This window comes from Arvicanthis niloticus, chromosome 3 (genome assembly GCF_011762505.2).
Source record: "Arvicanthis niloticus isolate mArvNil1 chromosome 3, mArvNil1.pat.X, whole genome shotgun sequence".
NCBI lineage: Eukaryota > Metazoa > Chordata > Mammalia > Rodentia > Muridae > Arvicanthis > Arvicanthis niloticus.
In genome coordinates this window covers 67,147,696-67,288,198 of record NC_047660.1, presented here as the reverse complement: position 1 = coordinate 67,288,198, position 140,503 = coordinate 67,147,696, and the positions used below count along the sequence as shown (strand labels likewise).

The 140,503-nt window shown below is 44.4% G+C and overlaps 7 protein-coding genes and 1 pseudogene across 16 annotated transcripts; 4 read left to right on the top strand and 4 right to left on the bottom strand.

The window, feature by feature from the left end:
- The first annotated feature begins 315 nt into the window (after positions 1–315).
- Parp2 (poly(ADP-ribose) polymerase 2) lies at positions 316–12,698 on the top strand. The gene is made up of 16 exons (XM_034499305.2): positions 316–428; positions 2,411–2,548; positions 2,900–2,970; positions 3,956–4,006; positions 6,595–6,691; positions 7,075–7,150; positions 7,746–7,848; positions 8,542–8,692; positions 8,902–9,040; positions 10,452–10,515; positions 10,596–10,730; positions 10,955–11,082; positions 11,237–11,336; positions 11,872–11,970; positions 12,201–12,325; positions 12,441–12,698. Exons 1-16 carry the CDS (start codon positions 389–391, stop codon positions 12,598–12,600), a joined length of 1,677 nt encoding a protein of 558 aa, XP_034355196.1. The 5' UTR covers positions 316–388; the 3' UTR covers positions 12,601–12,698.
- A 69-nt stretch (positions 12,699–12,767) lies between these two features.
- LOC117705637 (large ribosomal subunit protein uL18 pseudogene) lies at positions 12,768–14,820 on the top strand (annotated as a pseudogene).
- A 3,336-nt stretch (positions 14,821–18,156) lies between these two features.
- Positions 18,157–63,851, bottom strand: Tep1 (telomerase associated protein 1). 2 transcript variants are annotated; one of them, XM_034498122.2, is made up of 55 exons: positions 63,700–63,851; positions 61,235–61,825; positions 59,923–60,108; positions 59,166–59,300; positions 57,074–57,235; positions 56,433–56,585; positions 56,063–56,140; positions 54,817–54,941; positions 54,467–54,624; positions 50,146–50,255; positions 49,327–49,417; positions 48,944–49,130; positions 46,845–47,013; positions 46,035–46,193; positions 45,030–45,107; positions 43,775–43,905; positions 43,213–43,272; positions 41,911–42,069; positions 40,947–41,123; positions 40,581–40,701; positions 39,721–39,845; positions 39,367–39,480; positions 39,156–39,273; positions 38,833–39,027; positions 38,553–38,728; positions 38,321–38,477; positions 38,009–38,188; positions 37,480–37,572; positions 36,201–36,333; positions 35,897–36,047; positions 35,519–35,652; positions 35,278–35,366; positions 34,890–35,004; positions 33,550–33,790; positions 33,247–33,364; positions 32,313–32,437; positions 32,115–32,214; positions 31,773–31,928; positions 31,424–31,636; positions 31,074–31,227; positions 30,759–30,971; positions 29,104–29,264; positions 28,626–28,739; positions 26,611–26,718; positions 25,099–25,231; positions 24,876–24,952; positions 24,669–24,798; positions 23,998–24,134; positions 23,741–23,865; positions 21,307–21,453; positions 21,063–21,159; positions 19,170–19,275; positions 18,829–19,043; positions 18,605–18,709; positions 18,157–18,388 (listed from the first exon to the last, which is right to left on the bottom strand). In XM_034498122.2, the coding sequence occupies exons 2-55, from the start codon at positions 61,799–61,801 to the stop codon at positions 18,266–18,268; spliced, it is 7,884 nt and encodes a 2,627-aa protein (XP_034354013.1). In that variant the 5' UTR covers positions 61,802–61,825; positions 63,700–63,851; the 3' UTR covers positions 18,157–18,265. The 2 variants fall into 2 exon arrangements, with proteins under 2 accessions (XP_034354013.1, XP_076787197.1); XM_076931082.1 differs by lacking the exons at positions 18,157–18,388; positions 18,605–18,709; positions 18,829–19,043; positions 19,170–19,275 and adding an exon at positions 19,480–19,700.
- A 13,417-nt stretch (positions 63,852–77,268) lies between these two features.
- Positions 77,269–100,494, bottom strand: Klhl33 (kelch like family member 33). Of its 3 annotated transcripts, XM_076931080.1 has the most exons (6): positions 100,410–100,494; positions 96,043–96,094; positions 83,132–83,674; positions 78,957–79,881; positions 78,701–78,868; positions 77,269–78,514 (listed from the first exon to the last, which is right to left on the bottom strand). In XM_076931080.1, the coding sequence occupies exons 1-6, from the start codon at positions 100,470–100,472 to the stop codon at positions 77,962–77,964; spliced, it is 2,304 nt and encodes a 767-aa protein (XP_076787195.1). In that variant the 5' UTR covers positions 100,473–100,494; the 3' UTR covers positions 77,269–77,961. The 3 variants fall into 3 exon arrangements, with proteins under 3 accessions (XP_076787195.1, XP_034354351.1, XP_076787196.1); XM_034498460.2 differs by lacking the exons at positions 96,043–96,094; positions 100,410–100,494 and having other exon boundaries at positions 83,132–88,802; XM_076931081.1 differs by lacking the exons at positions 83,132–83,674; positions 96,043–96,094; positions 100,410–100,494 and adding an exon at positions 82,395–82,544.
- Positions 90,032–107,887, bottom strand: Osgep (O-sialoglycoprotein endopeptidase). Of its 3 annotated transcripts, XR_013109384.1 has the most exons (13): positions 107,751–107,887; positions 104,328–104,447; positions 104,017–104,192; positions 102,461–102,556; positions 102,071–102,120; positions 101,849–101,927; positions 101,425–101,490; positions 101,236–101,326; positions 100,962–101,037; positions 100,769–100,867; positions 100,410–100,499; positions 96,043–96,094; positions 90,032–93,512 (listed from the first exon to the last, which is right to left on the bottom strand). XR_013109384.1 is itself a non-coding variant. In XM_034497543.2 (11 exons), the coding sequence occupies exons 1-11, from the start codon at positions 107,863–107,865 to the stop codon at positions 100,460–100,462; spliced, it is 1,008 nt and encodes a 335-aa protein (XP_034353434.1). In that variant the 5' UTR covers positions 107,866–107,887; the 3' UTR covers positions 100,280–100,459. The 3 variants fall into 3 exon arrangements, 1 of the variants encoding a protein (XP_034353434.1); XR_013109383.1 differs by having other exon boundaries at positions 90,032–96,094; XM_034497543.2 differs by lacking the exons at positions 90,032–93,512; positions 96,043–96,094 and having other exon boundaries at positions 100,280–100,499.
- A 98-nt stretch (positions 107,888–107,985) lies between these two features.
- On the top strand, positions 107,986–110,229 carry Apex1 (apurinic/apyrimidinic endodeoxyribonuclease 1). 2 transcript variants are annotated; one of them, XM_034497544.2, is made up of 5 exons: positions 107,986–108,118; positions 108,302–108,413; positions 108,622–108,809; positions 109,236–109,428; positions 109,525–110,229. In XM_034497544.2, the coding sequence occupies exons 2-5, from the start codon at positions 108,359–108,361 to the stop codon at positions 110,040–110,042; spliced, it is 954 nt and encodes a 317-aa protein (XP_034353435.1). In that variant the 5' UTR covers positions 107,986–108,118; positions 108,302–108,358; the 3' UTR covers positions 110,043–110,229. The 2 variants fall into 2 exon arrangements, with proteins under 2 accessions (XP_034353435.1, XP_034353436.1); XM_034497545.2 differs by having other exon boundaries at positions 108,001–108,123.
- A 60-nt stretch (positions 110,230–110,289) lies between these two features.
- On the bottom strand, positions 110,290–114,058 carry Pip4p1 (phosphatidylinositol-4,5-bisphosphate 4-phosphatase 1). 4 transcript variants are annotated; one of them, XM_034497546.1, is made up of 7 exons: positions 113,659–114,058; positions 113,186–113,376; positions 112,628–112,734; positions 112,254–112,359; positions 112,041–112,093; positions 111,855–111,945; positions 110,290–111,084 (listed from the first exon to the last, which is right to left on the bottom strand). In XM_034497546.1, exons 1-7 carry the CDS (start codon positions 113,819–113,821, stop codon positions 110,941–110,943), a joined length of 855 nt encoding a protein of 284 aa, XP_034353437.1. In that variant the 5' UTR covers positions 113,822–114,058; the 3' UTR covers positions 110,290–110,940. The 4 variants fall into 4 exon arrangements, with proteins under 4 accessions (XP_034353437.1, XP_034353438.1, XP_034353440.1 ...); XM_034497547.2 differs by having other exon boundaries at positions 113,680–113,921; XM_034497549.2 differs by lacking the exon at positions 112,254–112,359 and having other exon boundaries at positions 113,680–113,923.
- Positions 114,059–127,636: 13,578 nt separating this feature from the next.
- Pnp (purine nucleoside phosphorylase) lies at positions 127,637–135,441 on the top strand. The gene is made up of 6 exons (XM_034498874.2): positions 127,637–127,795; positions 131,313–131,482; positions 133,661–133,764; positions 133,935–134,110; positions 134,214–134,404; positions 134,815–135,441. Exons 1-6 carry the CDS (start codon positions 127,785–127,787, stop codon positions 135,030–135,032), a joined length of 870 nt encoding a protein of 289 aa, XP_034354765.1. The 5' UTR covers positions 127,637–127,784; the 3' UTR covers positions 135,033–135,441.
- Positions 135,442–140,503: the final 5,062 nt, after the last annotated feature.

The following is a 140,503-nucleotide window of genomic DNA, read 5'->3' as shown; positions in this document are numbered from 1 at the left end:
CCAAGCTCCGGCGAGGGAGGCATCCGCCCACCAGGGGGGCTTCTCCTGCCCAGTCTGCCCACGCGTGGAGCCCCTGCTCTCTGGGAACTCACCTCCCCGCTCGGGGAGAGCCCGGTTAGGGCCGCGGGAGGCCCCAGTCTCAGACCTTCCCAGGGGCCGAAGAGTGACGAGCACTCAGCGCGTGGCCCCGCTGATGAGCTTCCTCCGCCCATTTTTCGTTTCGAGGTTGGCGAAAATTATAAGACTCGAAAGCGGCACAAAGTTTAAGCTTATGGTGATTTCCCACAAAGCACAGCGCGTAATTTGCATGTGTTTTATCCCAGGCTCTTCTCCAGACCAATAACCTGCACATCCGGGCAAGGGGTGATGACGTCGTCCATCAAGCGCTATGGCGCCGCGGAGGCGGAGGTCTGGTTGTGGAAAACGAGGTATGAACTCAGTCCCTCAGTGCGAGTGCGCAGGCAGAATGCTCGGCCCAGGGTCACAGGGAGCCCCTCGCTTTTTCATATGACACTTCAGTCCAAAGAGGCGTGTGGACCCATAACTGCAAACTTAAGTGCCAAGTATTGTTAATAGAGTATGTCATTCAATTTTTCAAGTCTTTGTTATTGACCGTAGCAGTAGGAACTGATAAACGCGTACAGTAAAGTGATTAGCTACTTACGTCAATCTTTTAACATACATCCGGTTTCAGGAAGTAAAATTCGAATCTTAGAATTGTTGTCTATGGACGGTATACTGTGTCTGTGGTCTCGATTTTATATTTCGGGCAACTGAAGTATAATGAACTTACAGGTTCTGAAGCTCCAAGAAGCAACGCTGGCTGTAAGCTGGTCAGTCCAGACCATAGAACACTTTACTGATCATGATGCAGTGGTCTAGTTTGAAGGAAGGTATTAACGACCAAAGGCTATGAGACTTCATTTAATGAACTGTAAACATCTATGTAAACTTATTTTAGCCTATTATTAATATTCGGTCAAGATAGCAATTTAGGCGGTATTGCTCAGTGAGTGGTGTGCAAGTTATTTGTATATGTTCAAAAGAACATCTTAAATTATTTTTTAAAAAATTATTTAATCTTTATGTGTGTGTTTCATCTACTTTATATATGTGCACCAAGTATGTGTGAGCCTGGAAGTGTTGGGCTCCCCCTGGAACTAGGGTTACTGACAGTCTACCATTTGAGAGATGGAACTTAAACCCAGATCCTTTGGAAGAGTGGGGGAGCTTCCTCTCCAGCTACTTTAAATTCTTTCTTTAACGGAATTTATGAGAGCCTCGTGGGCATGTTGGCTCATGCCAGCACTTGGGAGGCAGAGGCAGGAGGATCTTTGTGAGAAGACAGCCAGGGCTATATAGAGAAACCCTGTCATTTAAAACAGGGTAGAGGAGAGTTGTCAGGGGGCTGGAGAGTTAGTTCAATGTAAAACAAAACAAAACAAAACCTCTTGATGCTCTTGCAGAGGGCCTGGGTTTGATTCCAAAAACCCACATGGCAGGACATAACCATCCTACCAGACCAACAGGTATACCAAACAAGTACGTGGTGCACATACATATATACAGACAAAACACCCATACACATAAAATGAAATAATAACCTCTTGGGGTTTTTTTGGATGTTTTGTTTTTTTACATTTGTTAGCAGTCAAGAGCAGAGACAACTCTGCTGTCTCGGACAGCAACCTAAGTTTTTCAGAGATCTCCATCCAGGCAAACCTAGTATTCTTGGCTTTAAAGTAGAAAGGACTTTCAGGAGTATGCAAGATGAACCAGTGTTGGAAGTTTATTAAAGGAGATATCAATATATGTTTTAGGCACAGGCTTAAAAGAAAAGAAACGCCTGGGAAGAGGGATGCCGCCACAGAACATGGGTGTGGCCTTCTCAAAGAAGAATCACCCTTCACTGTCTTTATAATAGACATGTATGTAAGATGTGTGAGTTTTGGCTCTTCAAAGACTTGTTAAAGCTTTTAAATGAGATCACAGTTTCTGAGCTGGATCTGACAGAATTCCAGTGTCCGAGGCTAGGTGATAAGGGGTGCGTGTTAGGTTATCAGCACTGTAAACAATGTTGGTGGTCTGTTTAAGATTCCCATACAGTGGGAGAGAAATGAACCAGGCCCATTGTCATATTCATTTAGACCACCAGCACAATTCATTGTCATCTTAACATGAAAATATCTGAAGATCTGTATCAGCAGCCTTCATAGCACATTAATCAGGCTGCAGTTCTTGCTTCTCAGTTGCAGAGAGGCTTCAGCCAGACTCTGGGATAGGAGAGGCTGCCTTTCCTTTTCACAGCCCTCTAATTTTCCTATGTTTTTATTTTGCTTCAGTGTTGTTTCAGTAAAGTTAGATCATCTTCATAGTGTAGTAATTCTTTGTATGTTGTTTGTGCCATCAGTGCTAAATGAAGCCAAGAAAGTTGATAATGGCAACAAAGCAACAGAAGACTCTCCACCTGGCAAGAAAGTCCGCACTTGCCAGAGAAAGGGGCCTGTGGCTGGAGGGAAGGATGCAGACAAGACAAAAGACAAGCAAGGTAATGGGCCAGGGAGGACAAGGGACAACTCTTGGGTCGCCAGAAGAATTGGGATGATATTTGTTCCTTCCGTCTTTAAGGATGCAATTAATTAAAAAAAAAAAAAAAATTTAAAATTAAAGATTAAAAAAAAAATTAAAAATTAAAAAAAAATTTCTCTATCACTTGAGCATTCTGCAGTACCAGTCTATTTTGTTGAATCTTTATTTTCATAGATTTGAGATGCATTAGGACCTAGGCAGAAGACCTGGGTTGCTCGGAAGGGCAAAGTTAATTATGACAGCTTTCTAGCTAAGACTGCTCTTTTGATTCCCACATCAGTAATGGTAGTGCATATTTATGTTCCCCCAGACTCTGTGAAGACCTTGCTGCTAAAGGGCAAAGCTCCCGTGGACCCAGAGTGTACAGCCAAGGTGGGAAAGGTAAGCGCATCTGGAAAGGACAGCAGAGTTCTTTTGTTTCACTATCATTCCTGTCTAGAATATCGTTGGTGCTCATTTTAAAAATACTTCCTAAAATATTGCTAGTGGTTACTTTCCCTCCGGAGTTGAGAAGTAGGGGTGACGAGGTTTCAATTTAGCAGAATATTGAGCCTGGAGAAATGGCCCAGTGGTTAAGAACATTTGTTGTTCTTCAAGAGGACCTGGGTTTGATTCCCAGCACCCACATGGCAACTTACAATCATCTGTAACTCCGATTCTAGGAGATATGATACACTCTTCTGACTCCACAGGTGCTAGGCATGCAAATGGCACACGTACATATATACATACATTCAGACAAAACACTCACATATAAAATAAAAAATAAATAGATTTAATTTTTAAAAATTTAAAGATACTCACAGAATAGTAACATAATTACCACAGAGGCTGCCACAATATATTTCATTTTTCACCCAGGAAATGTTGATTGTTAAGGGAAGACAGTGTGGGGTTTTGTTTATGTTTGGGTTTAGTTTGTTTGGTTTTGAGACAGGGTTTCTCTGTGTAGCCCTGCCTGTCCTGGAAGTTACTCTGTAGACCAGGCTGGTCTCAAACTCAGAGATCCACCTGCCTCTGCAGATCCCCGAGTGCTAGGACTAAAGGCGCGAGCCACCATTACCCAGTTGACTGTGATTTTGATAATAAGCTACCATAGAATAGCGTGAGTTACTGATGAAGAAGAAAAGGGTCTGGAAGGATCTAGAAACAAGCCTACTTAAAAGCAGGTTTCTTTTGAGTTAGATTCTTTTAGGCTTCTGTAATTTGAAGTAGTTATTATGTTTTACTTTTAATAATGATAGTCTGTGTGTAGAACATACATTTTCTTTTTTTCTTCCTGGAAAACAAATGTTGGAAGTGCTGGAGAATAAGGGGAAAAGTCAAGACTGAGTGCATTGATGCTGTTTGCCTTCTGTCTTCCCAGGCTCATGTGTATTGTGAAGGAGATGATGTCTATGACGTCATGCTAAATCAAGTAAGAAGATAAATCATTCTTTTTGTAGGAATTTCTTTTTTTTTTTTTCATTTTAAAAATTACATTTATGTAGTTAATTTGTGTGTATATGTGTATGGAGGACAAAGGACAACTTGAGTCAGTTCTCAGTCTTGTGTAGTGACACATGCCTTTAATCCCAGCACTTGGGAGGCAGAGGCAGGCAGATTTCTGTGAGTTCAAGGCCAGCCTGGTCTACCTAGTGAGTTCCAGGACAGCCAGGGCTACGTAGTGAGAACCTGTCTCAAAAAACAGACAAGGGAAAAAAAATAAGAAAAGAGTCAGTTCTCTCCGTCTGCCTAGAGGGTCCCTGTGATGAACTCAGGATTAGCTGGGCTTGGCAGGTAGTGCCTTTACCCACTGAGCCCTTGGCTAGTCCATGTTATTTCCTTATAATATAAATGGTTCACATCTTTCCACAATTTGACATTGGCTTTTGATTATATTATGATCTCCTTTTTGCCCATGGTGAAGACTTTTTAGTTTATTGGCTTGTTTTGTGGGGTTCTCTGTTTATTTCCGTGTGGCAGGTTCTCTCTTTGTAGCCCAGGCAGGCCTTGAACTTTCAGTCTTCCTGTTTCCATATCTATAGGGCTGGGATTGTAGGGGCACAGCTGTCTAACCCAGTTCATGCTGACATTTTAAACATGTGTAGTTAATTTTTTTTTAATTTAAAAAAGTATTACTGTTGTGTGTGTCTGGTGGGAGGAGGCACACACACTGAAGCACATGTGTGGAGTCCCCCCAACCCCCACCCTTATCTTCGAATGTGCATATTGCTATGTTGCCCTTTACTAGCCTGGCAGTCAATCTGTAGACCAGGCTGGCCTCAGACTGACAGTAAGTGTGCTGCCTCAGCCTCCTGACAGAATTATAAGTGTGTGTACCACAATTTTCTGTTTCCTTTTTTATTCCCAGTTTGAGAGACCAAGCCCAGTGCTTTGTGCTTGCCAAGCAAGGCTCTACACAGAGCTAGATCCCTAACCAATCTTTTTTTTAATGACTCATTTTTATTTTATGTGTATTGGTGCCTACAAGTGTGTCTGTGTGAGGGTGTCAGATCCCCTAGAACTGGAGATACAGATATTTGTGAACTGCCATGTGGGTGCTGGGAATTGAATCCCAGTCCTCTGGAAGAACAACCAGTATTCTAAACTGCTGAAATCTCTCTCCAGGCCCTAGTCTTGTCTGTTTGTCTCTCTCTGTCTGTCTCTGTCTCTATCTTTCTCTGTCTGTCTCTCTGAGTGAGTGAGTGAGTGTGTATCTTTGTCTTTCACACACACATTGTTTTGAATAGATACCTTCTTTGTTAATTTATTTCCTGGATATGACTCATATTTGAATTTATCTACTTTTATGCTTAGGAGTGCAGATGTATGCTTACATGTAGAGGTCAAAGGTCAATGTCAGGTGTTGTTCGTCACGTTCCATTGACTAGTTTTGCTTTTTTTTTTTCCCTAAGAGAAGTTTTTTTTCTTATGGAAAGTTCTTTTGCTAACCTGCTCTCAGGTTCAGGTCACTGGCCAGTGAGCAGGCTCCAGGAATCCCCTCAGTGCTGGGATTCCAAATGTGCATGGCCATGCTTAATTTTTTTTTTTTCTTTTTTTCTTGGCTGTCCTGGAACTCACTCTGTAGACCAGGCTGGCCTCGAACTCAGAAATCCGCCTGCCTCTGCCTCCCAAGTGCTGGGATTAAAGGCTTGTGCCACCACTGCCCGGCTCATGCTCAATTTTTAATGTGGGTTTGGGGGTTGAACTCAGGGTCTTATGGTTGTTTAGCAAGTACTTCACTGACTGAGCTTTCTCACCAGCCATGCGCTTCGATTTATTGATCTAACATATGTCATTTTATAGCTCACTAGTATTCCCTTGTGTTATTTATACCTGAACTATCATGAGCCATGCCAGGGAGCTGGCTGAGTCACTGACCCTTGCAATATAAGCTGAGGACCTGAGCTTGGATCCCCAGCACCTTAATAAAAAGCTGAGTACAGTGGCCCATACCTGTAGTCCTAGCAGCAAGGAGACAGAGATAGGCGAACACACGGGCTTGCCAGTGAGCTCCAGGTTCAGTGAGAAACCTTGTCTTAATAATGTAGAGTGAAAAATGTCTATGGAGGGGCCCATTGAGAGGATGCCATTAGTTAATATAGGATGTCAAGTTGGGTAGTGGGTTTCAGGACACTTCCAAGATCCCACTTTAATTCCTAAGACTGAAATGTTAAGTTCCTGTTTATATCCTTATTCTCTCAATATCTATTTGTTTCATCATGCAATGCTTTCACTGTGACAGTCTTTTTTTTTTTTTTTGGTTTTTTTTTTTTTTTTTGGTTTTTTTTTTTTTTGGTTTTTTTTCTCTGTATAGCCTTGGCTGACCTGGAACTCACTCTGTAGACCAGGCTGGCCTCGAACTCAGAAATCCGCCTGCCTCTGCCTCCCAAGTGCTGGGATTAAAGGCGTGCGCCACCACTGCCCGGCTCACTGTGACAGTCTTAAAAGAAACTTGGTGGTTTTTATGACCTCTAACTGTAAAACTAACTCCTCATATGTTATTATTTCCCACTGTCACAGACCAATCTCCAGTTCAACAACAACAAGTACTACCTTATTCAGCTGTTAGAAGATGATGCCCAGAAGAACTTCAGCGTTTGGATGAGGTGGGGCCGAGGTAAAGGCTTTATGATGGATTGATGAGTTGTCATTCAGAATCACAGAAGCAATGCAGTGAGTAGGCTTACGTCTCCGAGTGGCTCAGGAATCCAGATGGGCTTTTGAGGTAGGGGAGTGGCAGGCATCCACACTGGGAAGCGTGGCAAGGTTGAGAAGACCCCTGTACTGGACTGGCGGTACTGCTTATAGGCTGTGACACCTAGCGGTAATTTGTGTCGGTATGATCACTTGCCTAAGCCGTTTCACCTTTCTCTCCTCTTTTCCTGCCTATTAGTCAGACAATAAGCAGAGAGACAGAGAGTTGGCTCGTTACTACTAGAGAGCTACACTCAGGGTCTAGGGCAAGGAACCACCATCCTATGTATGGCATTTACTTTGCAGTTGGGAAAACGGGACAGCACAGCTTGGTGACTTGTTCTGGTGACCTCAACAAAGCAAAAGAAATATTTCAGAAAAAGTAAGTGCTAAAAATGAGTTTAAAAACACACCCTTATTGGATCTCTCTTGTTGAAATGTTTCATGTAAGAATGATTTGGCATAAGTATTCATTCAGTTCTACTCTGACTCCCCGTGATTAGAGCAGTAAGTTGTATCCTCAGCCAGTGATTAAATCAACCTAGAAGTTCACCAGAGGAATCTTTTTTAAACACGGCAAGCAAATCTAAAAAAATTTGACACACCAGACTGCACCTGCAGCTTTAAACTTCTGGAGGTGATTTTTGAGGGTAGACTTTCTAGAGTCTAAAACCATGTCTCTTTCTGGGACAAGCATTGTTTATCTACCTGTTCTTTTATACATCCATGGCTTCTGTCTCTGGGGGTCCTTTGGGAAGCTGGGAAGCCTTTATTCCCAATTTTATGTAATTCCCTTGTTCTGATGTTTCTGTTCATTCATTGTTCTGATGTACAGTTCACACTACAGAACACTAAGGTGGGCCTGAGCAGTCAGGGGACACAAATTGTTGAGAAACTATGTTAGGGGATTGCTGTAAGTATCCCTCTGACAATGAACCTTGATTCATATGATTTTCTCACTACCTTGGGCTCCACAGATTCCTTGACAAAACTAAAAACAATTGGGAGGATCGTGAGAACTTTGAGAAAGTACCTGGAAAATATGACATGTTACAGATGGACTACGCTGCCAATACTCAGGTACATTGACTCTGCAGGAGTCTCTGAGTAGGGGAGGGAGAGCCAGGTGCAGGAGATCAGGCCAAGACCAGAGGAGCTGGGATATTAGGAGTCACTGCTGCTTCCCACCGCTGAGAGAACTCTCCCTCATCTTTGAATGCAAAGGGTCTGGTCTTTTCTGTTATGTACTAGAGTTCTTATGAAATCCAAGGCCTGCTTCTAGAAGTTCAGTGTTAATGACAAAGAGAAGATCAATAAATGGCTAAACTGAGAAGCTATTTAAAGCTAGCTTCACCACTGTGAAGGACTGGAGGAAGTCAGGGTCAAAAGTAGAATGTTTGCCCAGCATGTACGAGGCCCTGGGTTCAAAACCAAGAATCACAAACAAAGAAAGAAAAATAATTTTGATAAACAAGTTGCCAGAAAGCTAAGAAGTTTCCTAAAAACTCATAGATCTGAAAATTAAGAAACTTGTATTAATATGACCAGGTCTGGGGTGTAAGAGATGTGTTTACATAACTTAGACATAGTTGAAAGGACCTTTTGTTCTTCCTCTGAGTGCTTCACTGTGAGGGAGCACTAACAGGTCAGGGTGGAAATCACATTGGCTTCTCTAACTAGATTCCTAATAGGAACGTAGCAGCATTCAAACACAGAGGCTCGCAGTAGACCTGTTCTCTACAGATGGTAGAAGTGGTGTTTATTTTGTTACAGGATGAAAATAAAACAAAACAAGAGGAAACTTTGAAGCCCGAGTCTCACCTGGATCTTCGAGTCCAGGAGCTGCTAAAGTTGATCTGTAACGTGCAGACCATGGAAGAGATGATGGTTGAGATGAAGTATGACACCAAGAGAGCCCCGCTGGGTAGGACGCAGACGCTGCTACAGCCCCTCTGTCCTGCCTCTGCAGTGAGCAGTCTCAGCGCTAGAGCTGAGGTTTGCTCTGAGTCCTGAGTGAGGGAAACGGGATCCAGAGAGGGGGACTGAGAGGAACTGAGTTGTTACTGGGCAGTGATATGCAGTTTACAGGGATAGGACCCTAGTCTGGAGTCTGACCTCTTACTTGGCCTCCAGGAAAGCTGACAGTGGCACAAATCAAGGCAGGTTACCAGTCTCTCAAGAAGATTGAGGATTGTATTCGTGCTGGCCAGCACGGGCGAGCGCTTGTTGAAGCATGCAATGAATTCTACACCAGGATCCCTCATGACTTTGGGTAAGGTCGTGCTGACTCTTTACCTTGCTCTTCCACTCACCTTTAAAAAAAAAAAAAAAAGATTTATTTATTATTTTATGTATGAGTACACCATAGCCTCTTCAGACACACCAGAAGAGGGTGCCAGATCCCATTACAGATGGTTGTAAGCCACCATGTGGTTGCTGGGAATTGAGCTCAGAACCTCTGGAAGAGCTGTCAGTGCTCTTAACCACTGACATCTCTCCAGCCCCTCCACTTACCTTTTATGCCCTAAGCAGCCACAGAGGTTATGGTCCTCTTAATCTTTGTCACCTTAAATAGAACTGGATCCAGGATGATTTGTAGCTTAGAATAAGAGACATCAGTACTTAGGAGGCTGCATAGTGAGTTTGGGGCCAGCACTGACTCTGTCTCAAGGAAATTTTTAAAAAAAGAAATATGAGACATAATTTCCCAACTTATTAGAACCGTATTCTTGACCAAGTGAATGCTACCAACTCAAGAGAGAATATACCCCCAACCCCACAAAATAAAAAATAACCCTTAAAATGCAAAAACATGAAAAGTCTATATCTAGCCACTGCGTAAAACACCTTGCAAATCCCGCCCCTTCTGTTCTTTAAGAGGACTATAATCATACAAATACCAGTTTTCTGAATCCAAATGATTGGCATTAAATGAAGAAAACACACTTCTGCCCTTTGTGTGTGTATGTGTGTGGTCCTGGGGATGGAACCTAGGCCTTGTGCATGTTACTCAAGCACTTCCCTCAGCTGTAGCCCAGCTCTGTTCATTCTGCAACCTCGTTTTCATTGTCTCCATTTCCTCTGTTACTTTCTGCAAACTCCATGACCTCAAAATAACCCTGAATGCTCAAAAGACTTACTCCTTCTAGATTGTATTTAAACCTCCTTATTGATGTCAGTGTAGCTTATTTTTAATAAGGATCCCATAAAAAAATCTGTTATTTTCATGTTAGTCCCTAACATAACATAAAAATCTAAGTAGTATGTTTTATCCAACACAGAATGTGCACTTAATATCCCTTTATATACTTGGGCTTTGAAGTCCTCACAGGTCTCTCTCTTTCAAATAAGAAATCCTAATTTTGTTTCTTTCTTTTCTTTTTAAGTTTTTTATTTGTTTACTTGTTTGTTCATTTGTTTGTTTGTTTGTTTTGAGACAAAGTTTCTCTATGTGTTCCTGGCTGTCCTGAAACTCTTTGTAGACCAGGATGGCCTTGAACTCAACTCACATAGATGCTCCTACCCCTCTTCCTGAGTCTGGGATTAAAGGTGTGTACCACCAGGACCAGCTCTTTTCTTTTCTTTTTAGAAAACAAATCTGTTTTCCAAATGACCTACTTTTTAGTCCTGCATCTTGTATCCACCAATCAGACTGCTCATTGTGGTTGTATCTCTGTCCTCAGACTCTCCATCCCTCCTGTAATCCGGACAGAGAAGGAACTGTCAGACAAAGTGAAACTGCTTGAGGTGAGCTCTGAATGTATTTGGAAGGTTCCAGTCTCTTCTCCTGAGTTCCTTCACATTGATTCTTTATTTCATTTTCTTAGGCATTAGGAGACATTGAAATTGCTCTTAAACTGGTGAAGTCCGAGCGCCAAGGCCTAGAACACCCACTGGACCAGCACTATAGAAACCTACATTGTGCTTTACGTCCTCTGGATCATGAAAGTAACGAATTTAAAGTAATAAAAATAGACATTTATCTTCACATTCTTACTCCAGTGAAACCCATCCTTCCCACCCCTATATTTACCAGGAACTTAGGAATATAGAACTCTTTCTAACTCATTGTGAGGCTATTTGGGGACAGAAAGTTCTGCCAGCTTCAGTATCCTTGCATCCTTCAGTTCAGTCAGTCTAGTCTCTTACAGGGTCCACAATTACTATTCTTAATTCTTTTCCACAGGTGATTTCTCAGTACCTACAGTCTACCCATGCTCCTACACACAAAGACTATACTATGACCTTGCTGGATGTTTTCGAAGTAGAGAAAGAAGGGGAGAAAGAGGCCTTCAGAAAGGACCTTCCTAACAGGTCTGAGTCCAGCTCTGGGCTGAGTAGACATTTCCTTGGCTAAAATGCAGTGAAGGAGCTTGGAGGGCGGCAGAGGCAGCTGCTGTGTTGGTTTGATTTTTGTATTTGAGATTGATGTTTGCAGGAGAAGAGTAAACTAATGGCTCTTTCTTAGGATGCTGCTCTGGCACGGTTCCAGGCTGAGTAACTGGGTGGGGATCCTGAGCCACGGGCTTAGAGTTGCCCCACCTGAGGCTCCCATCACAGGTTATATGGTAAGTAGAAACTGAAGGAGCCCAAAGGGAAAAAACGTACAATGATGGCTTTGGTCCTCCAACCCAGGATTAGGTGGTACTTCTTGAAAAGAGTTAAAACCTGCTCACTAAAAACCACATCTTTTTTTTTTTTTTTTTTTTTTTTTTTTTTTTTTTTTTTTTTTTACTGTGTTTCTCTTTCTTTAAATTCTAAAGGATATGTCTCTTTTCCCCAAAGGCAAAAATCTGTGACTGTTCTTGTCTCTTGAACTGACTTGGGAAGGACAGTGGGGGAGGAACTATGCTGTGTTTATGAGAACAGAGCCTCATGGTCAACACTGAGTCTTCGTCCTCACAGAATTTTTTGTTGGTTTTGTTTTGAGATAGGGTCTCACTATATAGTCTGCAACTTGTTATGTAGACCAGGCTAGACTCAGACTCAGAGATCTGCCTGCGTCTGCCTTCTGAGTGCAGGGGTTAAAGGCATGCACCATCCCAGGACCTTCTCATATAGTGGATTAGACAGCTGATATCCATTTTTGTTGATCTATTTCAGTTTGGAAAAGGTATCTACTTTGCTGACATGTCCTCCAAGAGTGCCAATTACTGCTTTGCCTCTCGCCTAAAGAATACAGGATTGCTTCTTCTGTCAGAGGTAAGGCAGGGGACACAGCAATGATCTCTAATTTACTGTTAACTCAGATTTTTCACTGAGAAAATTGACTTTAGATTCAAGAAATTCACCTGGATTGGGATTCCCATTGCATTAGACTCTTCTGCTAAAGTAATGAAATAAAATACGGATCAGGATGTTCTGGGTGGCTTTAGAACCACCTGTTTCCTGACTGGGTATAGGCAGGCCTTCAGGGATCTTTTGCTTTGCAGGTAGCTCTAGGTCAGTGTAATGAACTACTGGAAGCTAATCCTAAAGCAGAAGAATTGCTTCAGGGCAAGCATAGCACCAAGGGGATGGGAAAGATGGCTCCCAGCCCTGCCCACTTCATCACCCTGTAAGTATTCTGAGCTAAGGCTGCTGGAAGACTTCTTTCTAATTGTTAAGAATCTACTGTCTAGTTCAACTCTGAACAAAATGCTGATTTTGACATATTTTCTTCCATTTGGCAGGAATGGGAGTACAGTGCCCTTAGGACCAGCAAGTGACACAGGAATTCTTAATCCAGAGGGGTACACCCTCAATTACAATGAGTTTATTGTTTATAGCCCCAACCAGGTCCATATGCGATACCTTCTAAAGATTCAATTCAACTTTCTGCAGCTGTGGTGAATGTTGATCAGACAAGCCAGAGAGAATAAGACAAAAACCAAGCACTATTATGTTCTTGAACTTTTTGATATTTTGTTTAATAAAACAGTATAAATCTATCTATAGCTTCTTTGGGTTTTACTTCTCCAAGCACTTATTCTTTGTGGTGTGCATGCCTGTGTGCACACATGGAGGTCAGGGAAGGTGATGGGTTCATGCACTAGCACTCTTTACACTGTCCCCTTGAGACGGCTGTGCTCTGGAGAGAGGCTGATGCTCTGCAAGTCTCAGCAGTTCAGTCCTTTGTACCCCAGAATGCAATGCTGGGATTACAGATAGTGTGACCACACTCAGATTTTTTTTTAAGATTTATTTATTTATTTGTTGTTGTTTTTTATTTTTGTTTTTCAAGACAGGGTTTCTCTATATAGCCTTGGCTGTCCTGGAACTCACTTTGTAGACCAGGCTGGCCTCTAACTCAGAAATCCGCCTGCCTCTGCCTCCCAAGTGCTGGGATTAAAGGCATGCGCCACCACTGCCCGGCTTTAAGATTTATTTTTAAGAATGTATGTGTCTGAAGCATCTGTGTGTAAGTATATACACATGAGTGCAATGCCAGCTGAGAACTGGATCTCCTGGAGCTGTAATTACAGGGTCCTGTGATGGCTAACCCTAGTAAACTATCTTAACTACATCTGGAATCTTAAAACCCAAACAGCAGGGCATACTTAGGAGGGATTTTTGATTGGATCATATGTGGTGGGAAGAACCACCCTAAACCTGTGGCAGCTCACATGAAGGGCATGGAAGAAGGAAGCTTTTACTTTTTGCCTCCTTGCCCTTAGATACTGTGACAAGTTCATCTATGTTATTGAGGCATTCGTTGGCCTGCTTCTTCAGCATTCCAATGTAGACTGAAGACCAGCAGCAATCTAGGCATTCCCTGGGACTCCAGAACCAGATTGAAACTATCTGAGACACCCAGCCTCATGGACTGGACAACCACTGGATTCTTAGCCTTTCCATTGGAAGATAGCCATTGTTGAACTGTAAGCCCCTCTAAATTTCCTTAAAGTGTGTGTGTGTGTGTGTGTGTGTTATTCCTTCCAAGAACTCTAATATAGGTCCTCTGTAAGAGTAGTATGTGCTCTTTGGCATGGACAAGATCTATGAAGGCCAAGTGGAGGTGAATGGAAATGAATACAATGTGGAAAGCATTGATGGTCAGCCTGGTGCCTTTACTTGCCATTTGGATGCAGGTCTTGTCCAAAAAACAACTGGCAATAAAGTTTTCGGGGCCCTCAAGGGAGCTGTGGATGGAGGCTTGTCTATCCTTCATAGTACCAAACAATTCCCTGGTTATGACTCTGAAAGCAAGGAGTTCCATGCAGAGGTACATCGGGAGTACATCATGGGTTAGAATGTGGCCGACTATATGCGCTACCTAATGGAGGAAGATGAAGATGCATATAAGAAACAGCTCTTGAAGTACATCAAGAACAACATAACTCCAGACATGATGGATGAGATGTATAAGAAAGCTCATGCTGCTGTCACAAAGAATCCAGTCTATGAGAAGAAGCCAAAGAGAGAAATGAAAAAGATGTGGGATTGTCCCAAAACGTCTCTTGCCCAGAAGAAAGACAGAGTTGCTCAAAAGAAGGCAAGCTTCCTCAGAGGCTCAGGAACAGGCTGCTGAAAGCTAAAGCAATTTTCTCTGAATATTTTTGTCATAAAGACAATAAACAGATTGATCAAGCAGCAAAAAAAAGAAAAAAAGAGTAGTAAGTGCTCGTAACTGCTAAACCATCTCCTTAGCCCCCAAACACTTAGTTCTGCTGATATCAATATTATCTTCATTTCCAAGAAGTACCTTTGTATCCCACAGCTAGTGACAGGTTACTCTGGATTCTATTCTCTCACAGTATATAGCCTCTCCACTGACAGACACTAATGAAGGCTAATGCTTTCCCCTGTTAAATTCATTTTTTTCCCCCTGCAAATTGGTGTCCATTAAATGTTACTGTAGACAGAATACAGGCTCGAAAGACTCACTTTCCCCCATCAAAATCCTCTTAATTATACCAGTTCTATGTGATATCCTAATCATCATCAAATGCCAAAAAACTGCATATTCTTTGACTTAAAACAGATGTTCATGTTTGCATAAATGGCTTCATTGATAAGTATCCAGTCAAATCTACCTACTCACTTAAGTATTATACCACTAATAAAACTGAAGACGGGCTAGAAAAATGGTCCAGTGGTTACAATAGTGTGCGGCTCTTCCAGAGGACTAGAGTTTGGTTCCCAGCACCCATCTCAGGTAGCTCTCAACTTGGTGTAACTCCAGATCCATATCCAACACCGTCTTCTGGCCTTCAAGGCACCCTCACACACATCCATATATGCACACAGAGACATAGACACAGAAGTAAAAGTAACTTTAAAAAACGTAAGAACTAATGTAGGTATTATATACTTTTATAAAAAAATATAAGAGAAGGGAATACTTCACACTCATTCTATAGAATAATGTAGCCGGGCGGTGGTGGCGCACGCCTTTAATCCCAGCACTTGGGAGGCAGAGGCAGGCGGATTTCTGAGTTCGAGGCCAGCCTGGTCTACAGAGTGAGTTCCAGGACAGCCAGGGCTACACAGAGAAACCCTGTCTCGAAAAGAAAAAAAAATGTAAACCTAAACCAGATAAAGATAAGTCACCACAATTAAAACTTAGACCATATCCCTTAAGACTAATTTTAACAATCAACAAAATAGTGACTAAACATCCATCTATCAACATATAAAAAGGATTGTATGCCGTGACTGAAATCACAGGAATGCAAGGTTGGTCCACCATGAAATCAACCAGTGGAGGACAAAACTCAAATGTTCATCTCATGAAGAAAAGGCATTGGGACCAAATGCAACATACATCTCATAACAGACTTCTAAGAGGAATGGAAGAACACTTTCTTACCCTGGAAAGGAATGTGAGAAGCACTGCTAACTTCGTACTTCACAGAAATTACAAAGCTTGCCTCCTCAGCTGGGGATGTAGCTCAGTTGGTAGGGTGCTTGTCTAGCTGTGAGGATTATTCTTGGTTGTCATCAACTTGACTACATCTGGAATTAACAATTCAGCTGGGTTTTCAAACTGGCAAAATCCAATGTCTAGATTTTAGTTACTATTACTGTGGAACTGTTAGCTGAGATGTTAGCATCAGAGGAAGCAGACGAAGGGTATCTAAGAACAATGTCTACCTTTCTTGAAGGATTTGTAAATCAATTTGAAGAAAGGGGCTGGAGGGATGGATCAGCAGTTCAGAGCACTTGTTGCTCTTACAGAGGACCTAGATTTGGTTCTCATGTATAAGCTATACATGGTAGCTTATAACCATCTATCTATAACTCCAGTTATAGATGGGACCCAACTCTACCTTCTAATCCCTGTGGGCACCAGGCCCACATATATATGTACATGTACCCAAATTGTTCATACACATAAATAAACCTAAAATTTAAAAGGAGATTGGAAGGAAAACAAAAAGTTAGGTAGAGGTGTAGCTCAATGTGAAATTATTTACCCAGCTTGCATGTGGTCCCAAGTTTAAACTTCAGCATCATGAAAAAATAGATATACACCTATAATCCCAGCATCTGGTAAGATAGAGGCAAGAGAGTCACTATCAGCTACATAGGAAGTTCAAGACCCTGTCTAAATACACCACAGAAAAATTACCAACAATTAAGTTATTTAGGGATATATCTATTATTTGTGGTTTTGTTTCTGATTCTCCTTTCATATACAAGGTAGACGTAAATTTCCTAGTCAGGCATGGTTGTTCATGTCTATAATCACAGCACTCAGGAGGCAGGGGCAAGCATATTTCCAAGTTGGAGATCAGCCTGGTCTTATAGTGTCTCAAAAATATAAACAAAATAATTTCCCTCCCTCCTCAGCATTAGCACAACCATGTAACTTCTTGGCTAATATTTATGAAGGAACGAGTGGGAATGGTGTGTGTCATTACCAGGCGAGAATGTCAGTGCCAAGCAGTTACTCCATATGTGAAGCACAGATCTCTGTGAGCTAGGTAGAGTTCTCTCTTTTCTCTCACCATGGACCCATAAGATAGCATTTTATATAATGAGGCTCAGAAAAGGTTTTCTTCATTATTTCCTGCTGTATTTACGGGGACAGGGAGACGCACATGTTTACACCCAGTGGTGTGCATGCCGAGGTCTCCGGCGATTTGCAGGCACTGGTTTGCCTCCCACTGTGGGTTTTGAAGAGCAGACTCAGGTTGTGGCTGTTGCTTTTACTCACTCAGTCATCAAACTAGCCCCTTCATTTCATCTTCTGAGACAGGATCTCACTCTAGATACCCAGCTGTCTTAGAACTGGCTATGTATGTCAAGATGGCCTAAAATTCAAGATAAATCCTCCTTTCTCGGCCTCCAAATACAGACAACAGTCATATATGGTGCTTTACAGTAACGATTACAGAGTTAGGCATGGTATCACACACCTTTAATCCCAGCACTCAGGAAGTGAGGAAGGGGTCAAGCAGATCTCTGTGAGTTTCAAGTCCAGAACTTCCTAAGTCAATGTAAATCCGTGGCATGATTAGTCCACTTGTCAACATGTTGTAAGAGTTATCAAATTCATTTTAGTTTCAGTTTTCTTTTGTTCTTCAAGATAGGGTTTCTCTATATAGTCTTGGCTGTCCTAGAACTCCCCATATAAACCAGGTTGGCCTCGAATTCAAAATCTACTTCCCAAATGCCTCTGCCTTTGAACTGGGATTATGAACCATCATAGGCTGACTTTTTTTTAAAACACTTTATGAGAAGATTTATTTTTATTTTATGTGTATGAGTGTTTTGGCTACATGTAGTTCTGTGTACCATATGCATGCATTGCCTATGGAGGCCAGAAGAGGATTTCCTGAAACTGGAGTTACATCAAGTTGTAAGCCACCACACATAAGCACTAAGAATCCAAACCCAGTGCTCTGGAAGAGTAGCCAGTGCTCTTAACCACAGAGCATCTCTACAGCGCCATGAACTTCAATCTTAGGGAGAAAATGGTTTGTGATTTCTTCCAAGAATGCCAATTAGTCTATTAATGAATGTTTACAAGTCAAAGTTAAAAGGCTCGTTATGCCCTCAGTGCCTCGGCTTCTCTCTCTGGCCAGTTAGTTCTGTGGAGAGGGTTGTGTCTGTGATAGGAACCCAGCACTGTCCTAGTCTATCCATTTCTTCCTAAATGCTCACAGCTCTCATGACTTTAACTCACTCTTTCTTGTCTCCATTCATGATCAAATGAGAGTCCCTCAGGTCTCTTCAAACTAAGTACTGGTCACCAATAGTATTCCTTCCTTCTGACAAGAATGGGACCTTAGAACTTAGGCCAGAAAGGAACACAGAAATAGAACCTACCTACTAAAGATGTGACTCATTTTTTTTTTTTTTTTTTGCAGTTCTTCTAAGAATAAATGTTAAATTAGAAAAGAACACCCATATCCTTTCCCATTGATCTAAGTCCACTAGAGAACACAATCAGGCTTGTACTTTAGATCTTCCAACATTTTATTTTTATAATCCTATTAAGAATGTAGACACCGGTGTCTTCAGGCTAGCATCACCTGGTGACATCACTTCTGTCCTGAGTACTGCATCTTCATTCCCAAGATAGAAAATACAAGTTTCCTTGTGTGTCTCCCACAGCAAGCTGCAGCAGAGAGCTGGGCTCCATCCAAGGTTCCAGGCAGCTCACTGACCCTTCACATCGGAACAAGCCCAGCTGAAACAAGAACAGAAATGGGGGAGGTGAAGCTATAGGTCAAGGTCTCCTTATTGTCTTTCTCTCAAATCAGTATCTTAGAAACAGGCCACTCCAAGAGAGATAAAAAAAAAAACAACTTTCATCTCTTTGCCATTCCTTAGCCTAACGTTAGTTTTCTTGCACTAGCCCTTGCTCAGCTTGCATGAATGTGTACACACACATATCCACACTGACCAGCTGCATACTGGGTCTCTCCCACAGCTTAACATCTCGATCCTTCGAAGCAGTCACCAGCAATCCAGGAAGCACGTGGAGGGCTGTGACGGAGCCCAAGTGAATCTCGGAGAAGAGGGGACAACATGAGTTCTCAGGGAGACCTTTGAATTACGGGAACAAAGGCTGCTGTGTCAGCTTTAGAACCTTCTCCCCCCTCTCTATGACTCTGCCTCCAGGCTCACCTTTTTACACTCTCGTGCCTTTAAATGTGTGGGTTCTGTCCATGTATTCATGGAGAAATTCAACTCTGAGCCCAGAGAATCTGTCCCTAGAGTCTGAGTTTTAGGGTTTTTTGCTTTTTTCTGCCAGATGTTATCTTCGATCCATTCTCCTCCTGGGGTGCACTCAGATAAATTCCACAGCATTCCATCAGAGGTGGCACACAAAAGTGATGACTCTGCCATTTTAAGAGCAGTGTTAGCCAGGGCTCAGGCCTTTAGAACCCACCAGACTCCCCTAAGCCACCCCAGAAAGACCACTCTTCTGGGCCCTTCTTCTGTTGGCCCTTGCACTCAACACTAACCAGACTCAGGTTTGGCCTGAGTGATTGATACAGGGGATCCATTAGGATTGTTTAAATTCAGATTGAAGTCCAGGATTTCTTCAAACTCTCCTGACTCCTTTTGCTCCTGTGAAGGGATAGGTGGATAGGTAACTTTGTTTAGTCTGTCCATGACACAACTCCAAGATCAAAGCTCTAAGATAGTCAGGATAGATAGATAGATAGATAGATAGATAGATAGATAGATAGATAGGGATAGATATAGAGATATAGAGATACGGATAGAGATAGATAAACAAAAAACAAAAGCCCACCACACTTACAAGTAAAATGCATGCATCGAATGGATGCATGCAAGAATCCACCCATGAAGTCCCCTAGGTGGAGATGTGGAACATTTCTGACGGCTTGATGTTGTTCCCAAGCCCATTCCCAGTTGGTAGGAGAGACCCCAAAGCTGGCAGCAGATTTTAGTGTCATGATGTACTCCACGTCTCACAAACTCCACTTCAGTGAGATCTCTGTAGTGAGGCCATGTTTGTGTCTGGCTTCCTTTGGCAGAATGACATGTCTGTATTTTCCCATTTGTCAATACTCAGTGTCATGTTCTGCTTTTTCTGTCATGCAGTTATATACTTAGAATTACATATCCAGTTTTGGCTATGTTGAATTAGGCCAACACAGACGTGCCTGTGCCTGGCATTTGGGGACTATGTACACTTCTTTCACTTAAGTACATATTTAGGAACAGAATCACTGCTTCCTAGACAGAGTTTGTAGGTAACTTTAGTAGGTATCAGATTAGGATTTTATAAACTTTCCAGAAACAAGAGACCTCAGGAATCTTGGGAATGAAATCTAGCTCTGACAGAACCCCAATCATTAAGTGTAAAGCATCTATGAGGTAACTGCATCATGCGCCATGACAGAGACACAATGTAGCCTTTGACTTCAAAATGCTAATACTGACAATGGCAAAAAACAAAAAACAAACAAACAAAAAACAAACCAAAACCACACACACACGCACACACACACACACACACACACACACACACACACACACACACTTAAGAAAACTAGGAGTCAGGCCTGGCATGGTGGCACAAGCCTTTAATCCCAGAACTAGGGAGGCATATCTCTGAGCTCTAGGCCAGCCTCCCTGCACTATGAAGTGAGTCCCAAGACAGAAGGCTGGAGAGAGAGGGGGTTGAGGAGGAAATGAATGAAGTAGAGGGTTAGAGAGATGGCCCAGTAGGGTAGGAACAATTGCCATCAAGCTTCACAACTGAGTTTTATCTCTAGAACCCACATAGTAGGAGAGAACCAACTTCACCAAGTTGTCTTCTGACTTCCATACTAATTTGTGCCCCAAACAAATATAGATACACACACACACACACACACACACACACACACACACACACAAATTTAAAGATGACAAAGAACCAAGCACAGTGGCACACACCTCCTAGCACTCGGAAGGCAGAGGCAAGCAGATATCAGTGAGTTCCAGGTCAGTCATGGCTATATAATGAGCTCTCGTCTCAAAACAACTGCAAGGAAAGGAAGGAAGAAATGGAGGGAGGGAGGGAGGGAGGGAGAAAGGAAGGAGAAAGAGATAGAAAAAAGAGAAAGTGAAAGAAAAGGATGAGAGAGAAAGGAAGAAAGAACAAAGGAAAGAAAGACCTCCTAGTTTCTGATTTTCAAAAATTATACAACTCTGTTTTGCACAATGAAATCTTACATGGAAACTTGCATCCAAAGATTTAAAAGAGTGTTCCTCTAGAGGAAGGGAGAGGAGAGCAACGGAGCTACCTGCCTTCCCTCCCCTTGCCCTCCATGATGGATTCCAATGTTTACATGCATTGGTTCTACACAAATGTTTGCTTAACACATCCAAACAGGACTCACCAAGATAGAAAGTAATTGGGAGTCCCTCTGATGCAGGTAAAACACACCATACTTCTTGCTGGTGTACAGTATTGAAGAATGTACTGCATACTTCCTGCTGTTTATAAGAAAGGAAGAGACTGAGTGCAGGACTGCCTCCCTTCAAGACCCCAGTGCTTTACCCTGAGTCTGACTCCGTCTCGGGGTAACCACTAAACCACTTTTCTTCTTTCAACACAAGAAGAAAAAGCATTTTAGATCTTACCAGATCGAAGACGGAGTTTCATCTGTAGGCTTCATCTGTAGTAATTCCATATCCTCTTTCATCAAGATGAGAGACTGGCCATCAGGGGCCAGACCCAGACCTGTCAAGACTCCCAAGTCCTCCTGCAGAATTCTCTTCAGATGAAGACTGTAGCACAGAAGACACACATAAACAGAGAAGGATACTTCTTAAGCTAACCTTTCAGACTCTCAAGTACTTCTCATGAATGTACTTTTCCATACTCTTCTCATGAATGAAGTATAAAACACATTAACTGATCTGCCCCGATATCCTTCCTAACCATTGGTATGCATGCTTGTTTTTACTCCTGTACTGTGATCAGACCCAGAGCCTCTGGCAGGACTAAGACAAGCACTCTAGCACCAAGCTACATTCCCAACACCTGTCTTTCTTATATCAACATCCACCATCATTCTCCCTTACTTGCTCAAAAGGAGATTCTCTAACATTGCTGTCTTTTGTCTCCATCAATAAGTTCTGTGGACGCTTCCTTCTGCAACAGGACCCCAGGTCTTAGTAGGCCTCTAAACTTCAGCACAACTGACTCCATAATGACAGTACCACCTTGGCCAGGAAACTCAGCATGTAAACTGCACCACCAGCCAAAACGAAAACAAAGACCTAATCCATCAAAATCCATAGTTTTGGGAAAGTATCTAAGTGTACTAACTTTGCTTTTTGGCTTCTGTAGTTTCGCTTCTGATTAACTGTTCTTGTTAACTGAAAATATGTCAACCCAGGGTATGTTTTTTTGTGCTTAAAAGCTCACCCTGAGGGAGACTCAGGGCTACACTGGGTTACACTTGAAAAACAAAACTAAAAACAATGCATTGGTACCACACTGTCTGGCCCCACACTTGTCACAAAATAGGCATTTAAGAATTATTTATGGGGCTGGAGATCCTGCACACCAGTGTAGTCTCTGACCAGCTAATAAAGACTTTCTAATGGCTTAGACCCATGTCCAAATAGTCTTCTCTGGTGGATGCCCCACAATACCTTCGCACATGCTCACTTTTGCATCTTTCCTTCTGTCTACTGCCCAGGCCAGGGCCCATGTTATGTCTCTCTAAAAGGCCGAATAGAGCTGTCCGAGGTCTCCTTACCTTCACCATCTCGTTACTGCTCTACCCTCTTTCCTACCATCATGCTCCTGCTCTAAAACTCAGACCATGGAGCAGGGCACTGACCAATGCTGGAGTATGTGTTTGACACGCACGCGTCCTGCTTGATTCCAGCATCAAACCCCCAAACCACAAAGTGAAATACAGCCAAGGAATGTATGGAATTCCCTTTATCTTGGTCATCGGTGATTGAGAGAGACTTTGTTTATTGCCTTAATGACTTTGTCTTTGATCTAAGAACTGATTCTATTCTTTGCCTGTACCTAGAATGATATAAAAGTAGACTGGAAAAAAAAATAAATCTGCTTCAGCTTCAGCACTGACTGGAATCATGTTTCAGTGTTGTCTAATTGTCTCTTTTTTCTTTAATTCTCACTCCATCCCTCAAGACCCTGTTGACTGACTGAACTGGCTTGGTCAATACAACCAGGTGGTGGCTGGTAAATGTCTTTAATCCCAGCACTCAGAAGGCAGAAGCAGGTGATCTCTGAGTTTGATACCAGCCTGACCTGCAGAGCAATTTCCAGGATTTATAGGAGTTACATAGAAACTATGTTTTGAAAAACAAAAACAAAACAAACAAATAAAAACAATGCATTGGTACCACACTGTCTGGCCCAGAACTTGTCACCAAGTAAGCATTTAAGAATTATTTATGGGGCTGGAGAGATGGGTCAGCGGTTAAGAGTGCTGGCTGCTCTTCCAGAGGTCCTGACTTCAATTCCCAGCAACTACATGGTGGCTTACAAACAACTGTCATGGGATCTGATGCCCTCTTCTAGTGTGTCTGAAGATACTCACAGTGTACTCATAGATAAATAAATGTTAAAAAAAAAAAAAAAAGAATTATTCATTTAAACTGGCAAGACCAAGGCAGGTAAGAGGACTTAGTGGGTAAAGGCACTCACTTGCCAACAAACCTAACCACCTGACTTTGATCCCCAGAACCTACATGTTGGTAGAAAAGCCAACTCCCTCAGATTGTTCTCTGACCTCTGAACACACAGATAAAGACTATAAAGGCACTACTTTGGCTAACCTCCCTCAGACTACTCAATTCCACAGGTGCTACTCACAAGTAAAGTAGTATAAAGCAAAATGACTTTGCTGTCCCAATTCCTTGTCACATATACACACGGAGATCAGTAAATGTAATTTGAAAGCAACTGATAAAGCCCGGGGCAGCTGACATCCTATCACAGCCTCACCTGAAATCAGGCACAGACAGATCATAACAAAATCCTAGGTATATGTGGCTTGCCACTCCCACAGCAGCTGCCCTGCTTCACCTGGGATTGCTGGACGTTGAACCTTTCCTCGGTTCCACTTGCCACTCGCTGACGTTTGCATTAGCACTGAGAACAAAGAATGAATTTGCCGAGTACCAGATCAGGTCACTGATGCGGCCTGGAGCCTGTGAATGGAGCAAGTTTAGTTCAGGACTTCTGAAGGACAAGCATATACCTTTCCCCTCCTAGACATGCAAGCAAAACTCCAACCCACGGAGGTTGCACTAAACACACAGAATTCATAGAGACCAAGACACCTGTGCCGTAGCCACAGCCTTGGCTTGCTGCCATAGCGTTAGTTCCCCGGCTTCATTTCCAGACACCACCATAGAACCATCTGGTGCCCACACCACAGCAGTGATGGCCACAGAACTCTCAGGTTTGTATGCATCCTCTGGAGAAGGAAGGAAAGGATACATTAAGAGCTCTACACTGTGCAGGGCAGTGGTGGTGCACGCCTTTAATCCCAGCACTTGGGAGGCAGAGGCAGGCAGATTTCTGAGTTCGAGGCCAGCCTGGTCTACAGAGTAAGTTCCAGGACAACCAGGACCACACAGAGAAACCCTGTCTCGGAAAAAAAAAAAAAAAATAGCTCTACACTGAGCTCTTAATAGTGTGGTACACTCCTTTAACCTTTAATCCTAGCACTAGGGATACAGAGGCAGGTGCTTCTCTGAGTATGAGGCCAGCCTGGCCAGCATGGTCTACATAGCAAGTTCTAGACCAGCTAAGGCTACATAGTTAGATACTATCTCAGAGAGAGAGAGAGAGAGAGAGAGAGAGAGAGAGAGAGAGAGAGAGAGAGAGAGAGAGAGAATGAACATCTGGGCTACTGGATGGGTAGATGAGATAAAGGGTTGTATGGTTACCCTGGCATCCCTTGTTCATTCACCTTCTTTTATGCTACCTCACCCTCTCCCTCTCTCACCTGCTTCCTTAGGTATCTTCCAGAGCTGTACAGAGCTATCATCGGAGGTCAGCAGGAGGCCTGAGGCCTCTGAAGCAGCAGCTGCTGTGACTGGGCCACTGTGTCCCTGGAGGGTATGTATTTGGCACACCTGGGAAGAGGGTTGCAGAGGTCGTCCTGAGTACCTTCTCTATCACCTCCCCACTCCAGTTTTTGCAGAGAACTCACCAACAGCGGATGCCACAATTTTGTGGCCCCATCCAGTCCAACAGTCACCACCAGAAGCTCTGATCCAGGCTGTCCACCTGAAAAGATGGGGAAACCAACTCAAAAGGAATGGCTAGGCCCATAGAGGCCTGTAATAGAGTGCTGGCCTCGCAGGCACCAGTTCTAGGTTTAATCTCTAGTGATGATAAAGGGGACAAAGGGGGAAAGGCTGGCAGTTTGATACCTGGACGAGGCTCCAGAGCAGCTGCACACTGGCTGATGGGTCCGGAATGGGCAGGGATGCTGGTTAACTCCACACCCTGATGGTCCCACACTTTCAAAGTCCCATCTCGGCTCACAGATACAATGTGTTCCTCCTGTATGCAGATCACAGTGTCAGAGGACAGTCATAGTGGACAGGACATGGGAAATGAAGCAAAGGAAGAAGTTTAACAGCCTGGGACTGCACTAGTTTGAAGTGTACACACAATTGTCTTGTAATAATTCTCCTGGCAGCCTGAGACCCTGATCTGTATGCACTACGCATACACTCCTCTCCAAACAACACACCAAACAATCTGGCTGCAGCCCAAGTCCCCCACCTGCACAGAGCTGCACATGTTCCTCTCTTTGAACAATAGAATATATTTCTCTTCCTGCTAACCTCCATCAAACATAGACAAGTTCCATCCAATCCTACTCTTTTCTGTCTGGGTATGAGGGTAGTGGGATTGATCTGGCCTAAACTGGTTTTGGATGCATGTGTAATAAAGCAATCTGTGTCACTATTTGGTGTGCACAAGATTAAAAGTAGATACATTGTGGTAAATGACATATACAGCAAGAAAGAGCGTATTTAAGCCAAGTCTGTCGATAACAATAGAGAACCAACCACTCAGATCCTATACCCCTAGTAATCAAGCTCCTCCCTCTTTCAGACCTTATACAAGAAGCCCTAACCAATAATCTGGGGCCCTTCACTCAGGACAACACATCTTTTTGCTTGCTTGTATTTTTTTGTTGTTGTTTTAAGACAGAGTTTCACTGGGTAGCCTTGGCTGTCCTGGAACTCATTCTATAGACGAAGCCAACCTCGAATTCACAGAGATCCACCTGCCTCTGCCTCCAGAGTGCTGGAATTAAAGGCTTGCACCATCACTGCCCAGAGACAGCATATCTTGCCTATGTATTATTTTGCTCTGAATAAAATTACCCCTCTGTTTTCACAATCTGTGTGTGCTTTTTTAAAGTTTTAATTGAGGTGAGGAATGTGCACACGAGTGGAGGTGCCCAAGGAGGGCAGGGGCTTCAAGGTCTCCCTGGAGATACGTGGGTGTTGAGAATTGAACTCTGCTCTTCTGGAAATGTTCTTAGCTGCTGAGCCATCTCTCCAGCCTATTCTATATGTGCTTTTATTTAATTCCTGATTAAGACACCAAGAAGTTAGAAACTACCTGGCTAAGACCTCCAGCTCCTTCCAGTGAGGGGAAGGTAAACATCAGAGACTTGGAAGATGTAAAAGGGTGAGGGATGCAGAACTGTGGACTTGAGTGGCTCAGAAGATCTTGCCAGAAATTCATAACACTAAGAGGATATGCTTTTCATGCCCAGCACACCGGTCATCAGGCCCAACACTGGAACCCAGTCCCAAGTACTGCAATCTTACTGTTTGTCACTGAGATTAGCTACCTAACGCGTGCAGTCTCCCAGATCCTCCCGGCCCTCCCAGAGATTGCTGGTGACATCATCGCCTTACCACAGCAACCACAGTGCTCACGGCACTCTGGTGACCTGGGAAATGGCCAAGTTGCTGTCCTGCCTCTGGGTTCCAGAGTCCCACAGAGCCATCACTGGAGCAGGAGATCTGCAGTCACAAGTGAGAAGAGCAAGGTCATCAACATTCCTCTGGCGTCTTGTTTGTGTGGCTTGGAGACAGGGTCTCACTACGTAGCTCTGGTTGGCTTGGAACTCACCAGGCTAAGATTAAAGGCATACAGCACCATGCCTGGGTCCTTTTGTATATCTTTTTAAAAACAACATAAGACTTCTACATAGGGAAAATAAACATCGAAAACCCTAAGAAAATAATCTGAGATTAGTTTTATGCCTTAGGAGCAAATAAAACACAGTGACATCTTTCACTCTCAGGCTGTACAGACAGTACTGTATCATGTTAGGAACATGGGCTTTGGGGCTAGAAATGGCTGCAGTTGCAAAATTGCCCTGTTCTAGCAGATATGAATTTGCTGCTCAGCCCCCAGATCAGGTAGTTCACAACGGCCTGTAGCTCGGGTTGCAGGGGATCCACCATTCTCTTCTGGCCTCCATAGGCACAGCACTCACTTGCACAAACCCACACACGGACACACAGATAATCTTTTTAAAGAATTATTTTTAAAGATTTATTTATTTTATGTATACAAGTACACTGTAGCTGTCTTCAGATACACCAGAAGAGGGCATCAGATCCCATTATGATGGTTGTGAGTTACCATGTGGTTGCTGGGAGATGAACTCAGGACCTCTGGAAGAGCAGCCAGTGCTCTTAACCACTGAGCCATCTCTCCAGCCCACAAATATTTTTTTTTTTAATGTAAGTCTTATTTTTTGTTTTGTTTTGTTTTTTTGAGACAGGGTTTCTCTGTGTTGCTTTGGCTGTCCTGGAACTCACTCTGTAGACCAGGCTGGCCTCAAACTCAGAAATCCGCCTGCCTCTGCCTCCCAAGTGCTGGGATTAAAGGCATGCGCCACCACTACCTGGCCGTAAGTCTTATAATAATAATAAACTAGCATTCTCTGGAGTAGTGGTTCTTAGTCTGTGGGTCACGATCCCTCTTGGTGGTGGTGGTGGGGGGGATCAATGCTTACATTATGATTCATAATAGTAGAAAAATTACAGTTATGATGTAGCAACAAAAATAATTTTATGGTTGGGGGTCACTACAACATGAGGAACTGTATTAAAGGGTTAAAGCATTAGGAAGGTTGAGAACCACTGGGCTAGAGGAATGGCTAGATAACAGAGCACCTGCCTAGTATGTGCAAGGCCTTGAGTTCAATATCTAACACCAAAAAGGCAGAGGGGCTTTCTTATCAGAACGTTGCCGCCTAGCCTAACAACCTAAGTTCAGTCCCTAGAAATCCATATGTAAAAGGAGAGCACTGACTACTTAGTGCAAGTTGTCTGGTTTTTTTGTTTTGTTTGTTTGTTTGTTTTGTTTGGTTTGGTTTGGTTTGGTTTGGTTTTTTGAGACAGGGTTTCTCTGTGTAAGCCTAGCTGTCCTGGAACTCACTCTGTAGACCAGGCTGGCCTCAAACTCAGAAATCCGCCTGCCTCTGCCTCCCAAGTGCTGGGATTAAAGGCATGTGCCACCACAGCCCGTCGCAAGTTGTCTTTTGACCTCCATACCATGGCACAATGGCACATCCGTCTGGACACATGTACAGATGCACACAGAAGTGTAAGAAATTTAAATAAAAAGAACGCTTATTAGCTCAGCTTTATCCCTAGCATGACCTGGAAAATGCTTTTCTAGGGTTAATTTTCTTCTCTGGGAAGGAGACATAAAGGTAGGGTCTACTTTATAGGGTATCATAAAGATTAATTGTGTTAATAAATATAATTGAGCTTTTGTCAAACCTTACCTTAGACTATGTACATACCCAGCAAATGTTAGCATGACTATCATTAATAGATGCTATAAAAAGCTTGAAATGAAGATTATTGTTTTCCCTTGGGCCTTGCTTACTCTTTCCCATCCCTTCACTCACCAGGATGTTGTTTTTGGTCCATGTACAGCCAGTGATCCAGTCACGATGACAGGATGAGAAAGTGTGAATCAGGAGAGGGGCTTGGGTTATCTTCACATCCCAGCAGAGGAGATTCTGGGAGGGTAAGAACAGAAATCCTTCAGGACACAGACCACAAGAATGCCAAAGCCATTTCAGATACGAGTTGTTTATCTCTGACAATGTTTCATGAGGCCTAAGCTGGCCCTGGACTACCTCCCTAGCTAATGATCTGATCCTCCCACTTTCATCTCCTAAGTATTGAGATTAAGATAGGTGCCACCAGACCTGGTTTCAAGCAGGAAGTTTTAAAGAAGAAAGGAAGTGTAAGGCATGCAGTAGACCCACCTGCAGATCTGGCAGATCAAAAAGTTCAAGAAAGCAATGGGAAATAGACCATTCAGGAATCTAGGATCAGAGAGGCTGTGGGGCCCTGGGGTGACATCCTTCTGTAGCTCACCCGATCCCTGCCCGCTGTGGCCAAGATGCCTCCATCGGGGCTAAAGCTACAGCAGCACACTGGCCCCTCATGTCCCCGGAGTTCAGCACCACAAGGCAACTCTTCTACTGCATGAGGCTGTGTCAGCAGCTGTCTGGGCCACAGTCGCACGGTGAAGTCCTCTGTATGAGTGAAAACAGAAAGGGAAGTGCTTTCTGGAAGCAGAAGCAAGACTGGCCTAGGAGCCAGAGGAAATCACGGAGCAGAGCCCAGCGCCCACCCAAGTACAGCTCCAAGGAAGTGGGATGATGAATCAGCAGAATGTGCAGGGATCCTGGGCAAGGGTCAGTCACTATATAAGCACATAGCAGCATGGGAATGCCCTGGACCCAGCTTCTGCATGGCAGGACTCAAGCCCTGAGTGTGGATCCGTGTGTGTGTGTGTGTGTGTGTGTGTGTGTGTGTGTGTGTGTGTGTGTAATTGCCTACCACACTTCTCACAGCAGCTGTGGCAGAGGTGTTTCAATTCACCTTTACCTCCCCATCTGTGAGGACCAAACCTCTGCTTCCAGAGGACTAAAACCATTCTGCTCTCCCTGTCCTCCTCCTCCCTCTAGAAACAGTCTAGAACAATTATGTAAGAGGAACACTGTAGCCATAATGCTTTTGTGCACTGTGTAACAATTATCCTTGTGTTATTCAAATGCTGATTTTCCTGACTCAATATCTAGTTGCAATCCAGACATGGCATTATAATGTTTATTTCACCTGTTTCAAGTTTGTGCAAACATTGCTCCTCATTTATTCTCTGACTTGTCGATAAAGCTGATTAGCCAATAGCTGAGCAGAAGAGAGAATAGGGCTGGACTTCTGCCAGAGAAGAAGAACAAGAAGAGAGAAAGAGAGAGAGGGAGAGAGACAGAGAGACAGAGAGAGAGGAAGATGAAGAAGAAGAGGAGGAGGAGGAGGAGGAAGAGGAGTGAGGTATGAGGAGAGAGTGTGAGAAGCAACATGGGAAAAATATCTGAAGCAGAGAGAGCTAGAACAATATTAAACTCCAAGTGTCATGGGCACTATGGCTGGGAGGTAGTCAGATAAGGTTAGAGGTTTACAGTACACTAATAATTCAGCTATGCATTATAAGCATATAATATAAAAATACAGTCCTTGTCTCACTTACTTGGGAGTTGGTCAGGGTTAGACAAAATACTGTCACCCTTTTAAAATTACATTAATAATTGACACCCAACATGAGGCAAGAACTTGCATAGATTCCAAACATGGGACAGAAATCTAAACTTTAAAAAAAAAGGGGGAGGGGGCTTTAAACCTTAACACTTGCTGGAGAACATGGGATCAAGCACTCCCTAGTACCAAAGACAATTTCCTAGCAAAAGAGCAAGAAAGCAAAGAAGCCAAATGCTCAAGGCTTCTTGAATAGACCCCCTACAGTGCATTAAAACCCCAGAAAAACAAAGCACAGACAATTCTTTTAAGAAGCCCCATCTTCATAAAAACCTAACTCTTCAACAGAATACATTCAAGCACATTTTAAAGTTGTAAATAAACACTGTATGTGCAAGGATTTTGATAAGCATGCACAATTACAGTTATAAAATTAAGGGTGATACCAGCAAATTCCAAAGAAATGATTCAATAACTCTGCTCAGTAGTACCTGAGGCAGCAGCCAGGAGTTCCTGGGAGGCAGCCAGTCCCAGCACAGGCTTCTGGTATCTCGGTAACAGCCACAGGGAATGGAGGGAGTTTCCCCTGAGCACCCAGCCATGCAGGGATCCATCTTCTGCACCACTCACCAACACGCTAGGGCTCAGCCAGACCAGTGCAGACACTGCCACATTCAGCACTTGATGCTGAGACCCCTGGGAACCTAAAAAAATGGGAGAATACATGAAAGACATTTGGGGAAAGAAATGAAGCAGTAGGAAACTTTTTCCCAAGGGTGTACACCCATCTACTCCCCTTCTGATACCTGAAGAAATTTTGTAGATTTTAATGCCATCTTCTCGGTACCCAACAGCCACCAGGTTACCGTCTGGGTTGAGAGCCACAGAGAGCGCGGGAGAAAGAGGAAGAGAGCCCAGACAACCCCTGGGCTGGCCAAGAAATCCTGACCATAATTGAGCCTAGGATGCAAGAAAAGCTTAAAGGTACTTATGTCCACTGTGTGGTTCCCCACCCCTTGACATCTTCCTTCAAAAGACTTCTCTCTCTCAACATCCATACTCCTCCAGGATCCTCAACAAAGACCCCCAGTGTTACTTAAATACATCCCTAGTTTTGCTCTCTGTCCCTGAACCCACAGACCCTCTGGAAACTCACCTTGCCATCTTCTCCAGCCGTCAGGAACCGGCCTCCAGCATGGAAGAAAAGAACAGCAGAGACACAGCCACACTGTGCAGGGAAGGCTGCCAGCCGTGCACCCTCTCGCCAGGCCCACAGCTCCACTGTCCCATCTATCCGGCCTACAGCCACAACTTTCCCAGGTACACTGAATGCCAGAGTGCGGACAGAGGGTCCTGGGGCCCCTAGTTCCTAGACATGGGTATAAAGATAGAAACAACAGAGCCTGTTCTCAGTATGGGCTCAGAATGACATGGAATGTGGCTGTCATTCTCCACTTTCACCATGGTCCTGCGTGTTCTCCTGAAGAGTGACAGGACCATCTTACCTTGGTGACTTTGAGTCCATCTGCCTGGAAGAAGGTAATGCTGCCAGCCCAGCTGCCTGTGGCTACCACCTGCCCCTCTGGGTGAAAGGCAATGCAGTTCAGAGACTTGGGATGGATGTATTGGAAAGCCAGCTGTCCCCGAACTGTGTCCCACAGCTGGAGAAGAAAGAGAGGAGAAATCAGGGTGCTGGACACAAATGACAGAGCATCTCAGTCGGGGAGCTCCTGGGAGTTATCTTATCTAGTCCCCTGCCTCAGCAAGGCTTCCCTAGGACAGGCAGTCATGCCATGTTGAGCAACAAACTCAGTTTTGGCTCATGGTTGAGGGTCAATTTTTGTTACCTTTAGGTATCCTCCCAAACACACAGTGGCCAGCAGGCGGCGGTCTGGGCTCAGGCAGCAGCCAGTGATTTGGTACTGGTGGGCCTTGGTCTGGAACACCCTAACCCAGGAAAAGAAAGTCAGGGTCATCTGGCAATTGGGCTCCCTTCTCACTCATTTTTCTCAGGGCTTCTCACTCAGAGTCATGGGAAGTCTTACCAACAACCATGTTTCAGGTCCCAAAGCTCCAGGAGCCCATCAAAGGTAGTAAGGAAAAGGGCAGTGTCCGAGAGGAATGCAAAAGAGGAAATCCCATCGTAGCCGCTCACCAGAGCCTTCTCCTCCTGAAACAGCCAGTAGGGAAGTGTGGCTCAGGTCCTCCAAACCCAAGCCATCCCAGGCCCCAGCCAAGGCAAAAGTGGTTTAGTTCCTTGGCTGTCTACATTCCCAGCCCAAATACAGGTGTACCTCATAATCAAAGCGGAGTGACCTTTTCTCACTCCAAGAGCCCATACCATAGATGTTCAGGGTTCTAGGGAAAGGACGTTACATACATGCATGTGCACAGGGGTGAGGGGGTGGTTTGGGTAAGAAGAGAAAGCTGTGGATGCCTCCTCTCTCCAGTCTGGTATTACCCACTGCTGCAATCGTGCACAGCCATTTACAGAACCACTCTCTCCTGTGTCCTTGCTGAGGCTCCCTGTGTAACCAGAAGGCTTGCCTTCGTCCATCCAAGGTCCCCTCTATCTACACAGCTCTCATAGATTTTATGATGTCAACAACTAGGTCCCGGTTCTGAGTCCTCAGACACTAAGTCGCAGGCCTTGAGTGGACGCTGCTCAGTAATGCTGCACAGCCATAGCTCTTATGTGGGTTTCATCTTGCTCTATGTAGTCCGTGCCAGAGAGCCCGGGCTGGCTTCGAGCTCACAATCCTCCTGTCCCAGTCTTCCTGACACTGGGATTACAAGTGTGAACTATCACACTGAGCTGTTGTTGAATGAGCCTTTGATGAAGATGTCTAATTTGATATGAGTTGAATGAAGTTGCTGAATCAACCAGAATATTAAAGATGTGCTTGCCTTGCCTAGACCTTCAGGGCAGTACATGAGGGTTTTTCTGACAGTCACTCTGTCTTGCCTTCAGCGTCATACCTGCCAGGTGCTCAAGTTCAACAGGTAAATTGTCCCACTGGCGGTCCCCACAGCTGCTCTCTGCCCATTAGGGGAGAAGGCCACAGCCGTTGGGAATGAGGAAATTGTCAGAGACAAGCTAGAAAGGGAGGAAAAAATCGGAAGAAAGAGGAAGTGAGGGGAAGAAAGCCAGTGGAAATCAAGTTCTGCATCTCTGTGTCTACACTTTTCCTTTCTCCTTGGAAGTTCTAGTCTGTCCTGTCTTTCTCTCTGAAAGGGCGGCTGCTCTGAAAGGCTTACCAGAGCTAGGCTCAAGGGTCTTACCTTTGCTGACCCTTCAAGGTCTGAGGTTTATTAAGCCATTTCAGTGTAAACTGCTTGTGCCATCGCTGGGTGAGCAAGGGGGCCTGGCAGCAAACAGGTGACTCTTCAGGCTGGCTAGCTGCCTGCTGGAGCAGGAGCAAAGGATACTGGGTAAGGAGTGAAGCCTGTTGTTTCAGGAAGGTATGGAATACAGCAACACCTGCCTCTGGGAGCTTCTGGTTCACTTCAGGCTTTGAAGAAGCTATTTTAAAAAAGAGAGAGAAAGTGAGAGTAGCTGAGGAGATGACTCAGTGGTCGGAGAGCTCACTGCACAAGCGTGAAGACCTGAGTTCAGGTCCCAGCATCTACATAAAAAGCCAGGTGTGGCCACATGCACCTGTAACCCCAGTGCTGGTGCTGAGTGGGGAAGGGCAGGTAGGAGAACCACTGGAGCTTGCTGGCCATGAGCCTAACCAAAAACCAGTGAGCTCCAGATTCAGTGAGACCTGCCTCAGCAGGGTAAGGTGGAGAGCAACAGCCAACTAACAGCTCCTCTGGCCTTTGTAGGTGACTGTATGCCGTATTCTCTCTCTCTCTCTCTCTCTCTCTCTCTCTCTCTCTCTCTCTCTCTGTCCCTCTCTCTCCTTCTCTCCCTCTCTCCCCCCTCACACACACTCATATACATACACACATACACAAATACACTCAAACACACATACATACACACACTCATACACAAATACATACACTTACATATGAAAACACATAGACATACTCATACAAACACATATACATACACACAAACACACACCACACACAGATACACATATATACATACTCACATGCAAAAACATACATATAAACCCTCACACCAGTATACATGCACACAAACATCTGAATACGCATGCTCACACATACACACAAACACCTGCACATACCAAGGGAATGGGAGTCAGAAAACACAGTATCACTAGGAAACCCACCTAGATCCCATCAACCTCAGCACCAAGTATAATTATACAATGTATTTAAAAATTTAAGTCTCTAAGGGAATATCACCCTCTAAACCACATCAAGAACACCTATTCAAAACATAAAGCTTTGGGTTCCACTGAAGTCCTAGGGAAGTGAAATCTTGTGACCTTAGAATCCGAAATTTTAACAAACTTCCTAGATAATTTACTGTATAGCCTAAACTGAGAAACTCTAGTGAAGAGGTCTAAGCAAAGGGGTTTCCTAAGAATCATTTGCTTATATGTGGGGCATTTTTAGGTTGGAATGGAAATCTGGCTGTTGTTTACACCTCCTCTTGAGCAGGGTATCCCACATCTTAAAAGAAAGAATCCAATGACTTCTCTCACCATAGAGTACATAAGCCTCCAAGAGGTCGGGGACTAGACCCACTTCCAGATATGCAGCTACCACATGGAGATTGGTAAGAAACTTTGCAAGGAGACCATGGTTCCCGCTCTGGAGCTGGGGAGAGGAGATTGCATTCATTAGGAATGTAAAGGGGCTGGTGAGGAGGGACAGGCTAGTGTTAGACCATGCCTGTGCATCTGGGACTTACACCCAGGACCTGGGGAAAAGAACGGGAAGGAGGGCATCAGGAAAACTCCAAGAAGGTAGAGGGAGTGTGTAAGGGGCTAAATGACATGGGTGGGGTGGGTGGGAAAGGGTCAGAGAGCAGCCTAAGAATGGCCCAAGCAGATGTGTGGACTAAGGAATCTAAGAGGTAAGGGGACTCACCAGGTGGTAAGGTAAATCTTTCAGAGCCTCAGGAGGGCAACTTCGGAAGGTGCATGAGGCATCAGGATCACACATCTTCCAGAGGTGAGCTGCAAGGACAGACATTGAGAAGGGCTTACCGCTGCAGCATATCAAGGCTCTTAGGCTGGAGCAGAGTTATCTACCCAGTGGCCAGTGTATGGTCTTGACCTCCAGGTCCACGCCCCATACTCCTGCCCAGGCTGACTCTGGCTGTAATCACCTGCAATGAGGACATGTGCAGTCTTCTCTAGCCCCAGCCTTTTCCCATAGCGACGTTTAACTGCTGTCCTCAGAGGCCCATCAGAGAGGCAGAGACGGGCACCAGGGCGCTCCACTGGGCCCTCCCCTAGTAAACTACCCTCAAGAGAAAAGAGGAGAAAAGTAAGGGAGGAGAAACAGAGCCAGTCAGTGAACACACTAGTACAGCAATGCGCTAGCATTCCCACTGCAGAATGGAAACTGGACAAGCAGCATTCAGGTCCTGAGAGGCAAGTGTGGGGCCATATACCAAAGAACATGGGGGATGAAGAAAGAATCCTATGATGTCCTAACGGGAGAGGTGGTGAGGCTGCTGAGAGATCAGCTGGGGCAGCATTACCTGCGTAGACTCTGGACAAGGTAGGCAAATGGACCCAAGGGGTAAGGGTTTCCACTGTGACTGGCAGCCACTGCTTCTTCCCAGCTCTTAGTCTCCTTGGGCAAAACCAACCATGTGCTCAGGACTGCATGCAGCTGGTCCACAGTCAAACCTAAAAATGCAAATTCTCTGACAGCTCAAACCACACAGGAAGCCCATCTCCATTATATATGTCCCCTCCTGGCATTCCTGACTAATAACCTAGCCGAACTAAGGTTAGCCAATAGTTGAGCCCTCAGCCTCCCATCCTTCGTCAATCACTAACCACTACGTGTGACCTCAAGGGCAGTCAAAGCTCGAGGTAGAACATCATGGCCATGCTCTTGCTCCAAGGTATTCAAGATGTGCTGCAGCAGCAGTGGGAGAGTGGCAGGCAGGGTTCGAAGTCTCTCAGACACCTGGGAATGAAAGAAGAGGAGGCTTTGTCGGGGGCAGGGGGAAGGCAGACAGGTGACTCTGGCAATGCAAGAGAGGATGGAGTCGTAAGAACTACAGTAGGAAGGAAAGAAAAGGTAAAGAAAAACAGTTGAGAGAAGTCGGAGTCAGATGAAGATAGGGAACGGGTGACCAAAGTCAACAAAAGATAAAAGATGGTGTGATGGGTAACGTTAATTTACAACCTGACAGAGTCTCGAACCACCTGAAAGACGGGCCGCTAGCCATGCCTGTGGGGAATTATCACTATGGGTAGCATCACTCCCTGGATGGATCTTGGACTAGAGGAAAGCTGAGGAACTGGAGAGCTGAGCAGTAAAGAGCACTGACTGCTCTTGCAGAGCATCTGTAACTCCAGTTCCTGAGGATCCGATGCCCTCTTCTGACCTCTCCGGGCACCAAGCATATACACAGTATACATATAGGTTGGACACTCACAAATAAAGTAAAATGAATAGATTTAATAATATTTTCAAAGTAAGAAAGCTGAGCAGCAGCGTGCATTCATCCTCTGCTTCCTGATTCAAGCTCCTCTTGCCTTCCTCACCAGGATGAACTACACCCGTGAACTGTGAGCAAGAAATGCTTACACCCTTAAGTAGGCTTTGTCGGTGTTTTATCACAGCAATAGAAAATAAAACTAAGGGAAAAAAATTATACCAGAAGTTTCAGAGAGCAACAGCACTTTATCAAAAAGTAGGATACGGAATACTTGTGAAATATTTTAGTCAAGAATCAAGTTTCATTTTGCTCATGTCCTGGGAATTTGAGATTGAAAGACCTATCCACTATGGGTGGCATCATTCCTTTGGCTGATATCCTGCACATTAAAACTGTGTTGAGCACAGCATGTATAGCTTTCTTTCTTGACAGCAGGTGCAATGTGACCAGTTGCTCCAAGCTCCTGCCACTATAACAGCCCTGCAACAACAGATTACAAACTCCAACTGTGAGCCAAATAAAGCCTTCCTTCCTGAGCTGCCTGTGTCAGGGTATTTTATCATAACAACAGAAAGGCAACTAAGACAGGCATGAATGAGCAATGGAGCCCCAAAAGGCCAACAGCAATGGGAAATACATTAAGACTTTGTGGATAAGGAACGACTAACCTGTTCATACAGTGTGAAGAGCCTCAGGTAGTCAGTGACGAGGTGCAGGTACAATGGCAGGCTTGAACCCTGCTTTGCCAGCAGCAGCCGCATCTGCTCAGACGTGGAGGATTCAGCATTATTCAGGAGATTAGAGAAGCCTACCACAGCTGTCTCTGCTATAGCACCAAGCTGTCAAGTGTCTCCTCCTCTGAGAGTCTAATTAAAGGGTTGGCATATAATATCACCTCAAAATACATACCCCACTCCTGTATCCCAGCTACATCCTATCAGGAAAACTTCCACACCTCATCCTAAGACCCCCTTAGCCATAATTCTACTCATTCTCCCTAGGGAGGCTGTTCACCATTGAAGAGTCTGAGTGGTCCTTTGAAACATTGGCACTATCTTATGAACGATTTCCCCTGGCAGAGAGGTCTGGAGAAATCCAAAAGGTGATGCTAGGATGGCAGCTAGTGCCCTTAGCAGCTGCACCCTCATGACTCCCTGATGCACCCCACATCCCCACAAGCCCTGGTCTGGGTCCAACCTGGTTGTTAAAAGGTGACTCCTCCAGCCGTTTCCCATACAGTGCTAGCTCTTCTCTCACAAGCTGAGCCCTTGAAGATGGGACCAAAGAGCCCAAGGCCACCACATAAGCACCCTGACTTTGCTGAAGGGTCTCGATCAGGCCTGAGTCACTAGACACACTCAGCACCAGGTGTACTCGCTGTGACATTTGCACAAAGGAACAGAAAGGTAGAGGGGAAGAAAGAACAGCATTAGAGAGGTCTCTGCCCGGATCACCCACGACACCTTTCTCTCCAACCTTCCTCCTGTCTCAGCTTGGTCTCACACTCACCCGAGGAAGAGATTTGGGGATCCAGTCTGAAATCAGCTGTCCATTAGGATCCACCAACTTATCTGCCCCGTCAATGATAAGGACCAAAGTCTGACCAGGTTGCAGCGACTGAGCAGATTTGAGGAGCAGCTTCTGCTGCAGTTCCCATACCAGGCCTCTGTGTGTGAAGAGGCCAGGGTCAGAGGCAGGGAAGCGGGGAGGTAACACAGCTGGCTACTCTTGAGGTACACACCTGTAAGTGCTGGGGAGCGCACTCAGCTCTCCCAATTTTTGACGCAGATGGGTACAGAGGCGTCTGAGGAGATTGAGAGCAAGACACTGGTCAGGACGGGCTGCTGAAAAGTGGAAGAAAACGAACGGGGGCATGTTGGGCTGGTCAGGGACATTCAGGGCAGACACAAGGGATGCCTGTGTGGGGCGAAACAGAACCATATTTACATTTCAGTATGTGCACAATCTCCTTGCCCTACCTCCTTAGCTCCAAAGCTTTTCCTCCTGCCGGAGGCTCATACCAGGAAGGCAGTCTTTCCCTGTCCCGCCTGCCCAGTCACTAGGCTCAGTCTCCCATGGGGCAGCATCAGCTGCTGCACTGTATCCTGAAGAAGGCGTGGCCGTGCAGGACTCGGTGGGTTCTTCAGCTGCTGGAAGCTGGTCTGGATCAAATCATCTTCTGAGACGGATGCTGGCTTTTCCAACTGGGCCCCAGGCTGAGGGTCACAGAGCGCTGATTATGTCGCCCGCCATGTTTCTTGGGACCTCTTGGCCTAGAACCCACCAACTTGCTTCCCACTCAGGACTACCAAGCTCGCTCCCCTCTGTCAGCACTCCTACTGACTTGCAAGTAATGTTTCTGGATCATGCTCCACACATCCTGGAGAACCAACTGCCCAAACTCCTCCAGGCCCCCCGTATAGGGTCGGCCAGTTGCTACACCTCCCCATTCACAGGAATACCTGTAGGGAAAGCATAATCCAAGCAGTCAGAGTAAGCCTGGCTCCCTGCACCACACTTCTAATGGATAGGTGCCTCCACCTCTGGCAGCTCACCTGCGACAGGTAACCTCTTTCTGTTTGTGTAGGTATCTCTTCAGTTCTGAGACCCGCTGTGCAGCCTCTTCTGACTCAGAAATAAAGTCAGGTTTCCAGGCATCTGGGACAGAGCTGACCACAAAAGACACCCCAGGGGTGGAGCCAGACTCAGACCCTCATCTCCTGTCATCAGCTAGGAGATAAGGCTCTGGCCCCCTGAAACTTTGCATTCAAGTTGAGATCTGACTTGGGGTGGCAAAAGCATGCTCTCTACAGCCTGATTCTCTTTCAACAATGAATGCTGGGGATTGAGAACAGGATCTGCCTGACTTTCTGTGGAGGAGATTTTAACCTGGTAGCAACAGAAGGTACCTAAGGAAATCAGGATCCCGGAAGTAAATGAGAGCTTGGGCAGAGGGCTGTGAGCGTTGGCCACGGTTCAGGAATTGCATCACCTCCATCTCTGTCACAGAACGCCCCGAAGGGTACTGCTGGGTCTACATGGAGAGGGAAGACACAGGCAGGGTCAGTCTCATGCATCAACCCATCTCTGGAAGCCTTCAAATGCCTGAGATCACCTTTATCTCAGTGAGCTTGTGTGCTCTCCCCAGAGACAGGCAGTAAAATATGGTTACCAGCTAATGAATATCAAATGATTGACAGGTGCTGGGTATTTTAAAATACATTTTTCCCTCAGTGTTGAAGATTGGATTCGGAACCATATATGTGGTAGGCAAGTATTCTACCAGTAAGCTATATTCCCAGATCCTTGTGTGTGTATGAGAGAGAGGGTCTCACTGTGTGACCCCTGGCTAACCTGGAACTTACTATGTAAACCAGGATAGTCTCAAACTCACAGAGAGCCTTCTGCCTCTCACTTCCCAGTACTGGCACTAAAAGCATGAGCCATCATGCCCAGCTTCCCTGACCTTTTTCATTATATTCTGAGACAATGTCACATAGTTGCCCAGACTGGCCTGGGACTCCTGATTCTTTTACCTAAACCATCTATCTGATGGCAAAAGCTAAGCAGATCAACCTTCAACCCTCTGAGAATCCAGGGAAGAAATCTGTCTCAAAGGAACTGCTTCACCTAGGTACATCAGGTACAGTTGTCTGCCAGTGTTCCACATCAAGACTCAAGGACCTACTGGTGCATCATCCCAGGACTCCTGTCAGGGGCTTTATCCCACCCATTTCTTCCCCAGCCCCTCCAACCTTGTCTGCCTTACCCAGAGAAAGTGGGGATGGTCAGGCAGATCATAGTTGGGGGGAACGTAGCCATAGCGGGAGCCCAGAATCCCCACGAACAGCTGTGAGTTCTCCACCTCCCCAAGGCACACTTCCAGTTGTCTGTAGGCATAATTATGGGAACAGGAAGGGGTCACTGGGGGGGGGGCAGTTTCAAGCAATGCTACTACAGAGGAGGCAGGACCCTGAATCACACTGGGAAGGTGAAGATAAAGTTGCTGTTGGTATCTAAAAGACGAAGGCCCGCCCTCACCCTCATTTATCCTTGTAGTCCTGATCCTGGTCCCTTGAGTTCCACCACCCAATCCTCTCACCCGACCTATCCCCTCCTTCCTGTGGTCCTGCACCTGTTCCTACGGGTCTCTTCCTCCGTGATGCCCCAGCGCAGGTCAATGGCATGAAGACTGATGCGGTGGGGGAACACTCGGGCCTGCAGTGCTGGCAGAACAGATCTCATCAGCAAATCTCGCTCCCCATGCATGTCACGGAAAGTGGATGAAATGAAAAGTCGGATGTTGCGCCATCTGGGGACAAGTGGAGGGTCGGGCTCAGCCTAGGGATCAGTCCCCATCTCACGTCCATAGTTATAGGTGCAAAGACCCTTGTGCAGTTGACATAAACCCTATGACAGACAGGGTTCTTACAGGCCTCCAGATAATATTCTAGCTGTGGGACCAATTGTAGAAACCTGAGATTTGAGCCCCACTTGCCATTTCTTATGTGCCTCTTTCTTCAGAAAAAAACATTATTAAAAAGTTACAATTCACCGGGCGGTGGTAGCGCACGCCTTTAATCCCAGCACTTGGGAGGCAGAGACAGGCTGATTTTTGAGTTTGAAGCCAGCCTGGTCTACAGATTGAGTTCCAGGACAGCCAGGGCTACACAGAGAAACACTGTCTCAAAAAAACAAAATAAATAAATAAATAAGTTACAATTCAATCAATGTAATACTTTGAGGCAAACCTTAACCTTATTCTTAACTATATGTTTAAGAAATTAAAACAACCAAGGTATCATTTGGCAAACCCTGTGTGAAAAGCCAGAGCCTGTGCCTAAACCTTTTGCCTAAGCCCTGGCTGTGTCAACATGGAGCCTACTGCCCTCCCTATAGTCAGACTTTCTCTAGGAAAGCAAGAAATAGGTTCACAGTCTGACAGTTTCCAGGAAGCCCCTGCCTGGGGAAGGAAAACAAATACTTTAGTAAACAGAAAAAAAGCAAATGCCCCTGTAGCAGACAGAATGGCAGTCACAGGATTTCTACAGGTTCTGTTGTTAACCCTCCCAGTTCACAAAGTCACAACCCAGACTGACCCATGCTGCAAAATAGGACCCAAGGGACCAGGGATGTTCTCCGCCAGTGGCCGGAGAGATGGGGCCTGTGTCTTTCCTGGGGGTGGAGGGATCTTGTATATTTTATCTAGTTGGTCCACGTGTTCCAGAAGACGAGAAGCTCCATGCTCGGCAATGAACCTAACAAAAAGCAAGATGAAAACAGAATCAGAGATCAGAACCAGGAAGGTGTCCCAAGAGAAACAGTCAACGAAGACATGACTGCCCAGTTCAGTGGCTCCCCTTAGGAAGACAGCCATAGAGCCGACCTGGTATGTCATGTTCACAATTCTCCACCTGAGCTAGGGGGAATCACAAGTTGAGGTGAGCTTGGGCCATATAATGAGACCCCATCTCAAAAAAACTAGCCAGACAAAAAAGATAACCATAAGCCAGGAAAGTGTACAGAAAATAAGACTACAGAACACCGGGGATAACAGATGTCACCAGCCCCAGCCCCTCCCACTCACTGTGCATGGTGACCTTAAGATCCCTGTTAGAAAACTGGGTGGAGCCACAGTTCCAGGTTAAGACCTTCCCTGGCCTGAGTGGTCAGCTACACTAGCTCCCTATTGCTTCAGGCTGCCCTATATGAGTTGAAGAGCATGGGAAACATCCAAAGAAAACTTGAGGAAAGGAAACAAATATGAAGGTTAAAAAGCACCAGCAGCTCTTCTAAAGGGAGGTTTCCACCACCCGCATGCTCGCATGGATGCTCACATCTGTTTGTAACTCTAGCTCTAGGGAATCTGACGCCCCCTTCTGGCCTTATCCATCAGACATATCCACGTACACAGGCAAAACACTCATACACATAAAATTAAAGTAAATAATATTTCTTCATATCTCCTCTCTCTCTCTCTCTCTCTCTCTCTCTCTCTCTCTTTCTCTCTCTCTGTGTGTGTGTGTACATCTGTGGGTCTGTGTGCACAAGTGCAGTGTCTGCAGAGACATCAAATCTCTGTTGTTGCAGAAGACTGTTGGATCCCTTTGGAGCTGGATGGAATTACAGCTAGTTGGGAGCCACCTGGCATGGGTACTGGGTACCAGACCCACGACCTCTGCAAGAGCAGTATGTATTCTTAACTGATGATCCAATCCTCCAGCCTGCTTTTCCTCTTTCTTATTGGGTATAGCCTTAACTTGGCTGTATAGAACACAGAGCTGAGGCACCATCTTTAGCCAGTAGGTAGAGGCTGTTGAGGGTGATGAAGCATTAAGACAGTACAGTCCCTATCACACTGTGTTGCCGATAAGCCCCTCCGATGCTCACACTGTACTCACTTCAGGATCCCGTCAGTGCAGCCTGAGAGCGTCACATCGTTGGGATTCAAATTTGGCGATCTGCCAAAGAAAGAAGCAGTCACTCAGCACCAACAACCTGCTCCTGTTTGTTGTCTCCTGTAGCCAGGTGTGGTGGCTTATACTGCAATCCCAGCACCAGACCTGGAAGACAGGAAGACAATTTCAAAGCCAGCCAAGGCTACATACCTAGACTCTATTCCCCGATACCTTAAGATATACACCTCACCTCTGTGTAACAGTTTTGTGATCAATAGCTGTATTACCCTGAGTGCACCCAATCTTGTCTTAATAGAATTATGTGGCCAGAGAACAGCTCAGTGATAGGATGGTTGCCTAGAAGGAATGAAGCTCTGGGTCCAGTGTCTAATAGCACACAGGGGCAAAAAGACTTCAAAGAAGGTCCTAGAAACTTAAATTCCGTAGAACTAATAAAGCAAGAAGGCTAGAGACAAACATCAGACAAGGGGGACTTTGGCAGAAGCAGACAGGAAGTATGGACCACTGTCTTCAGACACTGGACAAGAATGACCGGCATCCTTACATGCACTGTGTTTTCCGTAGGAGGACACCAACAAAGAGGCACTTGGAATTCACATGCTGCCAGATAATCTGTTTGGCTACATTCAGCAGCTCGGTATCCATCATTTGGCCAAACAGGATGACCCTGTCAATCTGTAAGATGAAAAGAGGATGCTGAGACCAGGGATCAAGGCTAAAATAGACGTGGATGAGCTCAGAACATCGAGATGCTTACGGATGGAAGGGTAGAACTCTGAGGGGAAAGGAAGCTGCAGCCCCTAAGAATGCTTAGAAGGGATGCCACTACACCCCAACCTAGGGTGGCATCAAAGCATCAGGGACAGGAGGGATGGGAAGAAAAGAAAAGAAGGGAGAGGTAGTGGAGGTCATTCATGCTTATGAGAGATGAAGGTTCACTTTGTGAAACTTTTTTTTCTTTTTGAGACAGAGCCTCTGTGTAGTCCTGGCTGTCTTGGAGCTTACTATGTAGACTAGGCTGGCCTTGAACTCACAGAGATCCTCCTACCTCCTATTTCTGCTGGGATTAAAGGAGTGTGTCACCATGCGTGGCTGTGGGTCAGTTCTTAAGTATGGCTATTTTATATTTATTGGTGTGGGCTTTGAGCATGTTAAGCTAAGCATTTTCTCTACCTGGCCATTTTAAACATTCAGTTTGATAAGGAAAGGGATTATGGGTATAGTTCAAAGTGAAGCACTTGCCCTGACTTCAGTTCTAAACACTACAGTATTTCTATTATATTTAAGACAATGGTAATACCTTCTCGAAATGCATCAGCTTCTAATTATCTTCTCTATCATCAACCCTAAGCATATTTACATCCCAGTACTGTGGAATACAATCAATGGGCAAGCTTCTGCGACAGCTCTATTTCTGCATAGCGCTATATTCAACGGCATAATGCTGGTAGCTTGAAGGCTGCCATGTGGAACAATTGATACCATGGGAACTAGCAAACATTATTAAACAACACTCCTATTTTCCATTTATCATTAAAGGTTTAGGAGCACAGCCCTATCTGGGACTACACTGAGCAGTGGGTTGATGGGAGCTCTGCAAGGTTTGATGAATCGTTTAGAAAGGTCAAGAAAAAGGAGGCAACCAGGCACATATCCCACATCTGTGAGCCCAGCACTTGGGAGGTGGAGGCAGGAGAAGCAGGTATGGAAGGCCAGCCTCAGCTACAGGAGACAACAAACAGGAGCAGGTTGTCAGGGAAATGCTAGAGGGAGTTTCATAGGAACCGAGTGGGACTCACAGGGGTCCTTTGGACAGCCAGAGACAGCAGGTACTTCCCAAAAGTGTCCAGCGGCCACTCATCATTTTCTTCTAACTCCTGAAGGAAAGAAATATGGGTTACAAGGTTGGGCTGAGGTGTCAATTCCAGGCTTTGGATGTAGTTTGAACGTATCCCCCATTGGTTTCTGTGTTGAAATTTGATCCCACTGTACGGTAAAAATAGGGGGCTCGTCTGGACCCTGGTAATGATAGGCGAGGCCCAGCAAGACGTCCTTAGAGTATTATGGAAGCACTCTTGGAAGGCTCTAAGGTATCTCTACATTCCTACAAACATAAGTTGTAAAAAACTGAACCTGAACCAGAACCTGAACCATCAATCACATTCTCCCTTGGTTCAGGATGTAATCATTGTCTTCCAGGTGTGTTTCCACACGCCTCCTGCCAAGAGATCCTTATCAGAGCCAGTCAATGCCAGTGCCATACCCTCTAGCCTCAGGAACTCTGAGCAACATAAACATCTTTCCCTTATGAAGTCATTTCATTACGGCAATGAAAGACTAATATAATCAATAAAAAAGCAAGTGTCAATTTGTTTGAGAAATCTTCAAAGTCAAATACAGCTGTGCTTCATTTTCTTGTCTCCCTATGTAGTCTTGACTAGTCTGGAACTCACTATGTAAGTACGGCTGATTCTGAATTCAAAGAGATCTGCCTGCCTCTGCTACTCAAGTGTTGAGATTAAAGTTGTGTGCCACCATGCCCAGCTTCTTATATGAGAGAGAGAGAGAGAGAGAGAGAGAGAGAGAGGGAGAGAGAGAGAGAGAGAGAGAGAGAGAGAGAGAGAGAGAGAACACTATAACACTATGTATCCCAGGTTAACCTCAAACTTGCACTTCTCCTGCTTCTGGGATGGAAGGTGTGCACTATTATTACACCTGGCTAGTTACATCTTCATCAGTTATCTGGGATGAGCCCAGCCTTCTGTCACTTATATATTTCTGGATAGCAGGGCTGTGTTTCTGACCTGGACTTGAGCCTGAAGTTTGATGGCAGTCTTCAGGATACCTTCATCAGCTGTAAGTACAGGTGTCTTCACAGATCCTCTCCCACACAACAACACAGTCACCTGCTCTGCCCGAGCCATCATCATTCCGATCAACAGCAGCACATAGTTCAGAGGAGGCTGATGGAGCAGAGCATCATGGGGAAAAAAAACCTTTAGAACCCACCTTTGCCTCCCCAGTTCTAGAGGCCAAACGCCTGGTTTGGGGAAAGGAAAGACTGTGGGTCTCTCAGGAGGGGTCATCTTCAGCAGCCCTCTGGAAGAAGTGACTTGGGAGGAGCAGGGAGAAGTCAGAATCCTTGCCCAAGTCAATACTGGCTCACAGCAAAGTGGGCATGAGATATACTTGTGACAGAAATTCAGAGATCGGAATTAGCTAGCCAAACTTGAAATGTTAGTATTATATTATATTATATATGTTATATTATATATATAAATGTTAGTATTATATTATAATATATTATACTATAATATATTTAATATATATAATATAATTAATAATATATTATATTATATTTATATTATATTATAATATATAGTATTATATTATAATATATTTATATTATATTATATTATAATATAAATATATAGTATTATATTATATTATAAGTGAGACTGACTAAAACTGTTCCAGGGCACCAACAACTGGCACTTGGAAGCAAACCCACACCACTTTTTTCAGTTTGTGCTCAGAGAACCAGAGGGAAACAAACCCCTCTCAAGACCCAACACCCTGCCAGCCCCTCAGAAGACGTATTGTTTTTTCTTTACCCCTTGTGAGTGACTTTTGGGACACAGGTTGTCAGCATTTGCATCTGTGAGATAGACCAAGAGGGTTCGGCCAGGCATTGGGGCTAGGTTGTGCTTTACAGAGAGGTTCACAGCTGTTTCCAGGGCCTGGCGATACCGCTCCAGCAACTCAACATCACAGTTCCATTGTCTGCAGCAAGAGAAGACATAGACACGGGGCTCAGAAGCCTGTCTGCCTGTGACTCTGAAGCAGACGGAAAGACAAAATACGCCACTTCAATACTAAATCCTCTCTCTTCTTCTTTAGGCACTATCCTATCCTCCCACAGCCTACTCCACTGCTGAGATAGAAACTTTCCTTTTCTCCATACCACAGGACTCTTACACAGACCACGGCAGGCAAGGCAGCACCCCTAGCTGAGCCAGTGCTGAAAGCGTCTGCCATGCTGATCTGGACTCGCTCTTAGAGGTGTGGCTTAACTGCTACAAGTCCATTGAGGGGTATTAATTTTCCAAAATCATTTCATTATTTTGTATGGATGGGTGTCTTGCCTACATGAACAATTGTGCACCATCCATGTGCAGTGCCTGCAGAGGCCAGAAGATGGTGCTGGATCCCCTGAGACTGGGGCTAGAGACAGCTGTGAGCTACCACATGGTAAGTGGGATTCAAATCCAGATTTTCTGAAAAGCATCCAGTGTGTTTTTTTTGTTTTGTTTATTAATTTTTATGGATACATTTGTTGTTATATACTATTGTTTTGTTGCTTTCCTGTTATTAAATACAGGTTATTTCCTCACATAATACATCCTGATTACAGAGTTCTTCCCTCCACTCTTCCCAGTTCCTCTCCACCTTCTCTCCTATCCAGATTCACTACTCCATTTCTGTCTATTAAAAAACAACAAGCTTCTAAGAGATAATAATAAAATATAACAAATAGTAGATAAATAGTAGATAAAACAAGAACTATCACACCGAAGTTGAACAAGACAAACTAAGAGAAGGAAAAGAGCCCGAGAGAAGGTGCAAGAATCCATGACCCGCTTACTCAAAAAATCAGGAGTCCCAAAAAAAAAAAAAACTAAACTGGAAGCCATAATATATACAAAAAGAACCTGGTACAGACCCACGTGGGTGCCGGGCATGCTGCCTCCATCTCTGTGAGTTCATATGAATTTTGATTACGCTGACTTGGAGGCCTTGTTTTGTTTTCTTAGTATCCTCCATCCCCTATGTTTTTTATAGTCTTCTTGCTTCCTCTTTTGTAGGGTTCCCTGAGCTCTGAGCGGTGGGGCTTGCATCCAGTGTTGTGTCTACTGAACCAATGCTCCAGCCACAGGGCGTTTGGGTGGAAAGGGGTACTTATTTTTGAGATAAGGTCTCACATAGACCTGGTTGCTATCATATTCCTGATCCTGGGGCCTCCACCTCCCAATGCATGTAGCTGATGAAGGAAATGCTTTTTAGATTTCTAGCTAATAAATACAACAGAATGACAGGAAATTCATTCTCCATCCGCCAGCAATGCAATATGGCTAAGCCAAAAACCATCAACACATAAACCATCAACTACACTAACGAGATTAGGTTGAACACGGTGACACATAACTGTAATCTCGGTACTGAGACAAGTGAGGCTAGAGGCTTACCTCGGAGACCAGTCTGGGCTACACAACAAGTTCAAGGCCAACTTAGCTGACAGCAAGAGACTCAGACTACAGAGATGGCTCAGTGACTAAGAATGTGTACTGCTCTTGCATAGGACCCAAGTTCAAGCCTCCCATTCCCCACAACACATCAGGTGGTTCAGGCCCACCTATGACTCAGTATGCAACAAGAGAGGCTGCACACATTCACTGAATCCATCAGGACCAATGGAACAGTCTCAAGCAACAATCTGGAAGCCAGAGAAGTTTAGGTTTCATAGAACAGTGGTAAACACAAGTGCTAAGGACTGGATTTTGGTTTAAAAGTGATGGGAAACCAAAAGTCTGCAGCACTGAATGGCTCACAAGCAGATCTCTAGAGGATAATGAATGACTGGTTCCTAGATGGCTCCTTAGCATCGTCCTTCAGTTCCTTTGTCCTACTTTTTCCCTAGCTAACAAGCACATACCTGGCCTTGTGCAGCCTCAGTTTCTCCCGCTTGAGCTGCTCATACATCACAGGGATGGTCATTGCCACCCGAAGCTGCCGACGAGTCAGGGTCCACAAGTGCCTCGGATTGGCGGGCCTCCTGATTTGTTTTGAGTTTCTAATCATTATCTGCTTCATCAGCGTTGTGTTAGAAGGGAAGGGCAATGCTGTGTGGTAACAGGAAAACAGCAAGTCAGGCAACTTCTATTCCCTTAGCGTGTTAAACCCCTATCCTTAGGGCTAGTAAGGGTCTGGCTACTGATTACACCACACCCTAAGTCTGCAAAGCAAGAGGCTGAAAATATCTGAGTGTTGTCTCATTTACACACAAGAGGCAAACAGGAACCAAAGGAGAAAAAATACCTTTACTTCTGAGTTGAACCTCAAGTTTATCGATAGAGTCGTGAGCATTAAGGAATCTGAATGGGAACTGCCGACTGTGAACCACAGATTCCTGAAAAACAAGAAGGGTGGTGAGCGGAGGAGGACGGATGAGAGATGAGAAGCCATGGGGCTACAGAACCAGGACAGTGACTCAGAGACTCTGCCACGCTTGCAGGAAGGTGAGGAGAGGAAAACAGATCTCAAGAAGAAAAAGAGGAAGAGGAAGGGGAAGAAAGAAAGGTATGAATGAGGTGAAAGGGATTAACAGGAGCTCCATTTCTCTTTTTATTTATTTTTTAATTGAAAAATATTTTATGTGTATCAGTGTTTTGCCTGCAGGTATGCATGTGGACCACATGTGTGCCTGGTACTACAGAGGACAGAAGAGGGCACCAGATACTCTGGAAATTGAGTTACAGATGGTTGTGAGCAGCCATGTTGGTGCTGGGAATCAAATCCAAGCCTTCTGGAAGAGTAGCCGGTGCCCTTACGGACTTCAGGCCGTCCCTCCAGCCATGGGGCCCCATTCCTTTTTATGTTATACTGCTTCTGAAGTGAGTTAATTCATAGATGGTGATCTTTGTGTATGTTTTTGAGCTCACAAAGTAAACATGAAAATTATTACTCTACTGTAATCTCTGGAAGACTGACTATGCCTGGAGACCTGTTCTTTCCAACATATGTAGATTTCTGCACCTCTTACATCCCTCAAGGAAATAAGCTGGTAGCCATGACCACCTCAGCCACATGGAAGAGCCTGGCCTCCAGGTATGACATCTCCCCAGTGATCACACTTACCTCATGCTGGAGTCTCTGGAGAACGAGTTCATGGTGGCGGGCACTGATCCCAGTCTGCAGTAGGTTACACAGGTTCCGGAGCATGGCCATGAAGGGGAGTTTCCCATTGTCTTCAGTCATGGGGGACAGGGTAAATCAAGTGAGTGACATACACAAAGTTGCAGCCCACAGCAGGAAGCACAGAGACACACAAAAGCTCAAATGGAAGAATGCAATCTGCTCTATTCAAAATGTTTTAAAGATCCAGGAAAATGAAGCAAGGATTGGCCTGAACTAGAGGGTAAAAACATACAATGTATATCGGATAGCTGTTTCACTAACAACTGATGTCACTATCTGTTGTCTCTAGCTGCTGGATCAACTGGTACAATGTGCTCCTCTTCTTCCCACCCACTTGATGGAAGGAGGGAACTGATTACTGCAAGTTGCCCTTTGACCTTTCACACAGTGCCCACCCTCCCACCCCCCACACACAAATAAGTAAAACTTTCAGTTTTTCGAGAAAGGGTTTCTTCTCTGTGTAGCCCTGGCTGTCCTGGAACTCGCTCTGCAGATCTGGCTGGTCATGAACTCAGAGATCCACCTGCCCCTGCTTTCTGAGTGATGGGATTAAAGGTGTGTGTCACCACTGCCAGATTTTCTTCTTTGAAATATTACTTTTACTCATCTGCGTGTGTGTGTGTGTGTGTGTGTGTGTGTGTGTGTGTGTGTGTGTGTCTGTGTATGAGGGAATGTATATCACTTGTTTGGAAGTGCCCACAGAGGCTAGAAGAGGATACAGTAAGCCCTGGAGCTAGACTTACAGGTGGCTGTGAGCTGCCTGATGTGTGCTTGGAATTGAACTCAGGTCCTCTACAAGAGCAATATACAAGCTCTTAACTGCTGAGTTATCTCTCTAGCCTCAAGTATAATTTTTTTTTAAAGAAAGAGTAGTGAGCTCTATACTTTTCAGTGGATATATAGTGAAAAATACTTACTATCCTGGTTTAGTAATGTTGAGGTTGAAGGTTCTCTTCTGAATCCCCAAATTGGTTACTTAATACCAAGTGCTCAGCCTTGAAATCATGTACACACAAGTCACTTCATACAGACTGAGCAGGTTGTATTTATATATTTAGAAATACAACAAAGAAGTAAGAGTCATGAACCTGAGAGACAGCAAGCAACATGGGAAGGAAGGGTTGGAGAGAAGGAAAAAGGGAAGACCGTGTAATTATATTTTAACTTCTTTTTTTTTTTTTTTTTTTTTTTTTTTTTTTTCTGTTTTTGGTTTTTCGAGACAGGGTTTCTCTGTGTAACCCTGGCTGTCCTGGAACTCACTCTGTAGATCAGGCTGGCCTCGAACTCAGAAATCCGCCTGCCTCTGCCTCCCAAGTGCTGGGATTAAAGGCGTGCGCCACCACCCGGCATATTTTAATTTCAAAAAAATAAAAAATATTTTTTTAAGAAATGAAAAGGGAAACAGGTATTTGGCTGTGGAACTAAATCAGTGGGATTATAGGTGTGAGCCACCACACCCAGTTCCATCAATGTTCTGGCCTTTCTGTGCACTCTAGATGATCACATACACATGGAAGCATAATTTCAGCACTGGGGAGCCCAAAGCAGGACTGAGAGCTGAAACAAGCCTTGACTACACAGGTAGGCATTCTCAAAAAGGGAGGTAAAGAGAGAGGAAGAAAAAGAAAGTAAGTACCTTTTGGGCTAGGTGCATGCCTACAGTCTCAGCAGAAGGAGAAATGGTTGAATTTAAGAACAGCCTGGGCAATATAAAGAAATTCTATCTCAAAAAATGAAGGGCTAGGGAGATGCCTCAGTAATTAACGGCACTGGCTGCTCTTCCAGAGAACTTGGGTTCAATTCCCCAAACCCACATGGTGGCTCACAACCCTCTGTAACTCCAGTCCCAGGAGATCCAATACCCTCTCCTGGCATTTTCAGGCACCAAGCACAAATGTGGTACACAGACATACATAGAAGCAAAACTCTCTTTGAGTTGGTTTGAGTAAGAATGGCCCCGTAGGCTCATATATTTGAATGGTGTTTGAAAAGATTATAAAGATTAGGGGGTGTGGCCTTGCTGGAGTAGCTGGGGCCCTGTTGGAGTAGGTATGGCCTTGTTGGAGGAAGTGCGTCACCATGGGGGTGGGCTTTGAGGTTTTCATAAAAACCCATGCTAAGCCCAGTCTCTCCTCTCCCCCAGACCTTGCCTCTTTCTCTCTCTCAGAATACAGCTGTCAGCTACTGTTTCAGCAGTATGCATGCCACCACGCTCCCTCCGTGGTAATAATGGAATAAACCTCTGAAACTATAAGCAAATCTACGTCCACAATTAAATGCTTTCTTCTATAAGAATTGCCTTGGTCATGGTGTCTCTTCTCAGAGAATAGAATAGTGACTAAGACATATACACATTTACACATAGACACATAGAAAATAAATAGACAAAAGAAAAATGTGAAAAAAGAAATTAACCATAGGGACTCAAATTTAGTCCCAAACAAGATAAGCAGTTTAAACTTTCAGGGTTAGTGATTCTCAGCAAAAGTTACAAAGTAAAAATATGCAGGCAGACAACACTACATCCTTCCTTGTTATTTGTGTTGTTTGCTTGAGACAAGAACTCACCAGGCTGGTCTCAAACTAGTCATCCTCCTGCCTCAGCTTCGCCATCACTATGATTACAAGTGTGCATCACCACACTACCCACACCCAAAGCCTCTTCCTCACTATATCTTAACTTGTAAATTGGTGAAAAGGCTGACAGATGATGGGATTTAATTCCCAGGTAATTCTTATCCAGACATCAGCAGAGGCACCTGTACAGAGAGAATGATAAATAGCAAAGCAACTCAGGCTGCCTTAAGTCCGATGTATAACAACCAGCAAAGGGCATTTGGGCTCGAAAGTTTTAAAACTGGAGAGTTTCCACTGTCTTAGTTAGGGTTTCATTGCTGTGAACAGACACCATGACCAAGGCAGCTCTTATAAAGGACAACATTTAATTGGAGCTGACTTACAGGTTCTGTGGTTCAGTTCATTATCATCAATGCGGGAGCATGGCCATGGCAGCATCCAGGCAGGCATGGCTCTGGAGGAGCTGAGAGTTCTACATCTTCATCCAAAGGAAGCCAGGAGCATACTGTGTTTCAGGCAGCTAGGAGGAGGGTCTCAAAGTCCACCCCCACAGTGACACACTTCCTCTAACAAGGCCACACCTCCTAGTAGAGCCACTCCCTGGACCAAGCATATTCAAACCACCACATCCACCAAGGTCTAATGTTACATAAATTTCAATAAAGAGAGAAATAAGTTTGAATTTCCAAAGACAAAAGATAAGCAAAAGAAACGAGGTATAAAAGAGAGAACAGAGCTTTCCCGTTTCTTTTAAAAATCATTCATTAGTTTGTTCGTTTTATGTATATGAGTCTTTTGCCTGCATGTGTGTCTGTGAACCATACGCATGCCTGGTTCTGTGGAGACCAGGAGAGAGTACGAGATATTCTAAGACTGGAATTGCAAATAATTGTGATTGACCACATGGGTGCTGGAAATCAAACCCAGGTCCTCTTGAAGAGTAACAAATGTTCTTAACTGCTAAGCCATCTCTCCATCCCCTCAAAATGGGGTGAAGAGAGTGATCAGCAGTCAAGGAGAAGTACAGCTCTTCAGGGTTACTAACCTTGATTCCTAACACCTACAGTTAGCCTATAACTCCAGCTCCAGGGTAGTCAATGCCCGTTCCTGGTCTCTGGGAGCACCTAAACTCACACACACAATTAAAATAAAATTCAAATGTTTAAAGAAAAAAGCATGAAAGAGCCCTTCATAGTTAAAAATAGACAATGAAGAGAGGAAGAAAACACTGAAGGTAATTTGGTCTCCCCTAAAGTGAATTTCTTCCTTTATCAGTAGAGGGAAATGATCAAAGCTTTCAGAACCTATATGAATTTCTGCAGAGGTTCTACCATCTCGAGATCTAATCCCACTCGACTGTAATATATTAAAGGCGTATCAATACAGATGCAAACAGGAAAGAGGTACCACTTTTCTGCCCTGTGTTTCTGAAGACTGTGTATCACCTACACACATCCTGGAATCATGATCAACCTATGGTATCAACACTATTTAAAGCAAATTCCACTGTCCACAGTGGTATGGTAAATGGCAAACCTCAAAAATCCCATCTTTTAGTTATGTAAATTAAACTGCAAAATAACTGCACCATTTTGTGGAAATCTTCAAGGTAGGACCTAAAATACAGAAGCACAAAGGGGTTAGGCAGAAAAGGAACGTGACAGTGACAGGCAAAGCCACCCACCTATGAGCTCCTCCCATACAGAAGCTTTGTTTCCCCGCAAGCTCAGCTCCCGGTCCCAGGTCTCTGGCCTTCGGAGCTTCATCCGTTGCCCAGCTCTGCTGGAATCCCATGGCCCAGGGAGGTGACTCCGAGAAAATTGCTCTAGGGTGGATGGGTACCTAAGAGAGGAAAGAAAGCCCCTATCAGTCCAAAGCTTACACAAATTTGGAAAGAGCCAAAGTCAGCCAGTCATATTCACATCACTGTCTGACTAACCTCATACAGATGGGATTGAGAACTACCAGCACTGGAGCCATGAATGAACCAGAATAATCAGGTCAATGAAATACATTTGAAATACAGTGTCTCACCTGTAGCCCAGCAGCGCCTGGACATGCTGGGCAGGCTCGTGGATATGCAGTTGCTCTACCAACTTCTTCAGAGTGAACCTTGGTAGTCTTCTTTTCTCTGGCACCGCATTATAAGCTGCCTCAAACTGTGGAGACAGCCCCAAGTACCACAGGGTTCATTTTAGCCATGATCACGGGGTATGAGAAATAAAAACACAAGCCTACCATACCCTAGCAGGAAGTAAAGCATAAAATGATCATACACCCATGAGGTAATTTCAATCTTTAAAATAGATGTGGACAAAGAATAGAAACATCAAGGAAAACTCTGTGGGAGCTCCCAAGGATACAGCTGTAGCTAACAGCCACAGTAACAACACTCCTACAGTGCCAGCAACTTGGGAGGCTAAGGTGAAAGAACTCCACAACAGATCCAGAGAGTGCAAGGCAGCATGGGTAACATGGTAGACCATCTCAAAACAGAAAACAAAAATCAAAGATAGTAGCTCTTTGGGTGCCAAAAGAAAAAGAGAAGGGTGGGGGACAACAACAGCTTTCTGAGAGCTCTTGTATTTCACTCATACAAGACTGACCTATTGGAGTTACTATAGAGTGACTGGCTTATAAAGAACAAGGTGGGAATGAGAACAGAGAACATCCTTATTGTCTCAGAGAGGGAAAAGGAGGCAACTATTATCTATTTCATGAGCCTTCATTGTGGTGGCATCTGTTTGTTTTAAAACTTTCTACAGGAGGCTGGAAAGATGGCTCAGTGGCTGAGAACACTGGCTGCTTTTCCAGAGGACCCATTTCAACTCCAAGCATCCACATGGTGACTCACAAAAGTCTGTAACTCTAATCCCAGGGGATCTGATGCCATCTTCTGGGCTCCAAGAGCACAGGCATTCATGTGGTACACAGACACAGAGAGCGAAACTCTCATACACATAAAACAGATAAATAAATTAAAAACTTTGTATGGAGTGGAAATGTTTTTTGAAATTTTAAATTCACGGATCCAACTGGATATGTTACTTGTAAGACCAAGAACAACAGAGGAAAAAAAAAGTTCCTTCCTTTTATTCTCTGAACCAAACCAGACAACCCCAACTGAGAACACCCAGGTAGGAGGAGACAAGTAAGTGTCTACCACACTGGCTGTTGGAATTTTTTTTTTTAATTGATGGAGTTCTATTTCTAAATTCAAGTTCAGAAGGGATAACACATACATATATACAGACAGACAACTCCCAAGCAAGGAACTCACCATAATCTGTTTATTTTTAAGGGGCCAAAGGCTCTTTGGAAAACATTTCCCTCTCTCTGAAAATGGAAGTTCTGTCTTCTACAGGGATAGGAGAAAACATTTCAAACAGAGAAATGAAAGTTGCCCATTCCAGTAGCCCTGAAAGAATATCTCTGTCAAACAGGAAGCAAGTTCACAAAGGTGGCCCTGTTCTTTCTGGCCCTGAACTCTACCCAGGTTATCTGGGCCTCTCTGGCTTCTTTGTTTTCTGTTATATGAACACTTCAGATACTTTCGTATAGGAGCTCCCAAGCTCAACATTTTCCTTTCTTCCTCCCTTCCTCCCTAGAGAAAAGGGGCCATGAACTCCCAGGGCTGAGGAAAGACTGACTTGAGGGCGGGGTGGCTGGCGGGGACGCCTCTTGGATCGATGTTTCCGTGGATTATACTTAGCTAGTTGGTACTCATCAAACTGAGCAAATTTGTCAGTCATGGCAGCACGGAGGCAGGCAGGCAACTTCTTCTCATCCCCTTCTGGCAGGCTCTGTTGAAGAAAAAAAGAAAAGATCCACAGAAATTAGACCCAACCCACCACCTCCAACACACACACACACACAGACGCGCGCACACACACATCCTAAAGTTATATGGGAACAATAACGGGGAACAATTGCCTAATCCCATGTCCATAGTTACACTTCTGTGTACAGGGCGAGTTAGCAGTCTTCTCTAAGCACATCGTCATTTTAAAGAAAGTCTAGGGGTGTGGTGGGGGTGGATAGCTGGGACGTAAATAAATAAAACAATTAATTAAAAAGTAAAGCCCAGAATAAGACCAACTTTTTCTCAGACTTTGATCCAACCCTCATCTCACTATTCCATTAGTCTACTTGGCTCTTACAGGGAAAACTTATCCTCTCTGGGCACTTGGATGCAGGAAAATGGAGGGAAGGTTAACTTGTCTGAAAATGTCCTCTATGAACAAAGGGGGGAAAGAGGAAAGGTCAAAGTGCAGGGTGCTAAGGACCATACCTGGTAGAACTCGGCTACCTGGATCCAGTCTGAAGGCAGGTGAACAATGGTGGAGTAATACCGTCGTATGTGGGGGCGGCAGGCTGGAAAGAGGGCGGCCACAGCCAGAACTATATTGGCGATGTCCCGGAGATTAAGCTGCTGCCTAGCGTACAAAGATGCCTGGGGAGAGGGCAGAAGAGATCGGCATGTTGCTCACTTATCCCATAGCTCCATGCCCTAAACTATCTTGCTTATTGAATCTGCCAGTATAAAACCATTTCTGAGCACACCACAATACCTACAAGAGATAAAGTGCAAACATCACTTAGTCTACTGACCATCCTCTGCATCAACCAGGCCTGCCCTTGTTTTTAAGAGCCTTCATACCAACGTCTATCAAAAACTTACTGATGGCCACGTGGATGTGTTGTAGAAGAGAGAGAAATAACGAGCTGACAACTAGTTATGATCTCCCTGAAGGCAGTTCTGAAATCTTTTTGGTAACTGTGAGCCTTAAAATTATACTAAATTATATTAAGAAAAAGGTGCTCAGTATCTAGATTATTACTTAGTGGAATAAAATACTACTAGTTAGAGAAAAGTTTCCAAGGGTTCAATTGCTGGTTAAGCCTGTCATCTTCCAAAGCTTCACTGAAAACATTTTCCCCTTGTCCTGGTTAGTTTTGTCAACTTGACAGCCTAGAGTCATCTGAGAGGAAAATCTTAGGGGAGGGACTTCTTGATCAAACTGGCTAGTGGGCATGTCTGGAAGGAGGTCATCTTAATTACTATTTGACGAATTGTGGGTGGCATTTCTCTAGGCAGGTCATCCTATACTGTATAAGAAAGCTAGCTAAAGAGTTGGAATTGGTACAAATACTTTTGAGTAATGGTTGATCGGTATCTGAGATTTTTAATCCTGGTACAAAAAAAATATAATAAAAATGCCTGAAGGAGTACACTAAAATAGCATGTGTGTTCATGACAACATCATTGGTGATGGTCTAGAGGTACAAACAATTCAGTGCTAAATTTTAGCATAGACAAGCTGTGGCATATGGACTACCTGACCACAACAGTAAACTTCACCTGCATGCAGCATTATGAATGAATTTTATGAGATGCATATAGAATACGTATATATGTAATTGAGAATTGGTGTTTGAAGTTAGTATCCTAATCGTACCCACCCCTTTCTCCCACAAACAAGGAGGACCTAACTGAGGGCTGCTTTTTTCCTTCCTGGGTAACTTCTCTGAGGGTGGTGGCAGGTTTTTACTGAAGGAGGAAGTGACAGGGTGACAGGGACTGGGCCTGAAATAGGTTCTGGGAGAGTCTGTAGTAATGTTCCGATTCTGGAACTAGCTAGCCAAATTAAACAACTGTGTTCATTTTGTGACAATCCTTTGAGCTATATATATAGCATACATAATCTCATTAGATTAAATAAAAGTAAAAATTAAAAAGAAAAATAAAAAAGGAAAGAAGAAAGCTAAGCATGAGCCTGTGTAAGCTGGCAAGCAGTGTCCCACCATGGCTACTACCTCAAGTTCCTGCACTAACCTCTCTCACTGATGGACTGTGACCTGGAAGTATAAGCAACAACAAAACAGTCCTCTTTCCTGTCCTAAGTTACTTTTGGTTAGAGTGACTTATCGCAGGCACAGAAAGAAGCTAGAATATCCCTCTTCTCTGCTTATGAAACAGCCATCATTTATCTACTCCCCACATGATATCTGGGACAGAGTTTTACATACCCATGGGACCAACTCCAAGTTTCATCATGTTAACAAGACTCCCATAGTCTAGTGTTATGCATTTAGCTTGTGCAAACCAATTCTAGTATACCTCCCCCTGTCTCCCCTTTCTCCACTCCACAGAACCCCAGGGACTAGGCCCCAGACTCACCCAGACATCTTGCTCCCTTCTTGAGCAAGTGTTCCTTCCACCCCACAGGGGTGGAAGCAGCTCTTCATACAATAACTACATTAATATCTCCAATAATTAACATCTCCATTAACTACATTAATATCTTCTCCAATAAGCAGCTCTTCATACCATAACTACATTAATATCTCCCTCTTCTCCCCACTCCTTCATACCACAATACCTTAAGGATGAACTCAGGTTCCAAGGGGGCCAGTGCATTACAGACTTCAAGGATGTATGCCCGGGTGGGGTCAGAGGCATCTTTCACATTCACATTTGAGGCCAGAGCAGAGCACAGTAAGGTCAAGAGAGCCATCTATGAATTGGGAAACACAGAAGAAAGGAGTAACTATAGATCTACACAGACCAACTTGTACAGTCAAGGACAGAGGAGCTAGGGAGAAGTTCCTCAGTAGTTAAGAGCACTTGCTGCTCTTGCAGAGGACCCAGGTTTAGTTCTTAGTACCTTCATTGGTTCATGACCTCCTTTAAGTCCAGCTCCAGAGGGCAGAACATTTGCAGGGGGACAGTCTCAATTTGTAACCCTAGCTAGAACTCACTATTATAGAGCAGGTTGGCTTCAAACTCCCAGAGATCCACCTACCTCTGCCTCCTAAGTACTCAGGCTACAAGTCATGTGCCACCATGCCCAGAGGGATCTGACATCCTTCCTGACCTCCGCAAGCACAAGATACACACAGTGCCTATCTACAAATGTAGGCAAATACTCATTGGCATAAATAAATTTAAAAAGCACAGAAAATGTGGACCAAGGTTCAGAAAGATGTCTATTCAACTGAGAGGTTGAACAAGTAGATTAGGAAGTAGGAAACGGGATCGTTTCCCTCTACAACCTTCCACCTAGGGAGAAGCCCGGATACTGGTCTTCATCCTCACCCTTCCCTCCACCATCAACCTCCCAACTCTGGAAGTTCTACCTTCTTTTCCTGGAGGACCTGGTCAGTGCTTTCAGGATGAGAGTCAGAATCTCCAGATGTAAGTTTTAGGATCGGTGCCTCTACCTCTTCTTCTCCTCCCAAGCTTAGACTGTACAAAGGCATCGGGACTTCTGCACTTTCTTTTTCTTCTTGCGATTCTTTTTCTTCTGAGATGCACCACTGACCCTGCAAACCGTGGCAGTTATAAAACCACACCATGTACGCACACACAGCCCTCCAACAGAGGGGTTAGAAAGCATCTCCTAGAGATACGAAAGGTCCACATCTCTAAACAAATAAATCCTCTCCCTTCACCCCCACACTAATCACCTTTAGTCCAGCCTATCTCTAGCTTGGCACTCTTTCTCATACTACCTTTCTCTATCCAGGCTTCTGCGGTTTTGCCCGGATGCTCTATGATCTTCCCCACTGCCATTTCATGATTGCAAGTCTGGGAGCCCAAGGCTTCTAAACTCATTGTGCTGCTTTCTGAGTCAGAAGATTGCCAAGCCTCCAATCAATTCCCCACAAGCCCCTAGCTTCTTCATTCACTATCACCTCCCTGATAGGGCTGTTGAAAGATTTGATGGAATAATGTATGTTTGACTCTACAAACTGCAAATTACAGCAGGGTAACAGCAGTTGTACTTTGGACCAGAACCTTGTGAAGCACATTTTCACTGACCTGATTTGAAAGACGAGGAAATTAAAGCTTCCAAAGGGATATTAGCTTTACCTAAGGCTATATACTTTATTGTTAGCAGAGATACGATAAGGTTCAGGTTAACTTTTCCCCAAGTATCCACAGAGGAAATGTGGTCCTGTCTGCTAATTCTGATCTATGTACCAAATGTGCTTACATGCTCTATTAAGTAGGCATGTATAAGTACATGACATACAAGGAAGTGAGCTCAGATATAGACAGATCGCATGTCTAACCTCAAAGGCATCCAGCTAACTGTTGTAATAATCATGCTGGATTTCTTCTTGATCAGAGGCTTTCTAGAGGCAAGGACTACTTTTGAGATCTATTACCCAGAATCTCTAGATATTTGATAAAAATAAAGATGGCAGTGAAAACAGCCCTAAGGTAGAGAGTACCTCAGAAAGGTCATGAGAGCCTCAGTAATAAAATGCACTTATGTGCATGCCTCTGGGTTCAGTTCCTAGAACTATCCAAAAAGAACCAAAGGCTGATACCAAAAATGCTGAGAAAGGAAGGTCCCTAAACACAGATCATCTGTGGTGGAAACTAAGGTACTGAACATAAAGCAAAAGGCTAGAGTCAAGACAAGCATCCAAAAACAAATACCAAAGCTACTTCCTGAACTTGAGCTGTAGCAGAAATGGATTCTGGGGCCCTGGGTCCAACTGGACGGTCTAGTTCCTCAGAGAAATGTGGAGCCTTCTTGTTAGGAGGCTCAGTGAACAGGCAGTTGCTAGTTTTCAGGCTACACAGATCAGCTTGTGCCATGTGAGGTATGTGAAGACACTGGAGCAAGGGGCTGGTCAATACAGTGCTCTTGACAGTGGGGAGGGTAGCTAGACATCTGTTCTCCAAAGAGAGGACGTCTGGATGACTAGACATATGTCCACATCGCTTCTCCAGGGGCTGGAGGTCAGGGAGCGTGCTCAGGCACCGATTCTCCAAGGAGAGGATGCCTGGGTGGAGAGATATATGTCCATCTATTCTCTCCGTGGACTGGAGGTCAGGAAGCATGGTAAGACACTGGTTCTCCAAGGAGAGGATGGCTGAGTGGACAGATCTATGTCCGTGTATTTTCTCCAGGGGTTGGAGATCAGGGAGCATGGTCAGGCACTGGTTCTTTAAGGAGAGGATGTCTGAGTGGACAGGTACATGCCCACAGAGTTCCTCCATAGCTGCAACACAATAAACATATGCCTAGGAGAAAAAAACAGGTGATGAGATGCACTAGAAACATATCAACTCCATATTCATCTGTTTGTGCCAGTGAGAGGCAAAGAACAAATATTTTTATTTCTTAAAATTATGTTATTGTTATTGTTATTATTAGTGTGTGTGTGTGTGTGTGTGTTGAGAGAAAGAGAGGGGGAAGAAGGGGGAGAGAGGTGTGTCTGTAAGTTTGGGCATGTGTGTCATAGCATGTGTGAGACTAGAGGACAATCCTTGAGAGTTGGTTCTCTCCCTTCACAGTGAGATCTGGGTATAGAACTCAGGTGGTCAGGATTGCACAGCAATCACTTCTAACCATCTTGTTGGCCTTTTTTTTTTTTTTTTTCTTTTGATTCATCCAGGCATAATTCTAAGGAAACAGGTGGAAAGGGGAAAACAAAGGCTTAGAGGGGAAGAAAGCCTGGCATGCCGTAGCAGTGACTTGTCTAGAATCACAGCTCAAGAGGAGACCATCAGAACATGGAGGCCAGCCTGGGCTACATAGCAAATTCCAGGTCCGTATGAGCTATACACTCTTTCTCAAAAGAAAATGTGTCTTGATATTCCTCTCATGTCCCTGTGCTACAAGGAGAAAAAAGCAATGAGGGCCAGCCTGACACACACCTGCACTCCCAGCACTTGAGGCCGAGGCAGGAGGGTTAGGAGTTCAAGGTTCTTGGTTACACTACAAATTAAAAGATCAAAGTCACCCTAGAATACAGGAGACTTTGTCCAAAAGGGATGGGGAGCTAGGAAGATAGGTCAGTTGACAGAGCATCTAGATGACAAGTAAGGCTCAGTAGTCTGTGACTATAATCCCAACACTGGGAGGCAGGTGGATCTTACAGCAAGCTGGGCAGGCAGCCTACCAAAGTAACGTGGGAAGCACTAGAATAAGACACCTGATGAGGCCCTCTAACCTCCACAAACCTGTATATATATCCGCATATGTACATACTCTTGCACACATACAATGAGTAATAAAAATATCAAAATTAATTCAATATTTGATTGATTGATTGATTGACTCATTGATTGATTGATTGAGACAAAGTCTCACTAAATAGGTCTGGCTGACCTGGAACTACTATACAGATTCCAACTCACAGAGCGCCATCTGCCACCTGCCTCTGCCTCCCCAGTGCTCAGATTAAGGCATATATATATATATATATATATATATATATATATATATATATTATATATAATATATGGCATATATTATATATATAATATATGGCTTATAAATATGGCATATATATGGCATATGTGGAGATATATATATCCCCACATCTGGCATAATCCAAGAGTGAAAAACAAGTTGTCAAATAAAAATTTAAGTTAACAGAAAAATAAAAACAAGATAATTTTTTCCTCTTTGGAGTTTATGGAGATTCTGATGAACTTCTGAAAGCTTAGAAGTCCTTCTCCAAGTTCCAGAGATAACTGGTATTGACAGTGTTATACTGACATTCTGTAAATACACTAGTATGTATATCTGCCTTCACTTCTACCTCCCTAGTCCTTTTTCTTTGGCCTCGGATCTGGGGCCATACTTCAGACTTTTACTCTTTTCTTAGGAAAAATCGTTAAGGCCTCCCATGTTGGCACCTTAGTGTCCATCACTGTTAAACTTGATGGTTGCTAAAAAGTGCTCAAAACACCCCTCATTTGCTATAGTTATTCCCTCCTTCTAGGAGCCCTTAAGGAAAAAGGAACCCATTCTCTCTGAGCCTCATCCCTCCGCCCTACCAAGGACACCCCACCTCCCTGCAAGCTGCCCGGAAGGACTAGGCGGTGCACCACGCTCGCCCTAGGCCCTTCCCGGAGTCCAGCCACACTGGTCTCGGCCAGGGATCTACCTGCGCTCGGGACTGGAAAAGCTGTGCGCAATGAGGGGTGCGTTGGTTCTCCGCAACAGACAGCAGAAACCGGCCTGGGTCAGCCAGTGGACACGTTGGAGACAGAACTGAAAGGAAACCAACACCCTAGGGAGGCGAAGGGGCGAGGCTGGGCAAGGGGCGGGGTGGGGCTGTGGGCGGGGCAGTGACCTGGGCGGGGCTGAGGGCAGGACTGCCACGGGTAGGATAATCGCAAATGTCTGGATTGCAGGGTTGTGCTAACCACACCCGGATTGATTTGTACGGTTTAGGAATTCATATTCTGGGCCAAACCAACTTTACCAACTGAGCTGTATTTCCACCCAATACAGTCATGTTCTGATGGTATTATGTATAATACCCCAGAGGCTTATGTGCTAAAAATCATGCCAGCCTGGGGCAGCTGTTGGGAGGTGATGAAACCTTTAGAAAGATCGCTGAGAGTGTGCCCTTGACCAGACTTTGAAAGGTGCCTTCTCTCCCTTTTGCTTCCTTTCTTCCACCGTGGAAGTGAACAGTTTCCTCTGTCAACGTTCGCCATCCCACCTCATCCATGAACTGTTCTGCCACAGGCCAAAGCAAGAGGGTCAAGAAATCCTTGACTGAAACCTCTGAAAATATGATTCAGAATGGTGGCACACACATTTAATCCCAACACTTAGATGGCTCAGGCAGGAAGATCATAGAGTTAACTCTGCCCATGGTATTTGAGTCATCATTACATCATCTTTTTGTTCCTAGAAAAAGTACCAGAAATAATAAACCAAACTGTTTGTTTGTTTGTTTGTTTTTCAGACAGGTTCTCTCTCTATAACTCTGGATGTCCTGGAACTCATCACATAGATCAGGTTGGCTTCTGACTCACAGAGATCCGCCTGCCCCCGCCTCCCAACTCCTAGGATTAAAGGCATGTACCACCACCACCACCACGACCAGCAATAAAATTTTTAAATTTTTTATTTTGGGGGTTTGGGATTTTATTTTTAGACAAGGTCTATTTATATAACACCAGCTGGCCTGAAGCTCACTATGTAAACCAGGTTGCCCTCTAATGGCTCAGAAATGAAAAGAACTCGTTTTTGCAGAAGACCCAGGTTCAGTACCCAGCACCCACATCATGCCTCACGACCATTGGTAACTCTAATTACCCATGATCCCCTCTTCTAACCTCCAAGAGCAATTGGCATAAAGGTGCACAGACATACATAGAGGCAAAATACTCATAAATACAAAGTGGAGAAGGGGAGAAGGTCTGTTTTATATGTAAAGTACTACTAGCCAGGTAGTATACCCTTACAATTCCAGAGATTTTAGAGGCTGAAGCAGAAGGGTCTCAAGTTCCAGCCGGATTCCTTAGGGAGAATTTGCCTCCAATAAATAAATAATTTAAAATGCCTAAGATAAATAGTAATTTTAGTAGATTTTTGTTGTTGTTGTTCTGAGACAGGATTTCTTTGTGTAGCCCTGGCTATCCTGGAATTCATTCTGTAGATGAGGCTGGCCTTGAACTCAGAGAGATCTGCCTGCCTCTGCCTCCCAAATGTTGGAATTAAAATGTGTGCCACCATCACACAGCCCAGTGGATTTTTAATATGTATGAATCAATCAAAGTTGTAAGTACAAGAATATCCCTCACTGTGGAAGTGCTCTGCACAGTTACTAAGTGTCTAGCACTCTTAAGTCCCACCTATTAAATATTAAATGCTAGAAATCCTGATTGTGAGAAATAAATGTGTGTATGCATGTGTGGAGAGAGAGAGAGAGAGAGAGAGAGAGAGAGAGAGAGAGAGAGAGAGAGATATATTGAAACATCCCTAGAATGCAGTACCATCCATATTAATAGTCAGCAATCTCAATTGAAATCTCTCTATAGGGGAAGAAATGAGTCTATGACTCTTACCCCAAGACTAAAAATCTAAAAAGCAAGGCTATGCAAAGTTACTAGAATGAGATGTTCTATTTTGCTTCCTATTGCTGTGATTAAAAAAAAATATATGAACAAACTAACAAAACAACTTGGGAAATAATAACTTTATTATTTCTTCTACAGATCTACCATCACGGTGGAAAGCCAAGGAGGACACAATAGAGGAATGCTGCTTACTGGCTGGCATCCTGACTCTGCTCAACTTTCCCAGACAGCCCAGGCCCATATGCCATGGTGGTACTGCCATGGTGGCCTTGGCTGTCCTCGCCAATTAATAATAATAATAATAATGTTCATAAGCTAATTTGATAGAGACAACTCCTGATTTGAGGTTTCCTTTTTTTCACATGTGTCAAGTTGACAAGCAAGAATACTCATCACAAGGCTCAGCAGTTAGAAGCACAGGGGCTACCCTTGCAGAGGACTAGGGTTTGAGTCTCAGTGCCTACATGGAGGCTAACCAATGTAACTCCAGTTCTGGAGGATTTGAATGCCTCTTCTGGCTTCCTTAAGCATTACACACATGCAAGCAAACACTCATACACATAAAATTAAAATAAACAAAATTTTTATATTAAAAAGGATAGCCATCATAAGTGCCATAACGAGAAAGGGAAAGTAGGAGAAAAGACCCAGTCTGTGCCCTTCTTTCTTTTTCAGGAATGGTAGTGTGATGGCTGCAACTCAGAGCCTGAAGCACAGAAAGCTGTACTCTACTGTAAAATGACAACCGTAATCTTAAAGATCTTAGTTATATGTCATTCTAGAATTGAGCAATATTTCAGAAAATATACATTCCTATAGGCTAAGCAGGAAACAATAGTTTTATAGACAGAAAGGCTACATGCCAGAAGAGGGCATCAGATCCCATTACAGATGGTTATGAGCCACCATGTGGTTGCTGGGATTGAACTCAGGACCTCTGGAGGATCTTAACCACTGAGCCATCTCTCCAGCCCTCTCAGCTTATCTTTTAATTGAACTGTGCTAAATGTTCATTGCCCACATTTGCTTGCTTATGCCCTACTTCACCAAGCAACATCTTCTTTGAATTGAAGCATTCTTTCTTTAGCTGGCAATCATTGTTACATTAGGAATTTTTGTCAAATCAAGTTGAAGAGACACTGTCCACCACCTTGAGTTCATTTCATTCTCAAATCTCATATTTTCTTTATTTTCAAGTGCTTAGAGAACCACTCATTTTTAATTTTTTATATTTATTTTAATATCTGCATGCACGTGTGTGTGCACACGCACATGTGTATGTGTGCCCTCCAAGGGGTAAGGTAGAAAGTATTGAATCCCATGGAACTGCAGTTACAAGTGGTTATGAGTCGCTAGGCATAAGTGCTGGGGATTGAACCCAGGTTCTCTGGAAGTGCAGTGTGTACTCTGGACCACTGAACCATCTCTCCAGTCTTTAAAATTTATTGATGTTTAAGTTAGCATGCAAAGTAATGGACTTAATTATGACATTTTCCTTTGTAAATATTGTTATTAATTCTTAGGTAATTTCATACAGTGTACTTTGACTATACCCACCCCACTTCTCCCCTTATAATTATGACATTTCCATAGGCACATCTCTTCATACTTCATTCATTTACCCCTTACCCCACTGCCTGACCCCAACTCCCTGTCTCCCTCTTGTTCCATTCCTTCCTCCCATAGTTCCCCCTTCTACTTTCACGTCACATGTACTCCATGCCTTTCTTTCTTTCCTTCTCCATCCTTCCCTTAAGATCGCTTCTTCCCCATCACACTTTCCTCTGTTACCCACACCCCTAATTGTTGTCGAGTGACATTGAGCTCCAGAGGCCATCCGACAAGGGTAACATCTACACTGACTTGCCTTAAGTTGGCAGTATCCCTTCCCTTCAATCCTTGAAAGTCTTTTAAACATTCTTATTACATTTGTACTTGCTTTGTGTGTATGCACACATACATGCACTCCCATAGCACACATGTCAGATAACTTGCAGGAGTTGCCTTTCTCCTTCCACAAGGAAGGTTCCAGGGGTCAAACTCCATTGTCAGACTTGGCTGCACACTTTTAGCAGCAGAGCCATCTGGCAGGCCTGGAAGTCCTTTCAATAAGACCCTTACATCTATTAAAATTGCTTGCTGTCCTCGGTTTTATTTCCCACCCAGTGCCCTCCTCCTCTTTGGTTCAACAAACCTCTGTCAAGGGCAAAGGGTGGTGACACAAAGCACAAACTGCAGGGATATATAGTGTGTCGGGTTTAGGGAGTTTCCAGCAATATCCTGAAGAAGATAGACTTTGAACAGGGAAGGACAAACCTCTGCTAAGGAGCTTACAAGGGAGTAAGCCAGTAAAAATATCCCTGGTTCTACAGGAATTCTTTCCCCTTCATCTCCAATAACTTTCTTTAGATTTATAGTGTATATTTTTTCCTATATAACAACCATCAACATTACTTTTTAAAACCAATTTGCACATAGTTCTGTTTCTTATATTTACAAAAATATTAGGCTCACATATAATCTTAAAGTGTTTACCTGGAAGAAACAGTAATTAAATTATAATCTTGTTCATGTAATGACTGTGTAAAAGCTATGCTTATACTTTATCTGATTTTAACAGTGAAGATATTGAAAACTTGGGTTTACAATAAGCTTTCATTCTTCCAACTATGGTTGCCTGTACCATTCATCCCCTGACATTTATGAGGATTTCTCTGTTTCTACTGCATGACTATTGATGTCACTTAATTTTTTAGAAAAATAGGTGTTGTTACATACCATTAATTTGCACTATTTTTCTCTAGTAACAAGTTCTTTGCATATATTAAAATCTGAGTGGCTCAGGGGGTAAAGTCGCTTGCTGCCAAGACTGATAGCCTGAGTTTGATCTCTGGAACAAGTATTGTTATATGTGGCCTGGGGAAAAGAGGAAGCTGGTTAAAGAATCAGCTGGGTTTGTTCTGTGGGATGACAAAAGATTGGTTGGACCTCTGTTATACAGAACTGTGAAAGGAAGAACAACAGCAGACACCAAAGAAATGCAGGTGACAGGTGGGAGATGTTGGGCAGCAAACAGAAAGACAAAAAGGACAAACTATTAAAACATTCAGACATAGCACTTTACTAAATTATCATGATCCCTGACTTCATTAGGGTTTCTATTATTGCAACAAAACACCGTACTCAAAAACAAGTCGAGGAGGAAGAGGGTTGTTCAACTTCTACTTCCACTACACTGCTCATAGTCAAAAGAAGTCAGGACAGGAACTCAAACAGGACAGGAATCTGAAGGCAGGAACTGATGCTGAGGCCTTGGAGGAGTGCTGCTTGCTTACTGGCTTGCTCTTTGTGGCTTGCTCAGCCTGCTTTCCTAAATAACCTAGGACTACCACCCCAGAAAAGGCACCACCCACAATGAGCTAGATCCTTGAGCATCAATCATGAATTTAAAAACTGCCCTACAAGCTTGCCTACATACAAGCTTGCCTGCAGCTCAATACTATGGAGGCATTTTCTTAATTGAGGATCCCCCTCTCGGATGACTAGTTTGTGTCAAGTTGACATAAACCATCCAGTACAATCCTTAACTACATTCTAAATATTTTCTCTCACACCCAGAGGTAAGTGTAGTCTTCACACCTCATCAAGGAAACGTCCCTTGGCAACTGACATAGATCATTACAAGAAAATTGCAGTTGTGGAGCCCAATCCCAGCAGATACATCTACAAAATAACTCCTGTAACTAAGGCTCAGGGATCACCATGGAGGAGAGAATGGGAAGATTGTAAGAGCCAAGGGATCAAGGAGTTTGCTATGAGATTGTGTCTCCTAGAAATGTCAGAAGCGCCGGGCAGTGGTGGCGCACGCCTTTAATCCCAGCACTTGGGAGGCAAAGGCAGGCGGATTTCTGAGTTCGAGGCCAGCCTGGTCTACAAAGTGAGTGCCAGAACAGCCAGGGCTACACAGAGAAACCCTGTCTCGAAACCCCCCCCCCCCAAAAAAAAAGAAATGTCAGAAGCTACACCCATGAAGTCTCACCAATATGGCTGCCCAAACATGACCTGAACAATGACACCAATAGACATGTTAACATGGATCAGGGAAAGCCAAGGAGGCTTCACCCTTTCATAAAGAACTACAGCCAACTAAGGAATGCTGGGATTGGGAAAAATAGTCTTCCCCAGGGAAAAGCACAGCAGTTTGTTATCCCATAACAAATGGTCAGCACTGTAATTAATATATTAATATTAATTAATATTCATATGCATATATGCATATATGTGTGTAATAACAACCAAGTTTTAAAAAAAGAGGCCATGAATTTAAAAGAGAGCAATGGATGGGGTATATGAGAGGGTTTGGAGGGAAAAAAAGGGAAGGGGGAAATGATAGAATTATAATCTCAAATAAAAAGTAACATAAAATAACAGAAACAGCTCCCATCAAAAAGATAGGAAGTGCCTCAAAGCTGAGAGTCCACCCAGAGATTCTGGGTGGGATTTTTTTTTTAATTTACTTACATACATATTTTTTATAATCCAGCTGTTTCTCCCCATCCTGGTCCCCATTCCCACAGTTCCTCATCCCATTCCTCCTCTCCCTTGTCTCCAAGAAGGTGATCCCCACCTTAGGCCTCCCCCTTCCTGGGGCCTCAAGTTTCTCAAGGATTAAGTGCATCTTCTCCCACTGAGGCCAGACCAGGCAGTCCTCTTTTATATATGTGCCCGGGGCCTCAGACCAGCCCATATATGCTGCCTAGTTTGTAGCTCAGGTTCTGGGAGCTCCCAGGGGTCTGGGTTAGTTGAGACTGCTGGTCTTCCTATGGGGCCACCATCCCCTTCAGCTTCTTCAATTCTTCCCCTAATTCAACTATAGGGGTCCCCAACTTCAGTCCAATGGTTGGGTGTAAGTATCTCCTTCTGTCTCAGTCAGAAGTCTCTCAGAGGACAGCCATGCTATGCTCCTGTTTGTAGGCACAACATAGCATCAGTTATAGTGTCAGACCTGGGTCACCCTGCCCCTATGAGATGGATCCCAAGTTGGGCTGGTCACTGGACCACCTTTCCTTCAGTCTCTTCTCCATTTTTGTCCCTACAGTTCTTTTAGACAGGAACAATTCTAGGTCAGAAATTTTGACTGTGGGCTGGTAATCCCATCTCCTGTGGGGAGCCCACAGAAGGCGGCTGTCATCCTTGCAGCCATCTTGAGTCATATACCCTGATAAGAGACTTGATTACATCAGCCTACAATAGCTGAGCACACTCTAATAACATCTTGCTTTAGATACCCAGGATCTTCCCTTGGGTGTGTGAGACTTAAAGCTGTGATTTAGAGCCGTGACTTAAGGGCATGACTTAAAGGCGTGGCTTAGAAGTGAGACATATAAAAGAAGAGAGACAGACAGAAGAGTTCAGTACAACTTGGAGTACAACTTGGAACTAGGAATTAGGTTATAGAGTACAACTTGGAGTAGGAATTAAGCATTAAGGAACAAGACACTTGGACTAGAGAACTTGGAAGAAGGATTATTAGGTATTAGGCACTTGGAGGAAGAACTTGGAATTAGACATTAGCCACGTAGCACTTGGAAGAAGAAACTTGGAACTTGGAGGCACTAGGGACTAGAAATTAGGGACTAGGAACTCAAGACTTGGGACTTGGACTAGGAAGAGAGACTGAAGAATAAATGGGATTGAATCACACTCTGTCTGGTCTCCATTCCTCGCGTTCATCCTCACTCTCTCTCTTGCTGAACCCTGACCCGCAGACTGGAGCAGCTTGGGGCAGTGCAGGCTAACAAGTTAGTCCCCAAGGCTTTTGGCAGTGTGGGTTCCAACATTGACAGAGCGGTCTGCAACATTTTGGCCCCCAAGTGTGGGGCAGCTCAGGCTGCAACATTTTTGGTGCCCAACATGGGGCTAGAGCAGCTCGCAACAATCCCCCTACTTAAGGCCCTGAATATCTTCTGCAGGTGAAATCTTCAAGTTCCCTCTCCCCACCGTTCAGCATTTCAGCTACGGTCACGCACATTGAGTCTTGAGAGTCTCTCACTTTCCATTTCTCTGGTACTCTCTAGAGGATTCCCAACCTCCCAGTCCACAAAGCTGCATAGCTCCATCCATTCTGCTGGCCCTCTGCCCCCCACCCTGCCGTACCTGATCCTGTTCCCCTTTTACCCTCACCCTCCCCTCTCCTATCCAGGTCCTCCCTCTCACTGACTTCCATGATTTTTTTTCTTCTCCCCTTCTAAGTGGGATTGAAGCCTCCTCACTTGGGCCCTTCTGTTTGTTAAACTTTCTGTAGTCTGTGGGTTGTGTCCTAGGTGTTCTGTACTTTTGAGCTAATATCCACTTATCACTGAGTACCTACCATGTATGTCCTTTTGGGTCTGGGTTACCTCACTCAGGATGATATTTTCTAGTTCCATCCATTTGCCTACAAAAGTCTTGATGTCCTCCTTCTTAATAGCTGAATAGTGTTCTGTTGTGTAAATAAACCACATTTTCTGCATCTATTCTTCAGTTGAGGGACATCTGGGTTGTTTCCAGCTTCTGGCTATTACAAATAAGGCTGCTATAAACATAGGGGAGCAAGTGTCTTTGTGGTGTGGTGACACAACTTTTGGGCATATGCTAGGCCTTCAGGTAAAACTATTTCCCATTTTCTGAGGAACCTCCAGACTGATTTCCAGAGTGGTTGTATCAGTTTGCAATCCCATCAGCAATGGAGGAATGCTCCTCTTTCTCCATATCTTCCCCAGCATCTGCTGTCACCTGAGTTTTTGATCTTAGTCATTCTGGGTAGTGTAAGGTGGAATCTCAGCTTTGATTTGCATTTCCCTGATGACTAAGGACTTTGAACATTTCTTTAAGTGCTTCTCAGCCATTTGAGATTCTTCTACTGTGAATTCTCTGTTTAGCTCTGTGCCCCATTTTTATATTGGGTTATTTGGATTTTTTTTGGAAGTTAATTTCTTGAATTCTTGATGTATTTTGAATATTTGGGTATTAACCCTCTATCAGATATGGGGTTAGTGAAGATATTTTCCCCCAATTTATAGGTTACCAATTTGTCTTATTGACTGTGTCTTTTGCCTTACAGAAGCTTTTCAGTTTCATGAGGGCCCATTTATCAATTGTTGATCTGGAGCCTGAGCCATTGGAGTTCTGTTTAAGAAATTTCCCCCTGTGTCAATGAGTTCAAGGCTCTTTCCCACTTTCTCTTTTATTAGATTCAGCGGATCTGGTTTTATGTTGAGGTCCTTGATCCACTCGGACTTGAGCTTTGTGCAAGATGATAGATATGGTTCTGTTTTTTGTTTGTTTGTTTTTAAGATTTATTTTATGTATATGTGTACACTGTCTTCAGACACACCAGAAGAGGGCATTGGATCCCATTACAGATGGTTGTGAGCCACCATGTGGTTGTTAGAAATTGAACTCAGGACCTTTGGAAGAGCAGCCAGTGCTCTTACCCACTGAGCCATCTCTCTAGGCCCCAGGGGTGGGTTTCTTAGTAGGCTTCCTGACCCTATCCCTTCCTTACTCCCTCTAGTTCTCTCTGATGTGTCCCACCCACAGTATCCTCCCTTAAGTAAGCTCTTTTTCTCTAGCTATTAGCAGTTTGTAACAATTGGGATCATGGCAGGGACCAAACCCAGAAGCAAGAGGCAGTCCCTCTTGATAGGTCCTTTTTCTGCTTTCATGATGGGCCTAAGTTCTCCCGACCCTCCTTTAACATGGCTGAAGGAGAGAACTGTCTCCTGCAGGCTGTCGTCTAGTCTCCACCTGTGCAGCACCATGTTCCTCTCAAGTTCTTGTTCAATTATCCTATAAACGCAGCTCTATTAAGCCCACCACACACTTTAGGTTGTGCAAGCTTTATCTTAAGAAGGGATGGATACTTGTCTTACTCCTTTTTTCTACTTTCACAGCCCTCGAACTGGTCCAATCTGGTCCCAGGTCTCACAGCCTCAGGAGCCTCTCCCCATCAATAAACAAACAAACAAATAAATACATTCCAATTCAAGCAATTCAGATCAGGAATGCTCCCTGATTACCATGGTTTCTTGTAGTGGGACAGTATCAAAGCCTCTGTATTCTGAGCCATGGGTTTGGTTTTTTGGCTTTTGGTTTTTCTATTATTTATTTTCTATTAAAGGTCAGGCTTGAGTAGTATCTTCTATTCTTTTGTTTGTTTGTTTGTTTGTTTTGTTTTTTTGGTTTTTCGAGACAGGGTTTCTCTGTGTAACCCTGGCTGTCCTGGAACTCACTCTGTAGACCAGGCTGACCTCAAACTCAGAAATAGTATCTTCTATTCTACAATGTTCTTTTTTTTCCCTCACTGTGGTGCTTTGGATGAGAAATAGCTCTCACAGGTTCGTAGGCATCTGAACTTCATCCCCAGTTGTCACTGTTTAGGGAGGTTTAGGAAGTCTAGCCTTGTTAAGAGGTTATGTCACAGGGGCCAGGCTTTGAGAGTTCCAGCCTCACCCTACTTCCACTCTTCTCTCTGTCTTAGAGTTTCATTGCTGTGAACAGACACCATGGCCAAGGCAACTTTTATCAAGGAAAGCATTTAATTGGGGCTGGCTTCCATTTTTAGACTTTTAGTCCATTATCATTATGGTGGGACCCATGGCAGCATGCAGGCAGACATGGTACTGGAGGAGCTGAGAATTCTACATTTGATCAGGAGGCAGCAGGATTCCACACTGGGAGATGCTTAAGCATAGAAGACCTCAAAGCTCACCCCCACAGTGACATACTTTCTCCAACAAGGCCACACCTACCCCAACAAGGCCACACCTCCTAATTGTGCCACTCCCCATGGGCCAAACTTTCCAACACAGGACCCTACAGGGGCCAAACCTATTCAAACCACCATAGTTGGTGAACCCTTACCCACTAAATACTTCAAACCCAGTTGGAGTCCATATGAACTTACAGCCCTATCTCTGAGTACCATCCAACTGGAATATGACACTCACTCTCAGAGGCCTGCCACAACATACCGATCACTGTGCTTGGTACTGGTGATCTAAAAGGACATGGCCTGAGAACTTGATTTGTGGCCTATAGAGGCCACTTTTTCAAATACGCCTCCATATTTGGAATGGTGGTAACACTGTGGTGTTTATAGTATAGGCAATTATAGTATAAACCAGTATTATCGATTAGGACATTGACATAGAAACTGACTGAATGACTGATTCACAGATGCCAAAGCAGCAACCGAGCTGGGACTCTTGTCAGTTTTGTGATTCTAGCTCAGTAGGCTTTCAAGGCTCCATCTGCTTCATTATTCTAGGAGGAAACATAGGTCCCTATATTCTGAGTCGGCTATAGTAGCTGTATGTGAACATCCTTCAGAGATGGATCCCTGTGTGTATATATGTGTACATACAAACACAAACATTTTCAGGAGTTATCTGGAACTATAATAAATTCACACTGTTTATCTACAACCCTTTGATGACAGAGATTAGCCAGGATTTAAAACACAGTCAATGCTCACCAGAAAGTAATTAGAATTGTCCTGTCTTCCAGCCTTACCTGTGACTGTGAGCCAGGTTTTCAGTCCTTCCACAGTTATATTGCCCCAAGCCTATACTCATAAAAACCACTCTTCTTTGCTTCCTAAACTCCATGGGTGTCGAACCTACCTTTATTTTCTTCCCCTTATGAAGAATGGGTTGCAGGCCTGAAAGACAGTTCAGCATGTAAAAGCTAACTGTGAAAGCTGGAGACCTAAGTTCATTCCCTGGAACCCCCTGTGGAAAAAGAGAACTATCTCTCCAGAGTTCTCCTCTGACCTCTCATATATACTGTGCTGGCTAGATTTTGCCAACTTGACACAAATTGGAGTTACCTGAGAAGAGGGAGCCTCAGTTGAGGATTTACCTCTATTACATTCACCTGTGGGCATGTCTGTGGGAGCATTTTCTTGATTGATGACTGATATGGGAGGACCCTGACACTATGGGCAGAGCCACCCCTAGCTAGATAGTCCTAGGTTGTACAAGACAGCAGGCTGAGCAAGCCATGGAGAGCAAGCACCATTCCTCCATAGGCTTTGTTTCAGTGCCTGTCTCCCAGTTTCTGCCTCAAGCTTCTACCCTCCACTGTTAGGCTGTAACTTCTAAGATAAAACTTCCTTCCCAAGTTGATTTTGGTCAGTGTTTTATAGTAACAGATGCAATACAGAATATTCACCATGGTCGATGAGTGCCCACATTTATACAAAACACACACACACACACACACACACACACACACCTCACAATAATAAATAAATTTTAATTTAAAAAAAAAGTGGGCCAGCAAGATGGCTCAATGGATAAGGGCACTTGTCACCAAGTCTGACAACCTGAGAGTCATCTCTGGGACTCACAGAGAAGGAAAGAACTGATTCTGAAAGTTGTCTTCTGACCTTCACACAAGTGCTGTGATAATTGCACTTGTACATATACATATACATCATATACATATCCATACATGCGTAGACAGACAGACAGACAGACAAATGTAGTGGGAAAAAAAGCTTCATTCTCCCATCCCCAGTATCCATCAGTTGCCAATAGCTACCCAGCTTGGGGAGTTACTTTGTGAGACCCTCCCTTCTCTTTGCTGGAGTTGTTGTCTGGCTTGACCTTGTGCAGATCTGTGCATACAGACAGAGGCCACGTGAGTTTATTCGTGCAGCAGCTGTGTTCTGTCCAGAAACATCATGCCCATACTGGCTGTGTTAGGAGCATGGTTTTCAAGCCTTTATGACAGCTTCACCTGGAACAAAACCACACCCCCTTGGGGAGGATCTCTGCCCTTTGGATTAGAAAGGCTGGAAGGTTCATCGAGGAGGTTCTGCTGCCCCTGGAGCCAGGAGAAAAGACATTTTTAGGAGGAGACTCAGTTTCCAGTCAGAACCTGAAGAAAGATGGGAAATGAGGGTGGCCACAGTTTGCTCCTTGGTGAGAAGATCATAGAAACAATGAATGGAGGGTAGTTTCAGAGAATAATCATATAGAAGCCAAATTACAGGGACTTTTACTTTGAACGCTGTTCATAGCAGAGACACTCAGAGAAGAATCATTTTGTCATGTGAAACTTTATTTAAGCTGATCTTCATGAACAAATCACAAACAAAAATGTGCACCCTCCATTTCCTTCTTCCTTTTCTTTTTCAATCAAGAAAGGGAGGACTGGTCTAGTTCCCTCCAAGCTCCTCCATCAATTTCCAAACTGTTCCAGCATTTTCTGGTCCCTATACTTGACTACTGAAGTTTGGGGTTGTTTGGTTGGTTTGGTTTAACTTTTTTTTTATTCCCGAGATTATAGAACCAGAGCCTTATGCATGCCGATACTCTATGAATAAACTCCACTTTTAGCTCCCAACTAAAGGTACTTCTTTCATCAGAAATTCCTGTTAATCCTCGTGGAGTTCTTCCTGGTTGCCTCTCATACCCAAGTATTTACCTGCCAATCTTTTCTCCAAGGCCCGCTTCCCATGAGTTCCAGACGCACTCTTTTCTTAGTAGAGATCACATACAAGAACAGTTTATGAGCTTCGAGGTGCAGTGTGCAGTAAAATACCATCAAGAACAGAGCCTTCTCATCTGCACTACATAACGAGACTGCCTCAGATCACAAAAGAAGGGGCTGGAGAGATGGCTCAGTGGCTTGCTCTTCCCCAGGACCAAGGTTCAGTTCCAAGCACCCACACTGCTTCTCACAACCATCTGTAAGTCCAGTTCCAGAGGATCTGGTGTTCTCTTCTGGCCTCTGCAAGCACCAGATACACATGTGTTCACATATATGCAAGCAAAACACTCATATCCATGAATAAAGCCTTCTTTTAGGGTTAAGGATAGAGGTAAGTAGCATGCAAGAAGTCCTGAGTTTAATCACTAGCACAAATCAGGGGTGGTAGTATATGCCTGTGATCCCAGCTCTTTCAAGGTGGAGGCAGGAGGATCAGGAGCTCAAGATGATCCATTACTACATAGGAAGTTGTAAGCCAGCCTGGGATACAAGAGAGCCTGTCAATCATCATCATCATCATCATCATCATCATCATCATCATCATCATCATGCCTCTCACTCTAAATGGAGTAGTGCATGCAATCCTAGCACTCAGGGGACTGAGTTTGAAGCCAACCCAGGCTACATACCAAGTTCAAGGCCAACCAGAGCTACAAAAGAAAGAACCTTTCTAATAATAATAACTTTAAAAAAGTAAACAGGCAAGTAAGACCTTCTTATCCTCTCATAATTTCTGCTCTTTTGGCATGTAGTTCTTATCCCTTCCTCCCTCACATCCTGCTGCTCCTCAGTCACCCAGCAGGTTTGTTTTGGTGCTGAGTAGGAACCAATGCTATGTGCTGCACACTGGGCAAAGTCAAGACACAGGCAGGCATCTCAGCCCGAGGCCTTGGCAGAGTTCCCAGGCACAGCCAGCGGTCCAGACCAGGGCAGTAGGCGTGAACAAGGTGGGAGATGGCATAAGTACGGTGGCTGTAGCCCCCTAGTACCAGCAGCTCCCCCTGTAGCACAGCACCTGCAGCCCCCACATGGGGGGAGGGCAAGGGTGCCAGCTGAGTCCAGCTATCAGTCTTTGGTTCATACACCTCAAAACTTAGTAGGTCCCCAGTGTCACCTACTCCACCTGCTACATATAACTTCCCCCCCAATGCAGCCATCACATGGCTAGCCCGGGCTACTCCCATTGGGCTCAGAAGTGTCCCAGGCTTCTTAAGTTTGGGGTCATAGTGCATCAGCGAGTCCAAGTACTGGCCAGTCCCGCTACAGCCACCGCTTACATATAATCGGTCCTCAAGGATTGCAGCTGCGTGGGCAAAGCATGGTGCTGGAAGAGCAGGTGCTGGCCTAAGGGAGAACAGAACACGAGATCAGGCAACCAGGATGTTCAACTCTAGTTCATTCTATCTTATTTCGAGCCAGATCTTACTAGATAGCCTAGGCTCCCACCTTAGCAGCGCTAGGATTACAGGTGTGTGCCACCATGCCCAACTTCAAACCTAGTTTCTCCTTGTGGTCCCTTTGCCTGCTTACCTCCAGACATTGAGTTCAGGGTTATAGGTCTCAACAGAACTAAGGGCAACGCCATTGTCTCGTCCACCTAGGGCATAAAGCTGTCCATCAAATACTACCAAAGGGAAGAAGCTCCGAGCCTGACATAAAGGTGCCATCTCCTCCCAGTCTTCTTGACTGGAACTCCACCTGGACACAATGGACAAGATATGAAGAGGGTGACTCTGGGAACCTATGGCTGGCTGCATTAGCAATTTCTCTTGCTGGCCACAGATACCTGAGAGTTGAAGCCAGAGTACTGGTGTGACTGTAGAAATCCTGTCCCCCGCACACATACAGTTCACTTCCTGTTAGGCTCACAGCTCCATGCCGAAAGCGCCCTGGAGCAGGCAAATTAGGCAGCCGGCACCACTCCACAGTCCGTACCAGACCCATGCCACAGTGAAAAGCCCGGGCCCACCACACTTTGCAAGATGGCTGTCTTCGGTCCATATCAGGTCTAAGTCCATCCCCACCAATCACCACCAGGGCTTGGTCAGGCTCCCTCCATCTCTCTTGACCTGGAACTTCAGCCTCCACCATCAGCTGGTGCAGCAGATCCGGGGGCAGGGGTGGGGGGAGCCCAGCCGCCCGCACCTTTCGCAGCTCTCTGGTAGACATGCGGCCAAAGCGGACACACCGCAGCAGTGCCTTGGCCTCTGACTCCTGGGTCTCGGGGTTGGCAGCCAGCCAACACCGTGCGGCTGCGAAAGCCTCGAACTCTTCTTGTACATGGAGTTCATCACTATCCAGGAGCTCAGCCAGGCAGGTCACCGGCAATGACGGGAAGGAGGGGCAGGAAGCCACAGCAGGCAGGTGACTGAGGAGGTAATGATGGGCTTTCCCCCAGACTTTCTCCAAGCCAGGGGCTTCAATCATAGGAAACAAAGCTAGGCAAAGGGCAGGGCAGAGGCTCCGTGCCAAGGCTCTCTGACACAAATCCAGGCAGGAAGAGCTTTGGTACTGCAGAGCAGCCTGGGCAGCTCTGAGCAATCCTGGCCATCTTTCTTGAATAACTCCAGTGTAGGCAAAAGAAACGAGGAGTCTCAGGTCTTGGGAAGAGATGGTACGCAGAGATACCTTTGTGCCCTGGGACTCCCTCATCCCACTCAGAAGCATGGCCCCAAAGAACTCACTGCCACAGGCCAGGGCTACTCGGTGCACTGCAGTAGAGAGGAAGCAGAGGAAACCAAGAGTGTTGCAAAACAGCTAACTACAATCCTAACTCACAGCTTGGGTCTAGTCACCCAAGGCCATAGGCCAAGCCATGGTATACATTGGAATAGCATGAAATGCTTGCAGCTTTCATGCTGGAAATGTAGTCCTGTGGTGTAGCACCTGTCTAGAGTGTGCAAAGCCTGGATTCCATCCCTGGGTACCGCAATAGATAAACAAGCAAAATGCAGCTTTCAGGACCTTCCCTGTCCTCCCTGGATTATGATTTTATAGATCTAAATAGTGACCTAGGGACTCTTTGCTTTAACATCTTTTCTCTCTCTCTCTCTCTCTCTCTCTCTCTCTCTCTCTCTCTCTCTCTCTCTCTCTCTTTTTGTTTTGTTTTGTTTTGGAGACAGGATCTCATGATGTAATGTTGGCTAGCCTGGAACTCACTAACATAAGCTACCATACTCAGCCTTTATTTTGACATTTGCAAGTACCTTGTATTATTCTCACGTTAATGTCTTGAGGACACTGGTGTTCTAGGTTCCTGTCAGTTAGAAAAACAGTCTTTTTTTTTGTTTTGTTTTTGTTTTTTGTATTTTTGAGACAGTGTTTCTCTGTGTAGCCCTGGCTGTCCTAGAACTCACTCTGTAAAAAACAAAACAAAACAAAACAAAACAAAAAACAAAACAAAAAAAAAACAGTCTTAATGAATTAAGTTGAGAAAATCCCATAAACAGCATTTGATAACAGCAGAGGTCACAAAAGAAACTGAATAGAGCAAAGTACAACTTATAGAGGTATCAGTGCATTGTATGCAAATCGAGGGTTTTCCATTCATAAATTCACGAGTCACAGCCATCAGTCATCGTGTCTGATGGCTCTACCCGTGCCAGGCACACTGGTATACTTGCTGCTCTTGCAGAGAACACGGTTTTGGTTTCCAGCATTCACCTGGCAGTTTACAATCACCTGTGGGTCCAATTCCAGGGTATTGGACAGCCCCTTCTAGCCTCTGTAGGCACCAGGCACACATGTGGTCTGTGACATACATGCAGGCACTCATATATACACAAAATAAAACAAATAAACTTCTAAGAAAAGAAAGAAAGAAACAGGGGGCAGGCAAGATGGCTTAGTGGGTAAAGAAAATTGTCTCCAAGACCGATGACCTGCATTCTAACTGTGGGACCCACATGGTGGAAGGCAAGGGCTGCTTCCAGCAAGCTGTCCTTTGCATACAGCACAGGAGTACTATAATGTCCTGCAGTTCATACACTCTCTCTCTCTCTCTCTCTCTCTCTCTCTCTCTCTCTCTCTCTCACACACACACACACACACACATGAATAATTAAATGTAATAACTCTTAAATATAGAAGAGTTAAAAAATAGGGTTGTGATTTGTGTCTAAGGCTTTGTAAGCTTAGTTACCTAGAGGCTAATGCAATAGTAAGGTCAAAGCCTGCCTGGGCTGCAGAATGCCTTCAAGACCAACCTGGAGAACTTGGTAAGACTCTTCATCAAAATAAAAAAAATAAAACAAAGCAAAAGCTCAAATGTCCTTTCAAAAGGTATTTTTATTATTTTAATTATGTTTATGTATGTGTCTATGTATGAGTATGTGCGTAGGAGTATGGATTCCCAAGAAGGCCAGACAGTTGTGATCTGTCCAGTATGGATGCTGAGAACTAAGCTTGTAACCTCTGGAAGACTAGATAGAGCTTTTAACCACAGGTCATCTCTCTAGCCTCCCCTTTGTTTTAAAACACATATCCCTCAATAAGATGTCAACTAGAAAGAATGAGATAAAATGGACATGGTAGCATATTAATTGTTAAGCCGGTGTGATGAATGCTTGTTTAATTTTTTGCTTTGTGTTTAAAGTGTTTCATGATAGAAAGAGGAACACTCTGCTAGAAACTATCTTAGAAAGCCTTAGGCCTCCATGTTCCCTGTGATTTGTATAAATTCTATGCTCTTTTGACCAGCTGAGGAATGTGTACCTCTCAAAAGGATATTAATTTTATATATAGAAAAATCTACATTCTGGAAAATGAGCTAAATGAACTCAGCTGTCATATCACCAATCAACATTTTTATCTGAGACTCAATTGTGGAAAGCTCACAGCTACTTGGGATCTCCCCCTTACTCATCACTGGAGCCCAGAATTTAAAGTGATGGGTTCCCACACATCGGTATGAATGAATATGTATAAATTTATTCTTTAGCGAGAATGTTACAGCTATTATGAAATGTTAAAGCATCACCCTTTTGCTAGTGCCACAGGAAAAGTAGACAACCTTTAGGGACAGCTTTCCTCTAGAGTATACCCTCACTAAGCACTGAGTGCTGTGACTGGGCTTGTTTTAGTCAGCCTAGGCTGGTCTTGAACTCATGCCAATCCTCCTTTCTCAGCCTCCTAAGTGTTACAGGTATAGGTCACAAGGTAATACTAGATTTCTTCTTCTTCTTTTTTTCTCTTTCTCACTTTGGTTTGTGAGATAGGAACTTACAATGTAGTCCACACTGGCCTGTGTAGCACAGTCTGGCCTCAAACTCTAGGCAGTCCTCTTGTTCAGTCTCCTTAGTACTGGAATTACAGACACACTTTGCTTGGTTTCTTCATTTGAAAATTATTAGCCCCGAACTAGGTACTCTCTAAGCAAATCTACTGTGACTTGAAGCTTTGTTGTGTCTCAGAGACTCCATTTCCTCGGTTAGACATATCTTGGTATAACTGCATAGAGGATAACTACACAGAGGAAGTAGACTGGAGTCTGCTGCCAGATCAAACACACCTAGGAGAAAGGACACATTGGGAAAGTTGCACTGATTGCCTCTGCTGCCCTTTGCTGGGTGCTGAGCAGATGCCAGGGCTCTAGCTAATTTGTTTGAGTCAGTCTCTTTCTCCTTGTTTTGCTGCCACGGACTGTACTCTAAGCCCTAGCCATCTGGCTGGAAATTCTAGCTACTGGGGAGGGGAAAAAAAGTGCCTGAACTATCAGTTCAAATCTGTCCAGGCATCTAGGAAAACAATTCAACTGCGCATGTGCATTTCTTGGTAGCTCTGGAAAAGCACCAAAAAGGACATTCTCGCTGGAGCAACGATACAAAACTATTTCGCAGATCTGGGGTTGTGGCTCCGTGGTAGAGTGGAAGTAAGGCCTTAGGTTCCATCCCTAGCACAGCAAAACAAACAAAACCCCCGCATGCGACATGCATTCTTGGCAGTTGCCTCACAGGCCCTCACCCCGCAGGCCGTAGCCCTCTGCCTCCAGCTCCAAGTCGCACCCGATGCCCTCTCGATACAGACGCTCAATGGTGTGCAGGTTCTCCCTCAGCTCCTCTGCCTGGCTGAGCTTCTTTTCATCTTCCCTGGCTTTGCCAAGCCCTTCTGGCCTCAGCTGGGCTGCTTTCTTCACCCGCGATGCTCCCAACACCTCTGCAGCAGCCAGCACTTCGTCCTGTGAGGCGGGGCCCAGCACCCCCTGGTAGGCAAAGGTCAGCACAGCCTCCCAGCCCCTCGGGGTCACATCGAGGCTGAAGACGGGCTGCTGACCTCCACCGCCCAGCAGCCTGTCTCGGAAGAGGCTGCTAATTGCAGCCAAGATCACCCGATGCACCCCATATACCTGTCCCCCTACAGACACCTGTTCATCCAGCATCAGCTTCTGCTCCCGCAGTCTCTGTGCTTCATCGAAGAACCGGCAGGGATGCTCCAAGCTGCACAGCATCTCAGGCTCTGGTGAATCTTCGCTGTCGTCCTGTTTCTTCCCTTTCCCCAGGGATGAAGCTGGAAAGGGAAGGTTTCCTGAATCCAAGGGGCTAGGTGGGTCAGGGGCTGACAGAGAAAAGGAGAGCAAGCCGGGATCCTCATCGGAAGAGGGAGACCGGGAGGAGGTTCTTCGGCCAGGCACAGGGGATTCAAGACTGTCCTTCTGGATAGGAAGGGAGACATGCTCCAAGTCTGAGGAAAGGCTTGCCATCTTCCAGAAGCTCACGACTCAGGTTTGTGAGGTTGCTGCAGGTGACCAGGCATGAGAGAAGTATGCCTGAGCTGCACTCAGAAAAACAGACCGGTCTTCAATTCAGCTGTCAGCCCCTCAGTCACCCGGTGACACACTAACTTTGGAATAGTGGGCTAACTATAGGGTTCACCAAGTGCAACAGAACCGCAAACACCTGGCCATCTGGCCCAGGACCAACCCCTGCTTTCCACTTGTTTTCTATTAATCCCAGGCAGGAGACACCAGGTTTCTGCTTGCCCTCGCTTGAGTTCCCAGTCTGCTTAGGACTGCTGTATACAGATCCCAGCAGTGCCCCAACTTGGCTAATTATAGCTAGCCTAAGGGCTAAATCCTCATCTCTCAGTGCTGGAAGCTGATACTCACTCCACTGGGCCAAGTCCTGGGATGACTTCCCCTTTCCCTTCCACCTGTAGATCACAAGGTTGCACCGAGTGGGGGAAATTGCAAGGCAAGAGAACACAAACGTTGGATTGGGTGGAGTGAGCCAGGCCAGAAGGACTGGCTGTTTTTACAGCTGGTGACTGGAGGTGACAGGAGGCTAGAGAAGGGGTCTGAGAAGTCTAGACTGTAAACACTTGATGTTTGACTCACGCCCTCCATCATGCCCGACTTTGTCCGAGTGCATGCATATAATTGCTGTTCCTCCATAACCCCAAAGGGTTGAGCAAAAGCCTCTCATAGCAGCCTAACACTTTACACATCAGTGATAACCAAACTGAAGGTCCAAATCAAAGATGTGTAGTTTTAGGAACTGGTTTTAACAGATAATATCTTCTATGTAGCCTCCACTTTCCCGAATCCCAAACTCTGGTGGAAACCTGAGTGAAGGGACTATAGGCAATGCTCCACCAGGACTGCCAGAAATCTGAATTCCAATGCTCTGGTCCTTCCCTACCCCCTGGACCATGCTCTAAGAGAATCTGAACTCACTAGTTAGGATCTCCTACTAAGTTTCTTCAGAAAGAGGGAGCTTATACCGTGTTGTCAGATATGGCTCTAAACCACAGAAGGGAACAGAAGTGAGGTCCAGTTGGACCAGTGACTCTCAAGAATGGCTTCATCAGGTGTCCACCAATCAAAGCTCTGAACTCTCCCCCAAGTCACACTCCCAGCACTCAGAGATGCCTGCTGGGTACCAACTGATGCTTTCCTCATACTCCATCTTGAGACTGAAGTCTGCCTTAGAAAGGACAGGGTCAGTAGCCATGCAGGGTCTAGAGCCTGGGTTATAGGATCCAGTTGCCTGTCAACTTTCCCATGACTGCCATCAAATGCTGGTGACTACAACCTGGATATATCTTTGGTCTGAACTCTTTGTCCCTTCCCTGGGGTCTGTTTAAATGCAATCACATAGGATTAGAAAAGTAATCAAGAGGCCCAAATTTCCATACATCAATGTCCAAATAACTTTCCCTAAACCTGAATGTTCCTAAAAGTTTAAGATTTTAAAATAAACAATTTTATGTGGTCATTTCAAGAGGATTTTAAGGTTTGTCATGTTTCACTGGCTCTGTATACATTGTTTTAATGATTTTAATACTAATAACCAGAGAGTTTCAATTATTGCCTCAAACATTCAGAAAATGGAGACAGAGAAAGTTCAAAGGGCTTGCCAAGTGCTATGTATGGTATGAAGAATGAAATTCAACAACCACACTTCCAGTTTTTTAATGAATAAGTTAATTAAATATATAGCAAATGAAATTAAAAGAATAAATGGCAAGTAGTAGGCAGACTCAGTAGACGAACAGCACAACACTATCAAATTGGGCACCCATGATCATCCACCAGAAATTAACTGGAGGCTCATTGAGGTAGCCAGTTCAAGCAAGTCAGGAGTTATGGGTGCAGCAGAGTGTCTGCTGGGTGAGGTCATCAAGTAAAAGAATAAGCAGCAAACAACAGATAGGAAATATCATCAAATCAACCAAACTGGAGAAACTGAGGCAGTCAGCCACAGTTGGCAACTGAGAGCCTTTTTTCACAGATGAGCTTCTCATGGCTGAGGTTCTGGCTTCCACTTCCCATGGATGACACTTCATATTAAGGGATAAACAATAATCACCCTTCTCAGAAATGGCTTACCTTAGCTGTTCTCAAGAACACAATGTCTTTTTTTTTTTTTTAAAGATTTATTTATTCATTTTATGTATATGAGTATACTGTAGCTGTCTTCAGACACACCAGAAGAGGGCATCAGATCCCATTACAGATGGTTGTGAGCCACCATGTGGTTGCTGGGAATTGAACTCAGGACCTCGGGAAGAGCAGTCAGTGCTCTTAACCACTGAGCCAACTCTATAGCTCTGAACACAATGTCTTAAATACTCTTAGATGCTTGCTTTTTTTTTTTCTCTCTTTGTCACAGAGGCAAGAGAGGCCAGTTCATACCAAGTTAAGGGTCCATGGAGGACACTTTGAGACAAATCTATTTAGGTTTGAAATGGAGGTATAGTTTAACCCTGTTTCCAGACCTAGCTTCTCAGTGAGATCAAAACATATGGTGGTTTTAATAAGAATGGCCCTACCCTAGTTAGGGTTTCCATTGCTATAAAGAGACACCATGACCAAGGCAACTCTTATAAAGGACACCATTTAATTGGGGCTGGCTCACTGGTTCTGAGGTTCAGTCCATTATCATCAAGGCGGGAAGCACGGCAGAGTCCAGGCAGGCATGTCACTGGAGGAGCTGAGAGTTCTACATCTTGTTCCGAAGGCAAACAGAAGACTGGCTTCCAGGCAGATAAGAGAAGGGTCCAAAAGACCACCCATACAGTGACACACTTCCTCCAACAAGGCCACATTTACTCCAACAAGGTCACAGCTCCTAATAGTGCCACTCTCTGGGCCAAGCATATTCAAACCATCACAATCTCCACAGTCTCATATGTTTGAATGCTTGATCTCAGTTGGTAAAATGGTTTGGAAAGGAGGTGTGGACTGTTGGAAAATGTGTGCCACTAGGGGTGGGCTTTGAGTTTTCAAAAGCCCATGCCATTCCAGTTAATTCTCTCTCCCTGTCTTGTGTTTATTGTCTCAACATGTAAGCTTTTATCTATTGCTCCAGCACCTCGTCTGACTGCCTGCTGCCATGCATCTTCATCCGAAGACTGCTAGCAGAATACTGGCTTCCAGGCAGCTAGGATGAGGGTCTTAAAGCCCACACCCACAGTGACACCCCTACTCCGACAAGGCCACACCTCCTAACAGTGCCACTCCCTGGGCCAAGCATATACAAACTATCACACCCACTGAGCCAGGTCATTGAGGTATCCACCCAACAGCATGAGGATGCCCCTAACTGAAGTCAGTCAGGCACTAGGCTGCAGGAGGGCTGTCTTACTATGGCAGGCCTGTTTGGTGGGTGGATCAGGATTCAGAAAGCTCAGTAGAGCAATTACCACTGTTTCTGGACTGCCAGTCTGCCAGGGGTTTGGAGAGGCCTGCTGTATGATAGAAAGACTGGACAAAGTCACCAGGCCTAGAACAAGGATAGAATCCAGTCTGGATGGCAGCTCACAATATGTAAGGTATGCTCGCAGTATGCAAGGCCCAGGCTTGAGGTCTGGACCCAGGACTCCAAGGAAGAGTAAGACAGGGAAGGAGGCTGAAAGGAGCAGGGCTTGGACCCCACCTGCACCTCCCTCCAGGCACTGGGCCTTCTGGGACAGAAGCATTTGTTTGCACTGTCTATCCACCAGTGGATCTTCACTTTGATTTCCCTGAGACTCCAGGTACTCAGTCATGCCTCGTTAAGATTAAGTCCACAGCAAAGCCAAATGAACCATGCATGGGCGCTTGTTTTGTTAAGCTAACCCTTTCGTCAGGCCCTGAGCTGAATTATTAAACTGTTGAATTAGATGTGGTCTGAGACCTTTAACACTCTCTGCTGGTAGAGGGGAGAAACCGTTTAAGAGATAGATGACAACAAAAAGGAGTCATTCCAATAAAAATCCTTCAAAAATGCCTATGAGTGTGTGTGCCTTCTTGTCTATATGGTACCCACATGCATGAGACACTTGAGGAGGCCAGAAGAGCACACTGGGTCTCCTGGAGCTGTCACAGGTGGGGACTGTGAACTGCCACGTGTGGCTTCTGGAGACCGAAGCTGGGCTTTCTGTAAGAGCAGTAAGTGCTATTAATCACTGAACCATCTCTCTAGCCCCCTAGTAAAATCTTTTAATAATAACTTAATGACTAATAGCTAATATAATTATGAATAATAGCTAATAAAAATGAGTAATAACTTAATGAGCAATAGCTAACAATTATTACTAAACACTATAAAATGTAATGTGCTTTCCCTGTCTAAATTGTGTTATATAGTTCAATATTTTGTATAAAATATAGAAAACTATTTTACAGAAATAATTTATATACAACATAAAATACAGATTATGTGATAACTCCCAAATCTATATGGGTATACGGGTCCAAAATGTCTGGGATTTCAATTTTGTGCCATGGAACAAGGCCCTTATTGCATGAGCAAGTTTCCTTAGTAGTCAGCTGGGAATAGTAACTTACTTGTTTGTTGTAAAATAATGTTTCAAACACTGCTAAAAAATTACCTTATTATCATTGAAACCACGTTGTTGAAACAAGAGTTAGAAGGCACATGCCCTTCAGCTAAGCATTCACTTTTTAATTATCTTAAAATAAGGGTTGTAGCTCTCAAGAGATTTCTTTTGAGATTTCAAAAGAAAGTCTAAATGTTTCCCCAAACTTAATTCTTTCAACTGAGGGCTTGCAACTCAAACCACATTCCCAAATCCCCAGCGACACAAAGTCATCATTGGGGTTACAGAAGGAAGACAACCTCTTAGTCCTCGTTCACACAGAGCTGACAAAGTCCACCCACAGTCAACCAGGTTTCAATCACTCCTAACCAGTGTAGTTACCTGCGGATCCCTCCTGTAAAAAGTATGCACGTCTGAAGACGGGCAAGGGTTAAACTAAGCTTCTGAATGGGAGTACAGCGAAGAACTAGGACTCCTCTACACAGCAGAGGAGACTTCTCCAGGGCTACTTCCTTTTCCCTAGCACGGGGAGAAATTCCTCCCTGGCAGGCGATGGGGAACAGCGACCTCTGTTCACCAGCCCTCCTCCGTCCCTCCTCCGTCCCTCCTCCGTCCCTCCTCCGTCCCTCCTCCGTCCCTCCCACTGGCAACAAAATGGCTGTGCAGAGCGGCTACATTCTCCTCTGGCCGGCTTCAGGGACCAGACTAGGTTGCTGTTCACGCTCTAGCCTCTGTTCAGCGAGCTGGAGACGGAAAAACACAAACTATAGGGCTGAGATGGCCATTGAAATCAGACTGCTGTGGTTGCACTTGGCACAAGACAGAGGCAGGTGGTGGTATATATAGACCACTCCATTGCTACACGCAGCGCAGCCCCTCAGTGTCATACGCCAGGCACCAGGCATCCAGCAGTGACTCAAAGCTAGGAGCTATGGCAGCCTAGAATGGCTTCCGAATAGGAAGCACCACGCGTGCCTGACGTTAGGGTGAGTCACGTGGGATTTTGCTTCCCCCTGGGGCATTTTGTGCAGGGAGCAGAGGTGGGGCTGAACAGAGGCCAGGGGCGGGGCCCAGGGGCCAGGGGCTGGCAGAAGAGAACAGAAGCTGGCGGAAAGCTCAGGTGGAATCCTGAGGCAGGGGAGGGGAATGGAGATGGGTATGGTGCCTGGAAGCTGGCTGATGTGAAACACTGGGGCCCAGGGTCCTCCCCTCAGGCTGCGGGGCTCTCCTGCTGAGCCAAGTAGTGGTACAGTGATGGGCAATTCTAAGAATCAGTAAAGAGGGTGTCCCCAGCATTCCCTGTGAAAGGCCCGGGTACAGAACAAGAAAGTTCATTTCATTTACTAAGGATATTTTTTTATGTTTGGCTGAAACTGCAGGAACCAAGGTGAGAAGAGAGTTGGACCTGGTTACTAGCTAGATATTTTGCTCATCTTCCTTTTTAATAGCCGTGGGATTTGGGGAAAAAAAAATCCCTTAACCTCCAGTTGATTTTGTCCTGGTTGGTGGATAGAATTACTGTACCTCCATAACCCCTGGAGGGTTAAGCAAAAACCTCCACAGCAGCCTAACATGACACTGCAATGAAAAACAAGCTGAAGATGCAAGCCAAAGTTGTATATTTTTGAAATCTTTAAAAAAAAATTCTCTCATATATTATACCCCAACCACAGTCTCCCCTCTCTTCTCCCAGTTCATCACCTCCACCACATTAGTTGGATCTCCTACTAAGTTTCTTCAGAAACAGGAAGTTTATACCATGTTGTCAGATATGCCTCTAAACCACAGAAGAAGGGAACAGAAGTGAGGTCCAGTTGAACCAGTGACTCTCAAGGATGGCTTCATCAGGTGTCCACCAATCAAAGCTCTGAACTCTCCCCCAAGTCACACTCCCAGCACTCAGAGATGCCTGCTGGGTACCAATTGATGTTTTCCTCATACTCCATCTTGAGACTGAAGTCTGCCTTAGAAAGGACAGGGTCAGTAGCCATGCAGGGTCTAGAGCCTGGGTTATAGGATCCAGTTGCCTGTCAACTTTCCCATGACTGCCATCAAATGCTGGTGACTACAACCTGGATATATCTTTGGTCTGAACTCTTTGTCCCTTCCCTGGGGTCTGTTTAAATGCAATCACATAGGATTAGAAAAGTAATCAAGAGGCCCAAAGTTCCACACATCATTTTCCAAGTAACTTTCCCTAAACCTGAATGTTCCTAAAAGTTTAAGATTTTAAAATGTAATGAGTCAAAATGTACTTTGGGACACAGAGCAGACCCTCTTTCCAAAACAAGGCAACTAACAAAACTAAGAACCCTGTTAGCATAATAGAGAACTGGCCGCTGGCTGCTGGTGAACACCTTTATATGGCCATTTCAAACAAAGGGTTCTAAGGTTTGGGATACTTCATTGGCCCAAGGTGACTTTCATAGTACCTGTTACCAAAGGGTCAGGATCTTTTCTGTTCTGTATTTCAAAAGCCAATAAAATTAGATATGACTTTCTATGGCTGTGATATTAACAACAGTATACAGATATACATTCACTTGAAATTTCTATGTATTACTGTCTTCAGAGAACACATTTAAATATATTACATATTTTAAAATAATGCATCAACTTAATCCATCAGTCTAGCAAGGCTTGAAATGTTTCAAAATCTGAAAAAAGTTTGCTTGTTCTGTATTTCTTAAATAATTAAATAACACAGGAGTCATTTTGAGCAAGATATTTTCATTTCATAAATGTGATTATTCACACAAAATCACCTAGTAATATAAAGTGCACATTGGGCCATACAGTAGACCCTCTTTCAAAAACAAGGCAAAACCCAAACAAAACTACAACCCAAGTAGCACAGTAACAGAAGATAAAAGAGAGGAGGCTGCTGGAGGACACAGGAGGCTACTTCTAGTCATGTGAGAAGAAACCCACGTTCACTGCTGTGCTTATGCACATACCTAAACTACTGTGCCATGAGAAGCCCAAGGATGGAAAGATAATACTCATGAATACATGTCATGTGACAAGCCTAAAAAGCTGGGTAAGAATCAATTTAGTTGTCTGCTCCCCTACCAACCACGTCATGACATGACTTCCAGCATACTCTGTGTGTGTATGTGTGTGTGTGTATGTACGTATGTATATATGTGTGTGTGTGTGTATGTATATGTATATATATATATATATATAATTTCACCAATTTTAAATGATGCTGAAATATACATTGCTGGATATATCTTGCACAGTCGTCTAGGTTTATGAGACCATCGATCCATAAACCATAGAATAGAAGGCTTCAAGTAGATACATACAAAGAAGTCAGTGTGAAAAATCAAGAGCATGGGGCCAGAACAGTCTTCAGTGTCATTTGAATACTGACTGGGTATGTTTGAAAAAAAACTTACCTTAAATTGAAATAAAATGCCAAAATTTTTATAATAAATATAAAAATATTTATCCAATTTAAATATTTCCAATTCTTGATGGCCACAGTGACCAGTAGCTACCCCTGGGCATCAGAGGTACAGGACACTTTACACAGATAATGCTCAGATAAATCAAAAAGCCATTATCCTTTCTCCTAATGAAATATACAACTTGAAAAAGACCTAAAAAAATATTAAAGGTTACAACATGTGCTAAGGAGGAATGCCTTCCTAAGAAAATTCCAAACACTCAAACATAAAGGGAAAATTTCATCAACTTACTATGTGGTAACAATTTTAAATTGTATTTAAGGAAAAACTCCTTTAAAACATGGTAAATAGTAATCTTGGAAAATATTTACAGCATAAAATTGAAAAATAAGATACAAAAAGCTATTAAAAGAGAAATATCTAGAATATTAGCAATACCTAGCAAATGATATAATATGCATCTTACAAGCTTATGAAGAGATGTTTAATCTCACTATATCAGAAAAATATAAATTTAGACAATGTAAGCTTCACCAATCAATTTAGCAGATATAAATAAGGATACTAACAGCAGTGTCCATAGAAAGAAATGAATAACTGGTGCATCTCCAGGTGAGGAGAAGCTGGTGTCATCTTTCAGAAGGGGCTTGCTCACCTTCTGAAACAGGGCAAGCATTAGCTCTCCTATCAGCTTTATGGTAAAAGAACAAACATCAGCCCAGGGCTTCCTCTGCAGGAGATGCAGGAGAGAGCAGTCTTTTCAGAGATGCCTCCTGAGCAAATCCAGAAATGTCCCATTCAGATTGATCTACCCTCTTATCTGCAATGAGGAGAGCCCACAACAATGCCCCTGGGTTTATGACATCTTGTCATGACTGCAGAGGCTTGTTGTTGGTTTTTTCTTTTTTAATAAAATTTAAAACCAAGCTCTAAAAGTCCAGTTAAGTTCCTTGATGGCCTGGGAACTATATCCTGATCCTTTATCCTAACCCTGGGGACTATAAAGTGTGGGATAGAACTCAGTACTGTGTGCAGCCTGTTTGACAAAGAACAATACAGTCTATTGTTCCTCCTGTAAGCTTTCACAGATGCTCCTTTTCTTACACAGTGAGCTGACCGTGGGGTAGTGTGCAAATTTCGTCCTCATACCTTTTGGCTCCTGTACAGATCACTTTCCCAGGGCTAAACACGAGGGCTGTTGTCATAGGCTCTTGAATGCTCATTATGATCATGGCACACCTCTGCACATCAAAACCCATGGGAGACTTAGTCTCTGCCAAGATTTAACACTAGCCTGGTTGGAAAACTGGACTGGATATGAAAATAATCTTAAAGAAACTGAAATAGTATGGGATAAAACAATTCACCTCAGATTCACCAAGATTATATTCTAAATGTTATTTGACAGCTGTTTTTAAAGCAACAATTCCAGTGCTAAGAGCTTTTTAGGTTTTCTCTCAATTATACCTCTCTGACCTTGTCTCTAAAACCCCCTGATGAGTACAGAAGAAATGGCTGCTCTTTACATCACACATCCTGTCCACAGGTCACAGTGGTGCTGACTGCCTCCTCCAGCCCCCAAGTAGCTTCCAGCCCTGGTGGATTTCATAGGGACTTCCACCAACATGAGGTAGATTTTGTAGGGACCTCCACCAAGAACTTGTGATCTGTGGGCATGAAATCAGGAAGAGAAGAAGCAATGTACAACAACTAAGGCCGGCAAGTGGACTAGAGAAACTAAAAAAGGTTAGAAAGTCCAGTATGCTAGTAGTACATGCCTGCAGCCCCAAAATTCAGGAGACTGAGACAAGAGGATTATAAATTTGAAGCCAGCCAAGGCTACATAATGAGGTCTGTCTCAAATAAGTTAAGATCAGAGAATTTGCAAAGCAGGGAGCAGTCAGGAGAGGATGCTTAAGAGAGTAGCAGTTCCAGCCTGCATTTCTGCTTCCCTCTTAGCTCCAAGCCATTCAAGATGTGGAGACTCACATCAGCTGACTGAATGTTTAGACGACTTATCATGTGGCTTCTCTCCCTGTTGGGTACTCTGTCCTCTTTCAATGTTTTCCCTGTGCCTGTTCCTTCTCAACTCTACAACTCTGTTTTCTCCCTGCTTTCCCTCACTCTGGCTGGCAAGTTTATCTATCCCATAGCTGCAGGATTCCTTTACTGGTGTTAGAACCAACTTCTTTAGGATTCTAGTATAGACTAAAGATCAATTGCTCTCTGGGATTCCTGAGGCCTCCAGCACCAGCTTGGAAATGCTGAGACATTCAGCCTTGGTGACCAGGCAACTCCCAGATTCTTAGCCTCTCCAGTGTGAGACAGCCCTTGCTGGAATACCTGAACTATAACCTATAAGTCAGATTAATAAACCTCCATTATTAGATATACATTCTATCAATTATTTTCCTCTAGAGAACCCTGACTAACACATGTCCACGCAGACCCATCTGCTCATAAGCTTCATTCTGGGCTGAGTCTATGCAGGCTCTGCCAAACTGAAACCCTTCTTGTCACCTGCCTGTCAAACATATTACATCCCTACTCCTTCTCCATTGCCTCTTTGTTCAGGTCTGAGGTGCAGGCCTTCTCAAGCACAATGTCCTGGTTTTGGGATATAAGCAAAATTAGTAGTTGCCCGTTATCAGCTGTGGAGGACTATGTAGTGATTCTATTTGTGAGAGAGTCGGGGAGGTGGGAAGAGAACTTTTCAGGAATTAGAACGAAAAGGAAAGATAGCCGGGCAGTGGTGGCGAACGCCTTTAATCCCAGCATTTGGAAAGCAGAGGCAGGCCTGGTCTACAGAGTGAGTTCCAGGACAGCCAGGGCTATACAGAGAAACCCTGTCTCGAAAAACAAAACAAAAAACAAAAAACACACACACACAAAAAAAGGAAAGATAATTTGGATAAACCCCATCGCTTCCAGCTGTCAGTAGTACCAGTGTCACAAGAAAAGGGACACCCTTCTTCCCTCAGCTCTTCCTCCTGTGGCTTTTTACTCTTCTCATAAGGTGATGCCTTTCCCTGAAGTTGTGTCTGCCTCTTAAGGATGGAAGCAGGGCTAATTGTGACTACACAATACCAAGGCCACGGTGAGTGAAAGAAGAAGTCCAAGAATAAGGCGAGGAAGGTGGAAACTGAACATCAAAGGCAGCTGAGCATGCAAGCGGGATAATTTGGGGAAAGGAAAGTACCTAATAGGGAGGCATGGCCTGAAAGACCAAACGTTGAGGATACAGTTAGAGTAGTTGCTCAGATAGGTAAGGAATTTGTCTTCTTTTTTGTTTGGTTTGAGACTGGGTCTCACTGTGTATCTACGCTGGCTCATTTTTTATTAACTCCTTATAAGCTAGAGTCACTGGCGAAGAAAGACCCTAAACTGAGAAAATGCCTCCATAACATCAGGCTGTAGGCAAGCCTGTAGAACATTTTTTTTTTTAATTAGTAATTGATGGGGGAGGGCCCAGCCAATTGGTGGTACCACCTCTGGACTGGTCATCCTGGGAAAAAGCAAGCTGAGAAAGCCATGTGGAGCAACTAGTAAGCAGCACCCCTCCATGGCCTGTGCTCAGCTCCTGTCTTCAAGTTCCTGCCTAGTTTAAGTTCCTGTTCTGGCTTCCTTCAAGGGTGGACTACACTGTGGAAGTGTAAGCCAAATGAAGCCCTTGTCTCCAACTTGCTTTTGGTCATGTTTCACTGCACCAATGGAAACCCTAAAACATTATCCCAAACTGGCTTGGAACTCGATTATTTTGCCTCTCCCTCCCAAGTGCTGAGCTTAAAGGTTTGTACCACCACAGCCACTTTGTATAATTTTTCTCTCTGGGGCAGTTATATAACACTAGCAGCCTCAAATGACATTCAGCTAAAGCAGGGCCTGCAGTCAGTGAGCTTATACTGGCTCAGTGATGATGGTGGTACGAAGCCTAAAAGACCTTCGATTCCTTTCCACATTTCAAAGGAAAAGAATGAGAAGTTAATGATTTACTAGGAGACAGCAGTGGTGGACTGGACTGAGGTACCATCAGTGTGGGACATCGTGGTGCATGCTTACAAGAGCAAGGGAGAGAGCTGAGAGGTAGAGTGCTTGCATGGTATAAGCAAGACCCTGGGCTCAATCTCAACATCATGCACAGAAAAACATCAAACCTAAAACACAGAAAAGTACTTTGTGGGAGCCTGTGTGACTTACTGTGAACTATGGATGGGGCAGACTGCAGAATGTTCTTCCCACAGGTGTACTTCTAGAAAGAATTGCATAAGCTATGGTAAGTGAATGAATTCAAAAGCAAGCACATGAAGAGAATGACCTGACATGTCTGAATTATCTCTGTGGGAAAGGTGAAGATCTGAATATTCTTGACTCTTTAGCATGACTGAAGATAGTATTTATAAAACATAAACCAGGTATATTCCCTCGCTGTATCTGAATTTGTTTAGACTGTAAACATCATCTCACCTATGTCTTATCTTAGTAATAAAAATGACAAGTAATCTGTTTTCACTGCTCCTGTGCTCAGCCACCATGACCCACATTACAAAGCATTCATTGCCTTCTCCCTCTTGAGAAACCTTCAGGCAGTACTCTTTCTCAGCCCCAAAAAAGGTCACCAGGAAGACTGTTTGTCATCTCCCCTTGATCATTACAGGACTATGCTAATCCCCTATCTACTGCATGCAAGAAAAAATGAACCCAATGACCTTTATGACCTTTTCTGAGCAGCTCTGTCCTGAGGAGCTGGAGGAGCTGCAAAAAGTGAGCTGGACATAAAAACCCTAAGGTTATGGCCAGAGGCCTGTAGTACAAAAGATGGCAGTGGGGAAGAAAGAAATTAGGGCATTTTGAAGATAAGCCACTAACTTGGTTTAGCTTAAAAGGAAAGAGGATTGTGGTTAAATGTTTAAAGTAAATCCAAGTGGATTTGATTCACTGGAGGTGAAAGATCCACACCTATTCATACAACTCAGAGGCCTGCCAAGGCCTGTCTTTTGACATGAACCAGAGACTGTAGACATTACTTACTTAAGAAATAACTAAAGGAGAAAGTTGGGGAACTTACGTTCAGTTTTGGAGACCTTAAAGTGTGTGCTGACTAGTTTTATATCAACTTAACATGAGTTTGAGTGTGGGAAGGGGGAACCTCAACTGGGAAAACTGTCCACACCAGACTGGCCTGTGAGAAGCCTATGGTGCATTTTCTTTCAATGATGATTGATGGAGAAGGGCCCAGCTCACTGTGGGTGGTCCTGGGTGCTGTAAGAACACAGGCTGAACAAGCCAGGAGCAAGCCAGCAAGCAGTACTCCTCAGGGCCTCAGCTCTAGTGTCTGCTTGCACTGACTGCCTTACATAATACCCACAGACTGTAAAATGAAATAAACCTTTCTTTCCCAAGCTGATTTTGGTCATGGTATTTTATCACAGCAATAAAAACCCTAAGACAAAGAAAGTGCTAAGTGAGAACCCAGGCAGAGATGCCAAAGGGCTGCTCGGTATTTGGGAGGGACATCCAGGCTCGAGTTATAAACCTGGAGTCCCCTGTATCCTACTGAAGCTCATGTTTAAGACTGGACACAATCACCCCGCATGCCTGTATCAACCATCTGAGGACTAAACTCTAGGAAGTTAGGACTGTAGAAATAGACAGGCACAGTGGCACAGGCTGGCACTCAAGAGACTGCAGGCAGGAGACAACTCATTCCAAGCTAAGACAGTGAAATGAGAAACAGCAAAGGAAACAAAGCAAGGGTCAGCAGACAATACGCTCTAAAAGAGTAAGTGTCAAACACTTCAGACAAAGTTATAAAAGAGCCAGAATCCACATTAGACTTGTGACCAAGTAATTAATGATATGGTAACAACAAATCTGCTGGGATAGTTTTATTTTCATTTCCTGAGATATGGTATCATGTAGCCCAGGCTAGCGCTGAACTCACTACCTACCTAAGGAAAACCTTTAAATTCTCATCTTCCTGTCTGTACTTGTAGAGCACCAAGATTCCAGGTGTCTATCCCTGCTGTATGGCTTTGTATCAAGCAAACATTTACCACCTAAGCTCTACCCTCAGCAACAGAATAGATTTTCATAGAGAATTCAGAGAGAAACTGGAGGCAACTCTTTAAAGCCGTGGTGTGAAGTTACAGCTAACCTGTCAACTCACACTCAGTGACAGCAGCTGAATGGCTGCTTAGCAATTAGGGCATAGCTTAGAACTGTCCAAGTCAATCAGCGTATAGCTACTCCATAAGAGTTCTAAAAACCCAAACCAACGCAAACCATATTATTTTCTGCCAAAGGGCATGGCCTACTTCATGTCTGTGGGGCAGGAATGTCAGCTGTATCTGGAGGAGTTTTCAATTGTGATACCAAAGACATTTCTGCATAAGACTTTATCTGTGGGGATTTACTAAACATTGTAGGGTGTTTTCTAGCGTCCTTGTCTTCTCTTTTTAAGATGTAGTTTTATTTCATGTGTATGGGTGTTGTGCCTCATGTGTACACATGTGTGTCTGGCACCCAAGGCCAGCAGCATCAGATCCCCTGGAACTGAAGTCACGGACAACTGTGAGCTGCCACCTGGGTGCTAGGAATCCAACTTGAGTCCTCTGCCAATGCTCTTAACCACTGAGCCATTGCTCCAGCCCTCCTTGGCTTCTCTTTAGTAGCATCTTTGCCTTCCTAGGATAAAATCAAACTTGGTTGGGAACCTTGTTTGTGGGAATGGGACAGAAATCAGAGCATCTGAGTATAAATGATATAAGGTATTCAGTATGGCACTGGGAACTTGATAAATGTGTTCTTGCTTCTGTTTTACAGAACCAAGGTTTGATTCAAATGAGAATGGCTCCACAGGTTATATATTTTAGTGTTTGCTCTCCAGTTGGTGTAACTGTCTGGGAAAGATTGGGAGGTGTGTCAGTTGGGGGTGGGCTTTGATGTTACAAAAGCTCATACTATTTGCGTGCTCTCTCTCTCTCTCTCTCTCTCTCTCTCTCTCTCTCTCTCTCCTCTAACTCGCTGATCTAGGCATAAAAAGTAGGTGATGTGTGTGACAGAAGTAGACTGGGTGCTAAGGATGCAGTTCAGGTGGTTCTGTGGGTTTGGTCTCTTACACTGTGTAAACTGAGTGTGGTGAAGTGTACCTATAATCCAAGGTTTGGGAGGTGGAGGGGGCGTCAGGTCCTCTGGTAGTTTGTTCAAAGCCAGCCTAAACTTGATGACATCCTGGTTTTGTTTTTTAATTATTATTAATGGTAAAGGGAGATGAAGCATCTGCAATAAGGTGCACATTTGCATTTGTCTATAGGTAAGCAGGGTGGGGCATATAGAAAGGAAGAAAGGTCAAAGGTTGCAGGTCCTGGTAAAGGAGTGAATCAGCACACGACAGTGCATCACCTGAACAGCAAGGCTTTGGCAGAGAGATGAGATGAGACTGAGATACAGAACATTGTGCTGTAAAGGACATTAGTGATGAACAAGAAACAGAAGAGGTGGGGCATGTTGGTGCATGCTTTTAAACCCTAGCACCCAGGAGGCGGAAGCAGAGGTGGATCTCTCTGAGTCTGAGGCAAGCCTAGTCTTCATAGCAAACTCCAGGCCAGCCAGGACTACACAGAGTCTCTGTCTCAAAAAAAGATAGGGGAGGAAAAGGAAGAAAAGCAAATAGACAAGGAAAAGAGGACACATGCACTAACTCCAGGCCCAGGGGTACAGGGATGTGAAAGATTTGCCACCAGGTATTAAGAGAAGCAGAGTCTTTCCAAGAAACCAGGTCTCAGAGTAATACGAAGGAACCATTAGGAGACAAGGGTGAGACAGTGAGGGGATATGGATTGTATAAATGAGTGGCAGAGAGAGAAAGAGAGAGAGAGAGAGAGAGAGAGAGAGAGAGAGAGAGAGAGAGAGAGAGAGAATGAGAGTGTCTATGAAAAGACACATGACTACCAGAGGGCAAAAGAGGAGCTTGGTAGTTTAGAACACCCTGTACCTATATAAAGATAAAGGATAAAGGGCACAGTATCTGTAGACCTGATGCTTGTAGTGGTGGGGGGCATTATGAATTCGAGGTGCCCCTCAAATCGGCCAGTGAAGTATTTGTAGCAGTAGCAGTAGTACGTCAATAAAGCTATGAAAGCAGCAGTTTTACTTAAGTTACAAATTAGACATTTCCAAGCCTTTTTAAGTGATGTCCTGGATGTCCACTTCAATGAATGTAAACACAGTTTGTTAAGGGCAGAGGTCAGCACAGGGCACAACACTAAAATACTGTTAGTTAGGATATTATTGCTAACGGGATGTTAGTATGGCACCCAGGGCTTTCTCTAAGTAGCAGCCATCAAAATTAGCTGCACCACCAACCAACCCTCACTAGCTTATCCACTGACATCAGTAAGAATTTACACAGTGCCAACTGAAAAACACAACCTAATTATTAACATACAAAAACCATTTTTTATTGTAGCATCTGTCATGTTGGGTTTCCACAGGGACCCTAAGCCTTATATGGGGTCAAACCCTTGCCAGAGAAGAGGGAAGTCCAGAGCACTACCAAGACTCACTCCCAGTTCAGCACTCCTCCTGGAAAGCTCTTCTGTTCCTGTTGATGGTGTTAGTCCCTCCATGTCACTTCTACTTCATCTGTCCTATACCTGTGGACAATGGGAAAAACTCTGTAAAGGACTGACGACCCCTTAGCAATTTGTTTTTTGAGACAGCGTCTATAGCCCAGGCTTATATCAAAACCACAATCTTGGTGCCTTGGTCTCCCACATGCTGGGTTATAGGTACACATTACCACACCCATCCCACGTAGTACTCTCTGTTCTTCTCTACCTTTGTTCTTCAACTTTCTTACCTGTTGATTTCTATCTATCTCCTGTATCTACTATCTACTCTCTCTAAGGGGTATGCCACTCACCTCTGAGTAATTCCAGAATCTTTGAGAGGGGTCCTATGCCCAGCCTGAAACATCTCCCAACCAGCTTGTGCTATCATGGCTCCATTGTCAATGCAGAATCTGGGAAAGAAGAGATAACAGAACTTGTGGCTGAGACAGAGAAAAGCTATAATAATGGGAAGAAAAGAACTTAAGACAAAGAAGAGGACTTCACCTCTCATCTGTTGCAAAGAGCTGGGCTCCCCGCTCCTGGCACATTGTCGCCATCATCTCCTGCAGCCTCACGTTACCTACGAAGAGAGAGGACACAATGGGGACTCAGATTTAGTCATCTTGCTATCACACCAGCTGTGCTCCCATGACAGTTTACCAGGAGACTGGGGAAAAGGATTGGGAAACAAGGAAGAAATGAAACAAATAATCCTCCAAACGCTGGTAATTTAGAGTATCAGGAGCAGGAAGAAGGCTCACTGTCCACTGATACATACATCCAACTCCTCCGACGATGAGGGCTTCTTTGGAGCCACAGTGTGCCATGGCTCGCTCTGTGATCTCCACTAGCATTGCAAACACAGTTTCCTATGGAGGACAGACAAGGGGAAAACCTCAGAGGAGCATCCGACGTTACTTCAGCTCTAGACTAGAACAGGTTTTACATCCCAGCTTTTCACTTTTACCTGTAAGGAGAAACACAGGTCTTCAGGAGTACACTCTCCTGTGGCCAGCATTCGCTGTGCTGCATCCTGCAATTAAAGGCACAGCAATCCAAAACATGAATACCAATATGAGGCTTTCATAAAAACAAAAATCCCTGTCCTTGGAAGGATGGCTGACTTCATTACAATGCGATTACGAGTGATGCACTCCCACATTGGCTTCTCCCTTTTAAATCTTTTTCCTATTTAGGGAGGAGTTGTTTTGTCTGTACTGCATCCCTATTAGAATAGTGCCTGGCTCCTAGAAGATACACAGTATCTGCTAAATGAATCTATTCAGCACCTATTACAAGTGAATGCTTATGCAGGAAATAATGGTGAGCAAAGCAGACATGTCATTCTTAAAAGCAGGGATGTGTTCTCGCTCCTTAACTCTTACACTCACCTCAATGAAAGACAGAATCCCTGAAAACGAGACATCCATCCCCTTAACAGTGTATGGCAGCTCGACTAGCTTCTTGCCTCTATGTAGAAATGAATAAAAGCACTAAACCCAGGTCAGCTGGCTGCTCACCCTCCAGAACCCCTCCCATGCCTCATTAACATAAATAAAAAGACATCTCTAAAGCTGTAGCAGCCGGGTCTCTTCACCTTCACATCCTCTTACCGCTTTGCCATTTGCTCAATGTTGTAGCCTGGACTTGGGTCATTGGAAATCTATCAGCAGGAGGAGACAGAAGTAGAGAACCATGAATGTACAATGTAAAACACATTCTTCTCATGTCTACTCGACACTCTGGGGTTCCTCCCCAAACCAATGTCAAGACAAGCAATTGGTATCTATTTTTATAAACTATACACATGGACAGATATATTAGTAACAAGTAATAGATCTACATACACAGAAACACTTAATTTTCTACCTATGTTAAATAAAATGGCAAAGACTAATGTTAGATATGCAAGAAGCCTAAGATCTATTTATTTCTTGCATTCATTTCTTTTTGCTTCCCAGACCCACATCTTTTGTACTCTACAGTGTCAATCAATGGCCTACCTTCAGCACCCGAGCAAAACGATCCAGGCAATTTCCCACAGCAATATCAATAGTTTCCCCAAAGATGCGGTATCGATGTTCTGAGTAGGAAATCACCTAAGAACAGTGAGACCGCCCATAAAACTCTCAGTCTTTAAAGAGGAATGTTTAGCTATGTGGAAGAAAACAGCATAGTGCCAACATGGCCACTAGACATTCCAGTAAGAAAGAAAGGGAAGCTGTCTATAGTGGCTCTTACCTCTAGTTCCAGCACTGGTCTGGCTGAGACAGGTAGCCATGTTGGGCTACACAGTGAAGGCTAAGGGCAGTCTAGACACATAGCAAGACCCTCTCTCAAGAAAACCAAACCAGGAGCTAGTAAAATGGCTCTGTAGGCAAAAACACTTGCACATGAGTCTAGAGACTTGTTTGATCCCTTCTCATAAAGTGGACTCCGAAAGTGTGTCTCCTGATGTGCACATACACAATAGCATGTGCACCCACATCTCACACACACAATATAAACCTAGATATGATCAAGATATGTTACATACATGTATAAAGTTGCCAAATGATTAAAAAAAAATCTTCCAAGAACCAACAAACCAATGCTTACTTTGCAGCACACATATCACAATTGTAATGATGCAAAGGATGAACATGGCCCCTGTGCAAGGACTGTACACAAATTCTTGTAGCATCCCACATTATATAGCCTAAGAAACAAAACACACACACACACACACACACACACACACACAACTAAAAGTAAGAAATTAAAACAAAGGCAAAACAGAGCTTGTTGTGGTGACCCACACAGACATTCCATAAGAAATAGAAAAAGGTGAGCCAGGCATGGTGGTGCAAGTCTGTAACCCCAGCATCTGGGAGGAGTTGGGAAGATAAAAATAGTACAGGGAAACCTGTCTACAGCATCGAGACCTGTCACAGACACATCACAGAGTAGGCGTGTGAGCCCAGCTGCTTAGGCTAAGGAAGGAGAACCGCAGCTTTGGGGTGGGGTTATCTGGAGACTCAGAGAGTACCTAGGAAAACCATTTTTTTTTTTTAGAAAAGAAGGAGAGCAGGGTGGATAAATGAAGGAAAAAAATATATTTGTAGGGCTAGAAAGATGGCCCAGCAGTTAAATGCACTGGCTGCTGTTCCAAAGGACTTAGGTTTGATTCCCTGCACCCACACAGTGGCTCACAACTGTCTATAACTCCAGTTCTCAAGGATCTCATGCCCTCTTCTGTCTTCCTGGTGCTCCTACATACATTCAAGGAAAACACCCACACAAGTAAAACAATTTTTTTTTTTAATTAAACAACAAAAAAAAGAGAGACATTATCTTGAGGGGTTAAATTCACATTCTTTTCTTTTTAAATGAGAAATTCTAGTTGTATGTATAAAGTTCTAACATTCTAATTCGTCTCCAGAACTTGCAACTTCATACCTCTGTTATATTGTCTATAGCATCTTAGGTCCGACTGAGCCTGGTTTTGCCCTTGCAGCTCCTATAACTCAGGTAGAATACCTTAGCATTAGGATGGAACATAAAGAGAACTCTTAAATACCTGCGTATTTCCTCCGCTGACATACAAGACAGTTGGGTTAACAGCTCCAGTGATGAGGCGACCCATTTCAATGTGGCCTATGCAGTGGTTCACACCTAGCAAAGGCTTATTCCACAGCTGGGCCACAGTCCGAGCAACAACAGCTACAGAAGCCAATGGGGCTCCCATGCCAGGACCTAACAGGGTACAAACGTAGCTAGAACCCTTAGAAAGTAGGAAAAGCACATAAGAACGTAGATTTGAAAATGTGTAATGGTGGTGGTAGTAGGCCCACCCACATCTGCCCTTGCTGACAACTCTCCCAGACTTACCTTTGGTGTAAGCAATGCAATCAATGTCCTTGGAGGTCAATCCTGCCTCTGTTAGTGCCTCCTGCAGAAGGTCTAGGATAACAGCTCGGTGGTGCCTGGCTGTGTCACCTGGAAGGAATCCTAAGGAAAGGCAGAGAGATCACGAATCAGAAGAAAGGCAGGTATTAGGTTGGTGCAAAGGGAACTGTGATATGGGACTATGATTTTAAATCACTATAACTAGGTTCCAAGACATTTTTATTAATTAAAATACAAACCATTTTAATTAACACATTTTGCCAACAAACCAGTTAGCTGAGTGGTGGTGGTGGTGGTGCAAACCTTTAATCCCAGCAAGCCAGAGGCTGGTGAATTTCTATGAGTCTGAGGACAACCTGGTCTACAGAGTTCTAGGATAGCCAGGGATTTGTACAAAGACCTTGTCTCAAACAAACAAACAAAATAATCCTAAAAATTAGTTTGCTTATTCTTGCAGTAAACCCACGTTTCAACAAACTCTTGGAAAGCACGCTCTGCATACTGCTAGTTGTGGAAATGTTTTCCCTGAGAAAAGTTGTCAAGGTAGTGAAGAAGTGATAGTCAGTTGATGAGAGGTTGGGTAAATGTGGGAGATAAAGCCAAGCTTCACTTTGGTCACTCAGTTTTGAAGCACTGGTTTTGCCACATGAAATCAGGCATTGCTCTGAATTGGGATCTTTCTGCTTATCAATGCTGACTGCAGGAACTACAGTTTTGGTGCATTTCAATGATCTGCTGAGTACCCTTCTCAGATGCAGTGGTTTCCCTGGGTACCCTTCTCAGATGCAATGGTTTCCCTGGGTACCCTTCTCAGATGCAGTGGTTTCCCTGGGTACTCTTCTCAGATGCAATGGTTTCCCTGGGTACCCTCTCAGATGCAATGGTTTCCCTGGGTACCCTTCTCAGATGCAATGGTTTCCCTGGGTACCTTCTCAGATGCAATGGTTTCCCTGGGTACCTTCTCAGATGCAATGGTTTCCCTGGATACCCTCTCAGATGCAATGGTTTCCCTGGGTACCTTCTCAGATGCAATGGTTTCCCTGGGTACCCTCTCAGATGCAGTGGTTTCCCTGGGTACCCTCTCAGATGCAGTGGTTTCCCTGGGTACCTTCTCAAATGCAATGGTTTTTCTGGGTACCTTCTCAGATGCAATGGTTTCTCTGGCATTCGGAAAGCTGTAGTGGATCAGACCAGCAGCAGACTACCAGTGACTGGGACCATTTCTGGTGAAGGTTTGGCTTTGAGGCTTCTTAGTCCAACCACTAAGCTGGTTGTGACTAGCTTTCCTGTACAATACACTTTTTGTCATCACAATCTGAGAAGTGATTCATGCATGAGAACTGAAAACCACTGCTGTTTGATCTTCAATCTGTTCATCAACTTACTGAGTTTTTTTTGTTTTTGTTTTTGTTTTGTTTTGTCTTAACATTTCAAGTGGTTTCAAATATTCAATGACCACTGACTGGTCCACGTTGAGTTCTTTGGTGTGTATTTCTTTAGCTGTAAGATTAGCTTCCACAACTGTTCTCAGTATACAGGTCAGGTCATAGCCAACTGCTGAGAGCCATTTCAATGCTCTTGTCTGTCTCCTTCTCAAGTTCTTGAACAACCAAGGCACTGTTTGTCAGCAGTTCCGGGGACCAAATGTTAGGTATTGGTATCGCTGGTGTTCCAGGCTATCTCTACTGCTTTACCTCCCATTGTAAACTCAAAGTAATTGCTTGATTCCATTTCTATTATTTATTTTGAGACAGCGTCTTATAATGTAGCCCTGGCTGGCCTGGCATTTGCTGTATAAACCAGGCTAGCCCCAAACTCAGAGCTCTGCCTGCTTCTGTCTCCTGGAGTACTGGAATTACAGGTTTAAGTTCCATACCTGGCTTTGGTTTTACTTTTTGTCTGACGTCATTTCCATAGTATACGATAAATAGAAATAAACAGCAAGAAATGTCATTAGCCAAAAGTAAATAAAAATAAAAGCTCATCCGAACCCAAATGTGGTAAGTGCACACATTAAGATGAAATATAATGACACTGAAGAATGTATTCTAAGCAAAATAGCACAGGCCAGTAGCCCAGCATTTGGGAGGCAAAAGAGGGAGGGAAAGGCAGAGAATGAATGACTATAAATGCATTCCAGTATCAAACTACAGATTTCAATAATGCAAAAACTGCAACTACTTACTTTGCACTGACCTATTGTTAGTAAAAACCAACAAAGACATGGTTTAAAAAATGCTTTACTAGCCTAGGTTTTAAGATATCCTCTTTTCAAGCCTCTGCTTTTGAGACAAGGACACACAACCTGGGACAACCTTAAACTCAGATCCTGTCGCAGCCTCCCAAGTACTAGGATTACATACTGTGCCACACCTTCAGCTAGCTTTCCAACCTCTACACAGGCTACTGGGGTTTCAGAGATGCGCTTGTCCACACACGTTGTGTTCAGGAGCAAGCCAAGTTATACATACCTCCTACTCTTCCGTAACTTTCCCTGTAACTCTACAGACCCCCAGGTCATGTTGTTGGACTTAACACATGATAACTACAGGATTACAACTGTCAGTAGTTCCCCTTTAACCACACATATCTCAGCCTCTGTGACTATGAGCCTAGAAGAGTGAGTCCTAAACACACATATATTTCTACTATGAAACATCTCACCTACATAGAGAGCCTTTAGAGGTACATGCAGTTTATACGTGTATGCAAGCTTTGGGAGAGTGTAGGCAAGATACAACTTGTAAATATATTAATTGGGAGTTGTGCAGTGCAGGGTGCATTCACATAGCTGTCCAAACCCAATGATACCCATTTCCATTCTAAAAGTACCGAAAAACAGATGCCTAAAACAGATTGAAAATACAGTAACTCTTGATATCTGTCCTGCGCTCTCTTCTCCTCATTGTAGATTACTTTGACAATTATCATGCTGCAGTGTAAAACAATCTCTATGTGCATCTACAGAGCAGTCTCAGAACACTTATTTTCGAACGCTTAGCTCATAAAAGCTGCTCAATAAAACCAGAATATAACCAGGAGTAGTGGCTCACGCCTTTAATCCCAGCATTCAGGAGGTATAGTCCCTACACAGCAAGTTCCAAGTCAGTTAAAGGCTACAAAGTGAGACTCTGTCTCAAAATATGTATTAAAAAAAAAAAATAAAAAGGAAACCTGAACGAACCCACGTGACCTAAGCCCATGTATCTCTGACTCTTCTAGTCAAAAAGTTACCAACCACACGCGAAATGAAGTTTTTGTAAAAGGGAGTCTGGAGTGGGGTTACAAGCCTGTAATACCAACACCGGGAAAGCTGACACAGGCAACACTATGGAATATCGGCAAACAAGCCCTGACAGAACAAAACTGGACAAGGCGCCGGCAAGCGCGGCCGCAGCCACTCACCAGTGCCCGGGGCCGTGACGTAAGTGCGCCGCGGGTTCGCCAGCACCGTGCCGTCGCGGACCACGCCCACGCCGATCTTGTTGGCGCTGCCTTCGAATCCCAGCACCGTGGGCATGGTGCCCCACAGCTCGGGATCCTGGGACTGAGGGACTAGCTGTAACCGGCACTACGACGAACAACCCAGAACCAAGAAAGGGGACCTTCGGGCGCCAGAAATTACGTCACGAGGTGCCAGGCGGACCAATCACCGCACTCCCGAACCACGTGGGGGCGGAGACCTCGAGTCACGTGACCATACCAATCGCCCACGTGGGAACAGGCAGCCTCCATTCTTTGTGCTGAGAGGGGCTCCCGGGCATCGTTGGGAGGTCAGGTACCTTGTTTTAGCGCGTTTCGTGACCTTGCTTGCTGAAGGTCCTAACGCGGGCGAGCGGCTGTGTTGCTCATGTCGGGGAAGACTGGGAGAACCGCGGTCCCCAGTGTGCAAACGCCTGCGGGAGGCGGCTCGCTTCCTCTCCTTGTATTTTGATTTCACCATTTCTTTTCGGCAGGCAACGCAGAAGACACTGCTTCGGTGCTCCAGGCGCCTGAGGGCTTTAGTCACAGCGATGCCAAAGCGGGGGAAGAGAGCGCCGGCCGAAGACGGGGAAGAACCCAAGTCCGGTAAGGTGGTGAAACGAGCCCGAGCGCCCCCCTACCCCCAGGCAAGTTTAGGGCTTTACTAGACCGCCATGCAACTACGGTAAATATGGACCAAGTTACGTTGCAGGATTCCGAGAAGTTAGGGTAACTAGAGCACCTAATGAGATTATAGTTAACTCTGGTCTGAGCTTGGAAACTTTCAGCTCTTACTACTTCACTCATTTTTTAGAGCCAGAGACCAAGAAAAGTAAGGGAGCAGCAAAGAAAACTGAGAAGGAGGCCGCAGGAGAGGGCCCTGTCCTGTATGAGGACCCTCCAGATCAGAAAACCTCACCCAGTGGCAAATCTGCCACACTCAAGATATGCTCCTGGAATGTGGACGGGCTTCGAGCCTGGATTAAAAAGAAAGGTTTGGATGTGAGTACAATTCAGGATCCGGAAGTAGACTTTCCTTGATAAAGGATCAAGCATCTTGTTTCCTTTGAGTCCACTGGAAGATGTTTTTTCTCGTCCTTAGGGTTAGGGGAGGGGGGGGGTGGCCTTAAATGTCTATTGAAACCCTAATTCTGGCATTTCGTTTCGCTTTTTTTTTTTTTTAAACTAGTCTCGAATGTTGGGGGGCAGGGGAGCTTTAGCCTATCCTCAGTCCCAGTAACCAGTTAACAGCACATTGCTGTGCTTCCAGAGGCTCCAATTAGGTAGGTTTCCAGCACCCGAGCCAGGCATTCACTCAAGCACACAGTTTGTATTCTGCTGCTTGAATTCCTTCTGCACAGGGATTCTCTCCTGTGTTTGTATACCATGCAGCACATGAAACTTAAGTTTTTCCACATTTTCACTCAGTGGGTAAAGGAAGAAGCACCAGACATCTTGTGCCTCCAAGAGACCAAATGCTCAGAGAACAAACTCCCGGCTGAACTGCAAGAGCTGCCTGGACTCACCCATCAGTACTGGTCAGCTCCATCAGACAAAGAAGGGTACAGTGGTGTGGGCCTACTTTCCCGCCAGTGCCCACTCAAAGTCTCTTATGGCATTGGTGAGACCTTAATGTTTATGTATGGATGTTCTTCAGCGAACTCTACTGTCTCTTGTATCTTTTTAAAATATTTTACATTGATTTTCATTTTTATAGGTGAGGAAGAACATGATCAAGAAGGCCGGGTGATCGTAGCTGAATTTGAGTCCTTTGTCTTGGTAACAGCGTATGTTCCCAACGCAGGCAGGGGTCTGGTAAGACTGGAATACCGACAGCGTTGGGATGAAGCCTTTCGAAAGTTTCTAAAGGACTTGGCTTCCCGAAAGCCTCTTGTGCTATGTGGGGATCTCAATGTGGCTCATGAAGAAATTGACCTTCGTAACCCCAAAGGAAACAAAAAGAATGCTGGCTTTACTCCCCAGGAGCGCCAAGGCTTTGGGGAATTGCTACAGGCTGTACCACTGGCTGACAGCTTCCGGCATCTCTACCCCAACACTGCCTATGCTTACACTTTCTGGACTTACATGATGAATGCCCGCTCTAAGAATGTTGGTTGGCGCCTTGATTACTTTTTGCTGTCCCACTCTCTTTTACCTGCATTGTGTGACAGCAAGATCCGGTCCAAGGCTCTTGGCAGTGACCACTGTCCCATCACCCTTTACCTAGCACTGTGACACCCTCCTGAAGTAGCTTCAGCTTCAAGCCTGGGAATAGCCTCCTCTTCCCAGAGAAGTCCAGTGTGTTATCCCTTCTTCAGGTTATTGGTTTTGTATGTGCTCCCCTCTATTTTAAACATCAAACCAAACTTCTGGTCTCCTTTAAACAATCCAAGTGAAATAAAAAGCCCTACTTTCAGCTTCACTGATTTTGTCCCTTTGTGAATCTACATATTCCCATTTTCATGCACAAAAGTGGGAAAGGTTAGAGCCATGACATTATTTATTTACAAGCACAGGTGAATCCCTAACCTCTCCCGAGACAGTGACACTACCTCCGACCCAGAAGAAGGGATTCGGGCAAGTCCAGGATTAGGGGAACAGATCCCATATTAAATAGTTATGTATGTACACATCAGTTCCTGTAGTTCTGTACAGAGCAGTGGCTGACCCCACCCCACAGGACAGGAAATGTGGGGAGAAGAGACGGAGGGTACTGAGGCCGGAGCCAGCCCCTGGTGAAGTGCAATAGCAGCAGCAAGGTCCTAATGGTGCACAAGAGGGAGGGGAACATCCCCTCCCACTTCCCACCCCCACCCTGCCCTGGAATGTATTACGGGACAGGAATGGTTCTCAGGGAGCACATACAGGAAGGACATGGCTAGAACCATCTTTAGGATCCAGGCTTAGGGGCAATGTTGCCTATTAACCCTAAACAGCAACCCCTGGAAGAAAGCAGCCAGCCAGCAATGGTCTTACCTACCCTTCCAAATCTAAGTAAGGGACTGGTTCCTTCCTACCTCTCCCCAGGGAAAAGGGAGGCAGCTGTTTGGCTTCCTTGTAGAAGTCCAGAGAGCCTTTTGTAGTGTTACTGTTGGTACCAGGCAGCCGCCAGGCACAGACTGCATCAAGGGGCTCAGGAGAAGTTCTGGACAGGATGGCTGACCTTCATACAGCCCCAATAAAGGGCCCGACCCAAACATAGAACAGCCAACAAAATGACAAACGCCCAGGCTGCGTAGATACCTCCGTATTGCTGTGCATGCCTCCATGTACCAAACTGACAGATGAGGAAGAAGAAAAAGATGAGGTTACTTTTGTTATCTACTGTTTCAAAGTCTCAGCAATGCATTGCAAGCTTCTGTCTCTGTATCCCAACCACTTAGACCACCTTCAGCTAAACCACCTTTCCAAGATCAGGTGGTTTAGCTTCCTTCCCTTAAGCAGAAAAGTACTCTGCCATCCCAGGTATCTGCCAGCATTTCTCACACCTATGAGTGAGCCAGGATTGCTGGTAACTCATTTCTCTCCACAGTAGGAACACTGTTTTACTTCTTAGTTTATTAATTAGTGACCTTTAACTTTAGTTCACCTCTACCTAAAAATATACCCCCCACACCCTGTCATCAGACTCACTTTAGTTTGTTTTTATGTTTTTTTAAAAGGCAAGGGTCTCATGTTGGCACCCTGAGCAGCCTCAACTCCTACAGTAAGTGGCCTTGAACTCCTATCCACCACTACAGGCTGGCACCGAAATGCTCAGTTGTGCTCAGTTGCTGTGGTGATGGAGACCATACTCAGGGCATCATGCAAGCTGGGCCAATACTTTTACCAGCTAAGCCATGTTTGGAGCTGGCAACAATCTACTTCTGATTTGTATTATAGATGGGGTCTTGCTATGTAGCCTGGGCTACCTTAGAACTGCCTGTATTCTTTGATTACAGGGACATAACCCAACTCCCAGCTCTTCTACCATTCTTTAAGGTATCACCTTCTCAAATCTTAGCCTGTGGTGAGGCTGATAAAGAGGTTTACATCGAGGCTACTCACAGCAAGGCCAGTAGCAGTGACTGCCAAGAGCAAACCAAGCAAGAAGCAGCAAACACATCTCTTCCTAGGATATCTGCGCCCAATAGATGACCTGTGGGGGGCCAATAGAAATTGATATTTGGAATAGCCGTGTTGATTTTATGCCACACATCATCCAGTTACCAGTACAATTCCCTAACCACTTACACTTTCCGGCAGTGAGGGCATCGTGCCAACGTTCGGTCTGTGAATTCTGTCCACTATGGAAAAAGAAAAACAACCGTAGAAAGAAGGTTCTCTTTAATGAGAACCCCAAAGCAAGGGGGAGGATGAAAAACGAGAAATAGGACAGTCTTTTTCAGGATTTATTACTATTCCTAGTACTTGCCTCCTCCAGGGTTTCCCAATATCCCTCCTCACCAGAAATGTATTCTTGCAATGTCCACAGATGACCCTGACACCCATTGGCTGTGGTTCTGGACTCAGAGGTCCTGGATGCACAGGCCCTAGGTTGATGATTCTTTTGCTATACAGGGGGAAAAGTATAAAATTCTTAATTCTAGTTGGATCTGATGACACACCGAGTCCCAGCACTTAGGAGGTGTAGGCAGGATGACTAGGAATTCAAAGTGCTACTGCACAGGTCATCCTGCCTCCGCTTCTCAGGCGCTGGGATTGAATATAGGCATGCACCACCTTGCCCAACTCCGGTTTTTGTTTTGTTTTGTTTTACATTTTTTCTTTTTGCTTTACAACTTTCCCTAAGTATGGCCTTCTCATCTCAGGTCTCTTACCAGTAGGGCCGAGGGCAGGCAATCCGCTGAGAAGTCACTTTGCAGATAAGGAGACAATTACAGGGGCAACGGACATACTTCTTTCCTGGAGGTGCATTCTTGATGGGCTAGAGAACAATGAATAAAGGAACAATGGGTATCAGCAGAGAAGCCCATTATCCCAGTCCTCTGCAAGAACATTACTGAGAAAGAAGGAATCAGACATTTGAGATATACAAATGTTGCCAGCAGAGTAGAGTGTGTCTGAGGCTGAGGCAGGACGATTGCAAAGTCTGAGGGGAACCTGGGTCATTGTGAGACTGTTTCAAAAAAGCAGAGAACCCCAAAATACAAAAATCAAAAGCAACTACAACTGCCAGTGAGAACTACACTTTAGGATCCAGGCAAGGTCAAAAAGTGAGAGCTGGTGAACATTATTTTTGGTGAATGGCTTCTAAAGAAATGGCTGCTGCAAGATCCAGGAACTGAAAGTAGGTTTCATGAATAGTTCTTGAACAGGGTCTAGAACCAGAAAGAGGATCCAGGAAACAAGGCCCATTTTGCATAGTTGCAACTCACAGTGGCTTCGTTGCAGACACCACATTTGACTACATGCTGATGCATCTTGCCTTCCACGTTGATCGGAGACTGACAGACTCGACAGGTAATCACGGGGGCACTCCCGCTATCCGGGCTAGTCAAGGGCGAGTAGGGGGGTGGGTCCTCTCCAGGCAACACGGCTGGACGCCCCTCAGGGAACGGGGGAAATGCTGAAGAGGAAGCAGATAAACCCAAATCATCATTCTGACACTTCCCACCGATGCTCCACGGAGGTGGGGAACCCTCTGAGTAAGCTCGACCGGCTTCTCACAATCAGCGTTCAGATCAGCTTCCTTAAACCCCGCTTTCGTGCCAGGCTGAGGCAGTGATTGCGGACCAAGGATGCCTCGCTCCCTGACAGGTGCCAAGGTGCCACACCTGGGCAGAAGCAGGCTCCGCCCCCTGACCCGATCCGCCCCTAGGCCTGGGTGCACCTCAGACCTCCGGCTTACCCTGGGGCGGGGCATGTTTACCGGCTCCGTACGGAGGTGCGGAGGGCGTCAGGCCTCCACCAGGCCCAGTCGCGCTCCCGCCCGGGCCCGCTAAGCCATTGCCACCAGCGCCGCCATCGCCGGCCTCGGAGAGCAGCGGGGAGCGCTCTCCGTCTGCCGCCATGGCGACTCCCGCTCGGTCAGCGACCAGCTCCCGCCGCCGCCGCCGCCGTCGCTACCGGGTCCCTAAGGCGCCTGCGCGCCGCGTTCAGCCGCAGCCAGTGCCGCCCCGCTCACGTGATAGGGCGGCCCCGCCCCTCTGCACTGTCATTCGTGGACGTGAAACCGTGCCCGGTTTGTAAGGGAGCGTTTCTTCACCATTGGGGAGAGACATGTCACGTCACTGTCACATGACCTTCTCGTAGCTGCTGAGTCCGTAAACACTGCACGTGACTAGAAGTTGTGCGAGCTATTGGAAGTGCGGCCATCGCGCTACCTCCGGCCCAGGTGGGCGGCTGCCCCACACGCGTCACGTGCCCAGCCTGTCGCGTGAGTCGTTCTTCATTGGTCCCAAGTCCCCCGTGGGACGCAACTCTATTGGCCCAAATTTAGCGCCAGAACGCGAGGGCGGCTGCAATACCTACTGACTGGCATGGCTGGTATCCTGGCCTTCAGTGAACCGCGGGAGCCGCCCTAAGACATGGACGAGAATTGTGAAGCCACGAGGAACTTGGGGGCCTAGCACTCTTGTCTGGTTTGGCACAAGGGCCCCGAGTTCAGCCCGCAGCTTCGCCTAATAGTGGTGATGTGGCCGCGTATGCCTGTAAATGCAACACTTGGGGCGATGAGTTAGGAAAGGGACTTTCAGGGCAGCCTCGGTAACCGAGAGATACACTGAACAACACAAGGAGAAACAGAATACAAGAGGGCGGGCCGCTGGAGAGATGCATTAGTGGTTAAGAGAACTTTCTGCCCTTTCAAAGGAGCCTGGTTTGAGTCCTAAGGCCGTTGCTACCTGTAACTCTAGCTCCAGGGGATCGTGCACCCGGCAGCCACACACACGTGGCTTATGTGCGTGTGCACATACACAAATATAAAAATAAAGTCACCCAAAGTTAAAAAACAGAAGGTCACAGTGTAGGGCTGGTTCTAGATGTACAAAAAAATTAAAAGTAGGGGATATATCTCAGTGGTAGAGCACTTGCCTAGCGCAATTATGCCCTGGCTTTCAATCCTAGCATGCACTCCCCCCACCAACCCCCCAAAACAATGTAGGGAGAAAAGAACCAATTTCATACTCTGAAGGGTCAAATAAATGAGTATATATGTGTGTGTAATATATATAAATACATACATACATATATATGTGTGTGTGTAATATATATACATACATATATGTGTGTGTAATATATACATATATGTGTGTGTGATATATATTTAATTATATATATGAGAATAAATGGTTTATGTATTTACTATTCATTCATTTGTCATTTGGCCTCTAGGTGACGTTTTTGTTATAGGATAAATATAGGGATGCAGACCAGAAATTAAATGAAGTAAATGTTAGCCAATAGGTCGGATATTTTCTGACAAGTATGTGAGTATTGAAGGAGGTACATGAAGATGGATGAATTCTTTGACATCTTTTTGTGCGGTGTCTTGAGACAGGCTCTATGTGACCCAAGCTCTACTAGGACTAATGATTCCACTACTGCAAGCCTCTGAATTCTGTGATTACAGGCTTGAAACATGATACCCAGTTTAGATACAGATACCACCATCTTGTCTTTAAACCTCTTTCAGTCTTAGACAGATCTGGGAATGGGTTCAGAAAAGACAATTGCTCTGTTAGTGTTTTTATGACAATGCTGTGTTGGTTTTTTTTTGTTTTTTTTTTTAAGGGTCTTAGAAAATTTTTTGTAGAAAAGATTGTTTTACAAATTGCATTCATTTGTTTGTTCATTTTCAAGACAGGGTCTTACTGTGTAGCCCTGGCTGCTCTGAAGCTCACTGTGTAGATCAGGCTGGCCTCAAGCTCACAGATAATCACCTGCCTCTGCTTCCCAACTAGTGGGATCAAAGGCATTTACTACTACAGTTAGCCTACGTGTGTGTGTGTGTGTGTGTGTGTGTGTGTGTGTGTGTGTACATGTACTCACTTGTTTAGAAGTCAGTGGACAAATTTTGTGAATTGGTTCTTTTCTACCACGTGGGTCCTGGTGATTGAACACATATTGTTAAGTTTGACAACAAGCAAACTTTCTGAGCCACCATGCCAGCCCCTATGTATTTATTATTATGCAAGTGTGTACTTATCTGCATGAGTTTATGTGTACCAAATATATACAGGATCCTGCTGAGGCCAGAGGAGGTTGTTAGAATACCTTAAACTGGTGTTACAGGAAGCTTCAAAGTGCTGAGTGGTTACTGGGAGTGGAACTTAGGTCCTCTGTAAGAACAAGCATTCTTTACTGCTGAATCATCTCGTCAGCCTTTTCTATAATCCCTGAGTGCCAAGACTTTCTTGGAAGGAGGCACTACTTAGTCTAAAGGTGGAGTAATCACTCACTACTTATCTTAAACAATAAATGTGTTGGGAGGAATTCCTAATAGTCTGGTCTTTTATTATTGCCACTATTCACAGAGGGAGAAGCTCAGATGGGATATATAATAGCAACTCATGGGACAAAGGAAATCCCTTTGATAGACATTAGAAGGCAGGGGTCTCTGAGATAGGAGAGGAGTTCTGCATTTAGCAGACTGGTGAAGATGCTAGACTAGATAGAAGGTCACCATTTAGAAAGTTAATCCTCTTGTCCCACCATACCTCTGGGGCTGCTACCATAGCAGACTAGCAGTTTAGGAGAGATGTTAGAAGGACATAAAGTGGTGGATCCCCTCTAGAGAGATGTCTGTGATATAATGTTGCCTACAGTTCTGGGCAAAGAGCACCCTAGGAAAATTCAGATTAATGAAGTTAGTCATTCTCTCAAGTGACAATATAGTTTGGTAGTGATCAGATATGACATACCTAGAAAACAACGTAATTTGTGAGAAAGGACATAAAGGTGATAGAAAACGTATCAACATAAAGGGATAGCTCTTCTGGTCTTTAGGTAGATTAGATAGATAGATAGATAGATAGATAGATAGATAGATAGATGATAGATAGGTAGATATCCTATACATACACATTTAATTTGTTTGCATGTCTGTGTTTGTACTACTTTCCTGCCTATTGCCTGCAGAGGCCAGAAGAGGACACCAGATCCCCTGGAACTGGATTACAGATGGTTGTTGAAACTGGTTTCTCTGGAAGAGTATCAAGTGTGCTAACTGCTGAGTCATCTATCCAGCTTTGCTTTTTTGGGGGGTCTTTAGTCACCTGGTAGGTGACAGACAACCCCCCAAACAGTGACATAGTCTTTTTTTTTTTTTTTTTTTTTTTTTTGGTTTTTTCGAGACAGGGTTTTCTCTGTATAGCTCTGGCTGTCCTGGAACTCACTCTGTAGACCAGGCTGGCCTCGAACTCAGAAATTCGCCTGCTTCTGCCTCCCAAGTGCTGGGATTAAAGGTGTGCGACATAGTCTCTTGATTCTGTAATGTTCTCTGAGTGGTTCTTTGATCATCTCATTTGAGCTTCCTCATGACCGCACAGAAGATGACTGGAAACAGCTCATTGGCCAGAGATGGCTTCACTCATGTAGGTGATCGTTTTGAGTGTCAGATTGCCCTGGCTTCTTTGGAGCATGGTGCAACAGATGATAGTGAAAGAGTTAAGGATAAAGAGGAAGTTACCAAGCATCACTAGGCTAAAGCACCTGCACAATCTCATCTTTACTATATTCACAGTAAGGCATGGTCCCTGTCTGTACTCAGTGTAATAAATTAGACTCCCCATCCTAGCCCCCCTCAGTGTTTTTGAGACAGGGTCTTCTTATGTAGGCCAGATTGATCTTGAACTCTTTGTGATCTTCCTGTTGAAGCTTCTCCAGTGCTGGGATCACAGGTCTGCACCAACACATCTAATAGACTTTACTTGATGAGAGGTACTGTAGTTTTTTACTTTTTACCCATTTTCTGCCCTCTTCTTATTTCCCCTTTCCTCTCTTCCCTTCCTCTATAAGAATAGTGAGCAGGTGTTTGTTTGTTTGTTCATTTGTTTTTGTAGATCAGGCTGGCTTTGAACTCATTGAGATCTACCTGCTTCTGCCTCCCAAGGGCTGGAATTAAAGAGTCCTGTCCTCTTCTTCCTCCTCTTCCTCCACTTCCTCCTCTTTGAGTATGCACTCTTTTTTTAAAAATATATTTATTTTTGCCTGCATGTATGTCTGTGCACCATGTGCATGCAGTACCAGAGAAGGTCAGAAGAGGGCACCAAATATCCTGGAACTAGAGCTACAGACAGTGCATCACTACCATGTTGGTGCTGGGAATCAAACTCAGATTCCCTACAGAACAGCCAATGCTTTTGGTTTTTTGTTTGTTTCGTTTGCTTTGTTTTTTGAGGCAGGGTTTTTCTATATAGTCCTGGCTGTCCTGAAGCTCCATATGTAGACCAGGTTTTCTTCTAACTCACAGAGGTCTACCTGCTTCTGCCTCCTGAGTGCTAAGATTAAAGGTGTGCATCACCATTGCCTGGCTCAGTTTTTAATCATAAGCCAGTCCCAACCTTTGTTCTTGAGACAGGCTCTCTCTCTTTCTGACTTGGGCTTGCTTATTAGATACTGGATTATAATTAAGGACTACCATGCTTGGCTTTTCTGTGTGAGTCCTGGGGATCAAATGTGGGTTCTCGTGCTTGAGCAGCAAGCACTTTACTGACTGAGCTGCACTCGAAACCCAATTGCTTTCATATCTCCAGGTCACAAAATTCCAGTACTGATGTGGAAATCCAAACTCTGCATAGTATAATCATCAGAACTGAGATTGAAGTGGGAATAAAAATCCAGGTTTAATGTTTTATACTTGTAATATGGTAGCCAGATTGAAAATAGTAGGAGCACATGCCACTACTCAGAGGTACATTTGGGGTCCCAATCCACAGAATTGAGCCTGGACAACACAGTGAGATGCTATCTTAGAAGGAAGTGGAGAAGGGAAGCAGCAAGGTGGGGGAGGGGGGTCGATGGAGGTAGGTTACTGTCCTACATTTACCTTAAAATGTCATAGAGTAAACTGGATTTGGTAGAACATGCCTGTAATCCCAGCATTTGGGAGATTGGCAGGAAGACCAGGTGTCGAGGCCCAAGCTGCCCCGAATTTGGGGGCCAGAAATGTCTCAGACCGTTCTGTCAGTGTTGAAACCTGCACTGACAAAAGCCTTGGGGGCTAAATTGTTCCGGCTTGTACTACCCCAAGCTGCTCAGGTCTGTGGGTCGGGGTTCAGCAAGAGAGAGAGTGAGGATAGACTCAAGGAATGGAGACCAGACAGATTGTTATTCAATCCCATTTATTCTTCAGTCTTTCTTCTCTCCAAGTCCAACTCTTGAGTTCCTAGTCCCTAGTGCCTCCAATTTCCAGGTTTCTTTCTCCAAGTGCTAAGTGCCTAATGTCTAATTTCAAGTTCTTCTTCCAAGTGCCAAGTGCCTAATACCTAATGCTCTGTAACTACTCCAAATTGTACTGTCCTAATGCCTAATTCCTACTTTCAAGTTGTACTCTAAGTTGTTCTCTTCCGAGTGTCTAATGTCTACTCCTACTCCAAGTGGTACTCTCTGATATGTCTGATTCTCAGTTCCTCTCTTCTGTCTGCCTCTCGCCTTTTATATGTCTCACATCTAAGCCACGCCTCTAAGTCACGAATTTAATCATGCCCTTGGGTCTTGTCTCTAAATCAGATCTCTAAGTCACACCCTTAAGTCACACACCTTTAAGTTTCACACACCCAAGGGAAAATCCTGGGTATCTAAAGCAAGATGTTATCAGAGTGTGCTCAGCTGTTGTAGGCTAATGCAATCAAGTCTCTGGTCAGGGTATATGGCTGCAAGGATGATAGCCGCCTTTTTTCGGCTCCCCACAACCAGGAGTTCTAGGTTATCCTCTGCTATATATAGCAAAATCAAGGCCAGCCCCAGAAACATTGTCTCAAAACAAGAAAATCCCCAAATAACAAAATATACCAGACCTTCAATGTATTCATCTTCTTTATTGTTTTGAAGACTGAAAACCAAGGTCAAGGGGTAAAAGGGTTTCCTTTTTAAAATTTCTTTTAGATTTATTTTATTTGTGTGTATGTGTCCATATATGTGTGGATCTATGCCACCTGTGTGCAGGTGCCCTCTGAGGCCAGAGGAGAGTATGGATTCCCCTGGAGCTAGAGTTAGAGTAGGTTGTGAAACCAACAGACATGGATGCAGAGAACTAAACTCAAATCCTCTGGAAAAGCATCAAGAGCTCTTCAGCACTGAGCCATCTCTCCAGCCCCCAGTATTACCCTGTTTTACAACAAATTTATGTTATTATGTATGAGTTACTTGAAATTGAATTATCTTCACCAAGTCACCCTGAGGAAGTTGTATGCATCCATCTTCTACTGCCAATAAACAATAGGGACAAGCAAGGACACTCTTTCTCACCAAGAACTGCTGTGGTGGGAAGCCTTCACCATACAGAGCCACACCACTTAACTATCCTGCAGAAAGCCCCTCCCTGTTCCCAGACACTTGCAGCTAAGCTAAGCCAGCATTCCGGACTCCTTGGCCCCCAGCTCATCATAGGGCAGTGTAGTCCCCCTCTGTTCCTGACTCCCATGTGGTTTCCAGCTGCGACTAGACGCCTGGGAGTTAGGGAACTCCAGCTTCAGCCTCAGCCTGCATTGTTTCTCACCCAGGCCGAGGTCCCCATCTTAGGCTGTGTTCTCCCAATCCCTGAGCAGTGTATCAGAGCTTCCTGCAAGCCCAGCCTCTGATGGCGACATAGGGTGACGTGCCGCATAGAGCTCTGCGTTTCGTCTACCCAAGTGGAACTCAAAACCACATCCAACCACTTTCCTAATCCAATATTGCAAAGTCCACATTCCACCAACCACAGTACGTTAGACCTGTGACAGTAATGCACCATTTCTGGTATCAACCTCTGTCTTAGTCAGGGTTCTATTGCTGTGAACAGACACCATGACTAAGGCATATCTTATAAAAGAAAGTTTTTAATTGGAAGCTTGCTTACAGTTTCAGAAGCTTAGTTCATTATCATCAAGGCAGGGAGCCAGATGGTATCCAGGTGTGGTGTTGGAGAGCTACATCTTGATCTTCAAGATGGGGTGGGAGGACACAGAGGGGATGGGAGGACACAGAGAGAGATCATGGGCTTAACATGGGCTTAACATGGGCTTTTGAAACCTCAAAACCCACACCCAGTGATATACTTCCACCAGCAAGACCACACCTCCTAATTCTTCTATTCCGTTTAAACAGTCCACTTCTTGCTGGCTAAGCATTCAGATATATGAGCCTTTTGGGGCCATTCTTATTCAAACCACCACGTTGGGTGTGACTGATTCCCTCAATAAGAGCAGCCTTCATGATCTAACACCTCTCCCTCCTTGTGACGTTATTTCGTTAATGGCAGTTTATAACGTGTTTGTTGCCGTTTTCCTCTTAATCTAGCTAGCTTCCAAATAATTGAGTCTGAACTATTATATTTATTTAATAAGCTTTAAGGGCACAACAGCGGAGCAGTATTGCTCTATTTTGATCCTCTAATCTGGCTAGCTTCCAGTTAATATCCTAGTTGATTCTTGCATTTCAGTACTGATCTAGCTTTCTGAAATCCAAGTGTTTTCTCATGGTGTCTCTTCGACTCTCTTCCTGTGGCTAATCCCCACCTCCTCTCTCCTCCTCCTCCCTCCCATCCCCTGGCTGGGAGGAAGTCCTGCCCTATTCTCTTCTCTGCTCAGTCATTGGCTGACCAGCTTTTTTTTTTTTTTTTTGACAAATCAGAGAATAAATGGGGAGCAATTCTTACACAATATCGAGGAGGGAGATACTTAGGATAAAGATTACAACCAGATATGAGGTCACAGAAATCAGCATTTGAGTAATACATGGATAATCTTTACACAATGCATAATAACATTATGCCTACATTATTTAACTTAATTACTTCTTTAAAAGTATCATCCTGATGGTACAGACCTGTATTTGAAAGGCTAAGACAGGAGGATGACTTGAATGGGCATCAGTGAGTCAGTCTAAAGCCAACATGGGTAACATAGTGAAACTGTCTCAAAACAAAAGTGAAGGGCTGAGGACAGAGCTCAGTAGTAGAGGGCTTGCCCAACATATACAAGGCTTTGGGTTCAATCTTCAGTAATAGGGTACCACCTTGATGCTCCATGGTGCTGCCATGTGCTCCACTCTCCTCTGAGTTGGTGGTTTATTGACTTCATTTCCAGACTAAAGAACACTTTTGAGGAGCCAGAGGGATGGTTCAGTGATTAAGAGAGGGTATGCACTGCTCTTGCAGAGGACTCAGGTTCTCTGCATCCACATCAGGCAGCTAGCAACTGCCTGTAACTCTTTCCCCACAGGATCCAACATCCCCGGTTTCCATAAGCAACTGTGTACACTTCCTCCCCACAAATATATACACATGAAGCTAAAATATATATTTTGGAGACAGGGTCTCTCTATGGAGCCCTGGCTATCCTGGAGCTCTGTGAAGATAAGGCTAGCCTCACAGAGATCCACCTACCTCTGCCCATGGAGTATTTGGATTAGGGCATGTGCCACCATGCCTGGCATAAAATAAATATTTAAGACATGATTCTGTAATATGTAGAGTGAAGTAGTTCAGATGGGATAGAGCGGGAATTTCTCTGAGTTTGTGCTCTCTTGTGTTTCATATCTTTTATGAATGTTAGTTCTTCCCTTTTTCTTTAAGGAGTAGTCAGCCTCCCTCTTTAGGTCCATTCTTTGGGGTCAAAGATGTCAGATTATTTCTTAATGTCTATCCAGTTATTCCAGGGATTAAGTGAGGCAAAAATGGAGAAATGAAATAAAAGAACAAAGAGTGATACTTTCAACAACAAAATAAGCTAAAATAATATCTTAATTTTAGTAGTTGGAGAAATATTGGTGGTAGTGTGCATAAATAATATTTGATGTGAAGAAACTATTTTGTGGTTTATAAAGGATAAGAGATAACAGTTGAGGGAAGTATTAAGCAAGTTTCTCATGAAAAGAATCTGGGGATTCTTTTCTTTTGAAATGGGGTCTTGTATAGTTCAGGCTAGCCTCCAACCTATTTGTAGCTAAGAATGACCTTGAATTTCTGAACCTTCTGTCTTTCTGTTCCAACTTCTGGGCTCACAGACATGCACCACCAGACCTAGTTTTATGTTGTGTTGAGGACTGAGCCCAGGGCTTTATGCAACTGGACAGATACTCTATCGTTGAGCTAGATCTCAGCCCTTGAGATTCTTCTGTTTGGGTTTTTGAGACAGGGTTTCTCTGTGTAACCCTGGCTGTCCAGGAACTCACCCTGTAGACCAGGCTGGGCTTGATTGAACTCAAGAGATCCTCTTGCCTCTGCCTCCCAAGTGCTGGGATTAAAGGTATGTGCCACCACTTGTGATTATGTTGTCATAATTTTATTAAATGCAAATAGCCACATGGCTATTCTGAGTATTGTGGGATTCTAGATGATGCTGATTAACTAAATGAACTACTGATTTTTCTTTGCATCTGATTTAAGGTTGGGTGGATATCACAAGATAAGAAAAGAGACAACAGGAAATAGTCAACATTTACTGTGTGTTTATTATAAGTATAGTGCCAGGTGCTAAACAAAACACGTAACCATATTATATGATCCTTGTAAGAGTAGCAAAACCAAAAACTTCTAATCATTTTCCAGATGAGAAAAATTTAGGCATAAGAATTTTATTGGGGATGGATGACATAGTTGGTAGGCAAAGGGTAGAGAAAGAACTCATATATAGGTAGTTTGTATTAACATTACTATTCATTTATATTGTATAAACTCAGGAGTAAGGTTACAGCATAGTGACTGGGACCATGATTCTCAAATTCTGTGTCATAATGGAGATTCCTGCAGGTACCATTATGTAAATGTAACTTTTGTTCTCTAGTGGTAATTGTCCCTCTTACTGCCTCAATCTGCTAACCTATGCCTAGTCCTGGCAGCTCTGCACAATCTAATCTAGGTCTAGAATGTTTTCAGTTTCTGAGACTTGCTGCTGAATAAGACTTGCTGACTTTTTCTTTCTGAACTCTGGGTGGCTAGTTAACTCAGCTGTTCTGGCTCAAACTCCTCACCATGATTCAATCTGGTTTCTCTGGGCTACTCCTGAATTGCTCTGCTTGACTCAAACTATCTCTGTCAATTTGTTCTAATCTTCTGGCTCCTTCTCATTCTCTGGCTCATTCTATCTTCACCTGTGTCTAGTTTGTTCTCTCTCTGCACCCTGTCTCTGTACAAACTGTCACTGCCCCTTGAGTAGCTTCCCTTTCCTCTCAGGAGAGTTGGGTGTATCCTATTCTATCAAATCTTTCTCTGATTCATCACTTTGTCTGCTCAATTAGAAGTCACTTGCAAACATGGGTGCTTCATTCTACAAACTAACTTTACAGTCATTGTTTGAGATTAAAGGTGTTCACTATATTCCAGTCAGAGGGATTAAAGGTATGTGCTAAGGCAGAACCACACCACAACTAGAAACAGCCTTTTTCAGTAAATAACCCAACCTCAGTGTGCTCACAGTATGATAAAATAACATTTCCTCCTTTTTATCTAAGCTAAAAATTGTACATAGTTTAACTTTTTTATAATAGAAACAATTATTGATCCCATAATCTTAACCATCTGAATGTCCTTATGAAGATCCCTTAATGAGACAATCCTTCATAACTGTAGTCCTGACCATCTGGCTTCGCAAATGTCTATTTCAGCATCAAGGTTTTCAGTCTGCCAGTCTGATGAAGCTGACCTTTTTCAACCGGTTTGTTGAGCTGTTTCTGTGCAGGAGGGATCTGTTTTCTGCATCATCTGCATTGCTGTCTTTCTTTGTCTCTTCCTTGAATTCTGCCTTTCACGGGGAAGCTTCTCGTGTTCAAATCTGATCTTTATGAATTTTGATGGAACCCACAGTCTTTCAGAGGCAGAGGCTCTTCCCCAATTTAACACATTCCCTGAATTCCATTCTGATAGTAAAACATCTTTAAAGTTTACAAGTTGATCTAATTCAATAGTTTTCCTACACCATTAGGTAATTTTAAATACTTTTAAAATCTATGTACTTTCAATTCATAGTATGAATTAATTTATTTATTTGAGACAGACTCTCACTTTGTAGCTTAAGCTGTCCTCAAACTTCTGGGTTCCAATGATTCTTTTGCCTCAGCCTTCCCGGTAGCTAGAGTTCAAACCAGTGCCAACATTCTGCATATGCACACACACACACACACACACACACACACACACACACACACTCATATATAGCAGTGTTGAAGATAGAATCTAAGGTGTCATGCATGCTAGGAAAGCACTCTGATCTTGAGACTAACCCTCAGATCCAGAATACGTTTATAAATCAAAAAAGGGCTATTTATAGAAGATCCTGCTGATTAACAGTAAGTACTGTTCAAACTCAGCATGGAACAAGAAATGGAGTAGTCATTTAGGGTTTTTGTTTTTGTTTTTTTTGTTTTTTTTTTTTTTTTTTTTTTTTTAAGATTTTATTTATTTATGAGTTCACTGTAGCTGTCTTCACACATACCAGAAGAGGGCATCAGATCCCATTACAGGTGGTTGTGAGCCACCATGTGGTTGCTGGGAATTGAACTCAGGACCTCTGGAAGAGCAGTCAGTGCTCTTAACCACTGAGCCATCTCTCCAGCCCCCATTTAGGGTTTTAATGTTTGGAAAACTGTGTGGTTCCAAGAAGTTCACATACCTATTAGCTGACTATTTGTAATTATTTACAAAGAAAATGAAGCCAGGCATGGTAATGTATGCATTTAATCACAAAGCTCAGACTAAGATTAGTTCCAAAACAGAGGCAGGAGGATCTCTGTGAGTTTGAGACTAGCCTGGTCTACTTAGTGAGCTCAAGGCCAGCCAGAGCTATACAGTGAAACATTACCTTAAAACAAACAGCAAAAATGTTCAAGCTGAGCATAGTGGTACATACCTTTAATCCCTATACTTTGGAGATTTCAGCAAGAAGACCAAAAGTTCAATTTTTCTAGCTCTGGCTGTACAATTTTTAAGAGAATAAGACAGCTTAGACTACAGAAAAAAAAAGCCTCGTCTTTTTTTCTCTTTCCTTTTTTTCGTTTCTTTGCTTTTTTTTTTTTTTTTTTCTTTTTTGAAACATGGTCTTTCTAAGTTGTCTGGCTGTCCTGGAACTCTTTGTAGACCAGATTAGCCACAAATCAGAGTCCCCTGTTTCTACTCCCAAATTCTGGGATTAAAGGCATGTGCTACCATGAATGGCCCTAATGTTTCAAAAAAGCCTAATAGTGATAATAATTTAAACCAATCAACAATAAAAATTTACTGCTGGGTGTGGCTGAGCATGCTTTTAATCCCAGCACTCAGGACAGAGTTCCAGGACACAAAGAAACCCTGTCTTTAAAACAAAACAAAACCCCACAAACAAAAACCACAAAAAAATTAAAAATTAAGAGCTGAAGAGATCTCTCAGTGGTTATGAGCACTGGCTGTTCTTCCAGAAGTCCTGAGTTCAATTCCTAGCACCCATATGGCAGCTGACACCTGTGTGTGACCCCATCTGCAGGAGTTCTGACACTTCCACACAGATACACATGCAGGCAAAGCATCAATGCACATAAAAAAAATAAGTAAATAAAACAAAAAGTTAAACAAACAAACGTAGATATTTCCTTGGACTGATTCTTTTTTTTTTTGTTTGTTTTTCTTTTTCTTTGAGACAGCACAGACTGGCCCAGGCCAGCTTTAATCTATACAATCCTTCTGTATCAACCTTTACCGGTATTGGGATTACAGAAAGGAGCTACACCCAGCTGCTTCTGCTGCTGCTGCTGCTGCTGCTGCTGCTGCTGCTGCTGCTGCTGCTGCTGCTGCTGCTGCTGCTACTGAGACAGGATCTCACTAAAAGCAGCCCAGGCTGGCCTGGATCTCAGAGATCCTCTGCTTTGGCCCTGAGTGTTGGAGATTAAAGGTGTGTACTACCACACTAAACTTTCCAGCAATTAATTATTTTCACTCTTACGCTCACCCCACTAAAACTGGTGCACAGTTAATGCTCAATAAATATTTTTTAAGAGAATAAGAAAAACAGTTTTGGAAAACAGTAGCTTGAGTTGTGGTATAAACCAGCAAGCAGGAGAGAAAGTTTCCAGGAGAGAAACAGTTAAAGAATTTCAAGAACTAAGCATGGATGCTTATAAAAAGTTTAAGGAAAAGGAATACCAAATGCTTTCCACCGTGTACTGTTTACTTCTGGGGGCCGGGGGGGTCAACATGCACTTCTGTTACGTGGATTTCCTTCTTGACAAGAGTTCTCAAAGTTAACAGAATTGTTTGGACTCCATACTGTGCGTCCAATCAACTTGCCATCCTCTCTATGCTTACCTAGGCTCCAAGCCATCTAAAACTCACTTCCATCCGGACCTCGAGGAGTTTCCCCAAATCCTGCGGGCTGGAAATCCAAGTCAGTACTGTTACCCGCCCAGCACCACCTCCCTATTCCCGAAAGCAACTCAGACACTGTTTCATTTTATTCCAAGATTGCACAATCTATGGTTTGAATTTTTTCGCTTTTCAAATTCTTACACAATAACACAGAGGAGAATGGAGTTGCAGATAGGCGGTTCCGGGGCTCTGTACCCTGGCTCTCTTCCCCCACAGGCCTCCTTTTCTGGCTGGGAGAATCATGAATGTGTGCGGGGATCACCTTCTGGTTGCCCTAGACGTGGAGAGGGTCTCTTTGAAACGAACTCTGGAGAGGCTTCCTGCCACACCTCTGGATGAGGGTGTGTCACCATGGAGACAAGGCTGCTGCCATTGGCTGGCGCCGGGGACTGGGGATATAAAGGCCGGTTCAGAGAACAGTGCACTAACAGTCTTGACCGGACTCGGACGGTGTCGCCGTGGAGCGGAAAGGGCTGGATTTCGGCGCGGCCGTCGGTGACACCATGGAGAACGAGTAAGTGCCGGGCCCGGGGACTCGGGCGTTCTGCCAAGCGGGATCGGCTGTCGCTAAGAACTGGGAACTTAGCAGCCAGGGCCCAGAGATGGAGCGAGTCGGCTGGGGATGCAAAGAGGCCTGGCACTGAGCCCAGTGGCAGAGTCAGGGCTCTGGAATGGTGGGGCTGCTGGCGCGGCAGGCAGGCGCGGGAACCGGCGCTAGGGGCGCCCCGGAGCAGGAAGAAACAGGTTAGCGCAGTGTATGTAGGTACTGTCACCAGGAAACGTTGTGTCTCTATAGTGTATGTGGATGTATGTGGAAAAAGACGCACAAGCCCTGGTTACTTCATAACACAAGTTTCCATTCTAGAGGTCCAGGTAACCCAGGAGTTAATTCTGTTGTGCTATCCTGCAGTTCCTTTTAGAAGGAAAATTGCTCACTTTCCACGACAGCCCCCCCCCCCCTTCCTCCAAACTGGAGGTCGCATTAACAAATTAGAAATGAAGTCTATTTAAGACTGGAAAATCTGTATTCATTGACCTGCTCAGAAGACACTCATCCACTCCTTCCTTCCACTTTAGAAAAGGATCTCCCTTCGGTTTGTGTCGGGAATTCCTAGATTGACTCACCAGCAGAGCTGTAGGGATCACAATAGCTTTAGGATGATCTCAGGTCCGACGCGTCCTCTGGGACTGTGAGCTATGGCTGCACATGGCCGTGTGGCCAAGCCTCATACTTCCGGCCCTTTAGGATGCTGTTGCGTTAAATTCTTGACTACTTAATTGCTTCTGTTTGTTACCCTGTGGCTCTCTCGGTCCCTACCCTACCTAGCTGTTTCACTGAGGATAACCTGTTGTGTTTTAGTCCTGTTTTGTTTCCTATAATTAATCCTGTGGCAGTGTGTGACAAGATCTTGCTTTACTTCCAGGCTAGGCTAAAGTTATCCTAATGTCTGCATCTGCCATGTAGCTGAGACTTAAGGTTCTCCCGCTGGAGGAAAAAAAAAATCTTGTGGAGGCTTTTTTAGTTGTGTTCAATTCATGTACACCTCAGTTTTTCCACTCCGGAGAGCAATCTTTGATCTTTGCAGTTGGGTGGGATGGAACTGGACTTGGGACTGTGAGAAGGTCCGGGCTGATTAGACAGGATTTCTCTCCATTCTGTTTTGGAACCCTCAAACCTGCAGAGATGCCCTTGCCTCGCCCCCTCCCCCCACCCTATGCTGGGATTAAAGGTCTGCCTTGCCACACCCGGCTCCCAGTTGATTGTTACTAGTACTTGGTTGGTTATGAGTTATATAGGTCCTTCTTTGCTCTCTGAAGGACAAAATGAGAAGCAAAAATGAAAATAGAGAGGCAGAGGCAGGCGGATTTCTGAGTTCGAGGCCAGCATGGTCTACAGAGTGAGTTCCAGGACAGCCAGGGCTACACAGAGAAACCCTGTCTCAAAAAGAAAAAAAAAAAAAGAGAGGGAGAGGGAGCAGCAGGAGGTAGAAAGATTAACTGTTACACAACAGAGCTTCCTAGCAAGTTTGGTTGTTCCGTTGTTTTGAGACAGTCTCTGTACATAACCCTGGTTCTCCCTGAAACTTACACTGTAGACCATGCTGGCCTTGAACTCACAGAGGTCCACCTGCCTTTGCCTACTGGGTGCTAGGATTAAAAGTGTGTGCTACCCTTCCTAACTTTAACAAGTTTTTCATCTGAAGGGATGGGCCCACAAACTTCTATTTTTAACTAGTGTCTGCAGCCAGTACTGGCCTGGCATTTTATAACCAATGTTGTGAAATAAGCCTGGGTTTTGTGTTTGCAGTCATTTAGTTTTTTAGCTGTGAATCATAGTTCACACTGTCATCTCAGTACTTTGAGGTAGAGACAGGAGGATCAGGGACTCACAGTCAAATCAGCCTTGGTTATATTCTGAGTTTGAGTCTGGCCTAAATTACATGAGACTCTGTGTGAAAACAACAATGAACTCCAAAACTCCACAAAAAAAAGTTTAGTTTCTGGTCTTGAATACACACACACACACACACACACACACACACACACACACACACATATTTTCTTTGTTTTTGAGTCAGATCTCTATGTAGCCTGAGTGGCTTGTTACTCACTGTGTAGACTAGGCTGGCCTTGAACTCAGAGATCAACTCTGCCACCCAAATTCTGGGATTAAAGGTGTTTGCCAGCCACCAGGCCCAGACATTAAATAGCTTTGTTAATTCCATATGACAGAGGTCTGCATCTGGGAATCAAAGAAATGTGTTTAGACAAATTAAAGCTCTCCTCTAGACTTCTACTAGGAATATTCTTATACTTATTAATAAATATTTTAAAAATTGAGGTCTGGTGATGTGACTCTTGCTGCCAAGCCTGAATTGGGTTCCAGTCTTATGGCCCACATGGTAGGAGGAGATAACTGACTCACCCGTTATCCTTTGACAACCACACATGCTATGGCATGCTTTGAACACATCACACACGGACAACACCAACTAAATTAAGTGTAATTAAATTTTTAAATTAAAAATTAATTAAATTTGGGCCCAGTGAGCAGAGCAAGCCAAGACAACCGCAGACACCCAGAAGTTCCAGGCACTAAGATGAGCAAGTGAATGGTAGAGGGGAAGAGCAAGAGAAGCGGAGTGGACTGTGCACAGTGAAGGAAGTACAACTAGGAGCACAAGGGTGGTGAGGAGGAGCCTGGTGTGAGGAGCCTGTGGTGCTACCTGAGGCCATGGTGAGGTCCTGGCCTGTGCTACCACTGAGAACCATGTCTGGGTCTGTGGCCCTGCAGCAGTGGGGTCTATTACCACCAAACGTCAAGTGAATATCCACAGTTCAGTACTGCTGCCTGGAGACATGTTAGTGTCTGAGGTCTGTGCAGAGTTGGCTCCACCCCTCATTGGCTGCAGCACTCAGGAAAGCTAGCACCAACCCTCAACTGGGCAGTTCTGGAGGGATATCTGACCCAGGCAACAGGGTGTGAGTGGAAGAGCTGTAGACTCAGCTACCACCCAGGCTCAGATCCAGAGCTTTGAGTTGAACCTACCCTTACATCTACCCCATCTATGAACTGCTGGAGCAGGGAATGAGGGCATAGTGGGTTGTCGATTAGTAGGCAACATAGGGAGACCCTGTCTCAAACCAAAAGTAGAAAAAAAAAAAAGGGGCAGGAGACTTGCCTTTAGGAAGGCCTCAGTTCATTCAGAATCCTTGAATTGATTTGTTCACTGCATCATAAACCCAGTTCTATTTCTGTCACAAGGAGACGTATAAGCTTCCTAGTGCTTATTCAACCACTAGCAGCAGAGCATTTGAGGTGGGGCCATCAAAGGAAACGGGCTTCATTAACTTTTATCATGCTCTGGAATGAAGGGTGTTTTATGTTAGGCCTTCAGTAGGACTGATTGAGCAGAGAGATGGGTGAGTGGTTGAATAAACAGGCTGTGCTTTCATCTCTGTCTTCTACCTTAGAATACCTGTTGGGTTTTCTGTGCTAACAGCCTGTGTACTTGTCCTTTAATCCCTAGGTTCACATACGAAGATTATGAGAGAACCGCCGAGTGGCTTCGCTCTCACACTAAGCATCGACCTCAAGTGGCAGTGATCTGTGGTTCCGGCTTAGGAGGGCTGACTTCTAAATTAACTCAGGCTCAGGTCTTTGAGTACAAAGAGATACCCAACTTTCCCCAAAGTACAGGTACTGGCTGAACTGTGGGGCGTTAGTCACTGTTGTATTGCTGTGCAGAGACACCATGACTAAGGCAACTCTTATGAAAGAACATTTCATTAGAGGCTTTCTTTCAGTTTCAGGGTTTAGTCCATTATCATTGTGGGGAGTGTGGCAACATGCAGGACACTAGAGCAGTAGCTGAGAGTTCCACCTTCATCTGAAGGCTGAAACAGACACAGGCCTGGCATGGGCTTCTGAAACATCAACATCCACCCCAGTGACACACTTCTCCAACACTGGCCACACCTAATTCTTGTAATACTTTCAAAGAGTGCCACTTCCTGATGACTAAGTATATATATGCTTAAATATATGCACCTATGGGGGCCATTCTTATTCAAACCACCACAGTGAACTAATGTGGAATCTAATCTAGGAGATGCTTCTACTCTTGTCCTAACATTTGACCAATGACAAAAGTAAGAGGGAAAGAGACCATCACAGAATCAGAATGACTTTAGAAAGAAATCCCTATAGTGTGTGCGTTAGGGTGGGGAGGGGTGGGGAAAGGTGCTGAAAAACGTTTTTAGTCTCCAAGACCATGAACTGAAAGGGAAGAACTGATTCCTACTAGTTGTCTTCATACTACAGCATACACACTCACACACAAACACTCGCACTTGTGAATGCACTCACCTTCAGTAGAAGTGGCACCTATAGCTCCAGGACAAAGACCTGTGTCCAGGTCGTCCATCTCCACCTCCATCTGCCGCCCAGACATACATAGCAACAATAAGCGCTGTGGCCACCATGTGGTTATGGGTGCACACAGGGATTAATATAGGAGAACACTTGGTTCACAGTGGCCTTTGGAAATGTACCACTGAGCTCTGTCATCTGTGCAGCACTGTGACCGCAAGCATGAAAACTCAGACTCAGATTTAAACATATCTTCTTACCTATCTTTCTTCTTATTCTTCCTAAGGGAGTTGAAACTTGTTTTTTTTTTTTTTTTTTTTTTTTTTTTTCTGAGACAGGGTTTCTCTGTGTAGCCCTGGCTATTCTAGAACTCACTCTGTAGACCAAGCTGGCCTCGAACTCAGAAATCTGCCTGCCTCTGCCTCCCAAGTGCTGGGATTAAAGGTATGTGCCATCACTGCCCAGCTGAGTTGAAACTTTTAATAAATATTTAAAAGCCCTTTGGGGTAAGAATGGCAGACCAAGAGCAGGGAGGTGTGGGAGTGAAGGAAGAAAGGCAATACTGAAGAGAAGGGAGAAGGCAGACAGTAGTGAGGTGAGCCATCTGTCGCTCCCTCCCTCGGGGATGAGAGCCCTGAACTAAGTGATAAGCAAGTTAACTTGAAGTTTATTGACTTACTTTTTACTTTTGGGCTTTTCCAGCTATGTCTACTTTGTTCTATTGGGTTTTTTTGTTTTGTTTTGTTTTGTTTTTTATGATTCTTCTTGATTCTAGTCCCTTTGACAGAGCCATTCCTTAAAGAAGTGAGGACATGGCCAGATAGTGGGATGGCAGTAATAGTTAATCTGTGTGCTCCCATGACCCATATACCCCAGTATGGGTGTTTCCCACAGGACTGTTATAGGTCAAAAAGAAAAGAGTTCTCTGAGTCTCAGTTGGGCCCATCTTCCTCGTTCATCTTTAGGACGCCGGCATATACCAGGAGCTCCCTAGCTGGAATAAGGAGGCACACAGTTCAGTTAGAAGAGTTAGTTATCGCACACATTTTAAGAATTTGGAAAATCTTAGAGGCCTATAATTACTGAATCCGCTATCTCAAGCGTTGGTTTGTACTCGCCTTTGCTCCCTTGCAGGATGAGTTTCTCTGTTTGGAAAAGCCTTTTGTTCCATGTTCCCATCAGTGTTCTTATCCCGCGCCACTAACCTCTAGGTACATTTGTATGAGTGTGATGGTTGGTATACTGCTGTTGTCCTCAGTTATCTCATCACATGTTAAACACAGTGAGTGGCTTCTAGGAAGTGCTAGTGTGTGTGATACAGGGAAGTGTGAGTCTTTCTGAAGCATTCTCGCCTGTATCCCTGGCTGGCCTGGAACTTGCTATATAGTCTAGGCTGGCCTTGAACTGACAGACCTGCCTGCCTCTACCTCCTGAGTACTGAGAGAAAAAGCCTGTACCATTACACCTGGCATAATCACTTAGCTTTTCCCCCTTTTCTATATGCAGTGCAAGGTCATGCGGGTCGACTGGTGTTTGGATTCCTGAATGGCAGATCTTGTGTGATGATGCAGGGCCGGTTCCATATGTATGAAGGGTACTCGCTGTCAAAGGTAAATCAGGGGCACAAGCTTGGTCGGATCAGGAGGAAGACAGGAGAACTGTCCTACTTTGTTTGGACTGGGTCAAGTTTTTGATTTCTTGTTTCATGGTTCATATTATTCTTACCTTTGAGTTGGTTGGTGAGGTCTTGAACAATCTTTTCTGATCTTTTGCATCTAAGGTGACATTCCCAGTGAGAGTTTTCCACCTTCTGGGTGTGGACACTTTGGTGGTCACCAATGCTGCTGGAGGACTCAACCCCAATTTTGAAGTTGGAGATATCATGCTGATCCGTGATCACATCAACCTACCTGGTTTCTGTGGTCAGAACCCTCTCCGAGGCCCCAACGATGAAAGGTTTGACCCCTTGATCTGGATGCAGAGTCTGGCCTTGGCCAGGAGATGGGCAAGAAAGTTCACTCGGTGCCATTTATCTGAGACAATCCCACCTGTGTTCTAGGTTCGGAGTTCGTTTTCCTGCCATGTCTGATGCTTATGACCGGGATATGAGACAGAAGGCTTTCAGTGCCTGGAGACAAATGGGGGAGCAACGAAAACTACAAGAAGGCACCTACGTGATGTTGGCAGGCCCCAACTTTGAGACTGTGGCAGAGAGTCGTCTGCTGAAGATGCTGGGAGCGGATGCTGTTGGTGAGAAGGGGTTTGAGGATGGAGTGGATGCCGTTGGTGAGAAGGGGTTTGACTGGTGGTTTGAGGAAAGGATCTGGTAAAATAGCGAAGGGGAGGAAGAGCTTCTGGATTTGGGGAAGGATGAATTAGAAGGAAAGCAGAGACCACAGGCTTGAGTTCAGCACTGTTACAGAATGTCAGTACTGCCACCTTCTACCTGTGGCTGCAAGGTCAACTCAGTAATTGCCACAAAGCACAGAAGCAGATTGTGCCAAAGTGTGTAAGAAGCTAGTAAGCCTGCCCAAGGAGGCGCGGGTGGCAGCGAGTGTTCAGCACTGATTTAGTTGCTTTGGATGCTTTCTGAAATTCAGTGAACTTACGAGTGAGGGTGAGGGGAGTCACACGAGTCATCATCTCTCTCTCCCCCTCAGGCATGAGCACAGTCCCAGAAGTTATTGTCGCAAGACACTGTGGGCTCCGTGTCTTTGGTTTCTCACTCATTACTAACAAGGTTATCATGGATTACGACAACTTGGAGACGGCCAATCACAAGGAAGTTCTGGAGGCTGGAAAAGCAGCTGCACAGACATTGGAACGGTTTGTCTCCATTCTTATGGAGAGTGTCCCACTCCCTGAGCATGACAAGTGACTGGCCATGGAGTGCCCCAGTGCTCCCCTGGTGGAGTCCAAGTAGCTGTCTACTTTGGTCCCTTGCTGAGGTCACTAGACCTTGTTCTTAGATTCTAACAGAAAGGAAAGAGGAGGATACTTACCCTTCACCTTCGTGATGTTCTACTGTTCTGATGCCTGGTCCTCTTGCTTAGTTGCCTTCTCAAATTAGCTTTCATTCCTCTGGAAGAGCTGGAGTCCATTCCTACCATGCTTGGGATATATGCCTTCAAACAGTACCTTTTACATCTTGGAGATGACAGACATGTTCTGAGCTCAGTTTGCTTCCCTTGAAGCCCTAGAGACCAAAGACCAACCCAATAAATACCTCTTTCTTGTATTTTATTTAGTATCATAATATTTTGAGAATAAAGAGATCAAGTACTTTCTTTTTGTGTGTGATTTGGTATGAAGGGGAAAGAATGGTGTGTGTGGAGGGGATGCAACTACATCTTTCTTATTCCTAGCCTTCATTTCCCATGTGCTCCATTTACTTTCTTCAGTGTCTGTATCTCACAGATCTTACTTCCCTACTGCTTTTTCCCTTTCTTGCATTCTTTTTTTCCTCTGCTCTAATTTCTCAGTCATGTTCTTTCCAGATCCATACTGACAATGGAGCAGCAAATACCCTTTTGTCTGCTGTCATTTGTCACACTGCTGGCCACATTCATTCCAACTCCAATCAAGCCTGAAAAGTTGGTTCACACTCTGTTTCTGCTTAAATGCCATGGAATGGCTATTATTGGATATTAACTTGACTACATCTGGAATAAAACTCAGGGCATAACTGAGGGACTTGTTTAATTTGAAATGGGAAGATCTACTTTTACTCTGGATCTTTGAGGTAGAAAGACACATCTTTAATCTAGATCAAACAAATGAAGGTGGACAGTACCTGAAGAAAAATATACAAGGTAGTCCTCTGGCCGCCATATGAACACGCAGACACCTGTTCAAACATGATTATGTCCATATACACATGCACAAACATACAAATAATACAAATAATGACATACAAAAATTGACATACAAATAATACAGTCAATGGGTTTAGGTATAGTTCAGTAGTGAAACATTTGCTTAGCACATTCAAGGCCCTTGATTCTACTGATTCTAGCTAAATGTAGTTGTGCTCACCTGATATTTCAGTGCTCTGGAGGCTGAGGCAGGAGAGTTACTCTGGAGGCTGAGGCAGGAGGGTCAAGAATTTGAGTCCAATCTGCATTACATAGTAAGTTTGAGCTCAGCCTGGGCTACGTGAAACCTTGTTGGAAACAAGAGTAAAACACTTAGATCAACTTAGTAGTTTTCTTGTTTATCATTTTCAGTGTAGCAGGGGTGGGCATCGAGATGTCTCAGTGGGTAAAGACAGCTGCAAAGCCTGAGGAAAGAAGGAAACTGTACCTGGAGGGGTTTCAAACTCTTGTAATCCCAGCACATGAGAAAATGAAGCAGGAGGATCTTTGAAGGTTCAGTGAGACCATATTTCAAAGGACAAACAAAAGGGCAAGGTCAATGATGTGGCTCAGTGGGTAAGGGCACCTGCTGCCAAGCCTGAGGAGCAGAGTTCAAGTCCTAAAACCTGAAAGGAAAGAAAACAGATTATGGCAAGTTGTCCCCAACTTGCGCACACACAAACACACTCGATAAAATGTAATTTTACAAACTTACCCATTGGTAATAAAATCACATAGATAAAAAACTAAGCACTAGATGGGCATGGTGTTACACACTTTTAATTCCAGCACTCGGGAGGCAGAGACGGGAGGATCTCTGAGTTCAAGGCCAGCATGGTTGGTCTACATAGTTATTTCTAGGATATCTAGGGATATATAGAGACCCTATCTCAAAAAAGCAAAGCAAAAACACCTAAGCATTACAAAACATATGGATGACAGAAACTCTCACTATGGCAACCAGTGTTTTAGTTTTGTTTGCATTCATTCAAGATTTGTACAGATAAGATGAATATAACTTTTTCTCTTATTATAATTACCAGTGAGTGTGTTAGATGTACTGTTCTAGGTCACGCTACTTTTTTTTTTTTCTCCCATGAGACAAGGGAGAGTCACACGGGAAGAGGGAGAGACAACAGGATTTGAACTCGGGAAGAAGGGCATGGCTGTACTCTGGAGGCAGCTGCCCAAGGCGTGCGCCACAGCTGGCTTGCTGGTCACGCTACTTTTAATCTTAGAGATATTTTATACCAGTTCATTACGTGTTTCTTTGCTAACTTTTTTTTTTTTTCCTTCGAGACAGGGTTTCTGTATGTAACCCTGGCTGTCCTGGAACTCACTCTGTAGACCAGGCTGGCCTTGAACTCAGAAATCCACCTGCCTCTGCCTCCCAAGTGCTGGGATTAAAGGCATGTGCCACCCCTGCCTGGCCCTTGATAACTTAAGTCAGTACAGCTAAGAAAATATTTTATTATTTAGTGTTTTGGGGGAAAGCAAAGGAAGGATGAACAAACTCCGAGAAAGAAGCTGCTCTTCAAACTAGACCTTCTGCAAGGCCAAGTGACTTTTTAGAGCAGTGGTTCTCAACCTTCCTAATGCTGAGACCTTTTAATACAGTTTATGTAGTGGTGACCCCAATCATAAAATTATTTCTTTGCTACTTACAAAAATTACATAACTGTAATTTTGTTACTGTTATGAATTGTAATGTAAATATCTGATATTCAGGATGTCTGATATTTGACCTGTTAAAGGTCATGCAACCCTCAAAGGGCCGGGACCTCAGAGGCTGAGAACCACTGGTTTATAGCTTTAATGATTGTGAAGAGTATGGAATGTTACAAGTCCAGAGCCAAATAGCCATTCACTGGCCTCCTTTGTCACTGACTGACAGCTCTGTGCCACTGGGTAAATCACTTGGAATGTAGAGACAGGCTTCTCTTTAGACTGTCTTAACTTAGGAGACCAGCATCTTCTTCCACTGACCCCAAAGCAAAACTGTCATCAGATAGCATCTTAGACCTGTATCGAAGGTTTCTTCACTTTGCTGTAGCCTGCTTCTTTGATGTTTCTACCAGAGTATTTGAAAAGTGTCTTTGGGGGTAAAACTTTATATTCATTTGCTGTGGGTGTGTGCACATGCACTTGAGTATGAGCCTGCCATCATGCGCGAGGAGAAGGTCAGATCATAGCTTGTGGGAGTTACTTCTCTTTTCCTAGATGAGTCACAGGGATCAAAATCAGATTATCAGGAGCGGTGTCAAGTGTCTTTGCTGAGCCATCATACCGCCCATGAAATGTGTCCTGGTTTATGACTTTCTTTGTTCCATTACTATAGAAACTTCATGAAACTCTTCCATGTTGGAACATGGAATTTGAAGTAACCTGTCTTCCTTGGTTACAGTCACTCATATTTGGCTCCAGGATAAACTATCTCTCATCCACTGTAAGTTCAGAACTATAGTTTTGCAACAACAGAGGATTATGATATCATTTTTTTCTTTTCATTTCTTTTCCTTCCTTCCTTCCTTCCTTCCTTCCTTCCTTCCTTCCTTCCTTCCTTTCCCTTTCTTCTTCTTCCTCCCCCTCCTCTTCTTTTAAGCTGTTTCCTAACACATAGGTTGATTATCTGTGGAGACAAAAGAGCAAAGTCAGCACAGTCAGAGGGTAGACGAGAGCCAGTGCCACCCTTTCCCTGGCACAGCCGGAGAGCTCTGGACACTGTGCCATACCTTCTACCTGACTTTGATTTCCCCTAGATCTGTGCAGCCTTTTTTTCTGGTAAATTGCATATGCTTTTTGTAATAATATTTTATTTACAAGGAACATCTTTTGAGCTAACACTGGCTGTATGCCTGTTTTTTTTTTTTCTGCCGTTATTAATTTGTATTTCAATAAAAACGAAAGTTTTCTTTTCTGTAATCTTCGTACCTCATTTTCAGGTTTGGCCTAAATTAGACTGAACACTTTTCCACACTCATTTGCCTTCATTCTCTCAGATGAAAGAATCCCTCTCCATTTGGCCTCCACTTCCATTCCCTGTCTGTTTGCCTGGTGTATTTCGCTTGCCAGCTTCTTCCTTTCCCAGCACTGTTCTCTGGTTCTTTTCTCTAGTTGTGCATTGTGGGAGGGGCTCCCTTTCCTTTATGAGCTTTGGCTTTGGTCTTTGGTTTCCCCTTCCTTCCTTTTACTCAGAGTGCTGTTCTGAACTCCCTGCAGTGGCTGGAAACAAAGGGTGAATGGCCTGCTGCACTGCACTGTAGCCTGATGCCCTGGGTCCTCCACATGCTCCTTACTCACCAAGGGTTGCATAAGGCGAGTTCCAGCTCAGAATATGAATCCTCATTTCCCCACTGGAATAAACAACACACACTCACTGCCACTGTCACTTTCTCCTAGCTCCAATCATGCATGGACATCATTTAATTCCAACCAGGGAAGAAAGATGACATGTTATTTTTGTTCATTGATTTTAAATTACGTTTATCTATCTATGGTGTGGTGTGGTGTGGTGTGGTGTGGTGTGGTGTGTGTGTGTATTCTGCTTCAGTGTGAGTCTCTGGGGTTCTTGCCTGGTGTATTTCACTTGCCAACTTCTTCCTTTCCCAGCTCTGTTCTCTAGCTCTTTTCTCTAGTTGTATGTTGGGGGAGGGGCAGCATTTTGCCTCTTGCTTTTGTTTTTATGAGTCAGGTTTCACGAGGTCCAGGCTGGCCTTCAAGTTTTTATGTAGCTAAGGATGACCTAGAACTCCTGATCCTTCTGCCTCTACCTCCGGAGTGCTTAGATCACAGGCATATGCCATCATACCTGGCATCAATTGTTATTTTTAGTATAGGTGTTTTAAATATTCTCACTCTGAACATAATGAAATATTAGAGGGCCTTTGAAGTTCCTGAAATGCAAAGTCAAGTCAAGTAAGAGTGTTTTCTGAAAATTTAGCTATCTGCCTGTCTTAGAGTTTCCAATTGCTATGACAAAACACCATGACCAAAAGCAAGTTGAGGAGGAAGGGGTTATTCGGCTTAGACTTCCACATCATAGTTCATCACCAAAGAAAATCAGGATAGGAATTCAAACAGGGCAGGACCCTAGAGGCAGGAGCTGACGGAGGAGTGTTACTTACTGGCTTGCTGCTCCTGACTTACTCAGCCTGCTTTCTTACAAACCCAGAACCACCAGCCCGAGGACAGCACTGGCCGCTGCTTCGGGGCCCTGCTGCTGAAGGTTGTAGTCTTCCATGTCCGGACAACTCTACTGAGTTTAGAGCAAGATGGAGAATTCCCTTTTCTTAGCAGGGCTTCCTCTTCTCTACCTGATCTGGGGAACCCAACCCCCACATCTTCTACCTGAGGAATGGCACATAGTCAGTGGCGAGGTTCAACTTCCTTTCTCTGAATAAAGAACCTGTTCAGCAAGCAACCTAGAATTCCCGGAATGCCTCTCCATGCAAATGAGGCATTCCTAGTGCCCTAAGCTTCAGCCAATGATATATAA

Bases quoted from the DNA above. Each gene is read 5' to 3' on its own strand.
- Tep1 (XM_034498122.2), bottom strand. From the start codon at position 61,801: ATGGAGGAACTCTGTGGGCATGTACCTGTCCACTCAGACATCCTCTCC. The intron at 38,729-38,832 runs GTATGAGCCTCC...CGCCCCACACAG, and splicing joins AGGGAAAGACTGCCTTCCTG to GCATCCCTTGTGTCTGCCCT. The intron at 25,232-26,610 runs GTAAGGCGATGA...ATCTGCATACAG, and splicing joins TGAGCACTGTGGTTGCTGTG to GAGGAACACATTGTATCTGT.
- Parp2 (XM_034499305.2), top strand. From the start codon at position 389: ATGGCGCCGCGGAGGCGGAGGTCTGGTTGTGGAAAACGAG. The intron at 2,549-2,899 runs GTAATGGGCCAG...ATGTTCCCCCAG, and splicing joins CAAGACAAAAGACAAGCAAG to ACTCTGTGAAGACCTTGCTG. The intron at 11,971-12,200 runs GTAAGGCAGGGG...TTTGCTTTGCAG, and splicing joins GATTGCTTCTTCTGTCAGAG to GTAGCTCTAGGTCAGTGTAA.
- Apex1 (XM_034497544.2), top strand. From the start codon at position 108,359: ATGCCAAAGCGGGGGAAGAGAGCGCCGGCCGAAGACGGGGAAGAACCC. The intron at 108,414-108,621 runs GTAAGGTGGTGA...CTCATTTTTTAG, and splicing joins CGGGGAAGAACCCAAGTCCG to AGCCAGAGACCAAGAAAAGT. The intron at 109,429-109,524 runs GTGAGACCTTAA...TCATTTTTATAG, and splicing joins CAAAGTCTCTTATGGCATTG to GTGAGGAAGAACATGATCAA.
- Klhl33 (XM_034498460.2), bottom strand. From the start codon at position 83,867: ATGGCAAGCCTTTCCTCAGACTTGGAGCATGTCTCCCTTCCTATCCAG. The intron at 78,869-78,956 runs GTATCTGTGGCC...CATTGTGTCCAG, and splicing joins ACTCTGGCTTCAACTCTCAG to GTGGAGTTCCAGTCAAGAAG. The intron at 78,515-78,700 runs GTAAGCAGGCAA...GTTCTCCCTTAG, and splicing joins CCTGAACTCAATGTCTGGAG to GCCAGCACCTGCTCTTCCAG.
- Pip4p1 (XM_034497546.1), bottom strand. From the start codon at position 113,821: ATGGCGGCAGACGGAGAGCGCTCCCCGCTGCTCTCCGAGGCCGGCGAT. The intron at 112,360-112,627 runs GTAAGAGACCTG...CCCCCTGTATAG, and splicing joins GCCTGCCCTCGGCCCTACTG to CAAAAGAATCATCAACCTAG. The intron at 111,085-111,854 runs GTGAGTAGCCTC...CTCATCTGTCAG, and splicing joins TCACTGCTACTGGCCTTGCT to TTTGGTACATGGAGGCATGC.
- Osgep (XM_034497543.2), bottom strand. From the start codon at position 107,865: ATGCCCACGGTGCTGGGATTCGAAGGCAGCGCCAACAAGATCGGCGTG. The intron at 104,193-104,327 runs GTAAGTCTGGGA...GTACCCTGTTAG, and splicing joins TTGCATTGCTTACACCAAAG to GTCCTGGCATGGGAGCCCCA. The intron at 102,121-102,460 runs GTAGGCCATTGA...TCCTGCTGATAG, and splicing joins GTTTTGCTCGGGTGCTGAAG to ATTTCCAATGACCCAAGTCC.
- Pnp (XM_034498874.2), top strand. The intron at 133,765-133,934 runs GTAAATCAGGGG...TTTGCATCTAAG, and splicing joins AAGGGTACTCGCTGTCAAAG to GTGACATTCCCAGTGAGAGT. The intron at 134,405-134,814 runs GTGAGAAGGGGT...TCTCCCCCTCAG, and splicing joins GCTGGGAGCGGATGCTGTTG to GCATGAGCACAGTCCCAGAA.